General features: G+C 40.4%; 5 protein-coding genes and 1 long non-coding RNA gene across 23 annotated transcripts in view; 3 read left to right on the top strand and 3 right to left on the bottom strand.

The window, feature by feature from the left end:
- abch1 (ATP-binding cassette, sub-family H, member 1) overlaps positions 1-15,751 on the bottom strand; it is a 40,381-nt gene extending 24,630 nt beyond the window's left edge. The window contains exons 1-5 of one of the 7 annotated variants that reach the window (XM_046070522.1): positions 15,324-15,751; positions 12,840-12,900; positions 10,924-11,036; positions 3,596-3,744; positions 1,471-1,630 (exon numbers count right to left, since the gene is read on the bottom strand). In XM_046070522.1, the coding sequence (XP_045926478.1) occupies positions 1,471-1,630; positions 3,596-3,744; positions 10,924-10,995 (381 nt within the window). In that variant the 5' untranslated portion in view covers positions 10,996-11,036; positions 12,840-12,900; positions 15,324-15,751. Of the gene's footprint in view, positions 1-1,470; positions 1,631-3,595; positions 3,745-7,656; positions 7,897-7,926; positions 7,994-9,734; positions 9,792-10,393; positions 10,521-10,923; positions 11,037-12,839; positions 12,901-15,323 lie in introns of those variants that run through there. The other 6 variants (XM_046070521.1, XM_046070526.1, XM_046070523.1 and 3 more) reach the window with 6 other exon arrangements.
- On the top strand, positions 14,502-24,426 carry LOC123983985 (galectin-related protein-like). 2 transcript variants are annotated; one of them, XM_046070530.1, is made up of 5 exons: positions 14,502-14,838; positions 15,381-15,464; positions 15,554-15,642; positions 16,305-16,491; positions 19,542-24,426. In XM_046070530.1, the coding sequence occupies exons 1-5, from the start codon at positions 14,806-14,808 to the stop codon at positions 19,683-19,685; spliced, it is 537 nt and encodes a 178-aa protein (XP_045926486.1). In that variant the 5' UTR covers positions 14,502-14,805; the 3' UTR covers positions 19,686-24,426. The 2 variants fall into 2 exon arrangements, with proteins under 2 accessions (XP_045926486.1, XP_045926485.1); XM_046070529.1 differs by having other exon boundaries at positions 14,503-14,838; positions 15,372-15,464.
- Positions 24,427-26,727: 2,301 nt separating this feature from the next.
- aftphb (aftiphilin b) lies at positions 26,728-47,016 on the top strand. 8 transcript variants are annotated; one of them, XM_046070117.1, is made up of 12 exons: positions 26,728-26,977; positions 28,130-28,224; positions 32,651-32,785; positions 37,532-38,970; positions 39,207-39,373; positions 39,898-40,024; positions 42,424-42,480; positions 42,644-42,760; positions 42,963-43,023; positions 45,770-45,862; positions 46,044-46,167; positions 46,348-47,016. In XM_046070117.1, exons 4-12 carry the CDS (start codon positions 37,567-37,569, stop codon positions 46,490-46,492), a joined length of 2,295 nt encoding a protein of 764 aa, XP_045926073.1. In that variant the 5' UTR covers positions 26,728-26,977; positions 28,130-28,224; positions 32,651-32,785; positions 37,532-37,566; the 3' UTR covers positions 46,493-47,016. The 8 variants fall into 8 exon arrangements, with proteins under 8 accessions (XP_045926073.1, XP_045926070.1, XP_045926072.1 ...); XM_046070114.1 differs by having other exon boundaries at positions 26,728-26,991; XM_046070116.1 differs by lacking the exons at positions 26,728-26,977; positions 28,130-28,224 and adding exons at positions 30,469-30,867; positions 32,391-32,477.
- On the bottom strand, positions 45,136-48,521 carry LOC123983782. 2 transcript variants are annotated; one of them, XR_006828281.1, is made up of 6 exons: positions 47,819-48,521; positions 47,119-47,204; positions 46,831-46,888; positions 46,331-46,470; positions 46,036-46,139; positions 45,136-45,870 (listed from the first exon to the last, which is right to left on the bottom strand). It is a non-coding gene; the product is annotated as an uncharacterized LOC123983782 (long non-coding RNA). The 2 variants fall into 2 exon arrangements; XR_006828280.1 differs by lacking the exon at positions 46,831-46,888.
- On the top strand, positions 47,705-67,449 carry LOC123983780 (actin-related protein 2-B). Of its 2 annotated transcripts, XM_046070124.1 has the most exons (10): positions 47,705-47,973; positions 51,072-51,182; positions 52,812-53,027; positions 53,577-53,649; positions 54,330-54,466; positions 55,194-55,343; positions 56,871-57,016; positions 57,436-57,568; positions 60,778-60,989; positions 67,431-67,449. In XM_046070124.1, exons 1-9 carry the CDS (start codon positions 47,743-47,745, stop codon positions 60,946-60,948), a joined length of 1,368 nt encoding a protein of 455 aa, XP_045926080.1. In that variant the 5' UTR covers positions 47,705-47,742; the 3' UTR covers positions 60,949-60,989; positions 67,431-67,449. The 2 variants fall into 2 exon arrangements, with proteins under 2 accessions (XP_045926080.1, XP_045926079.1); XM_046070123.1 differs by lacking the exon at positions 67,431-67,449 and having other exon boundaries at positions 47,706-47,973; positions 60,778-62,426.
- LOC123983778 (sprouty-related, EVH1 domain-containing protein 2-like) lies at positions 66,969-102,490 on the bottom strand. 2 transcript variants are annotated; one of them, XM_046070122.1, is made up of 6 exons: positions 102,408-102,490; positions 77,813-78,005; positions 77,531-77,699; positions 76,960-77,024; positions 70,949-71,107; positions 66,969-70,678 (listed from the first exon to the last, which is right to left on the bottom strand). In XM_046070122.1, the coding sequence occupies exons 2-6, from the start codon at positions 77,969-77,971 to the stop codon at positions 69,896-69,898; spliced, it is 1,335 nt and encodes a 444-aa protein (XP_045926078.1). In that variant the 5' UTR covers positions 77,972-78,005; positions 102,408-102,490; the 3' UTR covers positions 66,969-69,895. The 2 variants fall into 2 exon arrangements, with proteins under 2 accessions (XP_045926078.1, XP_045926077.1); XM_046070121.1 differs by lacking the exon at positions 102,408-102,490 and adding an exon at positions 92,359-92,923.
- Positions 102,491-144,179: the final 41,689 nt, after the last annotated feature.

Raw genomic sequence — 144,179 nt, 5'->3', positions numbered from 1 at the left:
ACGACGTGCAGCACAAATTATTGGAAGAGAAACTGACCCTCGCTATTTGTGAGTTTCCAGAATCTGTTACTGTTTACTAAATATGACATCCACAGGAGGGAATTTGCATGGCAGAGCATCCCCGCAAAACTAGATGAAGGTCTATCAGGTAACGTTAGTGTATAAGTTAAATAAGCTACAGCTGTGTAGTGCACAGAAGCCGTTGCCATGGTTACTATCCATAGAGCGCCTCCATTTACTCGCGGTGCCCTTGTCTCCCTGTCTGTTCCCCTGAGGAGTGCAGAGCACCCCTGCGGGGCCAAGCGACTAAGTTGTGATTTTAAGAATGTTCCTAAGTCCAACATCTTCCCCAGTATTAATCAGCATGCAGCATGTAGCTGTCCACTTCGCTATGGCACCTGATCGCTGGTCTTACTTTTGTTTATCTTCAATTTGAGAGAGAAACGAAACCTAAGAGTTCAGAGGTATTCCGCAATACCAAGATGACGGCCTCAGATATTTATACACACAGAAAACAGCTGCTTTTGGACTGAAAACAGCAATAATGGCAAAAGTAAGTCAGTGGTTTTAACTGTAAATGTAAATTGGTGCATTTGTTGTTATTATTACCTGGCTAATAGGCCTGTGAGTTTAGTGATTTGAGTGTTCTGAGTTACACAGCTGGTCAGAGCTAGAGCTGAGCTTTCATCAGAGTGGTCGACTGCAATGAAGGATGAGAGAAGAGATACCTAGAAGGCAATAACTGCAGCCATGTACAGTGATTACAGAGCAATTTATGTTGTGATATATATATATATATATGTTGTGCTTGGGGTTTGGTATGTATGGATAAAAATGGTTGGTTCGGCTGAGCCTCCTAGCTTCACAGAGGTGTGTGGCATGCATAGGGTGACAAAATACTAGGATCAGATGTGGATTTCTCATTTGCATTTTTCACACAAAAATCAAATGTCATACCCGGTACTGGGCAGGTCCGAGCTTAAGTCCCTGAGCAAGGCACTACCGCTGTTATGAGTAGTGGGGTGAGAATTTTGTTTGGAAAACACACATTTTAAAAAACCTTCACTGGACAAAGGTTTAAATGTGGAGCAGAACAGAAAGCTGCAAGGAACCTGCAGGTTTTACAAAAAGCAACCACAATTTAAGATCTTCCCCTGCCTACTTAAACCTACACTGAATTTAAGATCAGTTTAATAACCAAAATCATGAAAGGAAGCTTTCTGACTGAACATACAGCTAAGAATAAGGACAACGGGAAGTCTATTTACAGAAAATAATGACCTCATGTTAAAGGCCTTGTACTTGCAGAAAATCTGATGCTTTTCCAAATATTTTATGACACTTTGGGCACATGAGTATATTTCAGTGGGTTAATCTATACAAGCAAGAGCAGTAAAGCGTTAAGCCATGTAACAAACACACATATACCTTTTAATGTGTGGAAGATACACTTGAGGATGTGCTGTTTACCTGTGGCATGTATCCGACCATCCTCCCCGGCACATCATGGCCAGGGAACGCTGGCGGCTTGCCTAAAACAGTGATATGACCCCGTGAGATTTTCAGAGTTCCCACGATGCATTTCAAAAGTGTGGTCTTCCCACATCCACTGGGCCCTAAAAGGCCATAACTGCAACACAGAATCAAGAGCACAACTTTTAGTAAAGATGTAAAAGTTACTGTTTATTTATCATCTGTTTTTATTGTCAACAGCATGTTGTCAGCAGATGTTGGACTTTCCTTCGAGCACACAAACAATGGTGTGTTTGTGCTGAATGGAATGAGGACCATGTTTTGAGAAACTATAGCTTCTGTACACATAATGCCAGGCATGGGGGGGCTCAAAGAGTTCCTTATAAATATTTTAAACAAAGGAAATAGATAATGTCTATGTAAGCCCCTAAAGATCACCAGATGACTGTATTAGATAGCTCAACAGTGACTGCAGGCAACGTGACATACCAGTGCTTTTACGAGGCCCTACAGTTAGATTGTGTAAGATACTGTCCAACAAAACATCACTGTTTCACTCAGAACGTCTCACTCAAGACAATGAATAAAAGTGAATGTGTATTTTATAAAATGTAAATAAATAATTATTGCTGTGTTTTAATCTCAGCAGAACCACAGATCTCTGAATGTTACACGTTTTGTACCGATTTGTATTTGTGCCTCTTTGATAGAGAGCTTCTTGTGTGATTGTTGAACATCACCAACATCAACTGGAAAACTAGCAACGCTTTAGAAAGTAACCGTTCCTCCTTGAGTCTGACGAAGTGATCAGATGTGTACTCACACCAAACATAACCATAACACATCATGGGAGAATACAATGTACATAGTTAGAAGAATTATTTATAACTATAACGGGCCTTTATTTCTAAATATTATTCTTACTGATTCTCCCGCTCACTCATTGCAAAAAGACACTCAATAAAAGGGCAGTAATGTAATATCAATAAATTATCAATAACAATAAAAACAGATCACATGCACCATACCTCTAAATAAGACTCTGTATGTATTCCAGGTGCAAAACTTTATCAGCTTTGTCATCAAGCACATATCCAACCTGCTATAAAAGCTTCTTGTGACAGCCTTGTTCATATCTATCACTTTCCAGTAGATTCAGTACGTATGTACGCAGTTCGGGAAAAAGTAAACAATGTCAAATGAGTGGAAACTCTTTCTCACTCAAGGTTTTAGTTTTTCCACCAATCTTCCTCATTTCAGGAATTCAGGTATGTGTGAGTAAAGTGATCCTGTTACGTGTTAACCTACAGAAACCCTTTCTGATGAAGCTCAAGCGCAGAGAAACGACAAATGACGGATGACAGACAACACTAACTAAACATGAATTTTGTATTTCAGTTCTTCTATGAACTTCTAGATCTGCATTACAGAGTCCATTCCCAATTGAGATAACATATCGTAAATGTCTTTGCAATGACGAGTTCCTTTCACTTCCCTTTGGGGTGACAGAATTTCCTGATCCAGCTTTAAGGAGCCAAACAAAGTAGATTTATTTAAGGTTAACCTGACTGTCCTGCAGGAAATTGTTTTGGCAATGGATCAGTCAGCAGATACATGACAAAGGAGAAGGCGAGTAGACTTCTAGAGTTCCAGCCGGGTCCTGGACAGACACACAATAATGCCAACTGCATTTGCATGATGGGAACACATCTGCCGTCTGGGAGGAGAAGGGCAAGTCCATTGTTTGTGCCTGTTTAGTGCTACAAGGGGAGAGGTGGAGGTGTAAGGTTTCTAAATGCATCTAACAGTACAATTTAATTAAACGGTAGGTGTAGTTAGCTTTTCAGCCTTTTTAATACTTCTGTTTTTATGGTTCTTTTGCGTTCTGCAACTGCCACCCTGATTCCAGATCGTTTCTTTCTTTTTGTGACGTCCACTGTAATAAGAATTTATTTTAACTGACCAGACAGAAAAAAATAATCAAGCACAAGGACAGATAATTTTCCTTTGAAGCTGGGTTTAGTTTTATAGATAGATAAAGAGATAAAAGCCTTATCTATCGAGGAACACCGTCTGAAATGCCAGCCATGATGACACACATGAGCCAGTGCGCTCCACTCACATTTGTCCCTGTGGTACAGTCAGGTTGAGGCTGCTGAGGACCTTCAGTTTGCCGTACGACCGGCACACATCTCGACACTGGATAGCGAAATCCGCATGTCCAGCGGGCAGAGAAGCCTCCAAATCAACCTTCATATTCCCCTCCTTCAGCTGGAAGACAGGACAATAGGTTGTTAAACATCAATAACATATATAATAATCTGTGGGACTGCCTGTTTGCAGCATATATTGATTATTTTCAAAATTCACTAAATGAACCGAGCAAACGGGACACAAGGACAACAAGAACTCACAAGGCTGAGACTTGATGCTGGTCTGTTTACGGTGCATCTTTAAAGCAAAAGAAAGTGTCTGTTTTGAACATGAAATACTGTTTGCAGGAAGGAATTAATCTACATCAGTGTTGCTGTCATAAACTGTTCCTGCACGAAGGAAGGTTTTATATGAAGAGTCTCAGTTAAATAATGTCAGCTTGACAAAAAATGTCACTGATTTAGTAAAAAAAGGGCTTCCTTTAATTGTTAAAGAGATCAATCTGATTTTCAGAGGTTCATTTTATCAAAATGTGGAGTAATGTGGAGTGGTAGAAATTTCCATTGACAATAATACTGCAGTAAACAGATATACTCAACTGACCTGCTGTGATATTTCAAAAATACAAACTGAAGTCAAAAGCAACTGAGATAATGCAGCCAGTGCATCTTCTCTTAAAACTTTACCCATTACTGGAATATTAATGCTAAGAAGGACCAAAGTTGATAAGCCTCCCTCTTTGATTTTCACATTTACCTCAGCCAGATGCAGAATCAGCTATATTGGCCAAGTAAAGGAATTTGGAGCCAAACAATAACATGTTTCTGTGATCATCCCTAAACCACCAGACTAATGTATTGTATATCATTTCATATCATATTGTATGGTTTATTACAAGGCTCTCAACTTAGATCATTTCTCCTGCTTATGTCACCACATCGGGCAGGTTTTGTTCTACAGTAACACACTGCTTTTGAGCTGTATTATGCTGCTGATTAACCACCCTAAATGTGTTAGCTAAAATGCATTTCTTTCATTACAAAATCCATCCATCCATCGTCAACTGCTTATCCTAAAAGTCATTCTCAGAAACTATAAATTAAACAACTATTCAACAACATATGCTGCCCGACTACGTTTAACTCCTGTAGAAGTTTGTAGGTCCATCAGAAGGACTAAAACAACATTACTCACTGTAAAACCATCCAATTACTAAATGGCTCCCCGATTCTGCACAAGTACTTTACAAAAGAAGAAACTACTTTGCTCTTTCACCAAAAACTCCAAGATGAATCTCACTTCTGGCACAACAACATACAGAAACAGCTCTCATTCTCTGATATTCATGGTGGTTTCCTTGCATCTTGTCAAGCTTCATCAGACAGAAGTATTTGGGTCGTAAAGCAATCCTTTGCACAGTAATCTCTAATAACGGTCTTCTTTTCCGGGTTTCCCCCGCTCTCCAACTAACTCCCTCCTTTAATCCAGCAACTCTCATTTTACAGTGAGGAGATTAGGGAGGTTGCGTTGTGTAATCTGGTGCATTCGGTTGGCCTCACCTTTGGCACTATAGCTCACATCTGCAAAATATAGGGAGGAGTCAGCTAAAATGGAGCAAATAAGGTTCTTAGCGCTTTAAAGATGTGGTATTATGCTCATTTTCAGGTTCAAAATCTTATTTAGGGATTGTACCAGAAAAAGTTTACATGGTTTAGTTTTCAAAAAACACCATATTTTTCTCATACTGCACATTGCTGCAGCTCCTCTTTTCACCCTGTGTGTTGTACGCTCCGCTCTTGAGCTACAGTGATTGAGTGATGCATCTTACTTGTACAAAATCTTTGTTGGGAGTTGCACATGCGCAGTTCCCAGGTAAGGACTACTAGCCAATCAGAAGCAGAGAAGGGCGGGTCGTAAGAAACAAGTTAGTGTGATCCAAATCAAAGCCTCTTCAGACTGCCACCGTAACCTAGTAGGTGGTATAAGTTACTCACAAGTCCACAACCACACAACATCATTGTTCCACATCTTACCATAAACCACTACAAAAATCACCATAGTTCAACTCAATTTTACATAAAAATTGGCCAAACAATTTGAACGTTTGCTCAGTAGCTTTCACATCAGGTGTAACATTAGCATTATAGCTATAACTTTAGCTGTGTCAGCCAACGTTTACAACAACTCCGCACTTGACCAGTCTGTGAAGTTACATTGCCGTGTTTATTTTAAATATAATTCACAACCAATAAAGCCTACTTACAGGTTGTGACTGTGAATTTCCAGGCCCAAACAGAGTCTGAGTTGCATCGTCTTTTAGGACTAAACGTTGAACTGTTGCCGGTGTTCTGATGATCTATGCTGCAAAATGCTACCATAGCGTAAATCGATAGACTCGACTCTACTCGGCCCTGCTCCGTTTTCCATTGCAGACAGTACCCAGAGATAGTACGTAGCTTGTTGTCATAGCGACGCCTTTCATTTCAACATTATTCAGAATGTAAAGACAGATAAGCGGTATTAAAACCTTCCAGCTGTGTTTTCCTCTGCCGTTGTTGCTGCAGCGGTCTGTGTGACGGCGGGAGCAGAGGGCTCTGTGAGCGGGCGGCTGGCCGGCCTCACACGCTCCTCCCGCGGGTTGGCACAGGCCATCACTTCTCGTAAAACTGTCAATATTCGAAATCTACACAGTTGATTTCTCACCTCAAAACTTCTCAGAAGTGGATTTAGTGACGAAATTACATACGAAAACTGTAAAATATAAAACTTTCTGTTGCTGGCCTCTGTCTGGCGCACACAATGATGATGCAGTGAATAGTGACGATTCTCTCTGACCAATCAGCAGTCTGTCGTATTTTCACGTCACATTTTAGTTAGTTTATAATCTCGACGGAGGTGTGATGATACAAAAAAAAAAACATTTCTACAATGGAAAACCAAACAAAGGCGAGTCGAGCCAAAGGGCCTCCGCTCAGACTAGCTTGGTTTGAGGGCGTGCCTGACCCCGCTAGCCGCCTGGCAAGCTTTCTGGCGCGTTTTCATTGTGACGTCACAAGTAAAGGAAGTGAAGGACTGGACTACAAACGAGCTGTTTTCAAGCGGTTCAGAGCAGAGCTTTCTGTGGGAGATGGGAACTCCCTTTGGGCTGGACACTTTGCAAACCTGTTACATGCACAAAAAAGAGATATAACTCAATAAAGGAGAGGGGAAAAGCCAAAAAGCATAATACCACCTCATTAATATTTTACAGCTAATCAAAATTACTAATCTTACACTGTTGCAACAATGCTAGTTGCTAGACGTAACATGTCTAATTGGTCTAAGGCTGCTACTGTGGGCGGGGCAGAGTGTTAGACGCAGTACATCACCCTGACCACCCTGTTGTGTACGCAAGCGCACTGCATTTTCTTTTTAACGCCGTTGTGTTTACAAACTTGTTGCAGCTGATTGGGTAACACCTAGCAAACATAGCAAACATGCCAGAACGTTGCGCAACATTTCAAGGAAACATGCCGTTCAATCTGAAAACGTTGCTAAACGTTTTGAGATTGAACTCGCCTCAGATATATTATACGGTAAGTAAGCATGACATAGCAAAGACTTGATGATAAAGCAAATATAAATAAGCTTACCAACAAAGCCAATTGTTTATGAACAATGTTATGGCAGACTTTTTCAAATAAAAAAAGACATTTTATATAGCTAATTTATAAAAAAAACAGATTTTTGTGAAAATAGTCATTTTAAGTACTGGTCCTTAATTAGCAAGCTAAAATGGGCCACAATTTTAAGCTCAGATGGGCCACGTGCACACACTCTTACACAGAGGTTACACAGACGTTGAGGGTTCAAAACAGGCTCATAGGTCTATACGTTTACATCCATGCATAACCTAAACAATCTCTTTTAATTACTTTGCACACAAAAAAGACAAAAAGACACCAATACATGGAAACACACACCCATACAACATAAGAAGTTCATTTTTAAATGCATTCAAATAAATATTTGTAGGAAATTTATACTGACATTATTGTCATAATGTGATGTGCACCAGCCACAACATTATGACCACCTGCTGGTCAGATTGTAGGTCTCGCTTTTTTCACTAAAACTGATCGAGGCATGGACTCCACTGTGTATGCACTGTGTGTTCTGACACCTTTCAATCAGAACCAGCATCAGCTTCATCAACAACCTGACCTACAGTAGCTCGTCTGTAGGACCGGACCACACGGGCCAGCCTTCCCTCCCCACATGCACAATGAGCCTTGGCCCATGACCCTATAACCAGTTCACTGCTTTTGCTTCCTTGGAGCACTTTTGATAGGCGCTGACACCTGCAGACCGTTTTGGAGATGCGCTGACCAAGCTGTTTAGCCATCACCAATTAGGGCCTTGTCAAAGTAGCTCAAATCCTCATGCTTGCCCATTTTCTGCTTCTTAAACACACAATGTTCACTTCCACTAACAGGTGCCATGATAATGAGATAATCAGTGTTATTTACTTCACCTGTCAGTGGTCATATTGTTATGGCTCATTGGTGTATTTGCAGCAATTTACTGCTAAAATTATATTTTCTCTTCACATTTAACCTGAACACTGTATATATATATATATATATATATATATATATATTATATTTTACAGCCATTCACAATTACTGATCTTGCATTGTAGCTACAACTCTAGTTGACATGTAACAATAGTTTTGATTGGTCTGAGGTTGCTAAGGTGGGCGTGGCAGAGTGTTGTGTGAAGTACATCAGATAAATCATAACATTATGTTAAGTAAGCATGATAAAGCAAATTTCACTTATCACTACTAAGGATGATGAAACAATTTTAAATAAACTCCCAGCTCGTCATATAGTGGCTTGGTCAAGACCCCTTTGTGTCACCTTTTAAGGCCCTGGGTGTAGGGGTCCCCAGTCGAGTTGGCAACAATATGCAACGTCTGGTTTGACCTTTAAAATAAAACTAGTAGTTAACGTTGTGAAATGTCACAATTTGGTTAGGTTTAGGCATCAAAACTACTTGGTTAGGCTTTCAAAAAGATTGTGGCGTGGGTTAAAATAACAATAAGCCTATTACTTACGTAAGTTAAGTTTTGTGTACCTTGTAACTTGTGTAACTTGCGCAACTTACTTAACCTACGTAACCTAGGCCTACATAAGTTAATAAAAAGACCATAAATAAAAATATTATTATTATATTGCCGGCCTCCTGGGTGAAAGTCCAGTTTCAACTACCTCCTTACTCGCACATTTTGTGTTAAATATTCTACACCTACATTTAGCGTTCATAAGTCCATAAGTGGCCTAGGGCTTCCCCTAATGCGTTACAAACTGACGTCAACAGGTCTTGACCAAGCGTATGTGATGACTTGGGAGTGAGAACGTGTTGGCTTACCAACAAAGCAAAATGTTCATGAACAATGTTTTGACAGGCTCTTTCTAATGAAAAGATGAAATTTATAAATAAACTTTTGTCACACACAGAAGTTACACAGAAATTGAGGGTTCAAAACAGGTTTAGAGGTCTATACCTGTACTTTCATGCAAAACCTAAAAATGGTCAGTTCATTTTTTAAATGCATTATTAAATTAAATATTTGTTCAACAATTTATTATAGGATATGTATTTACAGTGTTACTGTGGCAGACAATGATGTTCAAAGTAAAATGGTTTCAGATAAATGAATGTCTGTTCTCTCTTTATTTTGTACCTGAACATTTTAAAAAAGGGTTAAGAGGGAACCTGCTGATACTCTAACTCTTATAATTACAACAACAAATAAATAATTAAGAGGCCATGCCAATTTAGAAAACAATCCCATTATATCTCATGCATGCCTTGATGGTCTTTTGAAGTCATTTACCAAAAAGTTCATTTTAACTGACTTCACCCTGCACCAAGACAAATCCCACCATCTATTAGTCTGTGGTTACTGCAGGTTGTTATCATTTTAGATCTCAAGCTGATTTTAAACACAGTTCTGATCCATCAGCCACAAAGATAAAGTCAACTCATCCACAGGAAAACACAGTGGCAGTAAATGTCAACTTAGATAAAAGATAAAGCAGCAATTTAAACTAACACTCACCCAGAGAGAAGATAGAGTCAAAAGGATGAAGAGCAGCTGATGAGTGAGTCCACAGACTAAGGACAACTACTAATGAGCAAGTGAACATCAGCTGACACAAACAACTCAGTCAAGTTAGTGTAGAGTGGAAGAACGGGTTCAGTTCGCCTGCCGGCAGGTGGAGAACGGATGCTTTCCTCTGAATAATACCCACCTATCACACACACATACATACTGTACATGCACACACACCCTTCTCCACAGCCTGTAACAGGTGGCTTTACTCAGAAGAATTGCTTACAGCTTCACAAGTTGTCAGACTAACTTGATTTTAACACTTTACTGTGATCAAATTAATACTTTGGTATTAATTGTCGATCATTCTAAATGAACCCAGCTGCAGACATTACCTTGGGCTCTGGTAACTTGTGATTCTGACATTTTCAGAGCTTGATTATTTCTTTCAAATACAGAATTGTTAGAAAACCAATAGTAGGCTGTTTTTTAGTTGCAGCCCCAATGATGAACAGGCCAATAATTGGAGAAAACACCACATTGTGCCTCTATATGCTCTCTGCTGGACACGCTCCTCTGATAATAACCTTAATGAGCCCAGCAAAGCCTGTCTTTTCATTCATACTCGGCGCAGCTCTGCTCTGTTGATCAGAAAAAATTCCTACCGTTCCTGCCAAGTTGTTGCCAACTTGCGTCACCGCAAAGTGGAAGAAAACGGGCTTGACAGCCGCGCTCAAATCTCTCCGGATTCAACAGAAAACGAGGCGAGTGAGACTCTTAACTGTTCAAGATAGATGGTTACTGTCGGGCTATTTATAAGCTGAGCCTCTGTAGCCTACATCCACCGACCGACCAGCTGCTGCACTTTCACTTCTCCCTTTCACATCAGCGCGTCACACAGGACGTGAGCTCTGCAGCAGTGCCATGCACGGCACTCCCTCGCTCCCCCCGCATTTCCCCGTTGCTTGAACGATAAAGCTCATCCTACCTCCCTCTAAATCTAAGTGTCTAGATGAATATTGTGCCAAAATCAAATAAGATAAATCGTTGCGGTTGAATTTCGTTGCGGTGCACATCCTGCAGAGTTTATCTCCATCTTGCTGCAGCGGCGCGTCAGGGACTGGGAAGGCCTGCTTTCAGAAGACTGACTCCTTTCCGCAAAGAGAGCATCCTAAATGATCCAAATGTAGCTCACCCTCTCCTCCATCTCGGTGCAGTCTGCATGACCGGCCGTCGCATCATCCTGACCGGTATCCTCCGCGGCCATGGCAGCAGGGAGATGGGCGGACCGGGCAGCCGGCTGGGTCTCTGCAAGAAGATACAGCGAGAGAGGGGGAGAGAGGGGGGGATGGATGGGACTTCTAATACTGAAGTCGGACCAACTGCTCTCTGTTTTACATACTGACTGTCAAGAGCAACGACTGACATAAGAATGATTCTGGATATTTCTCTGATCTGTATTATTTATTGCCAATTCTAGACCACAGAGAGCTGCCGCATGTGGGCTGCAGACCACATCAACTAATCTGTGTACAGGGGCAGCTAACAAATAAAAAACACTTACATAAAAAAAACACTTAACCATATGGGTGATATGAGTTTAGTTCATTGTGACTCTGGTTGATTACATTTCAAGGACGTCAAACTGATCTGGAAACAAAGGGAACGATCTTAATTTATTATTAGGTTGCATTTCTCCTTTACTTCATCGAGGTGTGAAGATATATCAGGTTGGTTCATCTTGAAAGAAGTAAAACGTTCCCACACTTCCATCCCAGGCACGCCCTCTCTCATCAATACTCTGCCAAGGAGATTTATGAACAAAATTTTGTGGGGAATCTTTTGAAGATATGGTTTCAGGTCATGATGTAATTCCCAAAGAAACCACAAGATGGAAGCACACAACAAGAGACTCATCACTGCACAACAGACAGGACTGCACAGGGACATTGATCCGTGACCATCAATGTTTAAGGGAGCAAAGCAACTAATTTACCCGAGTACTTAACATACTGTCAAGAATACCTTTGTTCATTAGATGTCACTTTATTTAGTTCAGGCTGAACTGGTGAAAAAATGCAGGCCTTAAAGTAGCAGAAACAGCTTGATGGTGGATGGTAAGCATCTTTCAAAAAGCTATTTCTCCTGTGCCTCCATGTTTGAGAAGAAGAATGAGTGAATGATTCTTGAATCTCCAGTTTTTACAGATAAGGGAGACCGTCGATGGTTGTAACACAGGTCAGCTGTAACATGTCCAGTTTCTCCAATGAGGAACAAGTTATGAATTACCCGATTCACTCTGCACATGCTCAGTTTAATCCTTTTCCACATTTGGAAAAGTAGCACCCTGTGGCAGGCACAGCCCATTTTTGGAGGGGAAAAAGAAAGTTTTACTTCATTTATTTTTTATAGCATTGTCCGCTTTGTAGTTAAACTCATCAAACTTGCACAGATCCCACTAGAGGATGTTGGGCCCTCATGCCACCCTAATGGAGTCTGTTTCTGACAGTTTAGTCAGAAACATGCACACCATTAGCCCGCTGGAGGTCATTTTGTAGGGCTCTTGCAGTGCTCCTCCTGTTCCTCCTAAAAAACAAAGGAGCAGGTAGCTGTCCTGCTGCTGGGTTGATGCTTTTCTACGGCACTGTCCAGCTCTCCTCAATTAGCGGCGCGTCCTCTGGTACTTCCTCCATGCTCTTGAGACTGTGATGGGAGACGCACCTTTTTGCGACAGGACTTATGGATGTGCCATCGTGGAGAAGCTGGACTGCCTGTGCAACGTGAATGGGCTGCAGGTACTGCATCATGAAGAGAAACTCAAAACTAGAGAACAAAGGTCAGGAAGGATAAGGAGAGAGCATTTGTCTGTGGCCACCACCATTCCCTTTTTGGGGGTTGTCTTGTTGTTGCCTCCCCAATGCCCCTGCTGTCATTTGCACCAGAACAAGTGACATTGATTCAAAATCGCTTATGCTTCCTAATTTGCCTGCCCCTGCTGCTGACAGAAATGTTAAAAATGTTACAACCATCCCTGGTCTCCCCTAATTCAAGGTTACAAAGTGATGCTTACAAAAAGGTAGATTAATTATATAAACCAGATCAGTTCAGTACCTGAAATCAGTCTGAACAAGATGATGCTTTGTCGTCAGCTTCACTGGAAGTCTTCCTTCTGCTCCAAGAGGGTTTACAGCATAGAAATCCTTTATGAATTTCATTTAGAAACACAACACAGGTAAATACCATTTAGGCTCAGTGAGATCCTGAGAGATCTAGAGACCAGTCAGAGAGGGGATATTTCTGGCCCCTGTACATGTGGACTATGACATGTCAAGTTTATTTGTACGGCACAATATTACATATTGTTTAAATAGGCTTTACAGGCCTAATAAACTGACTTGTTTCTGACCCAGAAAACCCAAAAGCTCTCTAGAAATTCCACAAATGCCCCCATCTCAGACAACTTGGGGCATTAGGAGGCATACTGCAAAAAACTGAACAGATAGTTGGCTCACGGTCGATTAAGCATGTTATTTTTAGTAAAACACTGCTTTAGTGTGGAGACACAATTAAGTGTTTTGTCTACTTGGAAATGACAAACAGAGAAGCAGGCAGCAATGATGTCCATTGTTGCAATTAAGTCTATTATGTCTGCTGCTGCTGCACCCATACAGATTAATGTAGTATAATTGGACGTGACTGTTAACTGTCTTTTAACTGTTTATTGAGTAATTTTGTAATGAACTACATATTTGAGTATTTAAATTTTTGGTGTTCTCCTTGTCTCTTGCTGCAACATAATTTAATTGGATATTTATATTCAACCATGTGGGTTATGTGAAAAGGGCTTTGAATTTGATTAATTGTTAAAACAAATACTTTAAGGGGATGTAAAAACTAGCTTATGGATGTAATGTGGTGCCATGATTTGTGCTTTATGTCCCACTTTAGCCACACATGTTCATAATGTATGCATTTTCTTGCCTCAGATGTCATATTTTGATGTCAAATGATATAATTATACTAATGGGACTGTGTAATGTAAGTAGCAGTAAATCCCTGGTTTTAACCCGCTTTAAGAGCTTTTAATTGGCTAATGCGTCAACATCTATGGGAAAGGCCTTTGACATGTTGTTTCAGCTTGTGATGCCTTTAAATGTCCACAAAGAGGCAGAGTGAACCAGTTCAACTAAACAGGCATCAACCTCACAGAGAGAGAGACACACACACACACACACACTGGGAGAGAGAGAGAGAGAGAAATGTTTGCATGCACAGTAATGGACAGCTAGAGGTGGAAAGACAGAAGGTAGTGGTGTGGTGTGTGTGTGTGCAAAAGTCAATAAAACGGAGAAAATGTAAATTTCCCCTTCATTCACTGAAAAACAATTAATGTTCCAGGCTCACAGCTGAAGATTCTCATTAAACAGTTATCTTAAGAGAGAGGATGAGAGGCAAAACGTCTTCAAGTATCTTCGACCAAGTCCGGGCAGTTGCCTTTAATTTTAACCTTCCTTGGATAACTGGTTTATTTAAAGCTCGTAGTGGCCTCAGAGGCCTACAGTAGCCTATTGTTTAATCATTCAGAAGTATTGAGCGTGAAAACTTTGGCCAATTAGGCCAGAGCCCCGCTGTATCACATTTAAACTGACCAGGCGACACGCCAGAGTGCATCAGTCTGGCGCTCACACACTAACCAGTTATTCAATCAAAGTTATAAACTGGATTGTTGTTCCAGTGCAGAAATAAAAAGCCCAAGGAGCGCGTTGCCTAATTGGGTGAAGGGTTGAGGAAAATCTGTCTGATTAGCCTTCTCCAACAGACGGGGATTAAGCTTTTAGTCTGTAATTATTATAAAGCATACGTCAGCAGATATCCACCCATTTCAGGAGCGGAGGGATGTCCTGCAAACGTTAAGCGACTGAGCTCTCTGTCAGGCCCGTTTCAGACGTGGTGACCTAGGACTAGGGGCAGTAACAGGAATATCCTCCTGAGTCAGTGCCACGACGCTGACACACCGCACCCCCCAGCAGGGCTTCCTCCGCTCCCATAACAAGCATCCTATGCTATTCTGCTCAAGATGGCGGTGCAGGCAGCAGAAAAGGACGGAATAGTGAGTATTTTGGAGCTTCAATGGGAACTGGGGCGTGGGTTCATTGTGTTTGTATTTATTTTCTGTGCGTAACGGCCTGTGGATTTGATTTAGGCGCTCTGTTATGGCGATTATCCGGCGCTTATTGTAAATACGGAGCGCCGTGCGCAGCGAATTCAGAGCGCAAGGCGACTCCTCTTTCATCTGTGACCGGGGGAGGAAATCCAATACGTTCGTGGTGAAATGTATCGGCGGTGCGCGCTCACCTAGGCCGCTCAACCGCAGCTTTGAATCTACGTATTTAGGCTGCATCGCATGCAGAGGGCTAATTTATAATCTCGCATGGCTCGCGACAGGAACCCCGATAACAACATGACAGGTCTGCTGCCACCTCGTCATTGTTGGGAACAGCCGCATGCAAGGCCACACTGTGTGTGTTTATTGATAAACAGGCCTGCAGCCTCACGTTGGGTGTTTAACCTCAGCCAGGCCAGTTTATATCCTACCTGATAGAGCGATAAATGACAGTTTGCATCCTGTGTCTTTTGTCACTGGTGTTGAAGAATGTGGAAGACGACCATCTGAACGACTCGCTGGGGAACCCCGGCCTCATCTCACCTGACAAGGAGGATTTGTCACGTCTCCTGGTATGAAAGACGCCTTAATGGTCTCTTGAGTATTCTTGTTTGATGCTCGCTCCGGGCTGTGCTTAATAAATTCATTGCACTTTGCACAGACGGTGCCATTCAGCGGGCGCATCCGGGGCGGCATGCGGCCAGGAAAGAAGATCATAGTGATGGGCATTGTCGACCTGGAGCCAGACAGGTAAGATAACACTTAACAATGCATGCACACGCTCCTTATCTAGGGCTTCATCCATATACTGCAAGCTGAGTGATTTTTAGAGATGGACTTTTGTTCTTAGGCCAGTCAAACTTGCCCAGGCACTCCAGGGCACAGTGAGTAATGCTGTGGGCAGCTAGAGAGAATGGTGGCTCCTTAAGTATGCAGAGACAGGGCGTTCCCCAACTAGCAGGGAGAAAAGAGAGAGTGGGAGGGACCTAGTGAAGCAGACTTGTTGGGTGTGTCTATACCCTAAATGGAAACTTGTGTCAAACTTGGAAGAAAAAGCTCCATGACCTCATCATGTTCGGGGGCTGCTGCTGGCACAGTATTCATGGCAAAGTTCATGTGAATGTTCTGGCTGGCAGAGCTGCTCCAAATACACAACTGTTTCCTTTGTTTCATATCAGTGCTCAGAAAGTTTGTTACAGTAATCATGTCTACACGCTCACGCAAAGACTGTTATGTGTAAACAGCTGCAGGGGAGGGGTATACACCAAAACTAGCAGCAGGGATTATGCATAATTAACAGAGTTGGTTTGGTCTTACACAGCAGCAGCAGAATTATGCATTCAACTTATCCCAGATTAGTTATTGGACTCATGTTGCCTGTCTGACTCCTCTTTTTCCTCCCCCCCCCTCAGCTTTGATGTGAGTCTGACCTGCGGCCGTGACTCAGAGAAGGAGGAACATCCATATGATGTGGCCCTGAAACTCACCGTCCGCTTCACTGACCGCCAGTTTATGCGCAGCGCCCGCATCTCTGGGAAATGGATAGGGGAGGAGGCTTCCACCTCCTACTTTCCCTTCATCCCCGATCAGCCCTTTAGGGTAAACATCCTTTTTGTACTCATGGCAGATTCACTGTCCAGGTGTTTGTGGTGCTCCTGGGGTGCAAGCAGGTTCAGGTTGAGAGTTTTTGATTGTTCTTATTGAACATATGCTTTTATGAGGTGGGATGCTCTCTTTTCCGAGGGCATGCTCCTCCTTCAGCCCTGTTCTTCATTATCATGGTTACAGTTACGACCTATTCGTTTACAAACTGGATCTTATTTGGCGATTAGTTCTTTAGTTTCATTGCTGTGATTTGGCTGTACAGACACAGCCTTACAACGAGAGTCCATAACGGCAAGTAACATAAGTGGTCAGACAGGCTGTCAGCATTATTATCAGAACCAGCTAATTTTAAAGTATAAACAAAGGTGAATCTGTTCAGCAACTGCGTTTTTATATTTGTTAGGAGCATTGTTAAAGTGCTTGCTTGTGCTCTTTCTGTTAGTAGATCAATAGAGTAGCTCAGCGTTGAACTCGGGAAGCACTGTGAAATCTAACGGATCTTTACAACAAATTCTATAGTAATTTTATTGGTCAAGGCAGTATTGTTAAAAAGGCATATGTGTTGTAAAGCTGTGTCATCATATCTCCATTTCTATAGAATCATCATGGAAAGTAAAATGTTATCTGAAGTAAAAGGACTGATGGCCAAAATTATTAAAAATGAGACCCATTGAATTACATTGAAACAGAAAAGGTTTTAACGGGAAATTCACCCTTAAATACTTGTGTTGACCGACCCTGTCAGGAGGCCATGAGTGCTATCAAAGCTGTTTTGGATTTAACATTTAAGCAGTGCAAACAAGGCAGTCAACATAAGGTCCAAAAGGGCAGTATACGGTGCCTAAACATAACAAGAGCAAAGACAGTGAAAAGATAAGATAAAAAAATTCTCACAGACCCAATCCCAGTATCCACCCATATACTTGGGTATACAGTTTTATACCATTGAAAGATGAATACCTTTTGGGTTTTAGACTGTTAGTGGGTCAAAACAAACAATTTGAAGACCTTACCTTGGGCTCTGGAAAATTGGTATGAGCATTTGTTTTTGGATTAAATGCTAACCGATTAGTTCATACCCCCAAAACTGACAGATTAATCGATAATGACTAAAACATGCAAAAAGTTGCTTCTTTGTAACATTGAAGTGCTTGGGATTTTTCTTGTAAAATCCTGCTGTCAGCATCAATAAGAGACAAACAGGAAATGTTTTCCATGCTACATCATATATACAGGCTGTGTCCGGTGTTGTGGTCTGTTAACTGCATGAGGGGCAGCATCAGCTGCTTATTTGTTGGGTGAGGGGCTGAGTAGCAGCACATATACAGATGAGTAATTCTCATAAGACCTGAGGACTTGTTCGCTCTGATAATTCTGAACATGCACATGAGCATCACATATGGTGTTTGACTAAAAATAAATGATGACGTATTTCAATCCAGAGTGAACTAAACGGCCTTTAATTAGAGAATTTTACTCTTAAACCTATCGTCATTTGTATTAGAAGAAAGAAGATTTAGTCCTAAATGTCTTTTTAAAGAATGCCTAATACACCAAGCAGCTACCATGTTTGGATTATTTTTAGAGGTGATCCCTGTGTCCGGTTATGTCAAGTCGGCTCTCTGATAAAGTGTCATTGTTTGTGGTTTGAGTGTGACAAAGCAGGTCAGCACAGTCATGACTATCAAAAGCTGGGGGCTGCAGATTAACGCTGTCGTGCCGATGGCTTCCAATAAACTGCCTGAATTTGGTTAGACGCACAATGTGCTGTGTTTTAGAGCGGGACTGCAGGAAGTGGGATCACACCTACAAGTTTGTTTTCTTTGGTCCAAACCATGCAGAGAGATGTTTACGCTGTTGCATTTTTGTGTTTGGTTTCTTGAGGGTTCACAGTGTGCAGCTACAAATGAGCCCGGCTTGTAAGCAAAAGTGACTTGGACTCCCTTTTAGCTGATTCATTAGACAGCGTTTTGGTGTCGTGGAACATGTTAAATCTAAAACATGATATTAAGCATCAGTCCAGCTTGTGATTTGCACTTGCTAAACCTTTAGAGTCTACAGGGAGGATTGGCAGATGGTTTTAAACATCCTTCTCATTAAACCCATAAAATTTTGTCAGTACTTGTTTTCTGTATTTAGTTAAAGCTGCACCAATCAATATTTTATATTGACAATAATTAATTACAATGTGAAAGGTGTCTCAACCCCACAGTGTCTCTCTCTCAGCTTTGTTGTTTTGTTTTTATGGCCCGCAACTTTCCTCTTTTGGTTTAGTCTCACCACTCTCATCAGCATAGTAGTAGAAGTGCAGTTTACTCTTTTCACCACTGTTTAACTGCTGCAGAGTTTTAAGATGCCCGGTGTTAATTCACTTACATTTTTTAGGACAAGAGACACAATGTAAAGGAGCCTGTTGGACACATAGTGAATCTAAAAATTATTTAGACTTTGTTCATACAAACCTGAGATTAAAGTTTGAGAAGAGAAAAATATTGTTAAAGGAATGGCTCAACATTTTAGTAAATTTGCTTATTCATTTTCTTGCCAATAGTTAGATGAGAAGATAAGTATCAAGCTTATATCTGTTAAATATGAAGCTACAGCCACCAGCCTGTTAGCTCAGCACAAAGAGTGAAATGGCTGTTGTCATTTTGGTACTTTGGTTGATGATTTGGTTTCATAACACGTTAATGTTATCATGTAATTTGTGAGCTCTGGTGCTGGTGGGTGGATTTTGTTACTGTTGCACTGAGCCAGGCTAGCTGTTGCTCTCTTTCCAGCCTTTGTGCTAAGCTAAGATAACTGTCTCCCGGCTGTATCTTCATATTTATCGTACAGACTTTTCATCTGACTCTTGGCAAGAAAGCGAATAACATTTTTCCAAAATGTCCCGGTGTTGCAGTTTGATGCTCCAGTGATAATATCATTGCTTCTTTAAGGACTGATTATAAACTGTAAATGCTTAAACTGAACTTGCATTGTTGACAACTTGTGTCGCTCTTTCTGTTTCTCCGGTCTCTCCATCTTTTCTTCCCTCGCTGCAGATTGAAATCCACTGCGAGCACCAGAGGTTCCGGATATTCGTGGACGGACACCAGCTCTTTGACTTTTATCACAAAGTAAAATCTTTGCCCTCTATCGACACAGTATGGATACAAGGAGACCTACAGATCACCAAGCTCGGTTAACGCCCCACTCTTCCTGCTCTGCAAGTCGTGTGTGAAGCAAGGACTTGACCACAGATGATCCCACACACACATACGCCATCATCCATAACCCATCCTGCAACACTGCAACAGCATAACAACTGGAAACAGGCTCCGGCGGAGACAAGTTAGAGTTCTTCTGCTAAATTTAATGCACATCTTTCCTTTCCTTTCTATTTAACATGGATCTGATATGACGATGCTTTGAGGGTGAATGTCTTTGCTCCATTTTCAGGTTTTTCTCTTTGTAGCCCCAGTTTTGTCAGATCAGGGATCTCACAGCTTATTAATAGTGCTTTCATTTTTTATGTTCAATCCTTTATTGATGCTGAGATGGAGGCAGGTGTGGAGTTCTTTCAAGGATCGAGCATTTACTCAGATGTTACTCAGGAAAAAATATATCTGGTACTTAGCAGCTAATATGAAAGCAAACTGTTGCTTATGGGTCAAAATCTTCAAATTTGGTGGCTGATTATAAATGTTTTATATAATCAGTCATTTTATAAATTCTGCATCTCGTCAGCATATAGAAACCTTTTGGGTAAACTGGAAACATGCATGCGTATAAAGCTAAAAAGAGACGTGACGGCAGAGATTTTCACCAGTGACAAACATGTAGCTGTAAAATTCCTGCAGTATTGGACCTGAGCAGCGTCTTCAAACTAAGCCTCGACTAATTCCCAAAAGGGCAGAAACATGATTTTCATAGCAGATAAAACTGGTTGAAAGCAGAATGTCACCGGTAGTTTGACGCTTTCAGATTTGATTTCACTCAACCCAGCTGGATGTGTATTTGTTGTTTTACTTATCTTCTGAAACTCAATTTTTTGAGCACAGTAGTGCGCCGTGTTTTCAATGTGCTGATGTATCTCCAGCTCCTGCCCCTCCCTTGGATTTATCCCAGTTGTTGTGATAACACGCTGCAGTGTCACACCGACCTAAATACCCACAAATGAGGATTATATCATGACAACATGGATCTGAAAGTGCTGTCCACTGCATGTGTCACTGCAGAAAGTCTAGAAATGCCTGTGTGGTGGACAGGAAGTAGAATTTGAAACTGGACTCTGCTCTCTGCTGTCACACTCACAGAAAACATTTATTTCATGCAAAGGTTCTGAATTGTACACTAAACCAATATGCAATTTATTCTCATAAAAAAGCACTCGCTTCAGTACATACTCAGAAGAAACTGTGCTGTCAAAGTGTGCAAACTAAACTCAAACTGAAGTCTCCAGTCGCATTCGATGGTCAGTTGGTTGTTTGGAAGCAAGATTGGATCCTGATGGTAGTTTGAATGTATAGTATTCATATTTCTTTAGTAGCATAGAAGATAAAGTGATGCACAAAACTATTACTTAATGTCACTGTTATTTGGTGGTATGGCTGGTGCTGTTATAGTCCATTTGCAGTCCTACAGTATGTGTTTTATGGCTTTGTAAGTGTTTCCTGAATCATTCCACATCAGTGTCTCGACACAGATAGATGAGATAAAGCATCCTTGTTTAATGCAGCCAGCAGGTTTTTACAAGTCTAACAAATACAATTGTATCCTAAATGCATTACATGGTTTTGTCTCCATAAGGTGATGTCTTTTCCTTCACTGAGGCAGAAAGGATGCTATAAGTAATAATAGACGTTATCTTCAAAGCAAAACTCGAAGTATTAAAAGTATTATGTCTTGAGGTGCTCTGTTTACACCCGTATCAAAATTCACTATGCTCTGTAAAGTTAAACATGTGCAGTAGAACTAGAGGAATCTCACTGCGTAGATCTCTAATAAAGCGGTTATAAGATGTTTCTTATGGCATTATTAATGAATAATAAATCATTTACTAATGCTTTAATAGATCAGTTGTAAGCCATTAATAATGAGAACTTTTTGTTTTCCAGGTTTTTCTTTTTTTTTCAGTTATTAATGTTGGTAAACTATCTAATAAACCATCAGTTCTGCAGTTATAAATGTTAATACATTTGAGCAGCAGAAGCAAAACGTAGTTATTGGTAGACCGTTTCACAAGGCTACACACACGTACCATTAAGATATATGTTTACAGTTGCTCTTTACGAGCTAATGAAGGTTTTCCCATCATGTCTTGCTGCTGTGAATCGGGAGTAAGCCATGACATCTGTGCAGAACAGCTGCACTGACTTCACTGCATTGCTCACACTAATGAAGCTTCCTGCGAGATTTCTGAGAAAACTTTGAGCAAACCTTTTTTGTTTAACATCTCGTTACTGTCTGTGCACAGTTGGCTACAGCTGTGTGCAGCATCCATCACAGAGAGGCTGTTTTCCATACGTGCATGCACTGAGTACTTATTAGCTCCGTTCGCGTAGCAATAAGGTCGCTGCTCCAAGACGGACTGGCTGTGGAGCAGAACTTTCTTTTCCCCCCCTGGTTTGTCGGACAGTGTCTTCCTTAGTTCCTCAGTTTGGCTTAGGCAAGCGCTGGGTTATTTCGGACACAAACAGGAAACGAGTGCGTTTTGGTATGAGTGGGCAGTGAGAAGGGCAGTTTGAAAGGGTGTGAGCATCATTACTCCAGTATTGCAACAGAACAAATGTGTACAAATAATGTGACATTGTGTTGACAGGATGTGTTTTTGGATACTGTTTTTGTGTTCTTTCTATTAACTGGTGACCATCCCTTAAACTACACTTTTCTGTATGTTAACATACACCAAGTAGAAGAAGAAGAAGAAGAAGAATATAACCATAACTCAGCCACATGTTTTGTGGATGTGGAAACAAGATGTGTGTTAAAGTGTAATACAGGTTCACGTTTTTGGCTCCCTGGCTGTCGCAGGCGGAGCCGAGCTGGCAGCAGCTAACAGCATCAACAGTGGTATTGCTGTTGCTAGGAATTATGGGGGAGGGAGATGAACAATTCAAGACTTCCTGAATTAAAGGGCTCGAACATGGGGTGTGTGTGTGTGTGTGTGTGTGTGTGTGTGTGTGTGTGTGTGTTTTGCTCAACATGGAACAGTTTAACTCTGCATTTGCTAATTGTTCATGGGACTGTGGTTGGTTTTCCAGCTGTGTACGAGCGCGGTGTGTTTTTCCCATTAGGTTTTCTGCACAGGTTAGGTGCAGTGCAGGTACATGATAAGCTTGTGGTACTTGGGCTTGTACTTATGTTGTACTGTTGCACTTTAAAACAAAAATTAGGTTGTTGGTGTCCACTTCAGGGACTCATAACTGCTTAGTATCACAGTAAGAAAACATGTGCATAGAAAACCTTGACCTATATTGTGTTTATAGTGTCCCAGTTTCTGATCTCCTAATGATCCCATGTCTTTTGAATAACAATCCTAGGACATAATAATTGTTGCTCATAACTATATTAATTGTTCTTCAACCCTTTTGCAACTGAAAAACTGAATGTTATTCTCTTCCTGATTGTAATCTGATGGTAAATACCCAGGTAACTAAATACTTCATGTTGAAAAGGGTGAAATAGACCCACCCTTATACGCTCAGTTAGAAACTGTGGGCTTCTGACGCAAGAGAAACAGTTTTTGACCCAGGTCTGTATCTTACCCTGCTTCTGGACTTTGGATGTACATATTTATGAACGCAACTGCGTTTTTACATGAGGAATACTAAGCTGAGTTAACAAGCAGAAAGCATTTTTTTTTTTTTGTGCATGTAAGCTAGTACCTGGCATTTTACATGAAAGATTGAGGTATTGCCAGTTTTTACTCCAGTCAAGCATGCTCTTTCTTTTTTTGTCTGCCATCTAGTGTATCAGCCGTGTTTCGGGGATAGATTTCCCTTTGTGATTGCATTTTTTTTTTACTTTGACCTGTTAGTACTTACCAAATTACAGTCTTTGAACACTGCTGACAAGATTGTGGCATTTCCCCCCAGAACTTTAAACAAGTAGAAGAACACAATGATTTTCTAAAAGAAGTGCTAAAACTTGTATGACTGTTGTAAGAACGGCTACATCATGATGTCCATTTACAGTATGATGATTTGTCCTCTGAGTAGATGTAGGCTGATCTGTTGCTAATGTATTGTGTGGTTGTACAATCATGTTATCATTTCTATTTATTACTGTGTAACCAGCAGAGTTGTGTGTGTGGTAACGTCATACCTACTGTATTGGTAATGTACCTTTTTTTTTTTTTTGCTGTTTATATGAAGGCGTCTTTGAAAAGTTGAGTTTTTTACAATGATGAAAGTATTTCTTTGGATCTGGGCTCTGACATGTGCAAATATTTCGTATTGTACTTTCCTGTATAACACAAGGAAATGTGTGAAACGAGGATTGGATCAAAGATAATTTTCTTTTAACTGCAAAACAAGGTTAAGCATCATTTTGACATGAGCGTTTTATTTCCGGGATGTGCCAAGTCTGAGGATCACCAGGGCGTTGTTGCTGTTGTGACTTTGATCTTCTGAGAGTCTTTCATGTTACCAGGCATCATGTTGGGCCTCTCTGTTGGCTGTTTTTCAGCTGAGCAGCTTTCTGTTTGCCACAAAAAGCTACTCCACAAAACAAAAACAGAAGGAGCACTTGTATTTACACGATTCCCAAAATATCCTGAGAATGACCCTGATTTTGTGTCTCATTGAGGATATGCACTCGACCAGTGTTAAGATGAAGACAGCACATTCTACCGTTGTGTTAGACCTCTCCAAATGATTTTTTTCCCCTCCTCATGCTTTTGTAAAAACAGCTACAAATCCAATAAACTTCTCATCTTGGAATGTGCTTGTTGTCTCAGTCTGAAAGTGCTTAGATGCTCAGTCAGAATCAGAATGCTTTAATGTCATCGAACATAACTCAGCAAGATTTAAGTGCACCTCAATGTACAATAAAATGTTTAAAAAAATAGAAATTCACACATACTGGTAAAAACAGTACTCAGCTGTGATGGTGCTGGCAAAAAGACAATGTGTGCAAATATAAATAAACCATGGAGATCTTTACACTCAGGCATGATACTGCAACAGTCCCAAATTCACCCCACAGTTAATTGTTTCCGACAGTCCAGTTATTTAATGGCCTGTTCACTGGAGATATGGGCCTCAATAGACATATATAGCGACTCCCAGTGGGCAGTAGAGTGAGCAGGTGGCTACCCGGGTGGCATGTCAGGGAGAGAGGGCAGCTCTGTGTTGTTGATGTTCTGAGCTAATTTAATAATTGCCTTTTTGTTGGCCTGAGTGCAGCTTGTGAACCACACCAGGATGTCGAGAGAGGATTCAACACTGAATAGGCACCCAGGCAACAAATAAAACCGGTACAGTAGCTGCATCCCTGGTACATACCTGTAAGAAAAATTACAAACCTTGACAAAAGCAACTTCAGATTTAGTGCAATGAAAACAATTCTACTAGTATAGGCTATTTACACACCTGTAAAGTTCATACCACTGTCAAAACTTCAGGGTTTGACATATTCCCTAATAATAATTAAATAAAATGATGTAGAGCACAAAGCACAGAATTTATTTTTATTAATGTCAACATTCATGTGTAAGGTAAAATTACGATTTTTGTCTCAGAAGTGGATTGAATTAATTTGTGTTTACTTATAAGGGCTGTGTGTAATTGAATTATCTTGTCTTTTTTTCAGTGTTCGTTTAATATTTGACCTGTAGGGGGCAGTAATACACCAGCATCAATGCATTTAGCATGTTGAGACGAGGTAAGTTTGACTGTTACTGGAGGGCTTTTTGGAAGCTTACTTTTCCAAGTATCTGATGTAGGCCTTGTAGGACTTGTGCTTTACTTGAGAATTTCCATTATTTTCTACTTTACTTACCTCTAAATTTAAGTTGAGCATAAGTATTGTGTATATATATTTTTTGTTTTATGAAGTTTATATAAATGAATAGTGAAGAGAGAGTGGAAATCTGACATCTTTCCAGAAGTTGGACTTTTAAATTAGGTGTTTTCATGCACACCTGGTAGACCGCTGTCTAGGAAAATGATATGCACCTCCTGCATCCTGTCAGCACCGACTTCATTACAGATGCCACATTTAGGTCACGGACCTTCATCAGGTATCTTTTTCACAATATGAAACAAAAATATCTGGGAATCGGTAGAGCTGCAACACCCAATCGAAAGGAAGCCAAATTACAAAACGTGAGAAAAATACAACACGATTCAAGGATAAAAACATTCTTAAAATGAGTCAAACAATATGTCTATTAACACAAAGTGTCTGTTTGTAAATATGTAGAAATTTAGCTGAATAAGAAACTTTGTTCATCAGTTGCTGTGGATACAAATTGAAATAATACAAGCATAACAAACACTTGTTGGAGGGATCTCTCTCTAGAGGTCCTCTCCCAAAGTTCTATGTTTTTTTGCCTTTTATCCTAAAGAGTTGTCCTTGTCTTTAGAGAGTTTGGGCTGCACATAATGCAGAAACACATCTTGCAAGCAATAAACTTGGAAAGAAACCAAGCTGCATTCCCGTTTTGCATTCAGTATCTCAAACTTGTTTTGACGGTTTGTAGTCCATCCATCATCAACTGCTTATCCTGTGTACAGGGTCGAGGGGGGCTGGAGCCAATCCCAGCTTACATTGGGCGAAAGGCGGGGTACATCCTGGACAGGTCACCAGTCCATCGCAGGGCCACACACAGACAGACAACCACTCACACCTAACGACAATTGTGCAATTAACCTAGCCTGCATATCTTTGGATGGTGGGAGGAAACCGGAGCACCTGGACAACCCACGTGGACAACACGCAAACTCCACACAGAAAGGCCAGGGGCAACAGGGGTTTCAACCCACGACCTTCTTGCTGTGAGGCAACAGTGCTAACCACTGCACCACCGCGCCACACCGGTTATTATAAGGAAGGAAAATAATAATGTGTTTGTCTTTATAAAATACATAAACTTTAGTTTTAGTAAGCCTTCTCAATATTTGGAATACATAGTTTTCTTTCTAATAGAGCATAATTTTTCTGCTAAAAGGAAAGAGACCCCTCCGCGACAGCAGGGGGCGCTGGTGAAAATGAATCCTGTGCGTTTAACTGGCAGGAAGCGTTAACTCACGTTGCCTGCCTGAGTTTATCTTACTGAACCAAAGATATAACATTAAACTGTGGTCTTCAGTTGCCAAAGAGCTTCTTCATTCTTCTTTCACCATTTGAATGTCTGCGTGCCACCCTCCACGTTTACCGGACGGGCAGCGGCTGCAGAGCAAATCTGTGGACTTGTTGAAAAGACAGAGTATCAGGATGAAGCTGAGCGCAACAAGAGAGAAGTCAACCATCTGAAAAGAGCAGCTGAATTAATGTAACTCACAGCAGGTTTGTGTCCTCTTTAATGTAAGTTAGCTGCTAGCTTCTAAGTCGAATAGCGTTGCAAACAGGAGCTAGTGCTGTTAGGTAGATAGTTAGCATGCAACTCCAAGAAGATATCTTTAGATGGATCAGTCCATATTGTATTGTACATATCGCTGGAGAAAATCAAGAACGCGAGTTAAACTATAATAGCTGTAAAACCAAAGTTGATCCTTCTCCTCCCCCCGTGGCGCTTTGAAACCATCTGACTGAAAAACATCTTTATTTTACGTTTAAAATATTTATATATATATATATATATATATACTACCGTTCAAATGTTTTAACAACATCGGATTGATCAGAAATGCAGTGTTAGTGTTGTAAATGACTGTTGTTGCTGCAAACTGCGGTTTGTAAGGGAACATCTACAGAGGCCCATTATCAGTATCCATCAGCCCTGTGCTCCAGTGGCATGTTGCTAATCCAAGTTTATCATTTTGAAAGGCTAATTGATCTATAGAAAACCCTTTTGCAATCATGGTAGCTCAGCTTAAAACTGTTGTGCTGATTAAAGAAGCAATAAAACTGGCCTTCTTTAGACTAGTTGAGTATCTGGAGCATCAGTAATTGTGGGTTCCACGACCGGCTCAAAATGGCCAGAAACACAGGACTTTCTTCTGATACTCATCTGTCTACTCTTGTTCTGAGAAATGAAGGCTATTCCGCGCAAAAAGAAACAGAAGATCTCGTACAGTAATGTTTTCTGCTCCCTTCACAGAACAGCGCAGACTGTCTCTAATAAGAACAGAAAGAGGAATGAGAAGTCCCGGTGCACAACTGAGCAAGGGGACAAATACATTAGAAGGTCTAGTTTGAGAAACAAACTCCTCACATGTGCTGAACTGACAGCTTCTTTACCTGGAAAACACCAGTCTCAACATCAACAATAAAGATGCGACTCTGGGATACTGCACTTCTAGACCGAGTGTCAAAGAAAAAAGCCATATCTCAGACCGGCCAATAAAAAGAAAAGATTAGGGCTTAATCTTTTCTTTCTTATGGATTTCTTTTTTTGCAGCTCTGCCTAGAATAGTAGTGTATTTGTGTTGGATATTACTTGGTTATTTAACAAGTTATATCGTGTGTCTTCTCTGTCCTATAGACGCCCGGCCGGTCTCTGAGGAACTTTGTCAGTGTGACATTAAGGTGGAACAGATTCCCGTTATGGATGAAACGGAGGTCCAAGATCAACCACAGGTCAAAGAGGAGCAGGTTGATCAGTGTATCAGTCCGGACATGGAGGCTGATACTTCCAATGACGCTGAAGTCACACTTCCTAAATCAGAACCAACTGCTAACTGTGAGCTGTTCCCGTCTTCACCCGCTGCACCTGTGAGTGTAAACGAAAGCATAGACAACATGAATGAAAGTGATGGTTCATCGTCTCCTCATCATGGCAGTAGTGTGGAAGTCTTTGTGGAACTGGAACAGCCTCCGAGGGAAGAAACGTCCTGCCGTTTTTGTGGTAAACGCTTTAGGAGGGACTCTATTCTTATAAGGCATGTAGACAAGAGTCACAAAGGGCAAAAAGCCTTTAAATGTCTGAAGTGCAAGAAGGAGTTTGAACTAAGGTCCCGGCTGATTCTGCATACAAGAATTCACACGGGTGAAAAACCCTTTAGTTGTGATTATTGTGACAAAACCTTTTCTCAGAACTCAAGTCGTCTTGTTCACATGAGGGTGCATACTGGGGAAAAACCGTACTTTTGTGCTAAATGTGGGAAGAGTTTTGCTGTGAGCAAACATTTAAAATATTGCAAAATGCAGAATGAGAGCAAAATCACACCAGAAAAAAATAACGTAGAGAAGAATCACAAAGAGGAGAAGCCCTTTAAATGCTCTGAATGCAACAAGGGGTTTAATCACAAGGGCCACCTTGTTCAACATGTCAGAGTTCACACCGGTGAAAAACCTTTCAGTTGTGATTTCTGTGGAAAAACTTTCACTCAGAAATCTAGTTGTAATGTTCACATGAGACAGCATACCGGAGAGAAACCATATTTTTGTAAGAAATGTGGCGAGATGTTTGCCAGTAGCCATCATCGTAAATCCTGCACAGGGACACAAAAGAAAAGCACAAAGTCCATTCGCTGCTCAACATGTGGCAAAACCTTTTACAGAGATTCAGACCTGGAAGTGCACATGGAGGTTCACGAGTCATGGAAACGATACATCACTGAGAAACTGCAAGGACAGGAGTTGGAAGAAAAATCTTAAACAGGTCATATTATGCTCATTTCAGGTTCAAAATCTTATTTAGAGGTGGTACCAGAACAGGTTTACATGGTTTAATTTTCAAAAAACACCATATGTTTGTCATCCTGCACACTGAACGCTTCGTTTTAGCTACAGAGGTATCTTGTATAAAATCTTTGTCCCAACAACCATTTTATACAAGTTGCACATTTGCTAGGTAAGGACTACTAACCAATCAGACGCAGAGTAGGGCGGGCCGTGAGAAGCCGGTAAACATGGCTTCGGTTCAGCTGTAAATGTTGCTTTTACCGGCTTAGCAACATAGACTGGAGCAAGAGTTTCAGAGTGGTGAGTTATTAATCTGTAATACATTTATCTTTAATACATAGTTATAACTTCACTGTCTCTACATCACAGTAACAACTTTATGTCCACTGACTGCCTGGAGTGTAGCTAATATGACCTCTTAAAAGCTCTATGAGAGAGCGTCAGAGTCTTTGTAACACAAAATATTGTTTAAAAAAAAATAGATTAAACGCTCATCCAGTATAGGAATGGCCTTTTTGAGCTACAGTGTCTCACAAAAGCAATGTATTTGTAAATATGTTGAAATGTAGCTGAATAAGAAACTTTATTCATCAGTTTCTGTGGCTCCAGTTGAAATAATACAAACGTAACGAACAATTGTTGGAGGGATCTCCCGCTAGAGGTCCTCTCCACAAGTTACTTCCATGTTTTGCCTTTTATCCTAAAGAGTTTTCCTTGTCTTTAGAAAGTTTGGGCTGCGTCATGAAATATTGCTGATGTGGGCTTGTAAAGCTTATTGAAACGTGTTGTACAAATGACCACATGTTCAACCAATGTTTTATTGCTTTATTTTTACTTTGTAATCAATGTTTTATTATACCTTTACCCTGTAAAGCACCTACGTTGTTTTAAGTGTGCTATATTAAAAAAAGCTGTGATTGAGAAGTTGAGATTTACAAAGTGCAAGAAATAAACCAAGCTGTATTCCCCTTGTGTTATTCAGTGTCTCAAACTTCCTCTCAAGTGTTTGCAGTTTCACACTTTGATCATTAAAAAAAACTATTATTGTAAAGAAGGAAAATAAACAGTTTGCGTGTTTGTTTCATACTTCGTCTTTATAAAGTATAGATAAGGTATTTTTTTTTGTATAGTTGATAATTATGCATGTTAGTGCTTTTTGTTTCTCTTCAGTATTTGTTTAAACTTCGACAGCAGGGGGCGCTGGTCAAGATTTATCCTGTGCGTCTTCATGTGAAACTGGCAGACAACGTTAACTCACGCTGCCATCCTAACTAAAAATGTAGTAGTTTATTTTACCGAACAAAAGAACTTGGATTTAACTGCGGGTTTTCGTCCCCAAACAGTTTATTTCTCCGTCTGAAAGTCTGCGTGCCACGCTCCAGGTTTACCAGTCGGTTCCCCCGTCATGTCGGAGCTGCTCAGACTGCCGGTCAACGAGTGACTCGCGGCGGCTGCCGGGGAAATCTTTGGACTTGTCCGTACAGTCTTGGAGTATCAGGACGAAGCTGAACGCTACAAGAGGGAAGTCGACCAGCTGAAAGAGCAGCTTAAGCAGCTGACCGTTTTAAAAACCTGCAGTAACTTTATACAGAGCAGGTTTGTGTCCTTTTTCATGTAGCGGTTAGCTGTTAGCTTCTAGTCCGTTGCTACGTAGCCGAAGAGCGTTGCTGGGCAACAGATTAGCTACAGTTAGTGATGGTTGGTAGAAAATAATTAGCAACCTGCAACTTCTTGAAGATATCGTTTGATGGATAAACCTATATTGTACATCCGAACTTTTATTTGAGCTAAGTCGCTGTAGGGAATCCTAAACCTTCCTTATCACGAATTAAACTGTAATGTTAGTTGTAAAAACAAAGTTCATCCTTCCCCTTTTGGCGCAACTTTTCAGTTTGGGAATTGCTGAGGTCGGTCGGTGCATGTTATGAGTATTAGGCCTTCTGTGGTATTACTCAGCCTTAATCCTCAGGAATTTTGATTTTGATTTTTAGCAGCCAATTTCATTGTTTTAAAGTATTTAACGTTATAGATGAAAAGCCAAGTCATTGATCATTGTCAATAATGAATAGGTATGGTTGATCAGCAATATATTGCTTGCCAGGAGAGCAAACTTAACCAGGTATCAGGGAATGTTCCCCCCACAAAAATCATGTGTCAACCCACCCTTCTTACATCCTGGTGATTTTATTTATCTTGTTAAAATGCAAGAGTGCAGGTTTGGCTTCAACATCAGACGGGACACATATTAAGAGGGGGGTCTATAATAGAAGGGTTTGAGCATTAAACACCTAATTTCTCCATTCTGGTGAATTTTTCAGTACCAATTTCTGAATCAAAGTATGGTGGAAATGTCATACATAAAATTCAGGCGGCAGGTGACTATGACAGAATATAATGTAGTTTTGAGTCAACACTCAACACACATGCAGGCATGATTTATTCTTCACTCCTCCTTTGTGTCTTATTTGGGGAATAACTTCTTTAAATGTGCATTTTGCGTGTTTTCACTGCAATGTTAAATTAATTAATTTTAATTCAGTTATAATCTCCTGGAGTTTAGTAGCTTCTGTTTTCCAGCAAGTTTCCTACTCATGTTCCAAACTTTCTGCATATTCAAAATCTATCTATCTAATCTATTTATGCTGAGAAAAAAGTTGTAATATTACGAGAATAACCTTATGATTTAATGAGAATTCATAACAATATTTAAAAGTCTACCTGCCCTGCTGCGTATTAGCCTACTTTATTGGAAATTAACTAAAAACACATCTGATCAGACATAAATCTGACCACAGCCACAGCAGAGCAGAGATACTGTCCCAAACAGAGCAAGTTTGCGCCTCAGTCCCTCTCTTTAGCCACACTATCTTACACCTTCTCACTTAACTGAAAATGCATGCCTTTTTATTCCCTTTTTAAAAAATATAAACAATAAAAAACATTGTATAGCCATAGGAACATAAAACTTCTTACCCTCATGTATACTGTTATGATGTTAAGATGGTAAAAATATCAATTAATGACAGACAGAGATAACTTGCAGTTATTGGCGACACGTCATTTCTCAGTTTTTATGTTGCAAAACTACCACTCTGTCACAAACTGTCTGCGACTCACAGCGCGAGAGTGGATCCACTTCATCACTATCACGGTGTACGCTGGTGTCGCATCAGTTGGGCGGAGTTGAGTTGTGCTGTTTGTTGACGGTATGATTTATACATTTTTTTTACTGCGTGAGAAATTTGAAGTGTGGCATAAGAGCATGTAAAAAGTGTCAGTTGTGTGAGTCTTACGTTCATTGCTTGACAGTTGGCAGCTCTGATTAACTAAAACTCATGTCACTTGCAGGTGAATAAATATATTTGTGTTGGATATACAGGTCAAAGAGGAGCAGGTTGATCAGTGTATCAGTCCGGACATGGAGGCTGATACTTCCAATGACGCTGAAGTCACACTTCCTAAATCAGAACCAACTGCTAACTGTGAGCTGTTCCCGTCTTCACCCGCTGCACCTGTGAGTGTAAACGAAAGCATAGACAACATGAATGAAAGTGATGGTTCATCGTCGCCTCATCACGGCAGTAGTGTGGATATTTTTTTGGAATTAGAACAACCTTCCCGAGGAGAAACGTCCTGTCGTTTTTTCTGCATACAAGAACTCACACAGGTGAAAAAACGTACTTCTGCGCTACATGTGGGAAAAGTTTTGCCGTGAGCAAACATTTAAAATATTGCAACATACAGAATGAGAGCAAAATCACACAAGAAAAAAGAAATGTAGAGAATAATCACAAAGAGGAGAAGCCCTTTAAATGCTTTGAATGCAACAAGGGGTTTAATCACAAGGGCCACCTTATTCAGCATGTGAGAGTTCACACTGGTGAAAAACCCTTCAATTGTGATTTCTGTGGCAAAACTTTCGCTCAGAGCTCTAGTCGTAATGTTCACATGAGAAAGCATACTACAGAGTAACCAAGGTTTTGTAAGAAATGTGGCAAAAGAAAAGTCCTTTCGCTGCTCAACATGTGGCAGAACTTTTCACACAGATTCAGACCTGGAAGTGCACATGGAGGTTCAGAAGTCATGGAAACAATATGTCAGTGAAAAAGTGCAAGGACAGGAGTTAGTAGAGAAAACTTGAAGCTGTATGAGAGAACGTCACGAGCCTTTGTGACACCAAATATTGTTTCAAAAATAAATCAATGAAATGTGCATCCAATATAGGACTGACTTTTTCGAGCTATAGTCTCTCACAAAAGAAATCTATTTGTAAATATGTTGAAATGTAGCTGAATAAGAAACTTTGTTCATCTGTTTCTGTGGCTACAGTTTATCTCCCTCTAGAGGTGATCTCTCCAAGTTACTTCCATTTTTTGCCTTTTATCCTAAAGAGTTTTCCTTGCCTTTAGTGAGTTTGGGCTGCTTTTCAGGAATTGTTGCTGATTTGGGCCTCTAAAGTTTATTGAAACATTATATGTGTTGTTGTGTTAAACAAATGGCCACATGTTGTTTTTTTCATACTTTGTCTTTTTAAAGTATAGGTAATTATTTTTGGTTTGTATAGTAGGTAAATATGTATGTCAGTATTTTAAATACATGTACTTTTTTCTGTAGTATTTGTAATAGACTGTAGGCAAAGTCCTTACAGGCTGAATTGAGATTTGTTTCGCTTGATTTATTATTTGAATCTCTGAACAAATAAAAAAATGACCTGTGATCCGAAAGTACAAAAACAGATGTGGAGACTGTCCAAAGGAAAAGAAAAACAATCACAACTGTCTGAGAAAATGTCTCATGTTTCAGACCACAGCCTTTTGAGTCCAGTGATCAGAAATCTGGGTTGCAACTAATGTTTGTTTAGTGTTTTAAATTAGTTTGAATGAAGGAGAGTGTCTCGTCAAGTTAATGTTTTCTTTATTGAAACTGTAAGTAGGTCATGAATAATTGAAGACTGATGAAAGGTTGCCTCTTAAGTGAATGTTAGGCTATCTGTCAATGTGGTGATTATCCGGGTTACTTCAATCATTTTTTTGTTGGTTTGGTGCATTTGAGAGCTCTACACTTCAAGCCATGACCTGTTTTTAATTCTTGTTACTGCTCATGGTTATCTAGCGCTTATTGGTTAACAAAATAAAATACTTGTTTTTAGAACTTTTTGTGATACTTTAAGTTGTAAATCTGTTACTATGAAAAGCTTTGGATCCAACATTAAAAGTCGAAAACTCATCAGTAATCAGAATCAGAAATATTTTATTGATCCCTGAGGGGCAATTGTTGTGTTACAGTTGCTCACGTTGCTAAGCAAGGCATTAAAGAAAGTGAAAATAAAAATGTTGGCAAGTATAAAATAGAAAAACATAAATAGGAGTCTAAGTACAGTACGGCTATCGTTTAGCACAAACTTTTTAATTCTAGTACCTTTATTTTGGATCCATGTCCATCAAGTGGGGTGAGGAGTAGGGTTGGGCGATATAGCCAAAAATGTTGTCAAGATAAAAAATTCGATATCGATACTTATCACGTTAAATGTCAAATCATTATTTCTTTCAAGTTTAAAGGCTGACTTTTGCTCCTGAGTCAAAGTTGAAGAATCCAGATGGCTAATTGTGGTTTTAAACTTTTCTTTATGGTCAGAACAAACACTTGATGCCAAATTTTCCACTTAACAAATCTGAGGTAGAACATTCACAACAATGATGATAAAATATTTTTTCAACAAATATGCTTAGCAGACAACAGGAAGCCACATTGTGATTACTTGTCTGCTCTTACCCTAAAAACAAACCACAAGAGTTGACCATCACTGGTATTGATAGCAGCAGAGAGAGAGGAAAAAATGTCACATATTATGTTTTCTTATTTGACTAAATAAACTACAATATTACTGCTTCTTGCACTTATAACTATAACAGTCAAAAAGCACAATAAACTGTAGTGTACTACAAAAGGAGAGGCGTAGGATCGAGTCTCTTCCAGGAGCTGGTATTGTCTGCGCGCAGATCGTCTATTTTGAAGAGAAGTCACTCTCTGGTCTGCAACATGGCCCCCGGGTATTTACCCCAACTGCTGTTCGCGACCGTTAACGACGAGTAATTACGGTTCCTGAAAACGGGACACAGTGAGAGCTCTTCTTTTTTTTAACTCATCTTAGCGGATACTTATGGAGAAAGATGCTGGCAGGTGATGGAGGGCAAGGCTGCGGCGCTGATAAGACGAGAAGTGAGGAGAAGGCGAAGTGTTTGAGTGTTGGTAAATAAAAATGTGGTACTTTGTATTCATAGCTAGCTGTTAGTCTCGTTTAAATAGCACGTCAACGTTTGGCTGCTTTTATAGGATAGCTACGGTTAAGCTAGACACCGGCTACATTAGCTAGCTGGTGGTAATGTAACGCTAAGCTAATCAGCTGCTGTGTTGTGACAAGAGAGAGCTTTGCGATTTGGGACCTTAATTTAACATTAAACCTAACGTAACATTCAAGTAATTAACCATAAACAGATAGCTTTACATTTTATGAACAACCTAGTGTAGTTTTTAATGTCATGGCATGTCACCTGTCTGTGCAGGAATAAAAATAATAGACTGGAGAAAATGGCTGGACGTCTATAATTGTTGTTGTTTTAAGGATTATTTAGCCAAATAATTTTATCCCTCTGTTGTGTAAAAATAGCTGCTGGGATGATGAATTTCATTGTGTCAGCGTGTTCGTGTTATAGTATTTTCCCCTTCAGTACAAGGTGGCAGTTGTTGTGTGTTTCATGTTGAAGGTTTAATACAGGCACTAACGTTAATCCATGATCCTGAAGTGGCTGACTTGGTTTGAACTGTTCAGCTAAGTAGCACAAAGCTGCGGATAATGTTTCCTGTATCAGTTTACTGACTGCGATCAGTCCTGGACACTTTTTCCACTCCAGGATCAGCACCAGACGGGGAGTCTGGTAATATCTCATAGTTGAATAGACACAAAAAGAGGATGTGTGAACAGATGAGACTGTATAGTAGATTTGTGAAGTTCAGATTTTTTAAGGTTCTAGTATGCGGAACAATCACGTGTGCAGGTTCCTCTATTTTACTGAACCAAAAACGAATAGAGCGTCATCATCTAGATCAATTTGTAACCAAATTATACTAGGGCTGGGCAATAAAACAATTATGATATTTATCGTGATATAATTTTCCTCAATAACAATATAACAAATGTTCAATACATTTTTCATTTAATTCTTTAGAATCATGAAAGAACTGTCACTTATTTTTTCTTTGAAGATATTTATTTTGTTGAAGAAAAGGGCCAGAAAAATGGTTTACTTAATTTTACTCATGCATATTTGTTGAAAAAAAGATTAATGTTCTACCTCAGATTTCTTACGTGATCCAGGTGTTTGTCATGTTCTGACCATAAAGAATAGTTTAAAACCACAATTAGCATTTTGGTTTCTTCAACTTTCACTCAAAAATCAGCCTTTAAACTTGAAAGAAATAATTATTTGACATTTATCATGATTATAATCATGAAATTTGTTATTGTGATAACATCGCCCAGCCCTACTGCCATGGTTGCTTTGTCAGACATGAAATTGATACCTACATATTCTGGTACTGTCTCTGACGCACAGGCTTTAACACGTTTTTGGATATGCAGCCATCATAACCAACATTACAAAGTACTTTACATGAAAAAGGAATAAAAAGAGCCAAACAGAATATCAATAAAACTAATCATAAAATGTAAAATACATAGTGTGTAAGCTACAACAAAAAAAAAAGAAGGCAGTTTTTGTTTTCAGTTAAGTGCTCGCCCGTTTTTAACCTAGTTAAAGGAACAACCAGATGGTTCAAGTCTGAGCACCTCAGGCTGCACACAGGTTGTTAGGGGGGATTCAATGTGAAATGTAATCTGGCAGCAGTATATTCATTTAGCCTTAATAGTAATCAGTAAACCAAACCCAGGACCAATGTAGGGATGCTAAAACTCGAGTAATGTTGTCAATATGCAATATGATGTCAAGTGAGGTCTATTCAGACATCAGCTAGCTGTGATGAGCTGCTTTCGCTCATTCTGCATACATGTCAAGGGGATGCCAATCTCATTATAGTACAACTGCTCTGATAGAATAGCCAAAAGACCAAACACATGGGGTCCTAGAAAAGTCAGACAATCTTGGAGTGATTACCATTATCAACCCACTGAAACATTTTCTCTGATTCCCAGAAGGCTGTTCATGATGCTCCTCTTCCTGTTCTTTTCACTTTCCTCTCCCAGGTGCATGAGGCCTTGAGGTCCTGCTAGGAGAACCCATGGAGCCAGACATCATGCCGTACCACTCCTCCTCTCCCCCTCCACTGGATGATGATGGTGACGGGGAGGCGGGATCAGAGGAGGACGAGTTTGGGGACTTCGGGGGATTCTCTGTCAGGGGTTCCGGTTCGCCTCCTGGCTTTGCTGATTCTTCTGATTCACCACCGAGCCTCAGATATCCTTCTCCCACCATAAAGCCAGACACCCATCAACCAAACTGCAGCTTTAATCGCCCCGCTGAACAATTCCAACCCACTTCCACTGTGAACTCTGAGTCCAGTGGGGTCCAGATACACGTGGAAGGGCAGGACTGTAATGTTGAATCACGTATGCACCTCACAAATGGATACTCTGAAAGCTCTCCCAGGGAAGAAACAGGGTTTGCTGATTTCACAGTGTTTGCAGATCAGACAGCACATCCCTGGTGCTGTGGCTTCACCCCCTTGAGCAGCACAGAGCAATGGGATGGCAGAGTGGCAGGGACAAAGTCCTCCAACAGCTTGGGTGAACAAATCTGTGATCCAGGACAGGAGGTTATTATGGACTCTGAGCCCAGATCTCATGGTGCATATAAGGCAAAAGGAAACGTTTGCTCTGAGGTTGAGCACTGTGAGAAAAGAGATGCAGCCCTCGTGCAACCATCTCAGGACCACCATCAGCCTCAGGAAGCTGCAGCAGCTTTTCTCTCTGAAGAGCCTCATTCAGGAGAGGAGCAGGGCCACCCTCGGGATGGTCAAAGGGAACGGAGGCATAGTGTTAATTCTCTACAAACAGACAAAGAGCTGCAGAAGGATGGAGAGTCAGAAGATGACAGAGACGATAGAGAGCAGAGCATTTCTTCTGTCCCCCAAACATTCAGTGTGTATGAGTCTGCGTCAGACGACCTGGCATCCTTCTGTGATGATTTGTCATTTGAGTGTCCCTCTGCGGACTTGGAACCAAATGTTTCATCTCTTGCTTCACAAGAGGATCAGACGGACTGGGACCAGACTGATGACGAGGATGAAGAACTGGGAAACTACAGGCGTTCTGCCTCTTTTGTCAACAACAGCATGACAAATCTCAGACAGTCTAAGGAAGAGAAGGGTTTTCATCACTGCGATCAATCTGCGACTCAGGAAACTTCTTCTACCTCCAACCAGTCACAATCTGGAACCGATGACTGTAGTTTTGAGAGTCACAGAGACCAAGATCATGTCCAAACAGCTGATGCAGGGGTGCAGAGTCTGGGAAATCTCCCACCGAGTGACAGCTTTGCAGATTTCTGTTCAGCGCCCACACAGGAGGATGGAGAAGAGTCGTGGGCGGAGTTCAAGGAACAGAGGGGTCAGATTGATGGGAGCACTGAGGAGGAGCAGGACAGGGCAGAGCAATACGGGGTTTCCAGGAGGAACAGCTCTCAAGTGGGAGATGTTTAAAAACTGGCTTTAATAATGTCGCACAGAGAATATAATTTTTTCTTAATTTTTATTTCCTTTTCTTGTCATATTTTGTTTGCTTGTATGTCACTTGCCATACAGATGTTTCTCAGTGCTTTACAGGCAAATGACAACAGTATAGGCTTAAAATGAATTATCAAATCACATATTTTGAATATTTGACTAAAAAAAACAAACCATATCCCCTTTTTTCTGGCTAGGCGTCACTTTCCTGCCGCGTCCAACAGCTTCTCCTGGCCAGTTTTCCGGAGATAGAGGTCCCGGCTGTGGAGGGTGAGGAGGAGGTGCTCAGTCTCGGTGCTCTGCTTCACGCCCAACACCTCCCAGAGAGTGAGGAGATACCAGAACTCTGTCCGCCATCTCAGTGGTGAGGATGACTTCCTGGCAATGGTGGTGGTGATGATGATGATGGTGGATGTGTTGTCAGTCTGACATTATCCCCTAATGATACAACAAAAGCTATTTTATAACTTTAAGCTAGCTCATCAAATCTTTAACATTTGTTGTTGGTAAACTCCTGATATCTGGAAGGGCTTCCCTGGAAAAAATAGCCAAGAAGTGCTTGCTCATGCTGGGACTTGTTGGGTCTCTGTAAATAATATAACAAACAGGACGGTCTAGATCTGCTCTGCATGAAAAGTGCTCAATGTGATCAATTCTGTTGTGAATTGGCGCTGTATAAATAAAATTTAATCGAACACAATACAGAAGTGATGCATTTCCACGAGGAAGCAACAGCAGTAGGATGTGAATAAACAGATAGAGAACCGGGTAGATAGTGGGAGCAGTGTTTGGCCCCATGACTAAATCTTACAGCAAAAAGTCTGAATAAATAACACAACATTTTTTCAGACCAAAATGCTGCTTTGTTATTTTCTCACCATTTCACAGGATTCAGCGAGGGATGTGGTGGCCACACCAGGACCTCCACAGTGCAGTTGGCCTCCAGTTTCAGTGGGGAGGTTCCCATACCAACAGGACTGTGCTCAGGTGCCTTGGTATGGACACAAGGAACATTGTAAGTTTGGAAAAACATAAAAACTTCTGTAAAACAGTGTTTCCTACACATAGACTTTACTTGGGCCACCCAGGTATATTTGGTGATCCATTTTAGCATTTTGCTGACACAGATAGAGTTGTTATCTTTTATGTTACAAGACACGGACGCGGTGGATATTTTACAAGCACCAACCAAGAAAGGTGATAGTGAACACCAGTGCAGATGTCATTTGGTACTATGTTGGTTTCGATTGTTGTGATATCTGTGAAGATTCTCAGTCATCCAGTTCATAGTTATCCAAAGAAGGTTAAAGTCAAGGGCAACTGGACTTGGTTGAAGATACTAGAAGACGTTTCGTCCCTCATCCAAAGGACTTCTTCAGTTCTGACTGACTGGTAGGGAAACCAAGCTATTCAACCTCAGTGGGGTCGTTTGTCAGGATTGTCGATACCGCTGGTTCGTTAGTGTTCCTGGCTGTTGTAACATATGAGACACTGAGGCGAGACCCAACCAGCGGATACAAGAAAAGGCCATAGAATGTCTACAACAGCTACAGAAAGACAACACCATCTCCCCTGAACAATATTACCGTTTGTATCCTGGAGAAGCCATTTCATGCATTTATGGACTATCCAAGATACACAAAGAAGGAGCCCCACTCAGGCCGATCATCAGCAGCATCAACTCCTACCTACAATATTGCCAAACACATTTCTACCATCTTAGCTCCCTTGGTGGGAAACACGCCTCACCACATCCAAAACGCTGTTGACTTTCTGAACTTGAAGTTCGAGGACTGAAACTGGACCCAGATGAAACCATGGTATCCTATAACGTGACTTATTTTTTCACCTGCATCCCCACCATAGAAACAGTAGAAACCGTAAGGAAACGGCTAACACAAGACAACACCCTGGACAACAGAACTAGCCTCAGCCTCAGTAATATCAAGTTCACACAAGAAGATGTCCACAACAACAGTTTGGCGCTGTACACATTAAAGAGGACAGGAGCCTGCAGATTGGTGTTTACAGAAAACCCACACATACAGACCAATACCTACTCTTCGATTGCCATCACCCACTGGAGCACAAGCTAGGGGTCATGAGAACACTGCACCACAGAGCGGAAAACATACCAACAAGCGCCCAAGCCAGAGAGAAGGAACAGAGACACCTGAAGGGGGCACTTACAGCCTGTGGATACCCTAAATGGACCTTTGTGAAAACAGCCACACGATCCAGGAAGAACAAAACTACAGGGGAGGAAAAGAAGGTCAAACGCAACAACATTGTGATTTCATACGTGACTGGAGTATCAGAGAAACTCAGGAGGATTTTCAACAAACACAACATCCCGGTGTTTTACCCAAGAACACGCTAAGACAGATGCTGGTACACCCCAAAGACCGCACACCCTAACACAAGAAAAGTGTATGCGGTCCAGTGCAGTGAGGAATGCACAGACCTGTATATTGGGGAGACTAAACAACCACTACACAAACGCATGGCTCAACACAGAAGGTCCAACTCCTCAGGTCAAGACTCTGCAGTCTACTTACATCTGAAGGACAGAGGACACTCGTTTGAGGACCACCAGGTGCACATTTTAGACAGAGAAGATGGATGGTTTGAAAGAGGTGTCAAGGAAGACATCTACACCAGGGTTGAGAAGCCGTCATTGAACAGGGGAGGGGGTCTACGCCACCACTTATCCCCCACTTACAATGCTGTCCTTTCATCACTTCCCAGGAAACTCAACAAACGTAACCTATTGGCCTCCGGTGAAGATACCAACGATGGTCGTTCAGTCTTGGCCTCGGGTAGTCCTAACGACAATAACAACTGTCGTTACAACAACCAGGAACACTTAACGAACCAGCGGTATCGACGATCCTGGCAAACGACCCCACTGAGGTTAAATAGCTTAGTTTCCCTACCAGTCAGTCAGAACTGAAGAAGTCCTTTTGATGAGGGACGAAACGTCTTCTAGTATCTTCAACCAAGTCCAGTTGCCCTTGACTTTAACCTTCTTTGGATTATTGTTGTGATAGGCTTCGTCATTAACAAGCCTCCTGCCCAAGCGGCGCACCTGCGGCTGAATATGGAATCGCGGATGAAAAAATCCAGAAGACAACTACTGTGTCTTTTTGGCAATATATTAAAACATAGCCCACTGCTGATGGAGCAAGTTAACAGAGCAGACACATACAGGGAGAGAGAAACAGAAAGAGGCAAGGCACGCCACTGTGTTTGCAGCAGAGCAAAATTAATCTTAATTAAAATAGGACTAAAAAGATATGTAATGGCAGAATTACCAGCTGTTACACTTCTTTTGGTTTCTTATAACATTGAGCTTATCATTTTAGTGTTGCAATGAATGTAAGTTGATTTTGTGTGTCTTTACCTTTTTGAAAGGCGTTCATTGGCATGAAGAAGCAGCCAGTGGCTGTGCCTGCTTTTGCATCCAGCCTGGTGAGTAAACTGTTGGACACTTATTGGGAAGAAGCAGCATTGTAATTCTGTAAGATGAGCAGTTTCTGTAGTCCTACATTTTATTTTCTTGCTGTTACCATTGACAGTCCATATTCCAAACCTTGTTTTTTCAATTTCCCCCCCTATGGCACTCACTCATCAGGGAATGCTAGAGCCCACCAAAGACTCTGTGTCAGCTGTCTGTTCTCCAGGACACACAGTGGTCACAGCACAAGAACCTCCAGGATCCTGGGCCATACCGGCCCCTTCAACAATGCAGGTAGATTGGTATTTTTAATTTGATTTGATTTTATTACAGCTGTATTAGATCAAAGAACAAGAGATTGGAGGATAATACATGCAGCTACTGTGTAGGGAAACAGCCCACTACTAAAGACATGTATTTTACTGATCACACCATAAAGCTTGCTCTGCTGTTACATTCTGATGTGTCAGTTTTAAATGCTGTTTATTTTGTGTAGGAGGTGCCCCCTTCCAGACAGCTAGACTGGAGCAGCCGTGGCCTTAGCAGCTCTCAGGACGGTACGTCCCCTCGCCGAGCCCCTCACTTCTGGGGCCGGAAGTAAACTACAGCATCAGCCATCCCTTACGTGGCTTCTTCTAATGAGCTGAAACTTTTGAGACTTTACTCTGGACTCTTCCTCACTTCCTCCAGGGCGTGTTCTGGTTCTTTTAATTCACACTGTGTTTCCCCTCTATTCATTCAGCAGTAGTGGGTGACAGCTGTCCCAGATAAAACACATGGAATCAGTGTTCAGAAATCATGTTGTTGTCATTATGATTTGTCCAACCAAGAAAACTTTCAGAGATGTAACATCCAACAGACCCAAAACTGGGACTCAAAGACAGATATGCAGCCAAAAAATGACAGGGGAAACACTGTACTGACTTCCCTTTTCTCCCTCTTTCAGCTACTTTTGTGAATTTATCTCAGTATTTATCAGTCCCAGTTTTTACTATGTGGTAACATTATGGTGTCCAGTATTGAAGTGGGAACACAGGAAATGGGCAAAGGCTACTGAAAACTATTATGAAGGCAGATGTGCTTACTGTTGTTGTGCAACTTGATGATTCCAAAGTTTCTTTTTTCAACATAAAGAAATGTGAGGATAATGATAAATTAATTTTACATTTGCAGAACACTTAAGTAAATACCAGTGAACTCATGGAGCGTGGTCATAATGTGTCCTATGTTCATTGAATGGATGTGTTTATCCAAAGGACCATTTTAATTTTATTTCTTGGTGGCCACTGTGAGGTTTGAACACTAACTTTTCCAGTATTAATGTTAATGCTCTGGTCCATCTTTTGCCCATTGCATGACTATTTTACACACTTTTTATTAAGAATTAGCTTATAAATCTGACAGTGTCATCCAATTAAATCTTTGGCTGTATTTGACACTTAGTTTCCACCAAATAGTAAAGACACTTATCTGTTCATATTTGCTTTTAAATGGTTTCAGGGTCCCCTCAGTTACCTTTGGTAAAAGGAAATCAAAAAACACACATTTAAAAAAAGCTCTAAAAGCAGCTGTAGTACAGTGGTGATAAATATTTGCATAGAAGAAAATTGTTTCTAGTTCATCGTAAAACTGGAATTCTAAAAATGAAAGTATGGATTTGTCAGTTATTGACAAATGGTCATAGAGCCTACCATGATCTAACAAATGTGATAAAAAACAAAGTCACAAAACAAAAGAGAGACTAGAAAAATAAATGACAAATTCCACAAATTAACTTGTGTTTGGTGTCCTCGTGAATTTTTATGGAAAATCCTTTAACATTTGATAGCCAGTTTGTTGTTGCAGCTAAAATGCTGCTAGTAAAGAAAAGTTAAATCTGAATGTTAATTAGAGTTTGCATTTCTGGACAGTAATGTTGATATGTCAGTATGCTGACATGTTTGATTTGTAGCTCTGGTTTGTAGCATGCAAACCTGTTTAAAGTATGCACAGCAGAGGGCAGTGTGTTCTCTGTTGGTGGTGCTGAGGGCAGAAAAAAGGTCAAAGCGCAGTTACTGCATTTACTCGAGGAACAAAATGAAGTCATTTAGCAGATTTAAAGTTAAGCCACTAATAAAACAGGACATGCACTTTATATATTTTAAAATATTTGTTTCTAGTCTATCTATTTTTTTAAGTGGTTGTTTATGAAATCTGTCTGTGGGGGTTTGATTTATTCTGTGATTAGGTTAACATATTATCATAATTTAACAATTAAAACAGGAGCCAAACGTCAGGCTGCAGTTTTGATCACTCCTGTCATTCATGCTGACACTGACATACCGTATGAGCATGCTGAATAGGATATATATATATATGTAATGTCAGTTGTTTTATTACCAATCAAAAGTGTTTCTACAACTTGAACTGCGGTTACAGTATTTAATAATGATTTGTGCCTTTATGCCAGCAATTATTTTCTAAATAAGGACTTTTTTTCAAATGATGAAATACTCTTTATAGTTTGTTGACCAAAATGTCTTCAGATTTACTGCTGAAATCCAGATGTCATGCACTGCAATAAGGACCTGTGGGGAAATACTTGGAAATACTGAAATAAATCAGTTGATCCTTTCTGTTTGGTTTCGCCTCTCTTCCTTCAAAGATTCTTTCTTGTTGGAAGCCGTATCACTTTTCTCTGTGGCCGAATGCAAAGTTGCAGTATTCAAACATCTATGGATGTGGTGGTTTGTTTTATTTACAAGACAAAGGATATAAAACAGTTTAGATTTCCTAGCTAACCTGCTTAGTCCACCCTTTTAAAGTTGGGACAGCGATAATTTATTATGGCAGGTAACTACCAAATTATTGAAAGTGTTAAGGGGTAGCATATAAAATATTGTAACATCTTAAAAGATTAAAAAGTTTTTCGGGTAGCTTCAACCCTTTTGTTATGATCTGAGACATTCTTATGCTAACAAACTACAACAACATCCAGAGGCTGTTTGGCCCACCTTGTCAGCTGAGTCAGGATATTTCCATGTGAAGTTTAAGTGACCTCATACTAGGTGGTGGATATTTCATGGTTAAGGGGCCTGTGAATCTGAATATAAAAGACTCTGGATAACAAAAACTTTGCATTGCTTTGTTGAGCTTCGTTTGCTGTGTCTGTCATTCTCTCGGTCTTCCCACTGTCTCAGTAAAATGAGAAAACATCAGTCACAAGTAGATGCTCATTCTCCTTTTTTATGAATAAGAAATCAAGCTGCCCCGTCCCTCCACAGCCCAGAACATTCCTCACTGTCTCCCCTCTGATTAGCACAGACTGCACTGCTCTCAACCTGGATTATTTTGGTCCTGAGGAGGAGGGCAGATCCTACAGCAGCAGCAGCAGCCGTAGCAACAGTCCTCCTCCAGGTCAGCAACTGAAGAAATGCAGATTTGTTTTTGTCAGAGCAGCCACCAATATCAGACCGTACACTCTTGCTAAATTTAGCTCATGCTGTGGGTGTGTAAGTCCTTATGACACTAAATGAGTCCTCTGTACCTTCTTATGACATGTTTTATGTGTGTTTGTTATACACACTCACGTGTAAAGGAGTTGACCGTGAGCTGTATGAGTTGACCATCAGCAAACTGGAAACGGGAGTTAACAGTAGCCACATGGAGGACACACTGAATCGCCTGATGTCCACTGCAGAGAAAACCAGCACTTCAGTAAGGTCAGCTCAGTTGTTACATCCATGTACCTTTCATATTTAATTTTAATTTTAAAACATTCATACAACTGAAACAAAAATCAGAATCATACCCAAGCCTCTCTTAATTACTGTATTAATAATGATGTGTCCTTCTTTTGTGTGTTGTAAATCGTTAAATACTTACTCTGCTGTTTTTATCAGGAAGTCTCAGCAGGATGAAGAGCTGAGTGTGGAAGCTGGCAGAGTGATCTCTGGACTGCCTAACCTGTCTTTCATGCTGGCCAAAGTCCTTATGTTCCCAAGCATTCTCGTACCCAAAGAATGCTGTTCCCCAAAATTACAGTGATTTGTACACATTTACACTGAATGTGTAATCTACCACCTATTGCTGTTAACACAGGATTCAAATACTCCATTAGGGCTATAAGGAAACAAGAGGCATTGTGGACTTGTGGAGTTGAGCTTACTGCTTCAGTCAAAATACTCCACCTGCTGGCTATTATCAGTTTTAAGCCCAAACAGTCTTTGTCATTAGAGAGGCATTATGTGTTAGCTTGTGCATTAATTTCAATGAACAACAATAATCTGCAAAGTGTAAAGAAGGTCTGCAATACAGTATTATATATATTGTAAAACATGTCTGCTTATTAAGTCATATATTGGAGATGGAAAGTATGTACTTACCATAGTAAGAAATGTAGCCTTTGTGAGTGAGTGTGGGATAAGAAAGAATATTTTCCTTCTATGGAAATTTTAAACAGTTGAAATTTCTTCTCTTTTTATCTTATGGTTGTAGACCGTAAGTCAGTAAAGCTGGTTAATTGGCGTTTGATTGATTTAACTTGCTTTGAATAAAACATGTGAAAGGGCTTCAGGATTTCTCTTACATTTATTGTTATTTAGGTCAGTCATGATTTTTCATCCTCAAACTATTACAGCAACAACAAACACCAGTTTGTACAGTTTACACACCTTCATACATTACTGATCATTCACTCTCCACTTAGCTCATCCTGGCGTTTTCACATGCAGTGCCCTGTTTGATCTGAGTAGTAGAGCTGGGCGATATGGGCAAAACGATAAAAAATATGTCATATCAGTCGATATTGATAATTATCAGGATAAATGTCAAATCATTATTTCTTTCGAGGTTAAAGGCTGATTGTTATTGTTTTAAATTCCTCTTTATGGCCAGAAACAGATGATGCCAAACAGTAGATCAATTAACAAATCTGAGGAAGAACATTCATAACAATTATGATAAAATCTATTTTCAACAAATATGCATGATTAAGTAAAATCCTTTTTTTCAGTCCCTTTTCCTCAACAAAATAAATGTCTTAATAGAAAAAATTGAGTGCTGATTAGTTCGTGATTTTTGTCCATTAACAGCTTCATAATAATTTGTTTGGAGATTTGTCCATGAGTGTTTACATGTTCTGAAAAAATAAAAAAATGTAGCCAGATGAGAAGCTTTACACTTGTTAACACTTCTTGCATGCGGAAATTGAATTAGGCTGCTTTGCATCCACGGACCCTGAACTTAATTAACTTTGTTTTTAGTCAGTCAGTGCATTTGTTTGGTTTGTATAATGTATGTATGCATTTGGTGTAAGGATTTTAAAGCTTAACATGCATCTTGGAGGGAGGGACTGTCATTTGAACAACTCACCGGATGAACACCCTGCCCTTCCTTCTCCCTGGCCGGGTTGGTGTGTCTTCCTTCCGGCTTGCCGAAGAAAGTTGAGGGAGGTTCAGCGACAACTGGGCTTTTACACAATGGACAGCCAGGGAAGGAAAGTGGTGGTCTGTGACAATGGGACCGGGGTGAGTTTAACGCTTTGCTTTGACACGCTATGAATCCGTGGCTTGCTGTGGACGGTGCCGTTAATGTCGGACGATTTGCTGAAACAGGAAGTATCAGCGTCCAAGCTAGCTAGCGTTAACTGGGTGGGTAGCTATCTAGCCTGTTAGCCAGCTAATTTTCATTCATCCAGACCCGACACGGGAACAGCACGTAGAGTGGGTGTAAATGTCAGGAGAAAAGATGAATACACAGCTCTGATTATAGTTCTCACAGCTACATACATTTTTAAATACTAGGCAGACGTGTAACTGCTCATTTAATACCAACGGTTACTAAGCTAAGCTAGCATGCTAGTTTACTGCTAGCATTTAACAGCTGTCTGGTTTATACTGTCCGGCAGCTGCGTCGCTCATTTCACTGATTTTTTGTTTTGCAAGCGATGCGGGATTTGCAGATTAATTATTTATCTTGTACATTTTGATTTAATTATAAAGAGCAGTAGCTAGACGTGTGTACTGATACCAGCAGCTAGGTGCAACGTTAGCTAGGCCGTGGCAGGTTAATTGAGGAACCACCTTTTATGTTTTCCTGTACTGCAGCTAGCACCAACTTCCCCGATAGAAATGTCACCTAACAGGCGTTTAGTAAGGTGTTTGGACCTTGGAAAGACCACTCCTCATACTTTATTTTTTCACATATGCATTCGTCGTTAATCATCTTTGTTTTTAGCTAACTTACACATTTTCTCTGGATATATTAACGTTAGGGCTTTTGGCTGGTTGACAGATACTTTAGGAAATTGTAAGTTAGGTGTGTAAAATGACATATTTCGAAATAGTCCTCAATACAGTGACAGGTAGCCACCGGCCACTTGCCCAGTGTTGGTCATATCTTCTCTATTGAGGACAGTTTGGTCGTCCTATAAGACAAGATAGACCTTTATTTATCCCCTGTAGGGGAAACTCAGGTTGACACAACAGCACATTTACTTTACTACTACTTTTAACAATCAAAGTATAATCAGTAACACTCCAAGATATATATATATATATAAACATACACTATCAATATACAATTAACATTCTAGGTAGAATATACAATAACAATTATATACAACAGGTCAAAAAATTTAATCACAAATACAGTCTGTGGCTGAAGGTGCTTTGTCACATGCTAGCTGGTTGGTTGAATAGTTCCTTCGGTTGGTGAATTTAGGGTGAGTTTCAAGCTGCTGTGGTTTGTAGACACAATGAGCAGTTCCTACCCCATCCTACATATAACATGCACTTTGCTGATCTGTGTTTATGTTTAAGAAAAACTCTCCCCTCTGCCCGTAACGTCTAAACTGCAAACCCCACCACCCAGACATACCTTACTACGAAGAACTGCAGAAACTTAAAATAATGATAACTCTGCACTGTTGCACTGTGGACAAAATATTTACATTGGACTGTTAACTGTTGCACTGATTGTAAATAATTTGTTAATTACTCTTTGACTTTTAAATATCTGTTATTTGCTTTTACTTTATTTCACCTTGGGTCATGTGAGAAACACAATTTCAATCCTCTGTGTAAATAGTAGAATTGGTGATAAAGTTGACTTTGACTTTAATGTTTAGGAGTTACTCATTGCACACAGTTAACAATGCCTCTTTCAGAGTGTAGGTACTTCCTTTCCAAACGTGTCAGCAGTCAAAGAGGATGTTGGCTCAGCATGTTACTGACTAATAAGGCCTTTTTTGAGATGTGAATTTTTTTCAAGTGCATTGTGCGAAGCCAGAACAAAAATTACCCAGTGTCAGGAGGAAGTGAGATGAGTCTGAACCACAGCCACATATGTCACCAACACATTTTTAGAGCCCTGCTTTATGTTGTTTCATATCATAGTTCACTATAAAATCTGACAGTTTCCTTCAAGCACATGCAGCTGCAAAATGAACAGTGGACAGACAACTATGAGCTGTTTGGTTTACTGGTAAATTTCACAACCTTCCAGAAAAAGACACCATGGAGGGTGAACTGGTTCTGTAAGATGATTAATCTAGCAGCAACAGCAACCTAATTCCTATGTGGGGGCAGGGCAATAGTGAGATGTCTGCACTACATTTTAAAAGTGTACTTTATTTGGTTAAACACTGGCTTTTGAATTTACCCATTGACACTGACAGTTTGGAAAAAGTCTTTCATTTTTACATTGCTTGAGGTTGTGAAACAAAAAGGACAAATGCAGAAGAATCTGACATGCAACTATGAACACTAAACCACTCAGTGTGTCTGTGTGTGTGTGTATGTATATTTCTATATTTACACAATGTGTTGATAACGGTTAGTCGCTTAAACATTAAAGCAATGCAGAGGAAGGACTGTTGTGTTAATTAGCGCTGAGCAAAATGTTGACCTGATATCAGTATTTTAATTCGAGATTAGGGATTGGCTGGGATTTTATTTATCATGACACCACAATACAGTTTAGATGAAATCTTTTCTTGGTTTTCAAGATTTAACTGTTCAAGGATTATCTGAGCTCATGTAACTGTTGTGGCTGAGTGCAGTGAACAGTAAGTTCCTCAACCTGCTTGACCTTTATGTTCACACAGTATTAATAATTGTGGTTCTGGCTATATATTTTACTGCTAAAAATACTGTTACATCATTAAAATACATCATGGAAGTCAATTAGCTAAGAAACATCGTGGTGTTTGATTTTTGTCGGTATTGTCCGGCTCTATCATACTGACATCATCTTATTAGGGATTTTCAACATTTTAAGCATTAGCTTTATTTTAATGATTGTATATAAATAAATAAACCAAACTTCTACATTGTTTTTATTGTTAAAAGCTGTAGATCAACTTCTAAAAACAATAAATATGTTGCTCAAGCAGATGCTGGCCACAGATGTGTATAACTCCTTCTCACACACACATACACACACGAATGTCCTGGCAGTGAAGTGTAACATTTTATCTTGGTCTAAAAGCTAATCAAGTCCACTGTTATCAGCAGGATGACAGCAACGTTGTCTCGCTGTACTGCGCAGTTATCTCATCAGTACTTAACTGTATTTCCTCATAACTTCCTCTATGCTCTGGTTTTCTTGTCTCTCTCCCTTTTAGTTTGTCAAGTGCGGCTATGCAGGCTCCAACTTCCCAGAGCACATCTTCCCTGCGCTCGTTGGGAGGCCCATCATTCGCTCGACAGCCAAAGTCGGAAACATTGAGATCAAGGTACGAACTGGTCACCCTGATGTTTCTGGACAGTCCTTTCGTTTGACCAGAAAGTCTTCATTTCAAGAGCGAAACTGTGACAAGAAAAATTTTTTATGAAGTCAAAAAGCAAGATATGAAATCGCACACAACAGATCAGTCAATTTCTAATATAAACATTATGTCAAAGACACAAGCTGTCTAATTGTAATCTAAATTATAAATTTGTAGTAAGTAAGCCCAATTCAATTATATTCGACCAGATGCTGTAATTTGGGTATAGATCAGTTGATTCTGCAGCAGCAAGTCTAAATGTCCCCATTATCTGAGTATGAAGCCTATATCTATCTTTCTACTGTTCTTTCCAAATATTTTGTTTATTTATTTTTTATATGTACCTTCCTCTTCCTCCATGTTTTGTTCCCCCTCGATGAAGTAGAATCCCCAGAAGATGGTAAGTTCAGGTTGGTGTGTGCCTCCGGTTCATGCCTGCTCCGGAGAGTTGTGTCAAAAAAATTAAGCTCTCTTTCTTTGTTTTAAATGTGTTGTTATTTTGTCCAGTGTTTTTTCTGCATTTGGTTTCTTTTACTCACACGTTGATTCCATTGTTCTACATCCAGACTAATTTGCTGATTTTTTGCTGTTGAATTTGAGTGTTGTTGGCCAAATGAGTGGCAGAGAGTCAGTTAGATATACAACCCTTACGTTAATGCACTCCTCTCTCCGGGCTGAAAGTGTTGCAGAAATGGCTGTAATGAATCACAGGCCAGCTGTTATCAATGGGGTGCTAAAAGAGATTTTGGACCGATTCCATTTTCAGAGTCTCTCATCTGCTGGTGCATCCTGACAGCTACGCCCCCCACCCCTCAGTCCAGCTGCTATTTAAGGACTGAAATAATCACAGCATTTTTCAGCTTCAGCAGGAACTTCAGCTGCAGTTGTTGTATATCTATATATCACAGATCCGTTTACCTTTTTATTTAAGGAATGTCCCGTTTAGAGTATTTGCGTTAGTAATCTGTAAATGTTTCACCTTTTCAAGTGCAGAGGAAGTGTCCAAACTACAGCATGCATGTTTTTTTTTTTGTTTTTTTTTCGTGAGACCACATGGAGGCAATGCCTGTGACTGGTACTTTTGTTAATGCCAAAGCATACAGGATGAACCCATAAAATGGCTGCCTTCAGTGGGCTTTTGATGTCTCCAAGTGGAACGTGAGAGGCCTGACTGTGTGGCTAATACTGAGCTCTAACCCAGCAGTTGTTTACATTGCCAGGCTGCCTTGCATGCAGCTAGTTGAATGGTGCTAAAACAAGCGGTTTACTGTAGCTGGAGGGAAGCAGAAGTGTTTCCAGGTGTAGGTGCATGGAAAATAATGGCTTGTTGTGCATGCTGGGTAACAGAGTTTTAAAACAAAAAATACTTAGGTTAAGGACATTACTTGCTTGATGTTCCGTTTTATTTTTGAGACCAGCAGGCCACTGGGGCAAATTGAGATTATTTTACTGTCTAAACTAACTAACTAAACCAATACTTGGTGCCTATCCCTGCTCCCAGTGACTCTGAAAGATCCAAACTGGGTTTCAGAAGTGAAGGGCTACGCTGCACAGCTTCTGAATATTTATTTGTTGACCTTTGACCTCTCTCGCCAGGACCTGATGGTGGGGGATGAGGCCAGCGAGCTGCGCTCCATGCTGGAGGTCAACTACCCTATGGAGAACGGCATCGTCAGGAACTGGGATGACATGAAGCACCTGTGGGATTACACCTTCGGCCCAGAGAAGCTAAACATCGACTCGCGCAACTGCAAGATCCTGCTGACCGAGCCGCCCATGAACCCCACCAAGAACCGCGAAAAAATCATTGAGGTATGTTGACATTTATTTCCTTGTATTTGCAGCTTGGATGTATTTTTGTTGATGTGTGAGGCGAAGAAAAAGAGGAAACTGGCTTTATGCATTTCTTACTGTGGGTAAGAAGATCTATTTAATCCGTATCACCGAGGGATGTTAAACTGTACTCATTCACTCTATATCCAGTTATTCAAAGTATTGAAATTAGCATAGCTCCTGTCAGGTTTGTCAACATAATTATAATGGGCCACTAAAGGTCGACTCTGTCGATAACTTGGTGGTCTTTGGTGGGTGGAGCAATAGGCTGTGTGTCATGGCCAGAGAGATTTGTCATCCCTTAAACTGCTACATGATGTAAATTAGAAGAAATCATATATTTATTAGTTTTTTTTTCTGGAGCCAGCAACAGTCATTACAGGAAATTTATTTTATGGCATTTCAGAATTTTCCACTTCACTCCACTTTTCTGTGAAAGTATTGTATTATAATCCTATGTGGATATGTTGCCAGATGTACTTTATTTGTTTTTATCAACGGTCTGGCGTTTTCTGACTTCTACTGCAGGTGATGTTTGAGACCTACCAGTTTGCAGGAGTGTACATTGCTATTCAAGCTGTGCTGACACTGTATGCCCAAGGTAAGACAGAAACTGTAGAAGTCAATAGCAAAATGTTAATATTGCACAGATTTTGCAGGTGCTCTATTCCAACAAACCCACAAATGAGATTTACACTGATACAGAATTATATCTGTGTCATAAATTAAATTATGTGTAGTTCAGTAGCTGAGAGACGGAAGGCATTTCATTTTAATCGCGGAAATATTCTTGTGTGGCACTATTTAACTACAACACCTTTGTCAAATAGTTTGTGCAAAGATTTGTTTTATGAGACTGCTTAGATACCTTTGGTGCCCGGGAGTCTAGACAAACACATGAACATCACTCTGCAGTGTTCCTGCAAGACACGATATCCTGACATTATCTGAAGTGTTCTGATGTGTTAAGGACGACCTGTGTGGAGCTTCAAGCAGGATCAGATGACCTCTAAAACCATTTGCACCTACAGTTAGACCCAGTCTGTTTCGAACACACAGCCATGCATGTGGTCTGTGTGCTTATCTGCCATTTTGTCTCTTGAGTTTATTACTAACTAGTGAGCATTTATTAGCAGTTAATTGTTAAATTATAGGTATTCTCTTTCCAGGTTGTGTGTGTTTACCCACGCCAACAAGACTAACAATCAGTAGCCCAAAGCACACACTGGATAAAATTGTAGAATTGTAGATTACTAACTGTAGTGAATGTGTGTGTTTTAGGCCTTCTGACCGGTGTGGTGGTGGACTCAGGTGACGGTGTGACACACATCTGTCCAGTGTATGAGGGTTTCAGCCTGCCCCACTTGACAAGGCGCCTGGACATTGCAGGCAGGGACATCACCCGCTACCTCATCAAGGTAATCAGTCAGTCTCTCAGTGTGTGAGAGAGCGTAACAAAGAACAAAAACTAGCAGCGCAAACAAGGTAGTTTGTCAGGGGAGAAAATACTGAACTGAATTGATTTTAAAAATCATGTTCATATGGTAGATTCCAGATAATAACACTTGCTGGTGCTGAAGCTGCAACGGTTAGTTGTCAACTATTACATTAATCTGCAACTATTTTGATAATCCCCTTTTTTTTTAAAGGGGGGGGAAAAGGTCCAAATTCCAGTCGTATGTAAATATTTTCTGTTTTTTTTTACATCTAAATAACAGTACACTGAATATTTTTGGGTTTTAGACAAAACGGGATATTTGACGATGTCATCTTTGGCTTTGGGGAAAAAAACAATTGACATTTTTCTCCAATTTCAGACATTTTCTGGACCACAAGTTATTTATCGTGAAAATGATTGACAATTAATTGAGAATTACATGAAACCTTACTTGCAGCATAATTCACTGCATCACCAACACTTCCAAAATTGATATTTTCATGCTTTTGTGGTGTAACAAATATGGAGTTCAGTCTCTTTAAATTGGTTGCCCTTTAGGAAGGGGACACTGGCATCTTCTTTGTAAAAAATACCATTGGTTCTTGTTTAAATAAACATATAAAGGAATCCCTTTAAGTAACTCAAAAGAAAAATGCTTTCTGACCTTCTTCGTCTTATTTCTGCTTTTCGTCCATCTCTGGGTACAGCTGCTGTTGTTGAGGGGCTACGCCTTCAATCACTCTGCAGATTTTGAGACGGTGCGCATGATGAAGGAGAAGCTGTGCTATGTGGGCTACAACATCGAGCAGGAGCAGAAGCTGGCGCTGGAGACCACAGTGCTGGTGGAATCATACACGGTAGATACTCATGTGTTTTTAATTTTCAGCATAATAAAACACTGATAAATATACTTTATACATGCAAGCAGATTTAATATAATGCACATTTTGACTGCGGCTATTTGTACTTGTTTGTGAGTTGTTTAAGAAAGCTGTTCAACTTCTAATCATTATGTAACATGGTGTTTGTAGTGCCCTCACGTGGACATTTTGTGCACTTTTCATTTGGCATCAAATAGGGGAAAAGGGACAACATAAAAGAAATATCTCCCCTTGGACGATCATGGTAGCTCAGCACTCCTAGACGCGTGCCATCTTATCCCACTCACTGCTCTATGTTTCCTGCTGTCATCTACGTAATAAATATGTCAGAAAACAATCATTTAAAAAAGGTTTTCTATTAAATCAGAGAGATGAGCTTTGTCAGGACACAGTGAGACTCAATATGAGGATAAAGATGACAGAATTTGGGACAGAAATGTGAAATAACTGCTGAAATACTGACTTTACTCATCTATATTTTGTCTAACACATTAAGCAGAAGTTTTTATTTTATTTTTTAAGTGGGCGATCTTAACGGAAAATTAACACATTTCCAGCCCCCGGGGAAATTCTCGCTTTTGTTTTGTTTACTTGGTTATTAAAATTAGTTAGTTTTATGCAAGCCACATGCACACAAGTTTCAAATGTCTGCTTAAAATAGCTTTGTGGAAAAAATCCCTAAGGATTTGTTATTCAAAAGTGGCAGTATTTTGAAGTAATCAAAACTAATGTGGTAACTGAATCTGTTTCTGCACTGAGCTAAGTAGACTACCACATGCCCGTTGTTGGTTCTGTTGGCTGCTTTAGGACGGGGCAGTGCTGCTGACTGTTTTCTCTGGGACTCAAACATATGGGGGTGCAGTGCTCCTCCACCAGGCTTGCTTTTCTTTCCAGGGCCCTTTTCCCCGCAGAGGGAACCGCAGAATCTAAACGCCGGTCCTGAAGTCTGTGTTACTGCACGCCCTACCGCGCACATGTTGTGTCTCAGAGCTCACTGACCATGAGTGTTTGGGTTAGTGTAGGCGACTGTGTGTGTGTGTGTGTGTGTGTGTGGAGTCATTAACTGTACTGTGAACATGTAAGTATCATTTTGTGCGCACAAGTGTGCCGAAACAAGGAGGGCAATGTAACTGTGGCCGAAGTGCCCTGAACTGTGCGTTACATCATTTCCTGGGCAGCCACTTTGCGACGGTGGCTGGGCTCCGCTTCCTCCCACTGCCCTCGGCTGAATGAAGTCTTTTTATAGGCGCGCACACACATTCACTCTACTCAGTTTGGAGCCTACACTCTCTGTGCTTTAACTTGCTGTACAGTATTATCTTGTAGAGTGTTGTAGCAAAACAAACTGCAGTAAACACACTTTCATACATTGCAACAACCTTTTGAAAAGTATAATTTTTGATTCTTACAAGATTTATGACTCTCTACTGAGTCATACGTTAAGTCATCACATTTTCTTTTTTCCCCTTCTCTTTTCATCTCATCCCTCCCACACATCTCCAGCTGCCAGATGGTCGTGTGATCAAGGTGGGAGGAGAGCGGTTTGAGGCCCCGGAGGCTCTGTTCCAGCCCCACCTCATCAACGTGGAGGGTGTCGGAGTGGCCGAGCTCCTCTTCAACACCATCCAGGCAGCCGACATAGACACCAGGTGAGGCCAACAAAAGAGTACAGATTCACTCCACTGTCAATAAAGAAAGGCAGACGCATCAGTATATGCTTTACTGAGAGTGTTTCTGCTTTAGCACACATTAACACAGGCAGATATATGCAAAATGGTGGTGTCGGCCTCCCAGAGCTACCACTGAGTTCTGTATGGAAAGTATGAAAATTAATCTTTGGGTATGTAAGAGTGGAAATGTCAAAGAAAATACACCCTTGGAAACCCAATACATCATTATTTAAATTATCTATGTATTGGAATTCATCACACAGTCACTGAAGGGCTTTAATCTGCAAGGTCTTAAATGTAGATTTTTAACATTTGTGCACTTGACATGTGGTTGGTTCTCTTCCTGTTCTCACCTTTTTTTTTTTTTTTGAATTTTTATTCTGTCTTGCCGTCATCAGGGCTGAGTTCTACAAACACATCGTCCTGTCAGGAGGATCCACCATGTACCCGGGCCTACCTTCTCGGCTGGAGAGGGAACTCAAGCAGCTGTATCTGGAGCGTGTACTCAAGGGAGATGTGGACAAGCTTTCGGTGAGATATCGACCCTGAACGCGTCATTTATAATTACACTGGTGACGGTGTGAAGAGCGTTATTGAAGGACTCAGATGTGGTTTACAGTATGAGTGTGAAAACGGGTCACACGACGTTAATTTGAGCTCAAATTAGAACTTGATTAGTGTCAATTGCACCGTGACCAATGTAACCTAAACATTCAGATGAGCCAAAGTCTGGCTTTACAGTGCCAGGCCTCTCAGTGGGTGTGAATCAGTATTTCCAGCTGATGCTCCGGGTTTGTTTAAGTAGGCTTGGGCGGGGTTTCCCAAATGTTAGAGAGCCGTAAAGGTACAACAACCACCCCAAGGGAACATATTTGAGTCATGTTAGTATGTAAACGGTGACTGACGCCTGACAGTATCTCCTTTGTCCTGATGAGGTTAAATCCCACACACTGGGAAATCAGTTAAATAAATGAAACTCCTTGAATCATGTGCAGTTGGACGACTTGTAGCGTTTCTGTCTCGAACACTTGCTCTTGCAGGTTTAGGAGCAAAGTTTATCAGTATGTGACGTTTCAGACTGGTGCAGTGTCCGCAGACCACCACCAGGTGGTGTCAGAGGTTAACAGACATTCAATGAATTTAAACACAGTATTTTAATAACAACATATATGGGGTTCACTTCCCAGTGGTAAATATTTGCTTTTGGAAAAATCTCACTACATTACATTTCAACAAAAGTATTTTAAAGAAAGCAATGATTTTAACAAAACTATTGTCAAAGATCTACAGATGACTCGTACGTATAAAAACAAGAAGTCACATGCTTTACTCCTCTGCCCGCAACTGTCTTCAAACTGTTAATCTAATTTTAGAGTAGAAATCTTTATTATCTTTATTTACATTGTCATGTTTTCAAATGTGTTCAATCTTTACACAGAGATCCCCAAATGTTTTTTTTTTTTTTTTTTTCAAATATTTAACCCGTGTTTGCTTGAAGGACGGCTGTCGGTTACAATGCATTCCACTGTTGACAAGGTCTCACGGTGAAAACATGTCAAAACATCCATTAAAATTGTTATAAGCCATTGCTGTTGCACTGTAAGCAACAAACAGAAGCTGTGTCTTTCGCCCTATTTGGTGAAATATGTGTTTGGAAAATGCTGAGCAATCAGAAAGAGACAAGGGAAGAGGCAGGAGAGGATTGAGAAGTTCGTATTGATGTTTTGATTCTCCCGTTGTCTTACAAATTTGTCATATGTTGTATCTGGCATGCATGAAGCCGTCCTTTCAAGCTGATTTTTAGTGGAGTATCACTTAAAAGCTGCAGTGATCAGTCTTTTTAGATTAGCAAATGGCTGTTTAATGTGAAGTGTGTTGCTCATAGTGATTAACCCCCAGAGAATTATCCCCTGACTCTACACTTCCACTTTCTTTTCAGAGCGTTTCAACATTTTAAGTTCATATAGTGTTTTAGTTCACTCTCACCGCTCTCATGTAGATCCCTCAGGAGTTGGGGCAGACCAAAACGGAGCTAAAGGAGAGTGAATGTTGTAAGATTCATCAAGTGACTAAAACGTGACAAATACATGCTAATATTAATCCTAACATGAGCGCTACATCAACTTTAGGGATAATACTTTGTCAGTAGTTGCTGTTTATTAATGCAGGTGGTAGCGATGTTCACACTGCACGTCCTTAATATTTTAATATTAAAATGCTGCTTACGCTTTTATTATCCTATAGCATCATTTATAATCATATTTATAACTAAATGATGCTATATCCAATATTTATGACACTGTTAAAATCATTTACAAAAGAACCCATCTAGTTTTGTTCACTTGGTTCCTCAATTGGCTTTTCAGTTTCACATTACAGTTTTGATGCCATCTTTCAAGTTTTGAGTTTTGTTCCAAATCGTAGTCCCGCCAGCTGTTTTATTTTAAAGCTGTGTATTGTTGCTCACGCTGGTTGAGCCAAGCTCCCTCTGGCACCAAAGTTGTAACAGTTGTTTTCAAGTTTGTCTTGGCAGCAATTACACATTTCTATTTGAATGTACAAACACTCGCAGGGTGTCTGCAGGTCCGGAAAAGCATTTAATTCAGTTTCCTTAAAAAAAAAAAAAAAGAGAAGAAAAAAGGTCATACATATTTTTTTCTTGTTTGCTGAAGTCAGGTATGTTAGTTTGTGGATGTTTTTGGATCGGATTGTTGGGAGACGCGATACTCTATAAACTCGAAGTGTGATTGTTTCAACTGTGTTTGTGTTGCAGGAGGCTGTTTAATCTTTTACAGTCAGCACCATCAGACCTCTGGCAAACAATTTCACTGCTAGCTGCAGCAGCTAGTGTTGATTTTAGTAAAAACTTAAATGAACTACGTTTACGAAGCGCAAAAATACTCTGTTACAAGTGAAAGTACTGCTTTGAAAATGTTACTTAATTAAGGTATGTAAGTATAATCAGGAAAAAGTACTTAAAGTTAAAGAAATGTCCCCTGTGAGTGTTATACTATTACATCTTATCATTAGACTGTTAATACTGGGGCATTAATATAAAGCAGGATTTTACTCTTGTAGTTGGTTAAACGGTTTTGTATCAGAGTTCAATTAATGATTATTTCTATTATGGATCAATCCACTGATTATTTTCTCCGTTAATCGATTGTAATAATTCTGAAAATGGTGAGAAATGTGAAACTGTCCTGAGACCAAAGTGACACCTTCACAATGCTTGGTTTGTCAGTTAAAACCTCAGATTGATAAAATATGTTAAAGTCAAATGTTCACATTTGTGACCCAAGAAATGTTTTTACATTTTACATACTTAAACGATCATCAAAGTAGATGCCAATTACATTTCTGTCAATCAACGAATATACTAGCTGTACTTGTATAGACTGTTGTGTAGTTTAATTTATAGCAAAACATCATTTTTAAACTCGTCATGTTTTGTGTGTAAATATCTTACTTTGTAAAGTATTTAGTAAGCGAAGCTGTCAGATAAATGTAAAAAGCACTTGAGTAAATGCTGTCAACCACTGGTTTTTCATTATACTTCCATATTGTGGCCGGTATGGTTGTGAAACAGGAGTTAAAACAAGTGTCAAACTTAACTTGATGAACTCTGCAGAAACATTTATCACGTCTGAGTTGAGAAAAACAAAACATTCGGCCATTACAGGATGTTTCTTTGTAACGCAGAGCCGTCCTACATGTCTGTGTGTCCCCTTGTCTTGTAGAAATTCAAGATCCGGATTGAGGATCCTCCCAGGCGAAAGCACATGGTGTTCCTGGGCGGAGCCGTGCTGGCTGACATCATGAAGGACAAGGACAACTTCTGGCTGACCCGGGAGGAGTACCAGGAGAAAGGAGTGCGTGTGCTGGAAAAACTCGGAGTCACCGTCAGATAAAGCACTGGACGGACAGACCACACACACACACACACACACACAGACACTTACATGACATATACATATTTCCCCCTCGCCCACATTGCAGAGTATATATCTATTTATCCCTCTTTCTCTCTTTCGGCTCTTGATGCTCTTCAAACATCAGAGGCAAGTGAGCCGCCACCTCCCCCTCCTCTTTCTCTCTCTCCTCTCTGCCTCTCCTCTCCTGGTTTGGGATTGGCTCACACTTTTCCTTGCAAGAACCATCTTTGCAGATTTACACTGAAACCCCACCTTTTACTTAAACCACGAATTGAAGGGTTAATGTTGCCCCGCTGGCGTATTTTAGAGTCTGATTGTCACCGAGTGCTGGCGGCAAAGGTTTAAATCAGGGCGGGAAATGTTAACTCTGCATGTTTACCTGCAAGTAGGTTAGTCATGAGTTAAATTTGGCAGGTAAACCGAAACGGTGAGTTGTTTTGAGAAAGGTTCCCTCCCTTTATTGAACGTCCGGAGGGGGATAAATTGATGCAAAGTTTCTAAGCAACTCGTAAGCATCTGTAATATCACAATCAGGGTCCACAACAAACAGCCACGGGCCGCTTTCAGCATCTGTTCCAGGTGAGCGAGAACTGATCACATTTTTATGTCGGTTTTTATAAATGATATCATGACTTTTCTTTTCTGGGAGAGGGATTACTTTTTGTTCTGCTTTTCCTTTTGTTGTTTGATGTACGAGTTCAATTTATATCTTGAATATTATTTTTTTCATTAACTTTTTTTTTTTTTTTGTTGCTGTGCACTACTACCATTGTAAATGGAGTGTATTGTGATAACAGAAGTTCCTCCATGTTTTTATGAAGAATTGATGGTTGATTGATAAAGGGACAAATACTTAAAGGAGCCCCTGAGCTTGATATCGAGTGTGTGACGGTACTGTGGGGTGATGAAGCAGTGGTGTGTGTGTGTGTGTGTGTGTGTGTGTGTGTGTGTGTGTGTGTGTGTAGGGGAGGGGTGATACTATTTGTTCGTCATTAGTCAGCTTCGCCTCTGCCTCCTTCTCTTGGGGTAAATCTCAAGCTGAATGAATGGGTGTGAGCAGTTGTGACGACGCCACAGCACCTCACCTGTCATATTCCTTCAGATGCACCGGAGCATGGAGGCAGTCGCAGGCTGACGACGAGATCGATTTTTGAATCTGGGCACAGAGCACCGCAAAATAAAACGGTATTTTATGGATGTTGGAATGCGGAAGTTTTCCAGTCTTTCACTCCCAAATAATCAACTTAATGATTACTGGAGGCACTTCTATTTTGAATATGAGTATTATTATTTTTTTCCTTTCCTCTTTCCATCAACGTCTATCCAGTGCCAAGAGCAGTTAATGTGGATCTCTCATGTTTTTCTTCTTGTCACTGTTTTTGTTTTTTATTTTCCTGTGTTGTTCATAGCATAACTGCCTAACGCTGATTTAAATAAAGAAAAGTGATTTATAAGGATGTTTGTGGCAGGTTTTTTATTTTGGCACTTTTGTATTTTGGCCGAGTAAAAACTGAAACCAATGCAAATCTTACCGAGTGATATCAAACGACTCATTCTGGGTTTGACTGAATTAGATATTTTAGTCCATGAACTTTGGTTTCCGAAGGGGGTCACGACAGAAAAGGCTGGTTTACAGTGATATAAAGCAGAAAAGCAGTCATTTTCTCACATTTGAGAAACTGGAGCCGGTGAATATATGAAATATTTGCTCAAAGAATTAGTAAAACTGGCAAAATGGTGGCCAAATCATTTTATTTCTCTAATTTAGCCAATAGCGGGGATATTTATTTTTTTTTTTAGTTAGAAACTTAATTTCAATCATTTCCAGTCGCCTTGAAAAATATTGTGAAAATCCTTTGCACATGTCATATCACTATTCTTTATTCAATTATTAATTTGGATTTGGATTAAAGAATAATTCCCATTTATACAGAGTACACAGATCTTCAATCAATGTTTAAACATTAAGCATGAAAGTTAGTCTTTCTTGACTTTCACAAAACAAACCCAACTCAGAAGTCCACCTGCAAGCTTTTACCTCACCTTTCAACTGCACCACATGGTCTTCATCAGAAGATGGAGTGTGCTCAGTAGCTCTTATGTTTCCTACAGCACCTTTTAGGACTTCTTATCCATCTTGACTTAAAAGGGAAGGGTCAAGTTTAATAAAACAACCCCGACTGAAACACCTACTCATGTCAACAGATCCATCTCTGTGCAAACATCTGGTGCTGCTGAAGACTATGTGAAATAGCTGAAAGCTGTAGAAAAAGCTTTAGTGGACCTAGGTAGGTTGGGTTTGTTTTGTTCATTAGAAATTGTTATGAAATACTAAATATCATCCACAGCCTGTAATGACATGTTCTACTTGTTGACATGCAGCCAGTCAACTGAAGTTATGAGTCATCTTCAAGCTGAGAGGAACAAATTGATTAAAAACATAACAAGACATCAGCAAAAATCACAAACTGATATCTGTTGTGGGGTGCTGGTTTCATGTTGGAGAAGAAAAACAAATATTTCCTGCTCCTCTTAAGACTATTTAAGTTTTTACAGAATAACACATTCCCCATCTTACAAACAAAATATAGGATTCATAAACAATAAAAAACAAAAAGCACCCTTGCAGGTATTTTGTTGATAGAGCCTTACTTGGTCTGGTATGAGCATCATACGGTGACTAAGGCTAGCTAATGTTAGAAAAGTTAAGATAGAGCTCACTGAGGTAGGTTGCTGACTCTCTAACTGTGCTAATGTTTACTATTATCCCTTAATTGTCACTTGTGGCTACAGTGGCTGTTACCAAAGTTACATAATTGTGATTTAATTTAGCTTCAACTTATATTGTGGCTGAAATGTATATTATATTATTATGTATGTATAAAACTAAAATACATGTGCAGCAGCATATTTCCGTACAGCTCTGCAACGTGGAAACAACTTTGTTACTGTCATGAGCAGAGAAAACAATGTCTGTTCTCTGGTTTTGTTGTGCCTGTTTACCTGTTTTAATAATATCATTACAGGTTTACTTTGGAAAGCTTAATATCAAACTAAAACAAAAATCTGCAACTGATACTTCAATCAATATCTTTGTTATTTAAGTTTGGAATAAAATAATGATTCTGAGAAAGTTTGAGAATGTGGTTGATGTGTGCAACTTTAAAAATCAATCCATGTCTCCTGAAAATGATAAATGTTTACGTCTTTTGTAGGGCTGCAGCCAACAATTATTATCTATTTATTTTGTTGATGAATTGATCCATCATGTGGGCCACAAACTATCAGAAAGCCATTAAAAATGCCTATCACAATTTCCTTAAACATCAGATGTCTTTTTTTGTCCGACCAACAGTCCAAAATATATAAAGTTTACTATAAACTGAACTACTAAAGACAAGGAAAAACAGAATATTATCACATTTGAAAACCTCAAATTTAATGGTTGCAACTCAAGTCTGTTGCAGAGAGCTGGAGGTGAGATTAGGTCGGTTGACTGATATACTGCTCTACCAGAAGAGAGGATGGAGGTATGAAGGTGACTGAGTGCTGCACACAGACCAGGAGGAGGAAGAGGAAATGGAACAGTGGCAGAGGACTGGCGCCACCAAAGGAAAAGGCTCTCTTTCCGTGCCTGAAATAAAGATCTCACCCAGACTCTTCCGGCCTTGTTCCATTTTAATCCCTCGACTCTTACCACTTCCCTCTTAACCCTGAACTGTTACCTCTGAAGCACCGTTTGAAGTTTCCTCCCCACCAGAGCACAAACAAAGACATTACCGGGTTTCAACCAAAGCGGGAAGTAACGAAGGACATTTGCTGAAATACAGTACTTCGGTGCGGAGTACTTTGCTTCAGACTTTCAATATTAAATTTTTACTGCCTTTCAGATTGTACATTCAATATCAGATAAGTTAGATCCATTTTCTTAACAATCTAAACCAACTGTCAACTGTGCATGTACTTAAACAAAACTTGTGAATCAGCTTGATTGCACTGTGAATTGTAGACATTTTAGACCGAGCGCTTTAGTCAGGAATAACCATTGAACTTCAGCTTTTGAAGTTCAGGCAATTGAAACATCTTCAATTCTATGACAACTGGGCAACCTCCTCCTGCTGATCATGTGATATGATCAAAAGCTCCAGAACTACTAAATGGACTTTGTGTTGGGATTCTTTCCTCCATTATTAAAAGAGGTTTAGAGAATTGTTTTAACCTAAAGGATCTTTCAACTGATATTAAAATGAATGATTCAGAGGCCCCTTTTTTGTTTCTAACTTTTTTTATTACTGATATATTACCATGTAGCACTTTCACATCTGTAATGTGACACAAGAACCATTCCTTCCTATCTATACTTTTACTTTTGTCGCTTGAGTACATTTTGCTGCTACAACATAAACTTGTAATTAACCTTTTGGTGGACTTTCAACTTTTCTACACGTTTCACCCAGATAAACACCACAGGGTTTTAACTTGCTTTTGCACCAACTGTTACCAGCTAAAACCTTTTCCACAGGGTGGGAGTAGAGAGATGTTTTTCTCAGCAGTCTTACAGGGTTTATCTCAGGTGCAGGGTATAACTCTGCCAGGCAATGCTTAAACAATTATCTGGCTCCTTGTAATCTTCTGCTACATATCTACTCAGTGTGGGTTTATCAGGCAATTTAGACCCGACAGAGAAACACAATAGGCTGATATTTTGCTCTACATTTGCACCCATTGAGCAATGCTTTCGCAACATTTCAGACACTGGGAGGAAAACATCAAAATATGGCCTATCTTTGGACATGAGACCACAGCACTGGTGTGGGACAAGCCACCCATTCCTGTAAACTTCACTGGGAAGTGAGCACCAGTGCTCTGTGCACCCAGAGAGGGGCCACGCTGACCCCATTACACGAGCAGATATCTTAAATGTTTGCACATGTGGACTATGATGCTGTTTGCAGCCGCTGAGCTGCTTAGCAGGCCCCCAAAAGCCCTCAGGGACCTTCTTTTTCTTCTCTTCTCTCCCTCCTCCTTCCCTCTCTCGCGCTCCATCATTATCGCCCACATGCTTTTCCAGAGACATCCTGAGTGAAACAGCTCGACGTCCTCGATGGCTATCACATGTTCCTGCTGAGGAGGGAGGCAGCAGGGGAAAGACATCTTGAGGAGAATATAAATGCTGAGGTTATTTTCAATGTGCATTCCTTCTTTAAAGATTTTAAAACATAATAAGAAACATCAGACAATTTTTTTTTTTTTATCCTGCAGCTCTCCATATGAGGTCATGGTGACATCGTTTCTCTCTAGAATTTTATTACTCTGTGATCATGCTTTATTTGTTTAACAAAACCTGTTTAGGGACTTTATATGTGGCGTCAAACAGCTTGTTGAATGTTGAGGAGTCTGTCATTGTTCAAAATATATTTTCAACAAACTATGATACTGAATAAGTGTCCCCCAATAAAGCAATCATGATACTAACAACGATCTTCTTAGATTTGCTTTGCCACAGAAATGGATATTTAGTTTTAGCCATTCATTTTAAACATGTTCCCCCGAGGTTTATGACCAAATACGTGGAAAACTAATGCCATTCCCATGAACTCTATTTTGTTAGTGCTAATTAGCTTACGCACTAAACTAAGATGTTATACATCAGCATGTTAGCATTGTCATCGTTAGCATGCTGACAGTAGCAGTTAGCTCAAAGCACCGGCTAGCATGTCTAGTTTTATCCTGTAAATTCCTTTTATGATTTACTTTAATGTTTTTATTGTTTGTGTCTATTCCTGGTATTTCTTTAGACAAATTCTGTTCCATTAATTAGCTGAGATTTAATGCACAGACAGAATACATTACTAAAATGGGAAGAACATGGAGGTAAATGATAATGGATGCAGCAGAAAAGCTGAAAAAAATGCATGTGCCTTTTTTGTTTAATAGCAGATATTTGTGTTGAAGTACCTTTAATCCGAGAGTAAAACTGAAGCAGCAGACTCGCGTATGGATTCACTGTTTTATTGTCATTTTATTGGAGGTGGAAGGTAAGACACACATTTCACTTTAGTTTTCTCACAGACCTGGCCACCCTTCAGTATCTACACAAAGTACTTCCTGTTCCTTCTCAAAAGCAAGAGCTACAACCATCGTACGTGTTAAAAACAGTTATTTAAAAAAAAAAAAAAAAAAAGAAATAAAAAATGTACAACATACACTTGATATATATATATATTTATATATATATAATATAATTTTCGCTCTTTTTTTTTTTTTTTTTTACAGAGGTAAAAATACTAAGCGTAAAAAAATTGGGTCTAATTCATTACAGGGAGTCATTTCTTTCATTTTTTTCAATTTAAATACACAAGTAGATAAAGAGGATGCGTTCAGGCACTTGTAAATGGCTGACATGTGAGAACATGCTCAAACACCAGAGGAGACAGAGAAAAAAAGATTAAACGCTGACACACACACACACACACACTCTCTCTTTCCAATCTGATTGGCCCCGTTCCTGATTCATCACATCATAGAAGGATCTGATTAAACTGGATAGGTGTTAGTATGTGATAGCATACTCAGCTGATCCCAGTTGCTTTGGATCAAGGAGCAGGAGAGGGGAAAGGGATGTGGGATAAACACACACGTAAACACACCAAGGACGTACATACAGGCACACAGGACAGGATGTTCTTTTCCAAAGGGACCCTACAGATATTTCTTTGTCTTTTTTAAAAGCTTATTGTGTTCCTTCCTGGTCACATCCCCAGCGCTGCCCTCAAAGATGCATAAAGCACCCGAGCAGTTGTCAGCAATTCAGCGTTGTGCTGTCAGTGTGAAAGGCGTGACTGGCTGACTGAGGTGTTCCTCAAACAGCAGGTGACACAGGCAGAGTTTTTACTTTCCTCCAATGCATGAGTTTGTACTTCGACACACCCTCTATGACCCCAAAACAAAACAACTTTGACGGTTTCTTTCCTAATTCAGTCGAGTTGTTGTCGAACATCTGGCGTTACTCTTTGTGTGCACAATGACGAACCAAATCTGGCATGGAAGGGGAAAAATGCTGTAGGAATAGTGCACGCCAGTCACACGTGACTGTTTCAGCAAGTTACTAATCTCCCATTTTAAAAAAGAATACCTTGGCCTTAATGGAATGATTTGACATTTCTGGGAAATACTCTGCTTTTTTGCTGGAGCTTCCCTGGCTCTGTCCGAAGGTTAGCTTAGCTTCATATTTAACGCACATACAGGACAATGCTTTCGATCTTCTCATCTAAATCTTGGCAAGAAAACGAAGACAAGTATTTCCCAAAATGTCAGATTATTCCTTTTACAACTCAATAATGACATGTAGGCTTATTTCTGATAAAGTGTGAAATAAGACTCACCACATTGCTCTAGTGACACTGCACATGTCAAAAGGTCATTCCTAACTATGTTCTTGTATTTTATATTTTTGTATTTTCACTTGTAAGGAGGTTTTAATACCTATATTTGTTTTTATATGGTATGTTTTTGTGGGGTGATTGGATGTTTTAAATAATTTTGAACACAGATCTTAATGAATTGCATTCATTAGACCCTTCAAATAACCATCAGTTATGACTTTGCTGTTCCACAGGTGTGACTGGTAGGCTCAACTGGAGGGTGGGGCTTAAAGAGGGAAGCTGATTGTACATCGCAAGCAGAGTCCCTAGTTTATAAACTTCATGAGATCTTTTTAAAAGAGTTACTTTTCATTACAAAAATAGTTTAAACCAAGTTTAAAAGAGTATGTGGTGAGGCTGATTGCTGGGACAGGGGTGAAGTTTGGAGCAAGACTCCACATTTTAAGGCATAACGGGCACCAACTTTAACGGTATCTCCGATTGATTTGTCAGTCCTTGATGGGACAAAGACAGCTGACTGCGGTTCTGCAGAGAATGAGGAACTCTGAGCCTTAAAATCGCAAACTGAGTGCATGTTAGGTAAAATAAGCCAAAAAACTGACTGGACTTCTAAGACTGGATGGTTTCCTGGTTTGGGTGATACTTTAGGCACTGTTTGAAATAACGTGAAAGGAGCAGGGAGACGTATGCGAGAGTATCATAAGCACTCATTCAGTGAGTAAATCACAGCCCAGCACCCTTTCGCTGGTAGACCAATTCAGAGAGAAAATAAATAGGATAAAAACACGAATCTTTGGGATATTAGAAGATTAAGATGAGTACCACGTTTGTTTCAGTGAACAAAGAAGATGTCGATGGTGGAGAGCTGTGTAGACTATATACATGAGCTTTACTCTAAGCTGCAGTACAGACAACTAAAGGAGACACGCATGTTTTAAGCATGCACATATACCATTCTCTCACACACGCGCGCACACTCACACACACGCGCGCGCGCACGCACGCACGCAAAGAGGTGTAGTGTCTGATTTCTCTTGTAGCTGGAGTTGAGCTGAGCGGGCCTGATATTGGAATATAAACAAAATGGCCACGCATACATCGAAAGGAGAGAAAAAAAAAAATACAACAAAGAAACAATTCAAGTTCTTTGACGCAAAGTCAGTGTACAAAGTATAAAGTACCTGCATATGTGATACATGACGTATAGGTCAGCTATAAAAAAAAGGCCCCCTGAAAAAGAGTACTCTCTCACTAGAAACAGAGCATTAAATGGCCACGTGGAGAGCTGAGAGAACTGTCTGCCGTAAGGGGGAGCTTATCTTCCCAGGCCGTTCAGAAAATGCACCAACTGTTTTTTTTTTTTTTTGGCTTATTTCAGTGTCTGGAATTTGTAGAGAAACCCAGAGAAACCAAGGCAAGAGAGCGAGCAGCCATGACCACTTGTCCCCTCTGTATTTCCCCATCCTTCCCTTTCCCTGTGCTTGTGTTGGGTTTAGGTTTTTTGTTGTTTCCTCCGAGAGGTTTCCAAGCGCGGCTGCTCAGCTCAGGGCTTTGTGTCGGCCTCCGCAGCAGCCACACCTGAGCCCCGCCCGATGGCAAGCGTGGAGAGGCGGGTAGAGGCAGAGGCAGGGCGCCACCAGAGACAGACCAAGCAGAGCTAACCAGCGTGAGCCGAGTCGGCCTCCCCCGCTGCCCTCCGCCCCGTCACAGGAGCAGGGGTCTGAGTAGTCCCCTTCTGGGTCGGACATGCAGTGGTAGAGCATGGTGTCTGCCAGCCACATGCAGCTGACCCGCCGGATACACGCCCGCACAGGGTCTGGGGCATCCTGGCACCGCCCTCTCCGGTTGTCGGATGTGTAAAAGGCCTCGCCGCAATGCTCACACTGAGTGCGCTCCACCCCGTCCTCCTTCCGCCCTTTCCCTCCATTGGTTGACGGAGAGGAGCTCGGAAGGAAGGAACGGGGCTGGGTGGAGACCACAGAGGAGAAGCCTTGGTGATACGAGCCGCTGTGGCCCTTATTGACCAAGGGTCCGAGGGCCGGGTCAGAGTCTGAGGGCGACAGGGCCGGTGCCAACGGATAGGTGTAGTCATGCTTCTGCGCCTCCGTCTTGGAAAAATGGACGTAGGAGTCTTCCATTTGGATGAACTTGTCACGCACTGTGGCGTGGCGGTAGTCCTCGTAGCCCGTGAGCCACGGGCGATCGTACTGACGGCCATGGTGACGCTCGGGGGTTCGTTCCCAGCTGCGGTCCCGAGGGTTGATACGGACGATTTCCTCGTCCTCCTGGAAGGTGACGTGACGGGGAATCCGAGACAAGGGCTAATGAGAAAGACAGAATTAAACTTACACACTGCTGGCAGTTATTAACACATTTTGGTCAGGTTGGCAGTAAACCACAATGAGGTTAATTTAATCTTAATCCTGTTTCAGTCTAATAAATACCTAAACAACAACCATGTTTCACAATAAACGTAATAGTCTGCAATGTTTGCTCTGAATGTTTGTCAGTTTTTATAATCAGAAAATATCATTTTGGAAAGAGCACCTGGTCCTCTGCTTTCTTGGCATCGCTAACGTTCTTTGTCTCACCTGGTCTAAGAAGTAGTGGTCTGAGAGCCGGTAGGGGTCATGGAGGTCGTGACGATGTCCCAGCATGCACTTGTGTCTCTGCGGAAGGGGCGAGGACTCGAGCGGCTGCAGAGAGCTCTCCAGTTTCTGGGAGGAGTTGGATGAGCTGTCTGTGGTGTTCTGAGGGGACAAACAAACACAGGATGCAGGCTTAACGCTGCACTTGGATTGGATACGCAAAACAAATAGAGAGGATGCAATGATTGGACAAACAAAAACAGGAAGCCTCGGCGCAGCTCTGATTGGGAAAACAGGAAGTGCGAGCTCTGTTTTTCGAGCCACTTGATGCACATTTGGATCTCTGTGTGCGAGTGAAACTTTTATTAACATCTGAACAAGAAAACATAAAACAGTCACTAAGAAAAACATTATAGTAATCAAACTTTGGTTTAAAATTCAATATGTGGCCTACGGGGATCCCATCCCTTTATCGTGGCGACGTGATGACGCCAATGCATTTGGCAGCTAGAGAGGTCTGTTAGTCAAATAAGTCCAGCGGTTATTGTTTGCTGCTTTAAATATGCAGTAAGAACTGTGATGGGCATCATCTGATTTAGCAACAATATTTAGTTGATCCCCATTAAAACAAATGGGGTGGACAAAATATTAGAAACACCTCAGTAGGCTGTATCATAATAGAAGTCAATGGCAGCACCAACTACATCCTCCAGATATAACCATACAGGTTAATCAACACCTCACCTCCTCATGAAGGTAGGATTTATGGTAGGACTGATGTACGAAAACAGTGACAACTCAACTTGTTATAAATCAAAGTGACATCTTCAAATTAAAAATACTGAATTTACAAACTAAAAAAGTAGTAAATACTCACATTAGAGAGGCTGGAACAAGAGAATATTTGGTGTTTCTTGAAATCAATTATCAAAACTTTGGCTAATCTTTAATTCCACAGTTTCAGGACTCAAATGGCAGCTGTTAAATCCACTTTAACGCAATATGTTTTGACAGGTTAGAGAAATATTTTTCATGCTTTAGATAAGAATGATGATATTAGAAAGCCAGCGTTCTATCACACACAGTTTTCACTGTATCACCTTCTTTGGCCTCGGCCCCTCCTCTTCATCAACCTGTCCTTTCCCCCTCAATCTCACTTTCAATACATTTCACCTTTCTAGTTCTCTTTTCCACCACTCTGTGTGTGTGTTAACAGTATCCTGTCCCCTTTCCGCTGAAGGCTGTCAGGGCTTCACTCCAACTCAAACCTTGGCCAGACACTAGACAAGCCATGTAGCGCTCAGACAGACAGATTTCAGACAGGCACACTGTGGGCCAGCATCTGTGGGGTGTCACAGTGTACCAGCTAATAGGCAGGTCGTGAGGACCCCTGTCTCATCATATCATCTCTGCATTTGTTCAATCTCGCTATGAGTAACTCAACAGAGCCACAGAAACGTGTATCAAAAGGTCAACAAGCTTGTCCGCCAAAGAAAAGTTTGGCCAGCATCTCACAGAAGTTATGAGATTTCTGTGCTTCCTATTTTCCGTGCTGATGTGATTTCATTCCATGAAAAAAAAAAAAACAAAAAAAAAACAATTCTACCTGACAAGCACAAAACAGATGAGACATTTGAATCCAGCCATTATATAAAATGTTCCCAATTCATTTTAACTTTAACTTGATTCTGTACTTAAGCTTCAAGCTAAACGCTAACACTAGTGTGGCGACATGCTTTAAATACTCTTCAGCCATATTTTCTTGCAGAGAAACTTCTTTTCAAGTTTAATCTTGATATTAATATCATTGGATGGATGCTAGGCTTTTTGACAGACCGGTCTCAGTGTGTGAGAGTTAATGGTGTCCTTTCAAACTAGCTTCACTCATCCACTGGTTCACATCAAGGATGTCTTCTGTCTCCACTGCTTTATACTCTTTACACAAACAGCTGTCAAAGTAAATACCAGAACAGACACACTATAAAGTTTGCTGATGATTCTGTTATACTAACCCTCCTGGAAAAAGAGGAACTAGGGCATGGGCCAGTAGCTAACGACTTTGTGTCATGGTCTAAGGAGCCTTTTCTTGAGTTGAATGCATCTAAAACCATGAGCGTGATCATTGAGCTACATTTCACATTCACCCCATTCATACACATTGGTAAAGATGGGCCACTGTCAGTTAGCATATCACCCCAAGAAATCCTTACAAATGTTTAGAAATTGACCCCATGTGTCAAAATCTGGCACTCCAACAAGCAGAAAACCAATGCTGTGAATTATTTGCAGGAGTTATATGACCCAGATCTGTCTGTCTGTCTGTCTGTCTGTCGGTCGAAGCTATCCCTATTATATCCTGCTCCCCACATGGATACCACCATGCTGAGAATTTCCCCCAGCTTTCTTACAAAGCCCTCAGAGCAGCCAGCCAAAAATAACATAACATGCTGCCTCCGCTCCAGGCCCCGCCCCCCCCCGGAGAAGACATTACCAGGGGAGGAGCTGATATGGTTTAAAACCAGTCCGATTCTGGCCTCCACGGCTGCAACTAATTCAAAACACAGACCAGACTTTCTGCTGCAAGCTCAAACTGCACAATAGGACAGAGAGACAGAGGGAAGTTGAGGGGGAGAGTTTATATATCTGGACATCCTCACTCTATATATTCTGGCTCAAGGCTGGACAGAGGGCATTTCAAGTTATTTTCTGAAACAAAACATGTCCCGACTCAAAGCTCAGGAGGATTCATCCTTCAACAGGCCCGTCTCGTTCTCCTGGGATGAGCCCAGAATTGCTTCAAGAGCTTTTACTCCCCCCTGTTGTGAATGAGCCAAAATAGAGACAGAGAGGGGAGACGTGCAGAGGAAGGGTTGGGTTAAGTTTAGGTTTGGCGTACGAAGAATAATTTAGGGAAGTATGTCCATCCTAGCTATCCCCCTCCGCAGCCGCCCCACCATCCTCAAAGGCTGTAAATCAATGTATCCCATAGTTATTAACATGTGATTTCAGTGTCATTGTTAAATTTGACAATCTGATGGTTCTCCACAAGAGAAGATGATGGAGGCTTGCTGAATCCCATTAGGAAAAGGAGTGAAATAAAGAAGCTTTGTATCTACATTGCATTGTTTGGTCTCAATAGGATGCCTCATATGCTCTATAGACATTTTTGTGAAACAACTCAATGCTCTGTGGAGGACAGACTATGACCACCAGGTAGAGGAAAGCAGAAATGCATACAGACATACAGACAGATAAAATGGACATAGTCTGCAACAAAAGCAAATCCAGGCAGTACTTATTCATACCCATATTCAGTCATAACTCCAGTAGGGTTGTGACACAACAAGCCGACCATCGCCCACACTTTTTCCAGTGTGTCCGGCACAGTTTGTGCTAGTCGGGGGTTTAGCATGTTAAAGTTATGGAAGTAGTCGGTGAAGAGTAGATTTCTGTACAGGCCTAAAACAGACACAACGCATACACATGTCTTTGTGCCAGTGTGTAATATTTAGGAGGATCTATTGACAGAAATGCAACATAATATCCATAACTATGTTTTCAGTGGACTTACATAATGAACTGTTATGTTTTCATTACCTTAGAATGAGCCCTTACATGGAAGTCACCATACTGCACCGCAGTATGTTTGTTGTAATGTTTCTATTGTAGCCCAAACGGACAAGCTGCTCTTTGTCACTATGTTGAATATGTATGAAGTAGTAGTAGTTGTCGTCGTCTGGTTTGTTAGAAGTAAGAAGCGAAGTGAAATTTGGACCACATGTATTATCACCATAGCTTCTCCTATGGCTCTTGGAAAGGGAGGGGTAAGCGGTGAATGAGCTGTTGATTGCACGTTGCAACGTCAACACTAGATGCCACTAAAAGTTACATACTGAACCTTTAAGACTCAACGGGACTCGACTGGTACTGCCAAACCTGATCTCGACCTGACATTGAAAGCGACAATGTTGCTGTATTTAATTAATTACCGATCACATGCAACGGTTTGTCTACACCCTTTTGTTCTTCTCACTGGACTTGGTGAATCTGTTGCAACACATTACATGTATCTATGGAAGCTGATGACTGACACGGGCAAAGAGAGACATTTCTTAATATTTGTTTTTTCTAGACTACAGGCTAGTAATTCCTCTCATGCAGGAGGAGAATGTATGTGCGGGTCTTAAAAGCAGACATGATGAATGCAATGCGAAATATTTCTTCAGTAAGCATTTGTTGGTGCTCGTTCTTGGTGTGTCAGGGCCATAATTGCTTTATTATGAGCTTCTACAGAGGCTTTAACTTGAATAGATGTGAGTGGCTGAGTCTTATTTCGGGTGAATACAGCAGCTTTTTAAGCAACAATACCAAGAGATTGTCTTGGATTTGTTGCATTGAAAGCTTCTACTTTCCTGAAAACCTAATGCTCCATTTCAGGGATTTCTCCACCCTCTGACAGCGATGTAGCCTCCCTCCACCCCTCACCATGTGTTTGTATGCGTCTCTGTGGTGGCTGTACACTCCCAGCAGAGCACCTATTAGTCTTGGCCCTTACAGACAGCTTGAGTCAAAGATGAACCACGAGGCACTTCCTCTCGTAAATCAGCGGCCCTACACTAAGCTGGGAAACAGCTGCTAGCTGCTAGTTTGGTGGCGGCTCTCTTTTTCAACAGAGGGTGGGGGCGGGGGGAGGTTTTCACCAGGAGAAATCGAGGTGGTGGGATACAGGATGTGACCTTGTGACCCAGCCTGCTGCTCCTGGTGTCAGATTACAGAGTGGGGGGACGGGGACCTTCATGCTAACTAAAGGTAGAGAGGCCCTGACACACAAATCACACACACACACACCTACTGTGTCAGGTATAGTGACAGGGAAGGGATCCTGAGTGAAGTCCTGAGTTCATATACTTTCTGATACACGGACAAAACCAAGTCTTGAGATTTTTTTGGATGCAGAAGACTCCTCTGGGGTTTAGGAGCCATGGTTTATCCCAGTGCCTGCCACTACTACTTCTTATTTTAATTAGGAATCCTAAGGATGTTAAGATGCAGACAGGAGATGTTGAACAAGAAACTGAGTAGAAACTGAGCCACAGTCTGACTACTAGGAGAGTATTGCAACAGTCAAGATAACATAACTAGAATCTATACATAAGGGTGTATTTGAAACCACAAACGTTGGTGTTGGTGGGGGCATGTTGCTTAAGGTACCAGGTGGACATCTGATCCAGGAAGTCCGGATTGATAACGTCTATCAGACGCCCAAAACACAGCACAACAGTATATAATCCTCACAGACAGGATTTTACAACTCTGGAAAGTTATCAAGGCGGTAACTATATTATCTTTCTTCCCGACAATCACAAGGTAAACAGTAGAAATACAGGGTTCAAGTTATAAAGTAATCTTAAGGAATGTGCGCCTGCATGTATGTGACTGGCCAAAGCAGTATCACATAACTTTTTCGCCAAAGCCCATTGAGTTAGCACCATTAATACTGGATGGACGGATCCAGTAATCCAGCCTTCCTGGATCGTTATAATTGTCTCACCTGTAACTGAAATTACAGCCAACCAGCAGAGGCTGTTTGCAGTTTGAACGACCACAAATAATGGAGGCAAAGCAGAATGCCATTCATTGCGAACTGAACCTTGGAATAACATCTCGGTGCTGCCCCCACTGCGACTCGAGACTCAAAAATGGGGCGAACTGAGAAGAGTTCAACTTTATGCAAATGTCTTCTGACGCACAGGAGCGACAGCCTGCAGACAACCATTATTTTTATTCTCTTGGAAAACGGAAGCACAGAGTTGTTTTCTACTTCAACTCAATCATCAATTAGCCTTCAAATAGACATCATAGTTATTGTACTGTGGCCCCTTATTTTGTCAGTTGATGCGGCATATAAGAAGATTTGTAGCAGTTACAACAGGCAAGTGGTTGTTGAAATAAAACAGATGAACCTCTATAAGACATTACTCCAATATGGATACTACATGAATGTAGGTGCTTACAGTAAAGACGTCGTCGTCGCCCAGCTCGCCCTCATTCTGGAGTGCTGTGGAGGACGTTGTGGAGCCTAAAGGGAAGAAAACAGGAATATCCTTTCATTCAAGGGCCCAACACTTTACTAGATGATGCATTTGTCAGCCAGGGAGATATTAAAATAATACGGGAACATCTGGGTGTCTTGTCAGTCATCAACCCCAGTGGAGTTTAGAGCAATTAGCAATTTAGTCCAATTCAGGAGTTCACTCACTTCTCTTTCTACCTTTGAAAAATGTTAGTCCTACAGTCGCATGATTTGAACGTACCGTTCACTGGTACTATCTGGTTCAAAACCAACATTTGGGAAACAGATTTCAAAGCTGTAGTATGTGAGTTTCTTCACATGGTCCAAGTTCATTCATGTTCTCCCCAGGACTAAGTGATTACACCTTATTCATTAATTAGTTGAGTGTTCTCATCTTTATGTGCGACATCTGTCTTCATATTAAACTCGTTCAACATTAATTTTACATTTAAAAAGACATGAACAATGTTTTAGTCATAACTAAGATTTCATCATCTTTGAGATTGTCTTACCTTCTGCTAGGTCCTCGATGGCTTTCCGTACCCCTCTGTCAAATGCTCTGGCGTCAGCTGGACTCTGGAAGGACAGGCCACACTTCCTGTCCTCCACCTTCCAATGGTGAAATGTGGGCGTTGCTATGGTGTACACAAGGTCCTTCCTCAGCGGACAGTCCAGGATCACCTGTTAATCAGACATATATCAGCCAATCACAACAGGGAGAATTCCTTATCCATATCTTATCCTTAAATTAACTTTGAATGACTTTTGTTGATGCATATGTGTGCGTGTTTTACCTGTTTATCCCGCAGCCGCTCACCACGGATGAGGAACTGGGAAAAGCTGGAGGCCGGCATGGGCGCCAGCTCCGGTGGCAGGAGGCGGCACACCCCAACCCTACTCAGAGCTCCCCCGTCTTGGGCCAGCCAGCCGCCGCTCGAGTCGTCCCGAGTCATCACCACCGCTTTCACACGCACGATGTAGCTGTCACTGAATAGAGAGAGAGAAAAAATTATTTTTATTACGAATTATTCTTATAAGTGATTGTTTTTACATTAGAGTATACCGTAATTCAAAGGTTCCACTAGCTGATAAACCTAAAGATTTAACACTTTTGTGACAAAATACTACCAAGGATGTGTGTAAAGATATTGCAGGAGGTCAATCAAACTCAAAACACTTTCATTTCAACTTTTCATCTGCTCATTATATGGAGATGAAACCAGTTTTTGGGATAGAGAACATCTTTAGGGCAATGCTCCGTCTCCATTAAGTAAATTATTTGAATTTTGGATAACAAACCACCAGGTATGAGAGCACCGACTCACATGAACAGTAATGGGGTTTTCCTACAAGCTTTAAATTGGTGAAACCAGCTAAATGACTGCCCCTATTAGTCAAAATCACTTTTGTTTGTAAGTATGTACGATGAAATCTTTTAAGGCTTTACCATATAAAAATTTCTTGCAACTCTTCTTCAAAATACTTAGCATCACCTACAAACTTAACTTCAAGAGAATTGTGAGTTATGCTAGTAAATATGTCAGCTAATAATGAAAGCATTAACAAAAAAAGCACAGGATGTTTGAATCAACATTAGGGAGCATAGCAAGCTCAGAAAAACATGTTTGGTTGCAGAAAATGTGCACGACAAACCACCTACTGACTGTATGTCAAAGGCATCATGAGATTATTATTTTGTTACAGTATGGTATCCAGTTTGACTTGTATCAGGCAAGACATCAGTCGCAGAGAAGCCACTACTTCCTTCCATAGTGAAACCACAGAAAACATACAGAAATTAATATCTACGAGATAATATCAATATGTGGTGTTCTCTGTACCAATACAAAAAAAAGAAAACGCAACTACACGAATGATAGGTGTATCTAATCCATGGGAACAAACAAAAAACAAAGAAAGGCTAGTGCTTTTATCTCAAAATCAGCACCTCAGAAGCTATGAAGTAGGAAAGTAAAAAAAAATTGTATATAAGGCCTTAAGGAAACAGAAATTCTTCCTCAGCAGTTACTGTTTCATCCTGGCCTTAACTTAAAAACTCAAAAATTCAACAATCCTGGAAACTCAAACTTGTCTCAATTTTTCTGGCAAGAGTCTAAGAGTTGCGTTAATGCCACAGCAGTTTATTATAGAGCTGGATTCACACGGTGGCAGAATGTTTGAGGGCGTCTCAAGTCACGACTCTGCCTGGTCCTCGCTGTGATGAGGTGGGAGGTGGTGTTGTACAAGTCAACACGAAAACAGACACAACACACTCTTTAATGTAAATGTAGTTTGGTGATGTATTTTCTTTGGTGGTATTTACTCGAACATCCTCGACAACAAGAGATGATCATTCAGTTAATACTTGATCACCAGAAAATGAATCAGTGACAATTCCGATAACTGATTCCTCACAGTGTTTTATAGCGGAAGGGGGCCACCTTGCCAACATGACATGAATGTACAATTTTGTACAATAAAACATTTACGATCAGATTACATTTCACACAGCAAATGCTTACTTATCTTCTTAATGTGGCTGTTGTTTAGGCCACTATCACAGTATCAGGAGCAATTCCTGTGCAATAACCCAGTAACTCTGTCTCTAATCAGCCATACTGTTCATATTGTCATATTGTATATACTGTATACCAAATCCACCTACCTCAAGTACACAACACCTGTACATAATACTTATTTATTCCAGCAGGTTTTGCACTATGCTTAATCGCACTATGTACATGTATGCATATATTATGATAATTTACTCCTGCATCCTTTGCACTCTGCTTCTTTGCACTATTGTCTCAATCTGTCTATATTGTTTGTTTCTGTTTATAGTGTGTATACGTTGTGTTCTCTGTACTGTAGCCTGTGTCTGATTTTATTTTATCTTATTTTATAATTGCATTATTGTATGAGTAAACACGTCGTGAGCAATGTACAATCCTGAGTCAAATTCTTCGTATGTGTATGTGGCAAATAAAGCTGATTCTGATCTACTTACTAAATCATGAGACAAGATGAGTCACAATCTGCATGGCTTACCACTTCGGCTAAACATTTTCCTGGGGTAACCCTGTAATTATTTGTAGAAATGTCTGGTGGCCAATTGGTTGTATATACAGTAATGGCAGTGTCCCTGGTTCACTTCCTGCCAGGGACATTTGTTGAATGTCACACCCCATTCTCTCTCTCCATGCATTTCCTGTCTGTATCGGTACGGTCTGTTTGAAATTAACTTAAAAACAGTCCCTTATCGAGGAGAAATGTGAAGATTTGTCCACTTCAATAATCATAATCAAATAATTGTCATATCTATATCTGTTCTTTTACCATATTGTGCTGCCCTGGTTAGTGAACAGTGGAGTGATCAGATGCAAATCACACAAACTGACAGATAATACAGCTGCAGTTTAGTCTACATAGCAGTACAAAACAATACATGACAAAAACTCCCTCTGCAGCCAATAGAGTCTTCAGTGCTTATAACATGAGACAATGCGATGGAGGTTGAATGGTAAAACACAAGACATTCTCAAGCATTAGCATGACAGCCACCACCCTCACAGGGACACAATGAACACGCTCACAATCCACATGAATGATCTGACAATAACAGGATGTACCTCTGTGTTTTCCATCGATGTTGCACAATGTGTGTGTGTGTGTGGGCAGGAGAAGGGTGAAGTGAGAAAGAGAAACAGAAAGACAGAAAGGGAGGGAGGGTGAAAGAGAGGCAGGGTGGCAGTGAATGAGAGAGGTGTTGTTATATAATTAGCGTACAGACAGTCCTGGGGATTTGATGTACACACACGTGGCAAAACTGGTTCACCAGCTCCCTCCCACACGCATTCATAAAACTGACTGAATGACAGACAGACTGACTGGATGACAGCAGACAAACAGATAAGCAAATACAAGGTCACAGGGTTTGTGCTTTTGTGTAAACACGCCCCTCCCCCCCCCAAAAATGCTTACTCTATCCACTTCATCAAATTAAACTTTTCCATTCAGTTATTATAGTATTGTGTTAAGACATTAAAGCAACACTAGCCAAAACTTACAAGGGTAATATTGTTGGCAGACTGGAGATTCTTGATACCTTTTCAAACCACAATAGGCGGAGGCAAAGTCATTCAGGTTCTACCTAGCCACATGGGAATCTTGAATAGCAACAGAGGAATTAATAGAATTCAAAATAGAAATGTTACAAATGTCAATGACCCATTTCCATTATATCATCTTGCAGGCCCAGGCTAACAAACTAGCTTACCTTACAGTTGCTAGCTAGAGGCTACAATGGCTATATAGATTACGAAAGGTCAGCTAGGTTTCTGGAAACTGGATTTTTATTATGATAATAATGGTATTTTATGTCTTTATGCTCGACTACTGTCAGATATTAGACAGCCACATTTACCGTGGTTGATATAATATAGCTAGCTGGTAATATGCTGGTAGCAGAGTGCTGCCTTTCTGGATCACAATGCGTTTGCGCCATTTTTTTTTGTTTTGTACTGGTTCAAACGCCTTTGCATGATGGAAACAACTAAAGTAATAAGAGCAATTAAAAGAGTAGGTTAGCAAAGGTTATGAACTGACTAATGATACAATTTGGGGCTAGTTATTTAGATAAATTACCCTCATCCACAAATTAACTTGCTGGCCGTGTGTGTGTGTGTGTGTATTTGGATGATGTTGGGGTTGCTAAATATTTAGCCTTATCTGACAACAAAATATTGTAACAAGAGACCACTAAACAGATGTATTTCCTGTAGGAAGTCACAGTATACATGTAGGTTTTGTAATTTGAATATATAGTAAAAAAAAAAAAATTTAGTGTGAAAATCCACACTGCTGCTTTTATATTAAAGTACCACAGTGTAATGGTCAACATGACTCAAACACATGTACCACACATTCACATACGGAACCGCACATTCAGTCTAGCCACATACAGGAATAACACTGAATTCTGCGCTATATAAGCCCATGTGCATTAAGATACACGATACCGGCTATCAGCTCTCTGAGATGAACTTGTCACATTTTGGGCTGTCTTGTGACCCATGTTTAGAGCCCCGTCTGCCGACAGGCCCTGTAATCTGTGGTTGGAACACACAGACAGCCACAACCAGCAGCAATGTGCTACTTTAATACACTTGGGAGTGACCACACATTTTGGCGCGCGCGCGCGCACACACACACGGGAGCTTTGAATCTAATTCTGTCCACACAAATGTGGCACGAGGTGCCGCTGCTGAAAAAGGTGACACCCACTTTAAGAAAAGGTAGTTGATACACTATTTATAATCACCTATTTCTGCAGAATTCCCATTTGCACAATCTTTAACTTCATACATACATTTTCCTGAAACATTATGGTTGCACAATATTTAAACAAAAAAAAAAAGTGTGTTCCAGGTGATTTACAAGTATCCCTTGCTCAGACAGTGTTATGTTTTAGGGATGCAAGCAATTTTTGTAATCTCTTGTAGGTGGGATGAGGATGTAAAGTTCAGTGATGACTCAGTTCAGAAGGAAGCTGGGGGGGGGGGAGTCAACACCTCACTGATAAGGAACACGCAGGCAATGCATGCATCATATCCTCTACTACTTTAATAAGTTGATTTTAATATCAGGTCAAAGGTGCAGGGTGCGTCTTGCCTCTAGTTCTTCAGACAGGCACTACTATTCTGTCATTACCAGCTGAACTTTTTAACACAACTTCTTTCACTATATCATATTACACATATGTATTGGCAGTGGTGGCCCAAAGGTTAGAGAAGCGAGCTTGTGACCGGGGAGGTCGCCGGTTCCTTGGACCGGCAGGATAAAATCTTGGTGTGGAAAGTAAACCAAGCAGCGCTTGCCCTCCCTCATTTACCACCACTGAGGTGCCCTTGAGCAAGGCCCATATCCCCACAGCTGTGATCAGGGCCTTCCTACAAATGAGAGGTTGCTCTCAGTTAAGCTCCCTGAATAAATAAAGGTAAAATAAAAAAATCACAATTTAGTGTTGCCTGTTGGTGGGCAATGTGTTGTGAATGTTTTTTTAATGTGTCTTTAGAGTACATTTCTGATTTACTACCAGACGACTTCCTCCCACCGTGACTCACAAGCTCCTCCAGCTAGTGTAGGTGCCATTCAATATAATTACAAAGTTTGAGTTACAGCACAGTGAGTATCGTGGCAATCACTCACTGCACCAAATTCAACAGGCTGCTATGCAAACATACAAACAGTTTCTTCGAGCACACAGCAGCCATTACCCTCTCCTCGCCCACAGATGTAAAATAGGTTGTAGGTTCCCTACTTCCTTGTTCACAGGCATTTGAATACTTTTTTGGTGGAATGAATGATGCTTCTTACTATGGGTACAATCCAGCACTATTACTGATGCATCATGCCAGTTAAATCTGCAATAATAGACTGTTTTCGTTACTTGGGGCAGCAGAAACAAGCGGTTATCAGAACACTGATATATTACAATCTTTTAAAGTTGATATGGCTAATGTTTTAGCAAACTGTTGAAAGACATTCAGCAGACATAGAGAAACATTAGCATTCATGTGGGCACTGTCTTTCCACACTGTCTTGGGAATTGGGTGTCTAAGGCCACTTAGTGAATGCAATCCCCATATTCACCCTCCTTTTAGCTCTGTTTTGGTCTCTATCAACTCGTGAGGGAAACATCTCACTACTATGTTTACCAGCTAGTTGCTAAATCTGTTCTTTGGTGCTTTGGAGGAAGATAGTGTACAGTAGGATTTCAGAATGTTTGTCGTCTGCGGCTGAAAACAATGTTGATAAAAGCGAGACTGGATAACCAAAACAATGAGCTGAAAAGCATTATAAAGCTCTGTAGAGCCGAGGGCAAGTCAGGTGATAATTCACTGTGGGTTCATCATTATGAACAGACGTGTTTCACAAACATGTAGTCATGTGATCCATGGTGAATAAAACTTTTTGATTATAGCTGCTTTTAACAAACGCCAGCCATAATGTATGAGAGGGAAGTATTCTTCAGTGGCACTTCTTTATCTTGGCTCTAATGTAAAAACAATATAAGCAAACAGCTAAGTACAGTGAAATTAAACTTTCATCTGCCACAATATTAGCCAATTGGGTGTCTCCCTGTGCTCTGTCAATGAGGTTCAAACAATCCTATGTCACGCAAACTCGTAACTGCGGTCTCCTTGGTTTCTGCATTTCATATAGTTATTGCTGCACTGCTATGTTCTATGCTTTTTATTTCTATGCCTGGTCCACACCTTGCAAACAAGTCTGTCTCATAATGAGAAAATAAGCTGTGGGTGGAGTACAGACCTGTAGAGTCCTTGCCAAGCCACAATAGTGCAACGTCAAATTAACTGCAATTAAGTTCCATTTGTTAAATTTGTTTGCCTGTAAGCCATGTTAGCAGCCAGTTTCTGTCCATCTTTACTATCAAAACACAACAAAATTACTGGAATTAATACATTTTTCATATACATATAATGTTAAGAGTGTGTTACTTGGTGACACCTGCAAATACCTGATGTGGTCTGTGTGTAACAATATTGAAGTAAAACAGTAAAGGGGGCTGGAAAGCAGGCTGGTTATAAAGTCTGGAATCCAGCTCATGTGTGACAGATAAAAGGGCCAGTGAGGGCAGCCCAGTCATGTGTGATAAGGGCGGCTTTACTTCCTCTGATAAGGAATGACTGGCCGCACCTCTGCCTGATCAACAGAACCACACACACACACACACACACACAGGGTCCACCTCTCACACACATGCACACTGTTTGCAGTGATCAGGAAGTGACTCAAAAGGAGCTTTACAATCAGGATTATTTCATTATTGTACATTATTCATTATTGTACTATTGTACTTTCGATGCACTGAATGCTGACAGTGCGTGTCTGGTTTTGTTGACTATTGTCAAACTCTATTAGCATGTGTAAGCATGTAACTTGATCTTTTTGACCTTTTATTGACTACATAATTATATAACAAATAAATGTCTTCTGCTGAAAAGTTCCAGCACTTGTTACAAAAACTATAGTTTAAATAAAGTAAAAGTAAATAAATAAAATGTATATGGATTTGACATACATACATAAAGTACGGTATATGCATAAGAATGATTTTCACTGATTCTGGACTAAGAGTTAGTATTGGACAATGTCAAAACTGCAATTCTAAACTAACAAGATGAGGAACTGATCAAAAGTGTGGGCAAAGAGATAGATATTTTTTTTATATAACTACAAATAAGCAGATTTACACAATTGACCGTATTTAAGTAATACAGAGAAACAAAGGAATAGAGAGAGAGAGGCAGGATGAAGCAAGTTCATTCACAACAATTGACACTAGAGGCTCCTGGGGGGGGGGAAGTTTGATCAGTTTTCTGTCAATCAGCTGAAGCTATATGGGACACTCGCATGTCTGGGCAGCACAAGACTCATGCTGCGGGTGTAAGTGAGTGTGAGTATGTCAGTTGATATGGCAGAGAGGTCACTAGGAACGTCAACGGACAACGTCCCATACCCAGCTGACCACACAACACAAGTTCCAACCTTTTCATGGTTATCAACGTCTTTTGGTGCAAAATGGTGTCACTGTAGTTCATCAGGACTCGGGCCTGTGGTATAGAACAAATACTTGCTGTGTGCTTGAAAAAAATGGGAGAAAAGCAAAGCCTCAAAATTACACTGAATCAAGTCAAAGTAATTGTGGAACTCCACATTATTTGTGCAGCCTAATGGCCTATATGAACAAAAAAAAAAAATTGGGATATTGCAATATGTTTCACACAACAAAAACAGCTACTCAATGTGCGAAGTGCAAATGTTAGGGGCCCAATTGTGTTGCCTGTAACTGTACTCCAGGAGAAAGCAGTCATCTCTGCAGCCCCTCCATCTTCATCGAGGTGGAAACCATACTGAAAATAAGCTGATTGGTTCTAAACCTCTTAAAGTGACTTAAAAGCCAACCAAGGCCTTCTGTAATGCCTAATATCCTCTTGTGCTGTGTTACGGCTTTGGGTCAACTCTAAGTAATGAGGGGCTTTCTAATTCTCTCTGCTTCTATGATTGACATCTGTCACAATGCCAACATTGGGGCGTTTGATCAGGTAGTCTTCGTTTACATAAACTGTCAGTTATCATAGGTTTATCTTGTAATTTCGACAGCCTATGGTCCAGCTCCAGGGTACCAAACCAACTGAAAATGATTTGCATAATGAACACGAGGAAGTCTGTTCTCTTAGGGCTTTCCTAGTCTAAATATGCTGGTGTATTTACCACTACACATGACGGACTGCAACGTTTCCTGATGTTATATGTGATAAGCCTTTAAAAAGCCTGTAATATTTCTCACAATATTATGTGTTGTAGGAAAAGTTTTCATGAAAACATCCAGGTTCCATGAAGCATAAAACTACTGTGAATTGCATTTAAACTAAATGTGAGAGTACAGTTTGAAAGGGGGGCAATTTTTCACCACAATGAACCCTTTTGTGTAGGTGAGATCACAGAAGATCTGAAGCTGTATAAGTGTGACTAAACATAAACCAGGACAGGGGAGGACTGAGACTGACTTGTATGTTGCAGTAATAAACTCTTCAGCAAAATAGTTTTGCATACTGTTAAGCCAAATCATTAAACACAAAATCGAACTAGATGAACTTTTAAATGTGTCCCACGAAATGATTCTAATTCCTTTAAAATGGAGTATGTGGAAGAAATTTGACATTGGAAGATAAACTAATTTATAAAAAGCTGTTGGCCTGACTGTAGTGTGTGTTTTTAGACAAATCAGAGAGGATAATCAGCCAGAACAACAAAGCATGCCAAGTACAGTAGTCTGCATAAGGACATACATTACATGCACGCAAAGTGTCCTGTATGTGTCCATAATCCAGGTACTACGATGTCGAACATAAGTATAAACCCGAACTGGTTCCTGAAGAAATGTAAGTTCACAGAGGTCATAACAGAAGAGCTAAAAGAAATGTGAGCCTTCAATAACCAGCACATTGGATTGTCGTATATTTGGTGTGACAAGGGAAAAACACAGTGAAGTGAATGAAAACTCAAGCTATTATAATCTTGGTCATCCAGTCAGCTGATGAGCAGAGATTAGAAAAAAAAAATAAAAAAATCAGGCAAACAATCTGGGTCCATTGTTTGGTCTCCAGATATAAACAGCTCAGGCCATTATATAAAGGCTGCGGATAGCAACCAGTGATGAGCTGCTCTGTAAAACACAGGAAATACTGTGAACTGTTCCACATGATGCGTGTGTGTGTGTGTGTGTGTGTGTGTGTCCATGTGTGGGTCTGAAAAGGAAGTTCATTTCTGGACATGGAGCATGTGTCAATATTCTCTTTGTTTGTGTGTGTGCATTATGCATTGATGCGCTTCAGTGTGATATATACACGTTACTAACATCACATGATACGCTAATTATCTGCATACAACATCATATGGACTCTTTGTTCAGATATGTCCATCCGAATAGACTGCCGCTGTATTTAAGACAATTCTAACAAAGTGACACGTCTATTTTGTAGCACGCTTGTCATGTAATTTGTATTACTGCGGATTGTCATGTTTCTTTTTGGTCGTTCTCTGTGCTGTTTCTTTAAATTTTGAAAGTACGTGATTCATTTCTTAAACGTAATATTACACACACAAAAAAGAAAGAGTGTAAGCTGGTAAATAAGCCTCTCTGAGTGTCTCTTCCCACACTTTCTCAACCACCAGACTATCCCTCTCTTTCCAATACATACATGTACTCTTTTTAAAGTACATGCAAATGCTGTATGCATAAAATACATTTTATAGTGAAAAAAATTGTTTGACATCAGGAACAATTTCAGCCATCAACAGGAAATGTCAGGTCTCATGGACAATCCCTCAGAATCATTGCAGATAGTCATTTTCTACACTACCAACAGCGACTAGAGACCACAGTGCAATGCAGCTCCCACACGTGTTGCACTTCAAGTGTGATCAGTCTTTCCACATACTTGTAGAGCTAACAAATGGGTGCCATACATTGGTCCTCTGGCTGGACAGGAAAATAAATTTATTTTAAAAACACTTTTTTTTTTTTTAAATAAACAGTGTCAGACTCATCTACAGCTGGATTATTAATTTAACAAAATGTGCAGGTGTTACATAATTGAGTGATGCTCCAATGTAGCTACACCTCTATGAATTTACAATACTAACAATTGCTGGTAGAGTAACCTCTTCTACAGTATCTATAATTTATTACAAGTTGTTCTGACAATTATGCATTGTCTTGGTGATTAACACCACAGTTTATTATAGTCTTAATATCAAATGCTGCCAATGTAGAAAAATGTATGTGTGAGGGACAGAGGGAACATGCAGACCAGCTAACTCCTCACTTCTGTGTTTGCCAGTTGATGAGTGCATTTTGTTCAGATGGATGGATTATATTTCGATGCTACGTTGACCTTAGCTGAATGTCACCGGGCATCTCCTGTCCAATACTGACTGCGCACATGCTGACCCTGCAGCAGTACACACCAGATCAATACATCCTCTCCTCCTGTTGTGACTCTACAGGGTGTGAGAGTACAAGAGAGATCTTACACTTCTATAAAAAGATAATAAATGTCCTCAAAAGGACTGGTCAAAGAGGGCACATCCTCCAAATTGAGGACATGATGGCTACTGTTATAGTTTAGTTTAGGACATGTAGTCAACAAAAGGCCCTCACAAACAGAACGTGTGTGTGTGTGCGCCTGAAATCACATTGCCTGCCGATAGTAAAACTGACACAATGATTGCTCCATTGAGCAGGGGAGGCATTCAAATGTGTGCGCATGTGACTCACCCTCTACAGCATCAGCAGAAAAAAAGTTGAACTACAGACATACAATCAATCCTTCAAAAAGTGAGAGAGATAGTGAAATATATAATCTGCTACATGGTCAGAAGAAAGGCTGAGTTTAACAATACACAAAAGGTATAAAAAGGTGTGTACTACCCTCGCCTTACTCCCACAACAGGTGTTTATTTCTGATAAGCAAACCGCAACACCCAAACCAGCAGATAACCGTACATTGATTCAATTCCTTCCAGCAATAAGACAATAAATGCTTTTGTATGAAGCAGCATAGTAGTAACAAAAGGCTATCAACATTTTACAGAGACAAATTTAGTTAAAAAGTTCTGCACAACAATTCAAAAATAATTAGCAATAAAATAACCTGAACTGACCTTGTTGTACCACTGCAACTAAAATACATGTAAACATATGTTCAGTGTTCTTTTACCATTATGAAATTACAGTAACTCATCTATGTTTTAAAACAACACAGTTCAATAAGCCTTAAAATACTCTTCCGCTAAGCAACCCATAGGCTTTTAGCTGTTAGCGAGCATAGCTAAGTGACATGAGACAGACGGTAGCAGGCCAATGATAGATGATTCTGTTAAATGCATACATATTTAGATATTAATACTGACTGTAGCCACAGATGTGCAGCTGTTGAAAGTTTTGGGGACAATGCAGTCGGGACATTAATCAACCAATGAAAATCAAGATATAAACTGACATCGGTCAGTCAAGGGTTATATAAATTACCATCAGCTCAAATTTAAAATGTATTTCTATAGTAGATACAGTGTAAATCATTACAGCCCCACTTAGTTATGTCCACTTACTTGTATGTGTTGATCGGAAGTTATCAGTTGAAAAAAAACAATGCAGGTGTGCATGAGCAAGAAAGAAAAAGTTGCTGCCTCTTTTGCATTTAAGAGAGGGTCTTCTTTAAACCATGGCAAACGTTGAAGCATGGACATAATCAACTAATTATACACTGCAGACAAGTCATGTATTCAAATTCCAACTAAAATACAGACACTTGTGGTAAACAAAGAAGGACTAGCGCCACCGGTGGAAAGGTCAACGGCCTTGTAGGCTAAATATGCCTTGTACATGAAAATTAAAACTAATCTGAATTTAAATCATCAATGTGAAATGGAAAGTAGTATAAAAATATGTTTAATAAGTTGTTTTAACTTTTGAGTTAGAACAACGCAGAAATGTATGTTGTTAGAGTTATGGGAAGCTTAAGTATTGTTAAACTATGAAGGTGAAACAAGTTAAATCAACTAGAAAACAATGTTGAGACAACTAGAACAGTGTAGTTAAATCAACTTTATGCCCTTTAATTTGTAAGTTGAAACAAAGGCAATCTTCGTCGAGTTGACTAGCGTTGTCAAGGAACAAGGTGAACTTGCATTTCCAAGTTAAACAATTTCAATTTAAGTAAATAGTAAAGGTTGAATAATCTTAATAAAATTATTTTAAAAATCGTCAGGAAATAAAATATTTTCCAAGAATTTGGTAAAAAAAAAAAAAAAAAAAATCTTCCCATACACCACAACTATTTCACCATTAAAATTATAGAAAAGTCACAATATGCTAACAAAACCTCTGCCTGTTATTTGCTAGGAATGAACTTGAGTTGCATAGACTTCAAGAAAATGGAAATCTTTACGTGACAGTCATAAAACAGTATTACAGTAGTATCATTGAACCCTGTCAGTCTTATCAGAGGACAAAAAGCTGCTGAAAATCAATAAACCGGCGTCCTTTGAGCACGTCGTTACGTCGTGGGCGTGACCCAATTTGCACGTCACGCCATGAGAAAAGTATCCCTACTAGACCTACACGTCATCAACATAGAAATGCTTCATTCATTAGGATTTCATGGTTAACGCGACTGTTTATTAGGAAATATATGACAAAGAAAGGCAATAATATATATGTACTGTCAGGGAGGAACATGGAGGACGTTTAAATACTTTTCACTCCAAGACACCAAGAGTGAATTGCAGTTGGCCCCAGTTTGTGCCTCTGCTAAAACATGAGGCACAAACAAGTGGCTAGGTTTCAGCACTTTTATCTTGGCCCTGTCTGCCCGTGGGACCGGGGACCGACAGACACAGCCTCTGTAAGCTGGCCCCTTGAGCCGAGCACGGCCAGTAGTCATGAATGGGGGGACGCGCTGAAGGTTAGAGGGCTTTTATGAATGAGCCGGCGTCACGCCACAGCAGCGCAAACATCCCTTCACGGTGCCCTTCGCCCTTCCACCCGCGCCGACAGTGATCTGTGCAAGACAGGCATTCCTACCGAGCAAAGCCCCGTGCAGTCTGACAGAGACAGACACGTTGTCGATATACGCTAATGGAGTTGTAAAAAAAGGCTACCTGGGAGCCAATCATTTAAACGCTTCTGGCTCGTCTGCTCATATGTCTGCACATTTTCATTTGAGCCTTAAAAGAGACCGCATAGCCTACATTAAAAAACAATTTAATAATCTCCCTGGTGATCTATTCGTGTTTGTTTTAACAATAGCACCCACATAAGGACAGGACTACACAGGCGCCTGCCACCTGCCCAGCATTAAATCCAATTCAGATTAAGCTACAGGCTCTTGGTAAAAAGATAATTTTAAAGCTCCAAGCGCTTCCATATAGGCCTAAGGTATGGGTGCCGTATAAACAGGTCCGTGGGCCTACACATTGTGCTCTATATTAGCTACGTTTTGCAAGACGCACCAGGACGACCCACGGGTCTGTCTGACAGAAACAGACAGATACAAGCTTGCGAGGCTCGACTCGAAGAGAAACAGACGCGCATTTTTTTCAGGGAAGTCGTCGTTTACAATCGGTATTTTTTATGAATGGAGCGCGGTAGGCTATGCAAATGAGGGCGATTGAGAAAGAGATGGCGGATGAGGCATATCGGATATCTCATATCCTGTGAGACTTCCCCCTTCGGTTGGAAGCAAACATACAGATGTGGCCAAATCGCTTCTGTAAACGCCGTCGGGTTTTTCTTTTTTTAACTTAATGCACAAACAAGAGGTGAGCGAGCTCGCTGCTGTTTTGTGTATTTATATAAAAAGGTGTAACTTCTTCGGCGCGTGTAGAGTTTTTAAGTTACGCTGCAACAGGGCCTGCTTTCTCGCTTCAGATCCTTTCAGAAAATGTTTCCGATCCACCCACGCTTATTCCCCTCCTCCTCCTCCTACTCCTCTTCTTTCTCTCTTGCCTTGTGAAGACTAGTCTACACCAAAGTGGGGGCCCTAAAAATTCTCTTCCACAGCACTGTCAATGCATTGCTTTACACAAGCATCAAGCACCAATAAGACAAAATGCATAACACAGGCTACATGAAAAGCAGTTTTGTGGGGTGTTTTAGGCTGCAAATTCCACCAAGTTGCCCGATTCATCTCCAACTTGTAGGCACTGGGAGAAGCCAAAAAAGACACAGAGAAATCGCCACAGTACTTACTCGTTTGGGTGTGTTTCTTCTATCATTTTCTCGTTTCACCTCAGGTAATGTACCACGGCGGTTGCATACTTTTCGCTCGTCATTCTTTCACCGCGTCTCCTCCGATTTTGTCTCCAATTCCGCATAAATCCCCCTGCGCCTTTGTGCGAGTGTCGGCTCTCCGGCTTGCCTTCGACAGGTCTTGCCTCTGTCTTCTTTTCCTCACTTTCCCCCTCTTTCTCCCCCGGAGCCACCCAGTTTCTTTTGGATCGCGAATGCCCCTGTAGCCTAACTTTAATACCCCATCGCCTTCAGTAGGTAACGTAGCCTATACAGATAGTTTGGTAGCCGAATCCAGCTCTTCTCTTCGCCCCCCTCCCTCCCCAAACACACAAACGCACGCGCGCACACACACACACACACACAAGGCACACTCTCCGTTTTTAAGTCCTAAGGCGCATGTTTTCACCGACGACTCCGGTTCCAATTGTGCGTAAAAAGCGCGTCGTCGCTGTTGTTACCGAGGGGTGGCCCCGCTAGAGCCCCATCTCTCTCTACTCCATGTTGGATTGCAGGCAGCCGAGCTGCTCCAACGACGCCGGGGGAGGGAGGGGGAGGGAGGGGGAGGGGGCATGGGGGGGGGGGGGGGGGGGGGGGGGGGGGGGGGGGGGGGCGGCGGCGGCGGAAGCGGTGACGTCGGTCTACATTTTGGTGGAGGGCCCACGATGGCTACAAGCCGTATGGGGGCCCTTGATAAATGACCCCCCTCCGTGCTTTCACTTCCCCGGATCCTTGATTTCAAATCCGGACATGTCACCTTTGTTCTCAAATGAAAATCCTATAACTTCCTGTTGGGATATTAGCCTATAGATAGATAAGAATTACAAAATACAACAGTAAACTCGCCAATCAGCGCATGAGGCAGATTATAAATGGCTATACTCTAAGTATATCACACAAAATACCAGAGTCAGGCAGTAATAAACTGTAATGCTTGTCACTTGAGGTTTGGTTATCTTAACCCCTGTTGATAAAATCCTAGGCCTATAGATTAAACAATAATTTCGTTGAATAGCCTAAAAAACGATTAGTCTTTATAAAACCCAACTGCATGTCTGATGACAGAAACAAACAAAAAGATTAAAGGGATTTTCTGGTTAATCATGTTAACTTTTTACCACCATATCTCTGAGAGGCTCTCAGGTAGCCTAATCCATAAAGTAGTCTCTTATTCCTTTTTGGTCAAGTGAACTAGTCTACGGATTGAGCTTTTTAACACCTACTGATCTCCTAAACTGTGAGGAAGTTCAATGATTAGCCACTTTTGTTTTCGTTGAGTGCTGCCAGATTTGTGTTCCTGCCTTAAAGAGTTGCCAGCATTGTTTTCAGGTTCATGCCTGGGCAAAAAATCAACATGCTCCTAATGTAAAACTGTGGTCGTGTAGCGCCCTCAGCTGGTGATTCCTACATCTTACATCTCATGTTTGGAGTAAAGGTTTTGACCAGTACTGTAACTTCTTTTTATGAATAATAATTATTTTTAATTCAGTTTTTTTTTCAGTGTCACCATCATTTAAAAAAATACAATTTTAAATGAAATAGCCTAATCATCATAATTAGTAGAGTCATTAAAGTTATATGATAATACACATTAGCAATTCAGAGCTGTCAGAACCACAACATTGCTGCTTAAGCATTAATCTAAAAGAAGATAAGGAAGATTAGGCAGAAGCCCAGCACATTGTGATTGTGGCCCCTCAATCAAAAGGAGCAACTGAGTGGATCATTGGCTCAGCAAACGGTTATTCTTTCCTCACACCTGGAGTTTTAATTGTCATCTTTCACAGACTGTGAGAATACTTCAAATCCAGTCCTAGTCCACATAGTTACATTGGATATTTATAGCATTAATGCAGTTTTAGAGAACAATTTTGACAAAAAAAATTCAACATAAAAGGTAAAACGGGCTGTAACATTGCCACTAACTTCTGCAGATTCACTTAATTACAATATTTGGTTCATTTGTGTCCACAATGTATTCATTGAATCTTAGAAGTAGAAACTGGATCCACCAATGTGTGTTTTATCATCTGTTGTATTTGCATAATGTGTCTACTATGTGCAGTTTACTGAGGTTACATAATGAGATTTTAGTAAAAAAAAAAAAAAAAAAAAATCAATATTCACTCCCAAATGGAGCTGCCAAAATGCCTATCAGCTTTATTTGAGTAATTCCCTTAAAACAACAGTGTTTGTGTCCTAAACAATTTCACATTTTACAGTAGAAATCTTTGATATCACCTAAACAGTCACTGTGTGGATTAATGTGAAAATTCTTACCAGCTCAATAACCATTTAAAAGAAAATATTTTCTCTTCTTAAACTGAAAAATATGTATATTCATGTGCACCGTCAGTTGCATGACTATGTACCAATAGTAAAACCAGACTTGTTTGCAATGAAATGTCAATCAATTTGACTACATCACATATCATGTGAACCTTCAACTGTAAACTTATTTTCATTCATTATTTTCAAGAGAAGGCCATCAGCTTACTGCATTTTAAAACATCCAATCATTCCTTGTTGTGTAGCTAAACCTGTTTTTGAGTTTAGTATTATGCAAATGAACTAAAAACATGGTAAATGTTCTTAAATTATTACAGAGCATTTCATCAAGTTGCATTTACTGTTTGACAGCCACTGTAGAAAGTACAGCTAAGTGGGTATAGTGTTTTTTCTTTACTATGTCTGGTTTCTGTCAGCGTGTGTTGTTTTTGGATCCTTATGCTGTCCTAATATTTGCTTTATATTCTGTATGTACTTCATGCAACTGAAATTTCCCCTCAGGGTATTGAAGGGTCATTCATCCCAAGCTCCCTTGTGTATATAAACAGTTAATGACTCCACACACACACACACACACACACACACAAAAGTAAGCCTCCCATTCATCATCAGTGGAGTAAACACTAAAAATTCAGTCTCGTTTCCCAGCTCTTGGAGACAGATATTCATAATATCCTAGTTTCACAGTAATATCACATAACATGATTGTTTCAGGGTCTTACTCTTATATAAAGGCAAAATGAAGTGCTTATAATCGTATATATTAAGATCTTTTACTTTAGTAAAAGCAGCAGTACCACAGTTTAGAAATATGCTGTTTTAAGTATAAGTCCTGCTGTCAAAATCTTACTTATGTAAAAATAGCCTACATAAGTATAGCCTCAAAAAATACTGAAAGTACTCATCATTTCAGAATAATATGTCACTGGATTATAATTAGTCATGCATTCATGTGTAAGCATCACTAATGTTGGAGTTGGTAAGGTGGAGCTCATTTTAATTACTCTCTTAATCTATAACATTATATCATAATTTATTAATATTGATTTATATTTTGTACTAATTATCTGAATCTGCAAAGTAATTAACTAACATTGACAAAGAAATATAGTGGAGTAAAAGAGTAGGCTACAAAATTGGCTTCCAAAGTATGAAGTAGCATGAAATGGATAGACTCAAGTACCTTAATATTGTACTTAAGTACAGTACTTCAGGTAATTCAGGCTTTCAAAATTAAAGTCCTCCTTCACTCAAAAAGTTGCCTTGCTATAGTTACTTCATGTGCATGTGCACAAGGATCCACAACAATGTTGTTTTCACATTCATCTGCTGAAAAGGAAGTCTTCTGTGCTCACCTTAAAGAAAAATTATTGAGATATAAATATATATATATATATATATATATATATATATATATATTTATATATTTTTTATAATTATTGAGTGCCAATCACTTCACTGCTGTCCTGAAGAAGGACAGCTGGACATGTTCATTTGTTATGTTTACATTAGTCTTACCATTCCTGTAAAAGTCATACAAAAGGCCTATTTAAGGCATATCCAAAGTAAATTGAATGTAGTTCTTGAACGATTTGGAGTATATGCATGGTTTCAGGCTTCTTTGAAAGATAACACTCTGGAGTGTCTAACCCAAAAGTCACATTTGATACTGATTTTTGAAAATGTTTTTTTTACAAATTAAAGTTTTTATTTTTTTTTGTCTATTAATACACAGACATGTTACTGTTTCAATTATTTTTTATATTCATTTTTACATAATTTTTATTTTATAAATTTTTATTATTTTAGTTTTCATTAACACACACAAACACAACTTTTACTGTTTCATTTACTTATTTAATGAAATTAATTGTTCTTATGTAATTTATTTGTAGCTTCTTTGGCAATATTGTTGTTAAACATACAACAATAAAGCTGATTTGAATTTGATACAATTACTACATATTGTTGCTTTAAATCTGATTTTAGCATGTGTATATATGAGCAGGATTTGCACTGCTACTTGCACATGTCATTGCTGAAAAATCGACTTTTTAGTGAAGCAGTAGACATTTGCACAATAGCAGTTCAATTAAAGTTAAAGCTATTTGCATATTCACACATACTGGATTTTTTTTTAATCAGAGAGAAGCAGTAGGTGTGCTTTCAACGAATGTTCAACATTTTACTTTGTTTTGTAGGTAAACCATATCAAGCAGAAATTCTTGTTACATGTTTTAAATGTAAAATAGAACTTTATTCATGCCAAGGGAAAATGTTGTCCGTGTATGTGTGTATGGATGTATGAATAGTAGCAAATAGTGTACAATATAAAATATCAAAAGTGTGGAATCTTTATTGTGTGGAAAATAAATGCCCATGAAATGTTGATGTGAACAGGCTGTTCAGGAGGCAGAACACCACAGCTGTGAAAAAATGTCTCTGATTCTTGGACCATCAGCGCCAGTTTCCCTCATGGCTGCGTTCCTCCCCCTCTGCTCTTGCCTGTACACCAACAGCTGCACCTTCAGTCACCAGACCGTCAAGCTCCTAAAGTTTGCTGATGACACCACCCCTGACTATCTGGTGACCTGATGCAGTCAGAACAACCTGGAGCTCAATGCTCTTAAGACAGTGGAGATGGTAGTGGACGACAGAAAGACCGCAGCCCCACCCTCCCTCAATACCCTGTGCGACTCCACGGTCGACATTTTGGGATCCTTCCCCTTCCTGGGGACCATCGTCTCCCAGGACCTCAAGTGGGAGCTGAACACAATGGACTGCCATCATTGAGTCCATCCTCATCTCCTCCATCACCCATCTGGTACGCTGCTGCCACTGCCAAGGACAAGGGCAGTCTACCATCCTTTCAGGACCTGTACGCCTCCAGGACTCTGAGACGAGCAGGAAAGATTGCAGCTGATCCCGCTCACCCTGGACACGAACTGTTTCAGACACTCCCGTCTGGCAGGAAGCTACGCTCCATCACGACCAGAACCTCAGGCCACAGAAACAGTTTCGTTCTGTTTGCAGCTGGCCTCGTCAACAAGGCCTGGGACCCCCACTGACGCTGTAAATCCCATGTAAATAATTTGCACATCCCTGCACAAACTGTGACTTAAATAACAGCCATACTGTACATATTCTTTTATAAATTAGCTTATAAAGCTGATTCTGATTAGACAGACAACCTTTTATACCCCGGGTAACCCCTCCCTCAGGCTTGGGTACAAGGGAAAGTAAAAACAAACAGATTCATTTTCACCAAAAGAGTATGTTAAATGTTGTCACCAAAAACTCCCAAAGCATTTATGGTCAGTTGACCAAGCTGATAAGCTTGCTAAGATTGTCTATGAAGATTCTCAGTCATCCAGGTCATAGTTATCCAACGAAGGTCCAACGACCCCACTGAGGTTAAATAGCTTAGTTTCCCTGCCAGTCAGTCAGAACTGAAGAAGTCCTTTGGATGAGGGACGAAACGTCTTCCAGTATCTTCAACCAAGTCCAGTTGCCCTTGATTTTAACCTTCGTTGGATTGCTAAGATTGATTTCTTCAGTGAGCTAGCTAACCACTAACTAGCTTACCACTAACGTTAGTAACACAGCTGGCTAGTTTGCTAGCGGGGTAGGGATGAAACAATTACCGGTTTAACTGTAAACCATGGTAGAATTCCCGACGGTTATTATTACCGTACACATTTTAATTACCATAATAACCGGGTACGGTTAACCGCGCTGTTATAATCTCACGGCAAACACTGTCCAGCGTCTCCCAGCAGCAAGCGCGCATGCGCAGAATGCAACGTGGGTGTGTTGGTGTCAATGACAACACGCTGCGGAAGAAAACGCTGCGGAGATTTTTCAGTCACTCTGAAGTCCAGTAGTATTTTAGTTTTTATGAGAGCGCTGAGGGAAACTTGATTGAAGAAAATACCCTTACAGTGAATGAAAGGTGAGTTAACTTTTAGCTTTGGTTTGTCTCTCTGACGCGTATAAACTCAGGGTTTCTGCATATGATAACACGTTACGCAGTTAGCATCATCTAGAAACGCTACAGACTCCTCTGTATTTACCTCAGTTGTTGGGCTCATTGCAGTTACTATCACTGTCTTCTAAAGACTTATTTTTTTTCATGTAATTGTCCACGGGGTTATTGTATTACCTATATAATATAAAATATAAAATCTTGATAATGCACACTTGGATGATTTTTATATGTTTACAAAAGGTATTTGCTGTTATTTTATTTTTTATGCAAACAAAATGGCAATTGTATTTGTAGTTTTCAATATAAAACTTGTTGAAATGGTTTCAGTATGTGTATCAGTACATTTTAATATTTTTTGGCACATTTTTACAATACCGTGATAATACTGATAACCATGATAATTTTGGTCACTATAATCGTGATATTTTAATCCCGTTTCATCCCTATAGGGGGGGTTGGGATGCTAGATGAGCTAATGCTAGCTACCTGAAAGTGAGTTAGAGTAGCTTCAGCTGAAATCCTTACACATTCAGTACTACAATCTAAGTAAGGTAAGATTAGTTGTATTTTTAATCAGTCACAGTGCAGTTAAAAGGCCATGTGTACAGTTAAAACAACTAATTGATTAATTGTTTCAGTCTGTAATTTGTTTAAGTTATATAATATGTCAAACATTCACTGTTTCCAGCTTACAGATGTGACGATTTTCTGCTTTTCTCTGCTTTTTTTATCATTGCAAATTGAATATCTTACAGTTTTGTACGTTTTGTTTGGTCAAATCTTATCTTACTTATCTTTGGGCTCTAGGAAAATGTGATGGGTGTTTTTCACAATTTTATTTGACTCAATGAATAGTACAACTAGCTAATCAACAGATAAACTAGTAAGGGAAATAAGTATATGATATGATATGATATATGAATCACAGTATAAGTTTGGCTGACTTTTTTGTAGCTCTTTATTACCACAATCAATGGTGACAAAGCTGTACTGTCTCTGTATAAACTATTGCATTCTGGTTTGCTGTGTTAACTGTTTTACCTGTCTCAGGAAGCCATGACCGTGAGCCAGCATGCACAATTAATTCATTTTATTCTTACACCTGTGCTTTCCATACTGTTACATGTCACAATCTGTGAAAAGGGCCTATTAGTTATTGCTTTACCTATCACTTTTGTAGAAGGACCAATCTCTTTCACTCGGTCTGCTGGCTTTCTCCTTCTTTCTAGCAATTTCCACTCTTCAGTATAGTGTTTTTGCCATGTGTAATTTGCTGTGGTTGTTTTGAAATATGTGTTGTATACATGTTAGCATTTTGTTGTCCTGTTGTGTGTAAAACAATCTCTAAAGTAGGGTTGCATGATATTGACAAAATGTGATTTTGCGGTATTGATCATGAATATTGCAATAATGATATTGATTTCAATATTTGTAAACATATGTAAAAACACAAGTTATTGGGCCCCGTTTCTGATACGTTTCCCCTTCAATCTCCATTGTTTTGTTGTCTCCCTGAACCAATTATCCTCTTACTTTTCCGTACTCTCTTTTATTTCGATCGTCTGACTCTCTTAGCTTATCTTTTTGTTCATTTCTCTCTCTCTTCACTCACACGCTGTTGAAGTATCCACACACTTCATGTGGTAGAATATTGCAAACTTTGTGACATTTTCGATGTGGTATTGCGCAATGTGATATTGCGACAACGATATTGAGTCAATAGTTAAATTGTGCACCCCAACTCTAATTGGTAAATTACCAATAACTACAAACCTTGCATATGGTGCGGTATTCTACAGCCTTGAACACTTCAAACAGTGGCATGTTTGTTGAAATGCACGAGGCATGAGATGAAGTTCCCCATCAAAATAATGCATTTTCTAAAACAATTCACAAGGGAATAAATGGGTAGCTTAGATAGTTAGTGTCACTCAGAAGTAATTAGAAGACAAATTGTAAGTGTTTTCTTTAGATTTTTCTGTTCCATAATTGGTATGAGGAAAAGGTATGGCTCTGTGCTGAAAATTCAACTCTGTTGCACTTTGAACTACCTACCCTTGTGCTGAGGGGGTTCACTTAAATATCCGCGACTGCCAAAATCTTTTGCAAGGTTGGCAGTGACATGGATGCAGTGCATAGAGAGATATGCCTTCAAAACTGGGAGAAAAAGGTAAACAATTGGATAAAATAAAAAATTGTTGGTGCCCTTAACTTAAAAAACAGACCTGTTGGATTGACTCTCTCTACACCTTGCCCAACATTTTCTCTGCTTGTTTCACGAGCAGCCTCAGTCACAAAAGTTTTAAGGGGATTAATTTGTCTCTAATCTAAACCACACCACACTGCGCTCCCCCCTCATAGAGACCTCTCCTGAGTATCACAAAACATTCATCAGCCCTGACTCCCTGACCTCCCTGCAACCCCCCCAGGCCAATCAGAATCAATCCAGACAGCGTCTCCCTGTCTGTAGCTTTTGTACATATGTACATAAAAGCCTCCTTTCCCTTCAAGAGTGCTTACACCGCCAAAGCCCCCTCTTCCTCTCTCCACCCCCCTATCACAACACTCCACATCCAGGTGATAAATGAGGTTGCCCCAGTGTGTGGTATCGGGTCAAAGGTCGATCTAACAGTTCTTGTGGGGTTTTGAGGGTAAATTGAAGTCACTGGGATGTGGGTTACCGGTGTGGTCAAACTGCTGCCTGGCTTCCCGACATCTCTGTTCCAGCAGAGGGAGACAGAGACTCTGCTCAGTCCTTCCCAAACAATGAAAATGCTTCTGACAGATCGTATAAGAGCTACTAGATAGAGTTCTGTATATGGGTCAATGTTATATAAAGCTTCTAAAAATGTATTTTTAAAAAGTATTTTCCAAATGGATGTAATTCATATCTTTGAAATTAGCAGTGTGTATAAATAAACAAGTTTCATTTGTTAAATAACATTTCAAAGTGTTTAAACGCATTTTTTCACTTTAAACTTCACAGCCCAAAAAATGTCAGGTGGTGCAACCAAACATTTTTAACAAAATATATTATAAAGCTTTAATTTTACAAGTTATAGCTTTGGCAAGTATTTGTTAGAGTGTTACAGGCTTAACAAATTGTTATTTTGTACTTGTGTTTTGTATTTAAAATGATCTAAGATTATTGCATTCTAGTGGCCAGTTATTTAGTATCTTTAGCATCCATTTCACATTTATTCAATTGTGCACTAGGATGTGTGTGTATTTTTATATTGTTTGGTTGAACAAATGATTAATCAACACTGAGAATAAGCATTAGTTGCAGCCCTATACCTCTTTGGCACCCTTATTCCCATTGGAACAATGCTGATGGGCTTATATGTGCCATTTTGAAAAGTGTGTGTGTGTGTGCGCAAGGTCAGCATTGGGGTCATCTGTGTTTAGTCTGTGTTTTTTTTTAAGAGTGGCGACTCAGGCTTTCTGTTCACATTGCTAAGATTTATAGCTGTACCTTCTCAGCAAGGACCTTCTTGGTGATGTGTAAAATACCTACATGCATTTACAGTGCATACACGCCCGTGTTCAATGTTAATCCTACCTGTGTAATCAAAATACAGTAGTTCTGACAAAAGAAGCAACTTTGGCATAAAATTTTCTTAATGCCAAAGTCAATACTAACACAAGCATCTACACCCTCACCCTCACTTACATATCCAGCTCATGTCTGGCTTGGGCCCCCAGAAGCTTGCAGTACTATCAAAATACTCACTCTCACACACAGCTTGGCCTCTGTGGCTCCAGCAGGCGTAGTAATGGTTCTGGGAGCCAGACTCTGTCTCCGTCGCCAGGCCCCGGCTCCAGCCCCTGTGTGTGCGACAGCAATTTCCTAAAGAATCCAGAGCAAGCACAACACTTCTCCTTTTTATTTTTACAAAAACACCACTGACCCCATCCCCCCCCACAACCACAACCACACCACTTCTGAGAAACAGAGAACAGTCACTTGCAATTACAACTCATCCAAGAGTATGATATACAGTCCTGTCAAATAGCCAGCAGGCCCACGAGGGAGGCAGAGGGTCATTTTTCTTCTCTCGTTTGACCATACTCAATTGGTCTATCTCTGCCTTGTTCGTAGACATATGAACAGAGACTGTAGCTCTGCAGCTTTACAAAAACACAGTTTGTCAGTCGACTATAGGCAAGACTTGACAATTGTGATTCGACTAGAAGACATACTTTATTAATCCCACAAGGGGAAATTCAATGTTCTCACTCTGGTGTTATTATTGTTATTAGTACACACTCAGGTCTGAAATATACACATGCACATGCAACAACACACGGAAAGATGTCAGAGTGACGGGGCTGCCACTCAGTGCGGTGCCCCGAGCAGTTGGGGGTTCAGGTGCTTGCTCAAGGCCAAGGAGGTGAACTGGCACCTCTCTAGCTACCAGTCCACGCTACACAACTCTGGTTGATCCGTCGGCCCTCCAGTTCCCAGACTAATCCTTACGGACTGAGCTACTGCCGCCCTATATAGACCTTTAGTCAGGGATATTTTACATGCTTTACAGTAATGTTAGTTTACCTGTCCAATAAGATGAAAGCCAACTCTCCTGTCGGTTTTTATATCCAAAACAAAGCGGAGGTCTCTGTATGACATAAACGCATTTCCGATGTTGACCATGTTTTCACTTGACGTCGATCAGATTCTCGTTTGGCCTGACGAACTTAAGCACATAAAACCTTTCGTCCTTATGTGGAGTTTGTGTTGAAGTCTGTGTTGTGCTGGGAGATGGTCGTTTTTGGTGTTAGCGGACTCACAGTGACTACACAGTGTGTACAGAAAAAGTCCTTATAGGCAAGCCATGCTACTCTGCAGCCATCTTGGCAACGCCTCCGAGCAGTTATTTCGGACTAACAAGACCAGATCTGAATGAACGGGGAGAGAGCCAAAACTGAATGTTTAGAATCAGCAGTAAATCTAATAAAAATTGCTGAAAAAGTTTGATGACTTTGCCCCAAAATAAGGTTTAAAAAGCATTTTTCTTGACTGGATATACTTCTACTACGCATGTGTCACTACTACCATGCATGCACAGCCGAAGTAAAACGGGCCCGTACGTCAGTGGAACCACACGATTGGCTGAAATATGTTTCCCGCTTCGGCTGTTAAAAGCAGACGATTGGCTTTCTAGCGAGATAACTGCCATCTTTGCCATTGCGGGCTTTCCCCATAGAGTTGTATAAAAGATGTGATTGAGTGACGTGTCTCCTCTATAAAACGTCTCTGGTACAGATCAGAATCAGTAGGCAAGAGGCTCAGGAAAATCCAACCCGATTTCTTCACATAGGCGACTGAATAGTGGCTGTTCCAAGTGAAAACAATTAGAAGAGAGTCTGAAAATTATGTCTAGCAAATAATATTCCTATCTTGATAGTCCTCTCACAACCCATCAGATTAAAGTTGTTAACCATTGCCTTAAATCAAGAACACTTCAGGTGCCTGGTATTGAAAAATGTTATTTAAATTATGTTTATGATGCACGTTGCTATACTGTCAATTTTAAGGGCCAAATGGCTTTTAAGTAATTTACAAAAATGACGGACAACTACTGATTGCATATCTGCACTGACGGACATCACATGTAGGCTAACATGTTACACACATCAGAAGGTCCAAACATTTGCAATTATTCATGACAGATCTGACATAAACAGCTTATCATCTCTGTCTAAAGCCTGCTGTAAACAAATCCACTGGTGATCAACCAACCTGACTTAATCTCCCACTTAGATTTCCAAACAAACCCACATAGACCTGCAGATGCGCGCCACACACACACACACACACACGCTTCACAGATCATAAGTCTCGAGTCCGTCAGCAGAGAAGAAGCAGAAGTTTATGAGATTAGACGTTTAGCATCAACTATCAAAGCGAGCAACAGCAGAAACGGTGTTCTTAAAAAGGGATCTGTGTGTTGTGCGTGTGAGAGGGTGGGGGTGTGTGTGACCCCATCTAAACAAGCCCCAACAGCCCCTTTGTTGGCGAGTTGCTCCAGGAGAGCGTGTTGATGGAACCGCATCGATGTTCGGATTAGGGCACGCCTCCGTGATCAAGTGCTCAAACACTAGATAAGAGCGACAGAAACACCCTTTAATCCTGACTAACCCTTTTCTAAACAGGATGGGATCCTACTGGGCTCACTGGAGGGGAGGAGGGCTTTAAAGAGCAGCTCAGAGTTTAGGTTCAATCAGGGATGGAGACTTTGATTTATTTTAAGTAGAGAGGAGGTTGTGTACAAACGTAAATGAGTTTGATATGAAAAATACGACAATATTTGATAGTAAATGATGCTCGTTAAAGAAACAGTATGACAATTTGGGAAGTACGCTTATTTGCTTTCTTACTGAGAGTTAGATGTGAAGATTGATACCATTCTTGTGTCTGGGGGAAAACTGACATCATGACAGCTCTTCAAAGAAGTGAAACCAAAACATTTGATTGCCCCTTGGTGGTGTCTATCCTTTCAAGTAATTCTTATCACGCTGCTGTGTGTTTTATATTTCTACAATGTTTGGTTTTACTTGGTTACTTGATTCAATAAAAAGGGTGGTTTCATGTCATGAATGATTTCAATTGGCCGGGTTTTGGGCAGGACCTTGATACCGCGGCTCCAATTCAATGATTACTACTACTACTACTACTAATCCTTATTTGTAGAGCACTTTTCAAAAACAAGTTACAAAGTGCTTTACTGCGCAGACTCTGGCTCTGGATGACTTCACCAGTGCAAGATGGCAGCGCTTGTATGCGGGATATTTTCGCTTCACTTTGGTAGAGTGGGGTATACCCACTCGGCAAACTTCCGGTCTCCAGGCTGACGCCAATACGTTTCAATTCATCGAGTGGCAACTTGAGGCTGGCTCCAAAAGGGAGTCAATCTCCATTGACACCCATGTTAAAAAGCTCAACTTTACAGCAGATCAAAACACGTTTACAGCCTGGTGCAAAAGATGGTTTTAGTGTATATTGCTAATTTTGCCCTTCGTGATAACTGTGAGGGGGAAGAATTTTTTTATAACTCACCTGTTTAAGTTATATTAAGCCTTAAAATTCTGCATTATTAGGGGCGTGACCACTTTGATTGACAGGCGCCTCTGGCCTCTGTCACTGCTAGCACTCGGTTTGCCGTCTGTTATGGTGCTTTCAGACCAAAAGCGAAGCGAGCGTTCAGGGCGGTGAGTTTACATACAATGTCAATGCAGAGACGCGTAGAGCCGCGATTTCCTGTCGGGCGGCGCGACGCGAAGGGGGTGGGGCCGGCGACACAAAGGCAACAAGAAGGATCTGTGTGAGTTGAATATTTTCAAGTTAAGCGAAGAAGTCGCATGAAGCTGATTCGCGATAGCCTATCAGTGTTGAGATTGTCCGTACGTCACCGAGGCTTCAGAGCGTTGTGTGAAGAGGACCAGGCAGAGCCGGGGATTGAAAATCTGCTGGGTGGCTGAGAGCTGCTAAACCTGGAGAAGAGGAGCAGGGAGCAGCTCTGCAACCATTGGACAAATAAACACCCGAAGTCAGTCGGATTCTGCTCTGACAACTACACCGTTTACTTGCGGGAGGAGCTCGGAGTTAACTGCTTTTATTAAATTAGCTTTTTACTTTTGTTTTTGGGATTTCAACGTTGATTTATCTTCACTGGAGCTTCTCAGTAGCTAGATTCTGTGCACATCCGGTTCCAGTGTTGTTGTTAGCGTTGTTAGCTCTGTCGGACTACGACTTCATATTTATATAAAAACCAGACAACTGGACATTGCTGGGAGAAAAGAAAGCGAAGAGGTTGAACTACCTGGTGAGTTCAGAAAACATGTGTCTGTAACTTTATTTCAGCTGTCATTGTACTTTACTGTGACCAAGTTAGCATAGCATAGCCCTGATCGATCCAAACTCCATTCAGAGACATTCAACATTTTAGAAGTTGTTGTCCTGCTGTCTTGCTGACAGACCTGACAAAGCATGAATTCATGTTTAACAAATCTGCATCATGTAGTTATTTCAGCATCAGTTTGACCCGTTTATTGCTATTTAATCACAGCAAAATGTTTACTTTGGGTTCATACAGTTGTAGTAATGGCGAGTTGTGTTTTTTCACGTTATCGCGTTAAAATCACCTTCTCACGGTGTGTGTGTGTGTGTGTGTGTGTGTGTGTGTGTGTGTGTGTGTGTGTGTATATATGTATATATATATATAATGTGTGTGTGTGTGTGTGTTACCACAAACATTAACGCAATTAATAACTGACTCATAGTTAACTTTTAACTGTCAGCGTTGGTCTCAACAAAATCTAACGTTAGTGTTGCAAAATAACGTTACCACATTTATATATTAAAGTGTTTAAAACCTTGTGAAGTATAATGTCAATACCAGATAAGGGAGTATTATTTTAATATTTTCCTGTGTCTTACCTTGACTGTAAGCTCGTAACGACCATAAACTGGTAACAATACGGCCACAGGTTCCAACCTCCACCACACAGCAGCGGGGGTTTAAAAGCTACCACTGCTAACGCTGAGTAGTATGTAGCATTAGCTCCTTAGCTTGAGCTAACTCGGTCACGTCGAGCTAGGTGTGGGAGTGGTTTCAGCAACACGTCACCTCAGCTCCACCCAAGACCCGCCTCTTTGCCCATTTTTGGTTGTCCGGGAGTGACACGCGGTGATGCATTGCCAAGATGGCGCTGGCCGTCTCCCCCAATTCGGTCTTCAAAACTGCTCTTCCGAAACCAACGGGTGATGTCACGGACACTACGTCCATTTTTATATACAGTCTATGGGTGTACCAGAAGAGAACATTAGCTCTTTAATGTCTTGAGGCAAGTGATGACTGTAAGACTTGAAGACTTGGTGTTTTGACGTCTACCGTCTCTCACGTGACATTTGACATCAAGGGTCAGAAATTGGGCCTAATCTTGAAGCTGTACTTCAGGAAGATTATTATTATTAAAGCAAACCAATGTTGAACGTTGAAGCCCAGTCTCTTTTCTGGTGTTGTCTTTCTTGTGTTGTGACTTGCTATCATGTATCGCAAGTCTCTTGGCTCAATACCATCCAGCACTTTTAAAGCCACTACCTTTTCTTTTCAGTATAGGTGAGAAATGACAGTAGGGAGACACTTGATTATAGGTATTGGTGTGTGGCAGCTTTTTCTCTCCTTTACAGGATAAAGGAAATGACAAAAAATAACCTCCATCCATTTCCAAGTGTAGGTCCCACTTTCTCTCTCTCCATTTTCATTTTCACCCCTAGTTTCGCAGGTTTGTGCCACAAAACTGTTGAAATTGGATGCTAAAATACCTTTGCTTTAGCAACCTGTCAGCTTCAGGCTGACGTGTGAAAAGGTAATACAAGCTAGGCTTTACACACACAGAGGAAAACCCCTACACACACCCTACTGCTTTTCTTTACTGCTTCAATAGCTGCACCAAATTCACACTATCTTTCTCCAAACTATCTCAAACCAATGAAGACCACAACCCAAGTGTTTTAACACCTCATTAGAGAAAAAAACAATCCTGCTAGTAGTTCTTATTGGCTGCACTCAAGTGAGGTGATTTGCCGTATTTGTCTTGTTGCTAGACTGACAGAATATCCAAAGAACAGGAAGTAAAAAATATGAAATGTGATAAATTTATTTCCCACTGGCATCACGTCTGCTGAAATAATTCTACAGGGACGGACAATGAACAGTATCACCTTCCACTGTTATTCAGAACAATAACCCTGCAATAAATGTTTTTATGTAATATATATATATATATATATATATATATAAATAAATAAAATGTTGATTTAATATTCTGTTAATCTTTCTATGATAATGGATTTGTCGTTCCACCTTCTCCTAATTGTGCATTAGTTATATGTGGGATTTGCACTGTTATTTCGACAATAATCAATTTGAAGATGTGAGCTTTGGCTCTGGGAAATTATGAAGGACACATTTTGACGTGTTACTGTCACGATTCGTGGAGGTAAGCGCAGAGGAGGTGAGAGCCCAAACGCAAGACACCAAGGCAGAGATTCAGTTCAGGGGATTTAATCCAACAGAAGCAGAATCAGGCTTACAGGTAGTTGACTGGCATCCAAAAGCAACAGGAGAAACAGTAACAGACAGAACACTCCTCCATACAACATAACAGAGTGTATACACTACAATGAACAGAAACACCAAACATTTATACATAGGGACTAACGAGCAGGGCGGGAGCAACACAGGTGATCACAGGATCAGGTCTAACGAGGCAGGCAGAGAGTATGGAAAACAGAGAGACAAGCAGGCAGGCAGAGAGACAGCAGGAGGGAACAGAGAGACACTTACAGATGCAAAACACCATACATTAACAACAGGGACCACAGGCTGAAGCAAAGATAAAACAGAACTCAGATTAGACATGGGCAAAATAACACATAAGAACACAGACCAGAAGTAAACACTAAGACATGAACTGAGACACAAAACTAGGAGCTAAGATGCAGGGAACAATCTATAATACATGACAGACCAGTACAAAGAGAGCTAAACAGAACCAGTAAATGAACAAGGGAATACACAAAGCTAAACAGAGAACACAAGACCAGGAACCGAACCTCAAACAGGAAACAACTGACTAACAGAATGAAGTAGGGAACAGAGGTGGAACCAACTGGAAAACAGGACACCACAAAACACAGACATAAACTAGGTTACTGGACACAGGACAGAAACCAAAACCCAACATACTATAAGACAGATACTGAACTGATCAAAATATCCAAATAACCACAGAGAGCTAAACTTAAACATAGCCGACAGGCAGAACGTGGCAGTTACTGACTAAACGATTAATTGATTAGTCAAGTAATGCCCTCCCATTCTCCGTTTGTGCCCCTCTATCCGGCCCGGTGGAAAATCAATACATAATTAAGTAAATACAGACAAAGGAGTATATTAAAACTCTCTTGTTAAAGTAAAATCTGTCTGGCACAATATGGTATACTGCATACCAAGCTGCAGGGCAGGTTAAGAAAAAAGATAGAGTTAAAGAAAAGATAAAGACAAAAATTGGCACCTTAATTGATAACAAAATCATCATTAGCTATAGCCCCAAATATTTTAGTGGTTGTTGTGATGCTGTAATTTCTTTATAGGGTGTTTGCTTCAAAAACATCCATCAGTTGTTTTTAGTTTTGTCTACACCACATTGTTGGTGAGGATGTATTTGTTCCCTTTTGCTAATGCTTGTCTCAACATGATTTTTTAATTGTGGAGGCAACAAGTGAAACAGCTAGGCTGGGGCAAAGGTGGGGAGATACGGTTGCAGCTCTTGAATAAGGGATATGGCTTAAAAATGAATTCTCAGATTTTTTCCACAGCACGGTCAATTTACGATTCTAATCGATTTGTTAGCATACTGTTGCTTGAAACTTGATTGGCAAGCAGGCCAACAAAGCTAGACAAAACCGACATAAGAGCACTTAAAGTAACCAAGTATGTTATCTAGTAAGTTTGCGATCGTCAATTTGAGATTTATAGCTACAAGCTAAACCTCTGTCTGTGAAACCTGGCAGATTTAGCTTGAGCTGACAACTCTGCTAACACAGGCAAACATCAAGAAAGTGCAACAAGACAAAGCAAACCAGCTAATAAGTTATTACTTACGAGTCCAACAGCAGGAAGGTCTGCTCAGCATCTGTCCTGCGTCCTTTCAGCCCTTTAAGCTCACGCCAACAAGTCAAAGTCAGTCTTATATGTACTCTTGTTCGATCTCTTGCTCAGTCACTCTTTTAAAGCTGTTATTTTAAGATAAAATTACTACATTATGTTGCTTTAAAGGTGTTTTCAGAATGAATGCAAAGCTAAGGTTAGAGATGGTGGGATTGGATGCAAAATAAATGGAAAGACATTCAAACCCAGATTTATTTGGGTGGGGAAAGTGAAGCGTTCCTCCATCATTACCATCACTGAACAGCCCTCGAGCATGGCCCTTGTGGCTATATTCAACTACATTGAGCTCTGCATGAAAAAACTCATCTGTCTCATTCATTTGAATGCTGCGTCAGGGCACAGATCACAAACAACACAGAGTCATCTGAACAGAAGGTTTATCAAGCTCAACTTTTACTGCAATGTAATGCGAGGTCATTTGGCCACTCAACCACACAAAGCCCTAACTTTTTAATGTGAATGCTTTATATCTGCTGTTTACCACTAAATTGTAGCGATAATTCCGTTGATGTGATGACTTTCCAGTTGTAAAATCCTGTCTGTGAGTATAACAAACTGCTGTGCAGTGTTTTGGGTGTTATAAAATAAAAACATGCCATCACAAACGCAGCCCCCTATGAATGCTCGCCAACCTCCTGTAAGTCTGTGGTTAAACTTTCAGGTGTGACTGTGTGTAACTGTTTGAGTGTTAACAGTTTACCAATTTTAGAGCTGTATTAAAATGTATTGGCAAGAATTCATCCTAGTTAAAGAGCTCATGTTATGCTTTTTAGCTTTTTCCCTCTCCTTTATTGCGTTATATCTTTTTTGTGCATGTAATAGGTTAGCAAAGTGAAAAAGCCCAAAGTCCACTCCACAGAAAACACTGCTCTGAACTGCATGAAAACAGCTCTTTTGTAGTCCAGCCCTTTCTTCTACTTTGCTGTGACGTCACAGCAAAACATGCGTCATAATGCTCGCCAAGCATGCTCGCCTAGCTAGTGGAAAAACACTCAGAGTTGCAGCACACAGTGACAAGACGTCCGTCCGCTGCCTCCCCTCTCCATTCCAAATGTTAGCTACCCTCCAGGCAGTCAACGGACATAAAGTTGTAACTGTGATGTAGAGACTAATGTTGGGCCAATAGACGATGGCATCCTCCATCGGTAATGGCTGTATTTTTTCACATCGTACCGCCTTTTTAGCAGGTTTTAATTCCTTACCTTACTTTAGTCCTTAACATTATTACTATTATTTTTAAATAAACCTAATTTGCTAAACCTCTGTCTCTCTTCCCCTGTCTGCTCCACTTTCTCCATCAGCATTATGTTTTATAGTCGCCTAAAAGACACAGAACTTGTCTTTTCCCCGTATTTTTCCACCCACAATCTGTTATCACGGTAGCAGGTGAGCCGCATGTCGACTTGTTAATGACGTAGCCTATCAAACAACCGAAACTAACATCTGCACTCTGTGTATTCACTGCTGCTTTAGCTGGTGCGAATGAACACATGCACATAAGACGACCGCTTAACTAGGTACTGCGCATGACCAACTCCCAACAAAGATCTTGTAGAGGTGAGATGCATCATTCCATAGCTAAAACAAAGGGTTGAAAAGAGGAGCTGCAGCAATGTGCAGTATGACAAATAAATTATGAATCTGAAAATGAGCATATTATCACCACTTTAACACTTAATAGTGTCCACTAGAAACAACGTTAATAGAAATTATTTTGTAAATACGCTTTGACCTTTCTAAACTCATCGACTTGAAACACTCAATTAGGATGACATGAGCTGTTGACAAGAAAAACGGCAAGTCATTACATCTCAAAGATGACAACTCCTGAGAGCCCTTACAAACAAGGATTGTTAATTCCTGTGTCTAGATTAACACCTGTTGGTAAACAAGACAATTATTCTGTTCAGTCCAATGGGGAGCGGTGTGTTAATCATACATGCATCCCCTGTATAAAAGGCAACCTGATCTTCCCCCACAGAATTCTCACTGATTAACTTGATACTCCTGACTGTTTAAAATTCATCCCACCATTGAGCAAGAAACTGATCTCCTGTGTGTTTGTTTGTGTGTGTGTGTGTGTGTATGTGCATACAATTGTGTTCCCCAAGATCCTGCAAAGTGTATGCATAAAATATCCCTATCCCTGGCGTCAGCACAATTAGCTGTTAAATAAAATACCTATTCATTGACGCTTTTGCAGCATTTTAATTAGACAAACCAGCTGAAGTGAGGGCCCGTTTTAGTAAAATAAACAGCCCTGTTTGCCAAGAAAGAGCTCCCTGGAGGGAAAGGCACTAAGTGAGGTTGCTTGGGGCAGGAATAGCAGCAGTTTACCCGAGTAGCTTAAAGCTGTTTGTTTCTTGAAAAACGAGAACATGTTTGAACACTTCCTTAACCTTAAACCACCATTATTTACCTGTTCCATCTTTGTACCACCATGTGTCAGTAGCCTCTTTATGCATCTGCCTCAATTCAATCGGAAATAATGTCAATTTTTAAGGTCCTTGTGTACTTGAATTACTTTACAAGGTTCTGAGGAATAATTAGGTCTCTCAGTGTTAACAAAAATGTATATCTAACAAATATTGAGAAAGCTGAGTTGTGTATCCACCATGCTGATATTTTCCAACTCATTTTGGCCAATTGCAGATACCGGTATGTGTACATATTTATTTCCACCTAATTGCACAGAATGTCAAGTCTTTCTTGTAGTGGAGTTAACATTAACATTATGCCTACTCTTTTGATCATGGCTCACTGGCAGATGCAGACCTAAAATACAAGGTCTTTTCAAAATGTACACATTCACTGCGCGAAATAAGAAATCTATTACTGACAGATATTTTTCGCCGGTGCATATTTCTCTCAGGTTTCTCTTTGTCACAATAACCGGGATGACTGTGTGGTGTATAACATATGTGCATTTGACCATTATATGGTATTTAGCAGATACCTAAACATGCCCTATATAAGCTATGTTTGATGTACAGAGAGACAGAGTGGCCATCGGGCTGGGTCACTCTCCAAGCTGCTGCAGAGCTTGTAATTGATGCTGAATTCCTTGATGTAATAAACGTTTATGACCAAGAACAGTGTCAAGCGGATTTCTTCTCAACACATCATCGCAGCATTATTGTTCGGACACCACAACTGCTCTTAAGTTAAGCAATTAAAACAGTAGTGTTGAAGGAATGTGATTTGGCTCCACTTGGCATGACTGACACTGGGCAGTCATTGCAAGTAGCAACTTTGCTACCCGTTTTGGACACTTTAAAAATGTCCACACTGCAGACATACTCGTGTTGCTTGTACATAAGTGTCATCTTATTAGCCTGTGATATCAGCAGAAATGTTCCTTTCAGGCTGATACCAATATTTAATTTTATAGCCTTTATCAGCTGATATGGATGACGTGCTGATATTAACGTGCATCCCTAACCTGAGGACTTGAAAATAAAATAGTTATTTATATAATCCAAGAAAGGCGTTTTAACTGCAAGGTCAGCTAATTGCTTTTAATTCACTATGTATGGTCTCTGCTGTGTTTATACTGATTGCTTACATGCGGGCTGCTACAAAGACGTCCTCTCTACTCTAACATGTTTATGGTCTAGTGGGATTTTGAATATATGTTTGTGAAAAAGCTAAACCAAACATGGTCACGGGCGGCTTTAGAGAGAATCACTGAAGTGAGGAATTAGTATGAGTAATGTATTTATAATATACATGTCAGGGTGCCAAATTGGCATAGTAATTATATGTAATTACATTATTTATGGTGTCATCAAAAGTGCGGCTTTTGCACTTTAAATTGTCATCCCATGTAATCTTACAGGCACTTGAGTAATACTTAAATCAAACATTTGTGTCACCACCTCCATCTAACATAATGTATGATTGTTAATGTTTTGTAACTCTGCTGAGCTAAATTAAACTGAAAAACACTGAATTAGAAGAAGTCTAGTAGATATTCTGACACAGATTGGCTTGCTTTGCTGTAACAGCTCAGGTTGTTATTCCACCAGGAGCCGTGTGGCTGTTCCAGCTTCCATTTCCTGTCCGAACATCTGCTTTTTCACCAGTGTCTTGAGAGGTAACTGAGACAAAAGATGAACAAACTGAAACTAAACCCACTAGAAATGTTGGATCTTCCAAACAGTTATTTTCATCTCCTGTTCAGATACATTTAAAACCTCTGTGGTTCAGAATGCATATTCTGGCAGAGAGGTAGTGGAGGTTGAATTGGGACATAAATCTGCATCAGAGAGTTTGTGTTCCATAGATAGAAGACGTCAGGATTTCACACAGCAGGGAGTGGCTCTGCATTGCTCTTTATTGTCATGGTGCTTCCTAATGAGATTTCTCCTGCACTTATCCCCATTACTCTTCTTCCTTCCTGCATCTCCATCTTGTTGTCCAACTGTGTCACTGTGACAAAGAGGGAATAAAATCCCTATGTCTCTCATTGCCTTTCTTGTACGCTTGAATTTTAGCCAGTTAATTATAATATTCATACCTCTCTTGATACTCTTCTCATTCTTTATCCTCTCCAACTCTTGCACTTCCATTTGAGGCACGTCATGTCACTCTCGTCTCTTGTCAACCATTCTCACTTCTTTACTCCATTGAGAGTGTCATTCTCAACATTTTTTTTTTTCCGAATGACTTTCAGTCTCTCGCTCACATTCCCATTTCTCTCTTTTTCCAGACTTTCCCTTGAAGTGACAACGGGCATACTGACATATCTGTAATCACATTGTCAGGGCCATTTTCAAACATTGTCAATCGTTTTGTTCCATAGAGGCTCTAAGGCGGGAAATATGTCAGAACTCCAAGAGTCAAACAAGAGCATTTTCAACACACATATAAGAGAATAGCTTAAAGTATCATGAGCATTTTGTGTGTACTTGTTTAAATATTTGTAATTTTTTCATGCATTAGGTTTATCCAGTGTCACCGACTCCTGTTAACTTATAACTTGAACTGATAGATGATGCGAGTTACAGTGGATCCAGCCAAAAAAACTCATGGTCTCAGGTAATCTCTCCTGGCTGGACACTGAATCTGCTCCAGGGTTTGCACACCACCACACTCCTCTAATCACACAACTTGTAACATGAGACTGAACACGCTCTTAACTTAAACATAATGCCATGATGCTGATTGTCTTTCAGTCTCCATTGCAGAGAGTTGTGTTCACATTATGCCCACTGGGGGGCAGTATCACCCCAGTAGTAAGCCACTGGTGGGCCAACAGGAACTCCCCCTGGATATCCTCAAGTTTAGTGTTGGCCTCTGAGGAACAAAGTGGAGGGGAAAGTCACTTTTACCAAGTATGTCAACTTCTGTATTTTTGAAATAAAGACTCCTTAACTACTGTGGATGAAGGCAATATTTTCCAAATAGGTCAATAAGCGAGCATAATAGAAGACCTCTAAGTTGCATCAATTAAGCAATATAAAACAAATTATTATAGTTGTATGGATTTGACAGAATTGACACAACCTGGTCTGGTCTGTGTTGTTCACCGTAGATTAGTTTTTTTTTGGTTTTTTTTTACTTCAGAGGATGGTTCTTATGCTCTTTTAGATGTTATTAGTTATTTGACACTGGAAGAAGAGAGGGGGAAGATTAGAAAGCCAGATAGATTGTGATACTGGTCACAACTTATATTAACTTAAAACTCAGAGAAACTTCAGAAAGAAAGATCAGACTTGGTTAACGGCAAAGATGCAAAACCACCACCACCAAAAAAACAACTATTAGTTGTTTTGTTTGTTGATTTTTGTATCTTTTGAGAAATCCATTGTCTGGTTTTGAGCTCCTGGAGTACTAAAATAAAGACTTTCACTTTTCTTTCTTTTCTTTTTTTTCCTTACTTCCTCTCTCTCCACTTCTACCTTTTCAGTTCTCAGTGAGAGTGTATCTTGTATCTCTGCTGCAGCTATTTACAGCCACATAATACTAGCTAGATAAACTCTTTTGATGTACCGCAATCTCAGATCTCTTCTCTCTGTCTTTGATGGGAACAGGTTTAGACATGGCAATCAAGACGTATTCACGTGAATGGCATTGATTGATTCTTAGATTATCTTTCAATGCAAAGTTTTAAATTTCTTTTTTTAAAAGGGTTTATTTTGAACATGGCCACAATTTAGCCAAAATAGTTTCCATGATGGGAATTAGCCACACATAGAAAGTCGTTGTAAAGTCAATACAAATCTTGGAGTTTAGGGATGCCTGAAAGTTTGTGGCCTTCTGAGAAATTATTTTTGGCCTACTGAGGGCCTCTAAAGTGAAACAGGATATTGTATGTTGTTTTTTATTCAGCTTTCAGAAAATTGACACAAAGATGGAAAATTCAGGTGCCACCCAACAACAATAACTGCAGAAATGCATCTTGGTGGCAGCAATGCAGAGACAGAGCACACTGTATACTCATACACGCTATATTGATTAATTGTAAAGGGACAACAGAACTGCATATAGAGGTCAAGAGGAAAGACTTGTAAGATGATGGAAATATCAAGCTGCCAGTATAAGTTCAGCATCCAGAGACCGATATATAGTTTTTCAGCACTGTGTTCCTGAGAGAGGGTGAGAGAGAGAGATAGGGGTGTGTGATAGTTCGTCAGTCCAAACAGAGTCATAAAGCGCTGCATGGTTAAGTCTGATGAATTAATAACAGGGAGGCAGATGGGTCCCAGGGGCACTGTGGGAGCAGAGCAGCATGGAGAGCAGAGAGAACACACATTCATATCACACGCACGCACACACACGTGCACGCACGCTTCTGTATGCATCCATATAAACAGTCAGGTACTCATTTGCATCCATATAAAGGTGTAGGACAGAGAGAGACACACATGCATGTAGTGAGTCCAGACAGATGCGTACACACTTGCTAGTCTTCTGTAATCACTCAAGGTTAAAGTGAATCAAACAGTTAAATCATGACTTGTGTGGTTTATCTTGAAAATTTGACACCCTACTTTGTTTACTTGACACATAATTACAATGACAGGTATTCTTACATGACCGAAGTGTTGATCATTGCACGTTGACTGTTATCTGTTGGTGGTTTTGCAGACCTAATGAAGGCCAGCGGAGGTCAAAACATTGATTAATAAACCCATCAGAGAGCATCAATGCAGCATGGAGGTGTATTTTTCATGTTAATTGTTTTGTCTTTGGTGTCAGGCTCAGCATTTCAGTTTTGTATATGTGAGTACTTAAACGCTTTGTTACTGTACTTGCAAGCCCTTTATGTTTGAGAATGAGTGAATGTAGTGGGCACTCGGGTCTAATGATCAGCATCTGAATCATTTTAATTGCCAAGTTCAATTAAAGCTGCTTGGGGTTACAATTTATTGTTGCTAAGATGCACCAGTCTTATCAGGCTAAATCATAAAGTGGAGCTCCCATTACACTCTTATTTTCTCATTATCTCCTCCTTTTCTTCATGACCTGGAATCTGTTGTTTTCCATCTTGCTGACTGTAGGAACAAGTAACTGTTGTGGAAAACTGGCAGCATGCTTTATTTTTACTTGCCATGCTCCCAAACACATACAGCAATTGTTTCAGTTACAATAATACAATCGTTACAACTAAGATTAGATGTTTTGATGTTGTTTTTAGTCTGTACTGTTGGACTCGCTGTCCTGCTGCCTTTCTTGGCCAGGGTGCACTTGAACATTTTTGTATCTCAATAGGTCTTCTCCCCTGCTTAAATAAAGGTTAAATAAATAAAAAATAACAAAGACATGGTGGCTATGATTGATTGTAAGTTACAAATCAAAAGCAAACCATAGAAAACTACAGCTGACCTATATTTAAAAAAAATGGACCCAAGGCTTTAACTCCTGTTCCTCTTTTTAACATTTATCTTGTCTGCTGTTAATTTATATCATGTAATAGGATTTCTGTTACATAAAGTTACAATTTTCAATAAAATCAAGCGTCTCTTGCTGCCATTTCTTCCTGTGCATATGCAGAATCATGCAGCTTTAACATAAACAGTGATCAACTTCTCTCTGTACATAATTATACACCTGCTGCAAATACAACAGGAGCTTACTTTCATTGCAAAACATGGTGTAATACATACAGTGGACTCACCAAGGCACTGATGTAGTTTAATGGCGGTTGTGGGCACAAGCTGATGATACACGAGAATGAGGTGCCAGCAGAGGTTGTGTGGTAATTTACGATGGGCAGACAGGTCAAGGTTGCCATGTAACCTTCTGTCTGGAAAGCAATAAGTGTGTATGTGTGGTAAGAGGAGATGTAGCTGTGTATGTAGGTGTGTGTGTAAGCTAGGGAAATAAATTAGGTTTTGGGGGAATGGTTTGATTTCTAGGGTTTGTTTTATCTTTTCGGGGGAATTCGTATTAAAATATAACTGAAACTCCCCATTGCTTCAGGCTATGTAATGTCTTGCTTTCTGACTTAAAACTTAAAACAAAGTCCCTGGGCACAGACTACAGTCAATCTCAAAGGGTGATTCATTGGGTATTAAGGTTTATTTACATGCGAGAACTGGACAGCTCAGTGAAGGCAGACGAAACCAGAAGTGTCCAGTTCAGGTTTAGTCCAAGTCAAATTCACTGATATTTAGGCCGACATTTTTGTGACCTTTTCAAAGAAATGTTTCGGTCAAGACCCCGTAATTTCTAACCCTGACAAGGACAAGACATAGGGCTGGGCGGTATATCGGTATTATGAGGTATACCGATATAATTTCAAAAGAGATAAATTTAGACAATACAGTTTATACCGATATAATTTGATGTTGAGTTAATTGATATGTTTCCATAAAGTCCTGCCAGCGTTTGCTCATCTCTCTCCCTCACCACGCAGCCCTGCCCCTCCCTCTGTGTCTACACGCACAAACTCTCAACAACATGGAGGGAGACACAGTGCTGAAGACCTGGTTTAAAAAAAGAAAAATAACAACGGTTCAGACAGTGTTTCCTGCACATTTACTTTACTTTGGCGGGCCGCCCAGGTTAGTCGATACATTGTAGCATTTATCACAGAAACACAGAGTGATTACGTTACAAGTAGTGACACGGTGGGTATTTTACAAAGCGGAATGTAGGCTACTACTGATGACTCACCCCAACCACAGCCTGTTCACCCTGCTGCCTTCTGGGAAGAGATATAGAAGTTTCTGCTGCCGCACCACCAGACTGCAGAGCAGCTTTTCCCCCCAAGCTATCACTCTTAAACTCTAATTCATCCTCAGCACTGCTCCATTGATTATAGTTTATTTCCGTTTACAATTTTTCACAATGATTCTATATTAATGTATATTGTCTGCTATGTAGCAGAAGGGAGTTAAAAAACACAATTTCACTCTATAACTTGTTATATTGTGACAATAAATGTACCTACCTACCTACCTACCTACCGACTAATAGAGAAAGCCACCGACACACAGACATACAGTACAGGGAAAGAGAGACGGAAAGAAGCGGGGCACCTTGAAGCGTTTGCAGCAGACAACTTTAGGTCTGTGAGTGTGAAGAGAACTGAAGGAGGCAAATTCATTAAGTGAGTGACACTTAAGATGGAGAATAAAGTATAATTAAAATGGTGAAATAAGAAACAAGCTAAATTACTAAAAATAGTAAAAACATCGCCGCTAAAACAGAATCCCCTCACCCCACTTAGCAGAAAATACAGATATATATTTTATACCGGAATTCTGCCTAACAGTACCGGGATATGACTTTTTGGTCCATATCGCCCAGCCCTAACAAGACCGTTACATTGACTGACTATTTAGAGGCCTAATACTGTTGTTGATGGATGAGAGGATATGAGTTTACTCGGTAGCCTTAAAACCTGTAATGAAGCCTGGTTCACCAAGAGAGAGAGTCACCACCTTGGTATAAATAGAGACTTCTCATCAGAAATCTGATAAATTTGGGTGCAAAACTTTATCCTTTTAATTACACTATACAGGGCATGAAAACGTTGGTGTCATTACAATCAATGCAACTTCTTCACTGCAAAAATATTGTTATATGCCCTCCATTTGTTTTCGTGAACAATATTTCGCTGTTGAGTGGCAGTGGAGGGATAGTAACAAAAAGGTCGAATTATGTACTAAATAACATACAAAAGAAGGACTGTGTATTTTGTTCCCCATGACTTAAGTTGAAAGTGATATTTATTTATTTATTTTGAACCTCTCCTTTAAAAACCCACAGCAATTAGACCCAAATGCACAGTATGTGTTTTGTATGTTTATTGCCTTCCTTCCATGTTTACTGCTTTTTCAGATTATACCTAGAGGCTTGCTGCCCCTCACTCAGCAACTCTCCTCAACCTCCTGGTTCTCACTTAACATTAGCAGATCTCGTTCGTCTCCGAAGCAACAACTTGGCAATGACAAATGAATCCTCTTGGAAACAAAAACAAATTATCTATATTTCATCAAGCCGTGGTGAGGGTCGTTTAGCGTTGTCACAACAAGTTACATGTTAAAAGGCCTTTGCTCTGTCTGGCTTTTTAATCCGCCAAGTTGAATAATTGAAAATATTTTCATTGACTGTTAGGCCAGGCGATGTGGAGCCGTGGCACCATCTCTGTGAGTCTTGCAGCTTCTTGTCTCTTGTTTTCTTAAGCTCTGACATGGCGTTGCCGCATGCCTCTACACTGGCGTGTGGGTGATTTCTCAGTTGGGTTATACATGGCATGAGTGCGGGAATGTACTGAGGCTGCCCGGTTTTGACTTAGGCAGCCAAATGTCTCCACACAGCCTTGGATAAATATGGATGGGCAAATAAAACGCATACAGATGAACAGTATGAAGTAGGCAAAGCAGGGAATATACTCTGGCACACGGACAGCTAGATGTAAAGAACACCACCGGCGCGCGCACACACACACACACACACACACACACACACACCCACACACACACACACACACACACACACACACACACACACCTACAGACGGACATCGCAGAGACTCTGCTGCACAAAACCTGCATGTTTGTGATTCTGTATTTGGGCTGTCAGGCCGATGGCAATCATGCATGTATGCATTTGTGTGCATTGTTTATACACGTGCCAGTTTCTGTATGTGTATGCATGTGTGTGTGTTGGCTGCCAAATGTGGAGAGCAGGAAGAGGAAGAAGCTAGATGGTTGGAGGGGATGTTTGTTTATTCATTACCCAGTGGCCTCGGCGGTTTCAGGGGGACATGGCAACACTTGTCCTGGGCCCTTTAGCGATGGTCTGTTTGTGGCCTGCTTTGGCTCCTGCCAAAGCCTTCAGCTCTCACCTCCTCTGCTCTCTGCTCTTCTCTGTTCCTTCTGCTTTTCATTCTTTTTCCTCTGGATCCTGGTTAGGCTTTCACTTTTGTGTTGTATTCTTATGTTCTGTGTTTCATTTCTTTCTTTCTACAAAGGTTTGTTAAGTAACACATAGTTCCAGGTAAAACGCACCAATTATTTTTACATTTCGGTTTTTTTTGTGCTGAAATCATTAATGAGCTTTAGAGGTGCTATTAGGAGCATGTTGTTACCTTGGCCAGGTTAGATATCATTATGTTTCCAGTCTTTATGCTAAGCTAAGCTAACTAATTACTGGATTTAGCCTTATATTTATTGGGCAGATATGAGAGTGGGATCAACCAGTAAGCACTCGACAGGAGTGGTTTCTGTAATGTCTGGACTGTTGAGTCCTGGTTGACAGAACGCTGAACTCAACGGTGTTTAATTTCCTTTAACTAACCAGTTTGTGTCTGTGAGTGTGGCATTAATACTGAATTTGAAACTTGTGTTTTGAAGTATTACAATGTTCCCATTTGGAGAAGTCAACATGCTAACTTATGTAATGTAACCGAAAAAGTGATATTAGTGATATCAACAAGGAAAATACACCTTTAAGCAATGAAGAGAAAACACATCTTTGTTTTGGAGAGACAAGGACTACAAGGCAAGAACACACACAAACAAGTTAGATTAACATAAAAGACAAAGAATAACATATTGGGGACAGACATATATACAAACATATAACACGACGTAAGGTCGTGCTGGGCTCCGCATGACCAGACTGGGCTAATCTCCCCCGTGGTGGGAGATCATTGATTCCTGTAACAAAAGAACTGAGCCAAGCACACATCTTGCTCCTGACCCTTCCGTCCATGCTCGGCCTGAACACATGTTCAAACCCCAACCCGATCAATGGCCATACTGGAGGATCAATTTCTCAGGCTTTGGGGTGTCAAATGTGATATGGCATTACTTTGGCTGGGTGGCGTAAAGGAGCCCGGCCAGATTGATGCTTCAAGGCTTTTGGTTCTCCTCATCAATCGAACCATTCAAATAAAGATTCAGATCGGTGCGTGGTGTTGAGAGGGAAAGAGATGAGAGGGGTTGAAACTGCCTGCCCTCTTTTGTTTTCAGAAGCTTGTTTGACAGTCATCTTTGATTGTTTGTTGCTTATAGAGTTTGTAAGGTGAGGTGATAATTTGTGAAGGATGTTTGTGATCCATGTGCTTTTTATTTTGTGCCTATTTTTGTTCTCTTTCCTGGATTTAGAGAGAGCCTATTTCTTTATCTATTCAGACATGGTGGCAATAGCTGATTTAAAGAAGCCACTTTTGCTGCTGCATGAAATATAAAACGCACTTCTTGTGTGCAAACAATGTCTTTATTATTGTGATTGGGGAGCACTAATCAACACATTTATGTGGTGTGGGGCTGATCAAAGATGAAACAAGATAATAAGAAATTTGCACTTTGATTATCGCAAGGTGGTTTACGTCATCAAAAAGTGCGTTAACTTTAGCATTGGATTTAGGTAAGTTTGTAAACTTTATGCCTATTCACAACCCTGGTAGCCACAGCTGACATTTCGCCATGCATTACTTTTCCTGCCGATATCGTGGTATGTTTTTAATGTTGTGTGTGCTATGACAGGTCATCTGCAACTGAGGTCAAACTTTGAGCTACTGTGAACAATTCATTGAAATATTATTAAATCGCATGATGGCCAAGTGCAATATCCAAATCGCAGGAGCAGCAGTTTTTTGATAAAGGTAAAATGTGTCACAACAAACCATCATTAATAAAGCATTGTGGTGCCGCAGCGATGCCTCGGCTTGTTTGGTACAGACTAGGGGTGCGCACAAATAGTTGAAGATTTGATGATTCGATATGCGGATCCTGATTCAACTCCCAATCTCACATTCGAATCATCACAGAGGCGTTATTAAAACATTTTGGCTATTTGGCGGTGCTCAATGTCTGATTTTACATAGAACTACCGGTTTTCTCACAGTAAGTTAATATACAACCTATTATGATATAAATATCAACATATAATGCTGTAAATAAAGCTGTGAAAAGAAAGAAGCCTTTAATAAATGTTTTTAAAGTGCGTGAATAAATCCAAAATTGCAATGGTGCGCCGCTGATGTGCAGAGTTGACCGTGAACTTTTGTGGGACGTTCAAATCATTTATCACCATTGATGAACCACACAAAGAATATTACATCGTTTTTCAAACAGTAGTTGGATTAGACCCGCGAGGAACTGTGACGTGCATGCAATCCCCAGCGAGTCGGCGGACATGCACAAATCTGCACAAAACTGGTGAATGGCAGGCGAGCAGAGCAGAGAGAAAATGATTAACAATAAGCCTCAGTTTAGCTGTAAATGTACAGTGGCTAATGAATAGAGACTGCTTCTCGAGGTTAAAGTGGTACATTCATTTGGATATTGTTTGGCCCTACTTTAAGTGCATGTCAAGCACAAGTCTACAGACCTGCTAGAATTAGCATTAGCATGCTAACATGCTCAAAATGGCAATGCTAACATGTAGGGGTGTGATGAGACACTTAACCCACGAGATCGAGATGAGATTTAGCAGTATTTTTAAGAAATCTTTAATGCTGAATTATATAAAAAGCTGAGCTTTAAACACTTTATTTCCTGCATTCTGATTTTTTCTGCACCAGTTTATGGTGATTTTTAAAATTTTATTTATATAAACAGAAACAAAATTCAGGTGGCAGGTGACAATTCAAAATCTATAACCTAAATATAACAGTATATACGTCAGTGCAGCTCTCAGTCTGTCAGATCGGTTTCTCCTGTAGATCAACTTATTTGATATCATCCCTTCTCTTTGTGTCTTTGTTTGAGGAAGTAACCTCTTTAATTGTGACTGTGGCACTTTTCACCTCAATGATAAATTATTTAATTTCAATGTAGTTATAAACTCCTGGACTTTAATAGCTCCTGTGTTCCAGCAGATTTTGTGCTCATGGTCAAAACTTTCTGCACATTCAGAATCTCTCCCACATAGGCCTATCACAATTTAGCGCGTTTTACATACTAACATTACAGTTAGCACTAAAGGCAAAGCTGAGGCTAATGGGAATTTCTTTTGTTTCCCTGGTATTTCAAGAATTTTATGATCAAGTTATCACATTCATGCTGAAAACCACAGTCCAAAATAAGGTGTCCAAACAAAAATCCAAAATGCTGGCAGACCAAGTTTCAGGCAGATATCCAAAGAACAGACAGAGCTTCTTCTCACACCAAAACACTGCAATGACCCGACAAAGACTAGACGGAAAGACCAGGTGTATATATACACAGGGACTAACGAGCAGGGCGGGAGCAACACAGGTGACAGACATGAGACTAACGAGACACAGGCAGGCAGAGAGACAACAGGGAAAACAGAGAGACTAGCAGGCAGGCAGATACTGAGGGGGGCGAAAGACCAAACAAGTTACTCAACACTAAACATAAGAGTAATATAAATAAACTAATACAAGCAGACAGATCACAAAAAAACTAACACCAACAAGGAACACAAATAGAAATGAAGGTAAAACAGAAGATAGACATGGGCAAAACACAAAAGTACACAGACCGGGAGTGAACACTAAAGACATGAATGAAGGTACAGGACAAAGAACTAAGATACGAGACAAGACAGAAACTAAGTAAGATGTGGATGAATGAAATAATAAAGAAGGCTACACGGAAACTAAAGCAGAAAGATCAAGGTCAAAATGACTAAACGGATCATAACCCCACAACCAGACAGTAACAGACCAACCAACACAGGAACACAGAGTAACTGGACACAAGAAATAACTGAAACTCAAAACACAGACTAACTATATAACAGATACTAACAAGACTACAAGTAACATGACTGAGAACCAAAACAGCAGACACGCCCACTGTGTGACACATTTAATAAAAACAATGTACACAGAGCAGCGGACACAAGTTGCCTCTATCCTTGTCGTTGTTTTTGCTCTGTCTGGATCGGGCCAGTGAGTTGCTAGTTCAACTGTCTCAACGTTACTTTTTACTGGCCCCGGGGCCATCGGGCCACCGTTATTGTTGAGACCTGCTTATGGTGGCGATAGACGAAAAGTTAGAACATCAGGCATTAGGCTTCGTCCTTTTGGGACCAACAATTGTAACACACACACACACACACACACACACACACACACACACACACACACACACACACACTACATACACCTGAAAAGGCAACAGGGTCATTCTTTAACAAGACACAGTCCAGAATAGTTTTCTCACTGTCAATTTAATCTCTCAAAAATATTTGATTTTGGTGAATAAATGAAATGGAAAATTACTTCTTCTAATTTGTTATCTGTAATACTTGACAAATAATTAATGTTGTAATGTGTAATTTTACTCTAAATAGGTTGGGGAGAATAGCAATGCAATTTGTCTGTAGGACTGAATGTGTCCTGTGTTTGGGCTGGGTAGCTATAGTTTATGGCACTGAAAAACTATAAATCTGAATAAATCACTGAGTCAGTATTACAGTCAGTGGTAGAAAATTTATTAAAATACTTTAAACAAATGCAGCAGTACCAAAATAAAAACACTAAACTAAAAATGAAGGAAGGAAGAAAGTATTGATAGTAAAAGACACTCCAATATAAACGACACCATTCTTTCTTGTGAAGAAAGAGTTAAATTACAGATAAATTCTGAATGTGTTTAGGTTTTCACCCTAGTTTCACCTTACCTACAACGTCTTTGATTTCCAACATTAGTTAACTGAGAAGAAATTTTGGGATCTGGAGGTGTTGTGTGGTGCTGGTACCTCTATGTACAAACAGCTTTCAGGTGATTCTATCTCAAAGTACATCTACATTTATGTACATATATCAGCCCGGCAGATTCATCAGTCTACCTCCATAGTTTTAGCAGAACAATTAACCATCTAAGACTTGTTAGGTAGTTAAACAGCAGTGTCATATTTAATCAGCTTATCATTTAAAAAAATCTAGGTTTCTCCGATTAGAGGTAACTTACTTGACTCCTGTGATCAATGCTGTACTACCACTTTTGTTTGTCAATGCTGCTGTTTCAGAAGTGATTTGTTTTGCTTAATAAGGATAGTTAGGCTAATAACAATGCTTCAGACTCTGGTCAACAGCTGACATTAGATAGCATTAGATAGGTGTTATCACTGTAAGATGTATAATAGAAATCCACCATAAATATTTTCGATGCGATCAGTGGTCTTTAAATGTCGTATTGATTCATTCTTTCACTCTTCTCTTCTTTTGGCAGTTAAACCAAGGTTTCTGTTTGGGAATGAAACAAAGCAACCAGCAATCTTTTTTTCAAGACAAAGAATAGAAAGGAGAAAACAGCACGAGGGAGAAATCGCAACCCTTAAAAGAAGAAAGGGGGAAAAACATAAAAGTATGAAAATTTAATTGAAAAATAAAAACGTTGTTATCCCATAAAAACATTCTAAATGGGCTTGGTAGGGCTGTGTATGGCGGGAAGCCGCACGATGTACCTAAGGCACTGCAAAGTGTTAACATGAAAAACACATCAGGGAGGAAGGAGGGAGGGGCAGGCGGCCTGTGGGGGTGTGCATGCATGGAAATGCAGACATGTGGCTGATACGCCCCACTTTACAATCAGAGTACATGATATGACTGCATGTACAGAGGATGTGGGTCAGTTTTTTATTCAAGGTTATGGTGTGTTGTTCTCAACATGGAGCGAGAACAGTTCAGAGAGACACACATCTGGTTACAAAACATAATTAGATTAAAATTTACATCTACTGTATGTTTATTCTATATGTACAGTATGAAGAAGAAGGTCCTTCTCACCTCAGCATGTTGCGGAGATGGATCGGAGAGGGGGAAGTGAGGCGACATTACATTACATAAAAAATATTCTGTATCAATAAACCAGTCAGCCCTAAGGACAAACAGAGGCTACAACTGATTGAGAATTGAGACAAAATAGATTTACCCTTTTTGCTAAAGTGAAATTGTATCAGGTAATTTTTTGGCCCAGAGGAGGTGACGAATCAAAGCTACATTTTTACTGCCGTTTAGAGCTGCCAATGAACAAAGTTTTCTTGTGCTGTTTTACGTTGGAAATGCAATATCATGTACTTCAGTTTCTATCTAATTAGATAAATCTAATTAGATTGCCTGTGCACTAGTAAACTGAAATAATGGTAATAGCATTACTACTTTTTAATCTATTTTTAAAAATATAGTCAGGCCTAGGTGTAGAAGCAGTTGCAAATCATTTGTAGTGAGAATGGTTACAGCATCAGTACCAGACAAACATGGTAAGTTGTTAATAATAAAAAAACTTCTAAAAGTTATGGCACTCGTTGTTTTGTCCAATATACAGTGGTAAATCTCCCTCATTGGCACCTTAGGCTTGAACAAATTATACAAAATTAAATAAGATGATTGATGATTGGCAGGTTGAAGGGTTGACTCCTAAGCTGCAAGTCAGCAGTCAATTAGTAATGCACAATTACATTTTCAGTATGAATTATGAAACAAACGGTGTATGTTTCTGTGCCAAACAACAGTTATGCTGATGTTTTCCCCCTTTTGGTTTAGTTGGAAGAAAACAGTTTCAAATATAAGTTTTAATTTCCTGTCTGGTGAAGCAAACAAAGTTGAGACACCCACAAGAAGTCTAATTGGAGAAATAAAATGCCTCAAGCAAAGTTTTAACCAAAAGGTGTTTATGAGGTGGAGGTGTGTTTGTTTGCTGTTATATGTCTGCTTGTAGAAACACATACTCACACATTTTTATGTTTTTTTCTTTTGATGTTTGCTTTGCAAATCCCAGATTCTTCCGCCACATTGGATTAAGGCAAAGTAAAGAAAAAGATGAGCAAAGAGAAATAAAAGTCATTGGAGCAAATAGTCAGTTAAATATCTCAGGGACTTTCTCATCTTTGTCTCCTCTGAGTGTTTCCATCAAACCATGTAAGCATTTAAGTTTGCAGGAAGCCACACAGGAACACTGACAGGAATGCCCTAAAACGGTCTTTGTCTCTCTTACTCACTCACACACACACACAGACACACTTTCTCACTCTGGTTGTTTCCGTCTTCCATCGCTCTCTTGCACATACATTTAAACAAAAAAACAGTGGTAAACACAGGCAGATGTGTGCACAAACACAAAGTGTGGGCACGTGCAGACACACTTGCAACCTTTTTAACTCAACATTTCATTGAGCGTGCATACTGTGGTCTGTTTCTAAAGAGTAACTAGTGGGCTGCTCCACATTTGCTACAGTCAATACATCCATTATAAGTAAAATATGTCAAACCAATACAAACTCCCGAGACCTCTCGTTAAAAGCTCTGACCACTTAGTCACCACTGAGGTCATATGAAGCCTTTATCCTGCATCTAAGATCAGATTACACCAACTCTCTTTCAACCCATCACTGTTACAAGATCAAATAATATCTGAGGATCTAATCCAGAACCTGTAGCTAATAGCCACCTCGGCTCGCTCGGCTCCGGGACTCATAATGGAATGAACAGAGCTGTGGACTTACTGCCGTTTTGGCCCGAGGCTGTAATCAATTTCCCCTTGTGAGGGGCCGGGCCATGGAGTTCACTGTTTGCAGGGTCTGATAAGAGGAAGCCGAGCAGGGACCTTTAGTTTGGCCTAATGTCAGGTTCACCATCAGATAAACAGACTGATTTGATCTCACTGCTGCTGGAAGGAGATGAGTGCTGCTGCACTCGGTGGAATTCTTACTATGTGAGTGTGTGTGTGGCATGAACTAACAGTTGGCATGTGTTTGTCTGTCTGTGGTTTGGAGGGTCACAGTGCACAAATTGTGTGTTTTTGGGTGAAGGTGAAAGCGTTATATTGTGTTTATGTATGCAAACATTTTTGAAAATTAAGAACAAAGAAGTAAAAGTATCTGATAATAACAGAACAAAATGATGCCTTTATTTGCGACGGTTGGTTGGATGTTATCATTAGACAACATTTCCTCCAAAACTGGTGTGATGATTAGTTGATTTAATTGTGAAATCCACAAACCGTTTGTTTACCGTTTGTCAAGCATAAAAGCTAAACTGTCAGGATTTGCTAACAGTTTGACTACAATTACAAACACTGCTACAAAAGTTGAGAAATTACGCCAAAAGAGAGAGGGTCTACATGGGACAACTGAAGGAGCGCCAAAGAGTACAGTTTTATTGTTCAAAACAAGGGCCAAATTTCTTAATAGAGCCTGACCGATTGCGGGTCGATGCCGATATTAAAGTGAAAAATAGCCGATTTAAGAGTCGATGTTTTGATCGCAGATATGTTAAGAATACGTTAAACTCTCATTAACGTTAACGTTAGCGCTCCTCCACTGATAAACACGGCATTAGCTTTGTGGCTAATTTAGCAACGGGCACCATTACTGCTGTAGGCGATGTTAGGAAATATTTAGAAGTGATGAAGTAGAGAAAAGTGAGAGGACTGTTCACTAGATCTGCTGCACTGTTTCAAAAATAAATTTACAATCACGTCTGTGAGCAGCATAGCCTCCACCCCCCAACATTAAACACACTGCTGTGAACCAGGAGGAAGCCGGGAGAGGGCACTGAAAAACGGGAGGGTTTCACAAGTCATGAATGTTTTCAGGAGAGGAGAAGTGAGGGACTACTTACATTATTTTTATTTAAGTCATGTAATTAATGTGACAAATGACCAACTCACCTAGGGCTGTAGCTAACGATGATTTTAGTATTCGAAGCTTCGCTAGATTATTTCAACGATTCATCGATGCGTCGTTTAAGAAGTACTTTTGCTTGGCGGCGCCGGTGGCGCCGCCCCCCGCTCACGGGATCAGCTGTGCACATTTATAGGTGACAGATATTTCTTAGTCCTTTCGGAAATTCTTAGTGTGTCATACAGCAAACATCAGACCAACAACCAGACAGCTGCTTTACAAACACAAACATCACCCGAGTGCTATACAAGTTATATTAAAGGCTCATGCAGACTACACGACTTTCAGCAGCGGCCGATGGCCGTGCAGTTCACACAACTTGCCATAATATGACGGCAGTCTTGAAGCCATGGTGTTAACATTACGTGACTGATCGGTGACAGGGACACACACACACACACACACACACACACACACACACACACACTCTGCAGGAGCTGACAGCAGCTGCGTCACCCGATGCTGGTCTCCAAACCATGTTTTGTCAAGAAAACACACGAGAAATGTGAAACGGGAAATGAGCGATCCTGCACACGAAACAGCTGTTGTTTGTTATTATAAAGATAACAGTTATAAAGACAAAGAATCTGGGTGAAGGATGGATTAGCACATGCAGGTAGCAGGGATTGTCTGAGCTACAGAGAGAGCTGGAGGTGAGTTAAAAGGTGCAGCTCCCGACAGCCAGTTAACGAATGACTGTGAGGTTAGAACTCACGGCCCAAAAAGGAGAACAACAAACGCATGTGTGCACATTTTCAGCTGAGGACTGCGGCTTGCTTTGGCTAGCCTTCAACTCAACAATCAATCATGATTTCAGTTAAATGCTAAAGTTGCTGTTACTGTTACCTTGTCTGTGGTCCGGCTTTTTGTTCAGCTGCTGTTGTGCTGTTGCCAAGGCAACATAAGTTTCGTTTTACTGTGGACGGACTGTGACTTCGCAGAGTTGTTGTTTTCTTTATCTTGAAATAATCCCATACTTTGGACACTTTCTTCTTTGTCCCTCGCTATTTTCTCTCTCTTCCTCCACTTTGCAAACAGCTCCATCACCACCATGTCGTGTTTCCAGCGTAAGCGCGATGTGCGACAGTAATAAATGTCCGTGCGAAACACTGTGCTGTATAGTTACATGGATTAAATGAAGCATCAATGCAAAGAATTTGTGTCGATTTAATCGATAAATCGTTTCAGGCCTAAACTTACCGCTAACACAGCCACTATGTTGTTTAGTAGACTCTGGTGAGCTGATTGTTTTCTTTTGTGTTTGTTTGTGGTGAGGCATTGTTGTTAACCACGCCCTCTGGTGTGCAAACTATGCTACACATGACATGAGTAAAGGATCGGTTTCTCTGTTTCTTTTTTAATAGTCATATATCTGATGTTATAAACGCTGATTCCGATATAAATACAATTAACCGATAAGAGCAATAAACTGAAACTACCCAGCAGGAATATGAACAACATACATATTGGTGATACATGGCACAAAACATTTGGGCCTTTTCAACAGTTGTCGTTATACTGATTTTGTTACCTCAAAGATAAGTGTTTACATATTTTTCTTGGGCTTTTATGTTTGAAGTTATTTTTCCACCAGGCTGTTGCCAGAAACTCCAAATAGCTCTAGAAGACCCCCTGCCCCATGTTGTGCTGTACTGCAAAATCTGCCTTGATGGCACACAATGTGAAATGCATCACAGAGGTTGTCGATCTTTTACGAGATTACCTGTTTGTTTATGACAATAATTCCTACATGTCAAATTGATGCAGCTATTATTTATAGACGTCAACATGCAACACATGCTTTTAGAGCAAATTAGAGATTGAAAGTTTAATACCTACTTTACATTCTTGCATGCCATTATTATTCATCCATCACTGCTGCTGAAACAAGGTGGGAAACTCTTAAAAATGCATTCTGAACACCTCTAAAAATGCTTAACCAATTACATCACACACGTATGCTGATTCAATCAAATAATTGTCCTACTATGATGGAAATGATCTGTCTATAATAGCACTGGCATTACTCATCTTCCCATATGTGCTTCTTATTATGAGACTTACCACAGTGCCATGAATGTCTTCAAATTAAAGGATGGGTCATGTAAACTTTTAGTGTTTTGTCTAATGCTGCCATCCATCTATCCTACCATTACTTTCCCCTTTTAATTGCCTGAAACACTTCAACCACTAAACCCTCAACCTGTTCACATTAGATGAGCTCTGTTTGTGCTCTGATAACCTCTCTCGGGCGGCTTCTCAACAGGAAGGCTGATGAGAGGGTATATTAAGGCTGTTAAACAGTTGAGGGGGGCTGGGGGCTTCTGGGAGTCCAATGAGACAAGAACCTTTATTGGAAATGTAATTTTTGTTTGTCTGCAATTACCTCCCCGCTCATTTGTTTTACAGATGCTGTTGTTTAGTGAGGAGTGAGTACGGTGGATTCTCCTTAGGATTGCTCTTCTGAGAGGCTGCAGTTTATTACAAATGGGAAAGCTTTCATTGCAGATTGCCCCAGCGCTGCATAGAGGTACGTGACCCATCTCAGGCGCAATGGGGTTGGCTCTATAGGGTCAAATCTACTCACAAAGTGCGCAGACAAGAAGTTTATTGTGTGTGTTTGTGGATGTACGCAGGAGAATTGCATTTGTAACTGTGAGCTAGAGAGCAAATGTGGGTTAGGTGGCGTGAAATTATTGTCAGAAAAGTGTTTGTACAGCACACCATGAAATATGTGTTTATGGTTTTGCAGTTTGTTGCACAAGTGGCAAAAAATCCAGTTTAAATGTGAATAACAAATCTCTTTATGAAATGTTTTTTGGTTTTTAAGAATTCATGAATAATTAATAACTTAACTATTGTGTTTTTATGTTATCATTGTATTCCCACCACATGTAGGACATTTTTAAAATAAATAAAGGGATAAAAGGCTGACTTCAAAAAAAGTTCTAGACTTAAGACATCAAAAAGGAATCTAAAAAAGCAAGTGCGTGGTTTCTCATTTTTTGCCACTATATGCATGTTATCCAGCTAGTAACAGCTAATCACTTTATCATCGGTGAACATTTCTTTAATAAGGTCACGCCCCTTGACCTCTGCCTTAATAAATGAGCGGGCCAGTTGTAGTTATTAGTCTGCCCTACACTGGGAGGCACCATTATCGCTTCTAGGATGATGGTGGGTTAGGGGAGCTGGAGGGATCTGGGGAGTAGGTAATTTGATTGGTGCAAAATTAGGGACTCCTCTGCCGAGGCATTATGGGAGAGTTCCTAGCGGGTCATTTTAGCTTCACTTCCTCCATATTTCTCAGCTTGATTAAAAATTGATCGGCAACGGCAATGTGAATATATTATTGGGGCCATTATTCACCCCTGACAGATAATTGGATGGTACACACAACTCTATTTTCTTTGGGGGCAATGCCATCACTTGTGTGTCTCTGGTCTGTGTGTGTGTGTGTGTGTGTGTGAGTGTTTGTGTGAGGGAGAGAAAAGAAGATGGAAGCAGAGTGAAGAAGAGAGGGGGTAAGGACTGGGTGGATAGATGGTTTAGCTGAATCCTTTTCTTCCCTTTTTTTTTATTGTAAGTCAATAAATCACTCCCTCTCCTCTTCTTTCAAGCCATCCCTCCATCCCATCCCAACCCTGTCACTGTCTGGCCATATATGATGGATATGCTATTGAAACATCATGCAAAGCATATAATCATTTTTCTGGTAATCATTCATAACCTATTCTCATATGAGTTTGGACTACGGCCATGAAATACATTGTTAGATAACACCAACACGGATTTGGATTTGCTTTTTAGTTTGTGCTTACGGTCCATCTCAAATTCACTTATTACCAAAGATTGTATTTTGCTCTAAAAAGCACTAGAGCTGTTGAAAATGTCTGTGAATAAGCCAGTCTGATAGCAGTTAGCTAACATAGCTGCAGGCACAGATGGAAATTGGAATGAGCAAAATGCAGTGTGTGCTTGGTGGCTAATGCTATTTGCTATTCGCCCAAGGCTTAGCTTGCTGCCATTTTCACGCCTTCTTAATGTTTTAAACTGCATGAAGAAATAGATGGCTTGCACAACATGGTATGAACCAATGCAAAACGTACGGTATGTTGTCAGCAGTGTGTTGCCTTTTAAGGGCTACTTTAACATTTTGCATTGTTACGCAAGGCACATTTTGTTGTGTGAGAAAAAGTTGGTACATTTTGTCCCTCAGCAGCGTTCTGTTGTATTTTAATTGTCTGCTTAGCCAACATAGCTATCATAGTTTTGGATAGTTCTTCTCATTTTTACCCTAAACAATCTGCTGGATATGTAAAACATATAGAGAGCTTTTCCCAAGGAATGTGCTCCATAACACTAGGAACAAATGGCAAATGTAGAATCAGGAGCTAGGTATAAGCTTTTTTTTTTTTATATCAGCATGCAAAAGACAAAATGTGATAAAAATGTTTCCAAATATGTCTCCTGTTGAAAGCTTTACCAGTTTGTGAGTAATGCTAAAAACATTTTTTTAGTTACTGTATTTTTCAAGTCTTAACACGAGTGTCTTTTAAATAATGACAAAAGTTAATTGGTCATTAGCGATCTCCAGTGAAGCTTTATTAGAGCAGATCTGGGTCAATGGCGTCATGGGTATCTTGGTATTTAATTGGCGGTACATACAAATTCCTGTGTGGCTGGGTTTCTGATGACAAGAAGAAAAATAATAGTAGAGCGAGGTAGAAAGAAAAGTTTTTGTAGGTAAGTCGGCATTGTTGATTATTCCACATGTCTGACAGCAAAGTCATGACTGGCAGCTTTAGCCATTTACCCTAAGTAAATCTTTTTCTACAGAGGCAGTTATACCAACCCCTTCCTCATGTACAAATCAAATTAGTAGCTATGATCTCACTGATGGAAAGGCCTCTCAGGAAATGACATGTGTCTGTAACATTATTTGCAGCCATGCCAGCTCCCACATTATCCATCTAGTGCTGTTCAGTTAACTTCCCATTGTCTCTCTTTTTCTTTCTCATTCAGACTTTTTTATTCTTTTCCTTGCTTTGCCTCTCTTTGTCCCTCTTTATTGCTCTTTCTCTTTTTCTACATGGTTCATTTCTCCTCCCCTCTCCTCTCATAACTTTAATGTAATGGCACTTCTCCAGCCTCAGTCCCGAATACTCCTTCTCTCTCCATCTTTCCCACTCTCTCGTTCTCTCCTTGTAGGGGGAAAACACTGCTTTCCCCTCACAAAGACGCTTCTCCTGAGTGGAAATTACCGGCGGAGATTAATAACGACATTAGGCAGTAATGATGCTGCACCGAATGAAATATTTATTAAAGATCCCTCTGCTAGCAATTAGCGTGGCATGTAATCGTTCAGCACAAGAAATCAAGATGATTGTGCCGCAGTCCCCCATCCCCTTATTGCTCTCCTCTCAGACCCCCCTTCCCACACAGTTGAAAACAACCCCCTGTACAGCCTTGACTCTCGCAACACAGCCCCCCTGTCCCCTGCTACCATCATCTCTGCAAACATTTGCAGCCTCTTCCCCTGATGTCTTCTCTCCATGACAACAGTAGCTTTGGGAGGCAGTGGAGTCCGTGTGTGTTGAGGGGTGGTAGTGATGGTGGTCTTGGGCATCCAATCTTAATTACAGGCACTCTGCCTTAAGCTGGGGAGAACACTCCACCAGGCAATTACATTGTTAGGGATGCAGACTTCAGGAATTGCTGTTGATCGGCGCAGGAGGACGTTGATGTCAGACCGCAGGCATGTCAAAGAGTGCCGGCGTTTCATCTTCGTTCCAAATTCCTGCCAAGTTGTCCAGGGCAGGAGCGAAGTGAGAGAAAACCTTTTTATTGGATGTCTGTCTTGCGTCTCGGAGTCCACTCACTTCCACTGCCTAAAGGGACAGGTTTTCACAACTTACATAGAAGTTCTCCAACTCAGAGCTTTCACTTGCGTAACTTCTTGAAAAACTTTTTGAAGATGTACAGTAGAGGTTGACTGATAGTGGATTTTTTAAAGGCTGATATAATAACGATAGTTTGGAGCAGGAAAAAGCTGATTGCCGATTAACTGGCCAAAACCGCCCACCCCTCCTCCTCCACCTGAACAATCGTTGACTTTATTAAAAACTGGAACATCAAAGTAATAAACATCTTAAAGAAAAAAGGCTGAGAAATAGTTATCTTCAGTCTAATGTTAACTTTACTATTCTCATAATTTACCAATAAAGCTGTCTTATATAAAGTTAGCTTTTAATTAAATATTAATTATCTCAGGTACACAATGACATTACCTTGACTCCAATTTCTGCCGATACCAATAGTTTGATAATTGTCCGATCGGTACTGATTAATCTGTCACAAATGTACAGTGTATGCCCTATGTATGCAGCAAGGATACACCAGTTATTGTTAACATGCCTTACTAAATGCTCATTTCGAGATAATGTACAATAAATCATTCCTACATTTTGTGTGTCCCAGAGGCGGTAAAATCCTGCACCGAATGATTTCAAGGATGGACTGCCCTTGAGGATGTGTACCCTTGTTTGTGTTCACACAAGCATGACCTCATTTTCAAGTCGTCACCTTAGAAGGACAATGGAGAGAAAAAGACATGAAGGGGATGATGAGGAGGAAGCGGAAAGGCGGGAGGATGGGGGGAAGGTTGTTGTTACAGAAAAGGTCGGAGGTCAGATAATCAAAAGTGTCCGTTTATTGGCTACATCATCAAACCTCAAGGAGCTCATCAATGCAACCAGTCAGGTGTGTAGCTCCGCTAATCAGCTCTCAAACCAGTGTTTAGCCATGCCGATGCTATCCGCAGAAAGGCAAGAAAGAGACAGAATGAGTGAAAGAAAGACTCAGAGAGGGGAAAAGGAGAGGGGTGGGGGCACAGATTGGAGACTAGAGTGGGCTAATGTAATAGTAGTTCACTTCACAAACCCTGACAAAGGGTGGTGGGGAGAGACGGATCAATTTGCAATATTGTGGACTGCGGCCCTGGCAACAAAAGCAGGACATGAAAGCAAGCACATTAAGTGATGCTCTTGTATGAACTCTGGCAATCAATAAACATCAGGGGCAGGGGGGGAGTGTCTGTGAGGGAAAGAGAGGGAAGTAAAGGAGAACAGAAGGAAGGGACGACAAGGGAACAAGGGGATGAGAGATAACAATAGATGGTGATGGTTGATACAGACACTGATATCTAATGACAGAGTTCTTTGTTTGACAAACTTTGTCGCTGTTCTTCACTCATATTGTTAATTAGATAGTTATCTTTAGCCCTTTGATAGATTAGATAAGCTGTTAATTAATCTTTGAATCTAATTAACTGTCTTGCTATTAATAGAGTTGGCCACATTATTGTACCTTTGACTGTCAAAACACTGAAATGAGGATTCGCAGTTCAGGCGTGTGGAGTAAAGCACCTTGCTTTCTTTGGCTGTTGACAGTTGTGAAAAGTTTTTTTTTATAAAATCACATTCCTCTCAGTCATGAATCAAGTTAATAACTAGCAGGTTAATAATATTCCATAGTGTGCATTGTTTACATGGAGTTTGACTACAGTGTTTTGTAAAAATCATAATCTGTCATAATAATCTTGAATGCTTTGTCTTTGTGCCTTCATTGCAAGTGAGGCTGGCTTTCTGATGTGGATCACTTAAGTGTTTTTACATTGTCTTCCTCTGCTTGTACTGTACTATATAACAATAAATTAACAGTAATTGCACAACAGCGAATTAGTGTATACCATCCGTCTGTCGTCAACCGCTTATCCTGTGTACAGGGTCGCGGGGGGCTGGAGTCAATTCCAGCTGACATCTGGCGAAAGGACAAAGTGAATACTGTATTTTAAAAAGAATGTAGTATTTAACAGCACTTTGTAACTTATTTTTGAAAAGTGCTCTATAAATAAAGATTATTATTATTATTTAACATCAACACTCCAGGGTAAAGGAGTACCCACGCTGTCAGTCGTCTTCCCAACATCATTTTCTACAGTGTTTCATACGTATGCACATCTGTCTGGAAAGAGCCAGTGTATTTATTTCCTTTTTTCTCTGTTCCCGAATTGACTTTAGCTTGTACCCTTAAGATATATTTCTAGTTGCCATGTGGCGACAGTATTTCTTATAACCTCTCTACAAAAGTAATTTCCCTTTGGGACAATAAAATCTACCTTCACCTTGATCTTAAGAATGTGGCTGATATGTGGGGAGCTGAAGGAGAAGAGGATAAGGTAAAGGGAAAAACCAAACGATTTTGTTTTATTACTCCTTTTAAAAATAAAGCAATGTCCTCAGTCTTTTATTCAGATGTAGAGGTCTTAATATAATTTTTTAATGTTACCTGATGACATATTTAGAAAATGATCTGAAGGGATCTCTATAAAACCTCTTTTTAACAGGAAGATGATTGTACATCTGTGTGCTTACATTTAGAGTAAATGCAGTACATGACCATTTAGGATAGGTGGTGTTGGCTTAAAATTTTGGGTGAGCTGTGTGTGTGCTGCAGTTTTTATGACTTAACTAACGTAGTAATGTTGTTAATACCAAAACTAGCTTTAGCTTAAGATAATATTTTATAGGCTTATTAGCATATCTTATATAATCATTCTTACTGTATATTTGCATCATTATAAGAAGAGGTCCATTTTCAAAAGACAATATGATGACATTTAAAGTTAAAAGTGATTGTGACTGATTTGTGGAAAAGTACAGAATACTACTGCACACAGCTTTACCCAGTCACATCTATGTACAATGTAAAACAAAGTTAATGTTACTTTAAAGAATAATCTATTTACCTGTTTAAAAGTTTCAGTGTTAGATAAACAACAACAACAACATCTGCTTTCCTGACCTGCATAAGAAGACAAAGTGAGGAAAAAGTGGCCAAAGTGAAAAGGAAGAAGAGCCGTATTAGTAAGTTAACTTGTTTTATACTAACATTCCTTTTCTTAATATGAAAGTTTCTAGATCTTTATTTTTCCTTAACTTGAGTGTTTTGATTTTTTTTTAAGCAGAAACAAGCTTGTTATTTAAATGCCTTTGCATTTAGAGAAGGGACAGAAATACAGGGTCACTGTCATTTCCCAGTTCACCTGCAGAGTCATATCTCTTCTCCAATGGACCTCTTTGTGTGTGTGTGTGTGTGTGTGTGTGTGTGTGTGTGTGTGTGTGTGTGTGTGTGTGTGTGTGTGTGTGTGTGTGTGTGTGTGTGTGTGTGTGTGTGTGTGTAACTCGACCTGGTCCTGAGCCATTGTGTTAGTGTGACTGAAGCCTTTGCCCACTCTTTGATGCCCCCTCCAGAGCTTTCCAGTATTCTCTGTCAAGGGCCTGGCTATTCCACACACACACACACACACACACACACACACACAGTATCTCCCCGCTGGGACCAGGGAGCTTCATTTGCATTATGATGGCAGGCAGATTAAGTACATTCCACTGCACACTAAAGGGACTCAGAATAACACACACACACACACACACACACACACACACACACACACACACACACACACTTGTCTTTGGGCCAGTAAGGCAGGCTTCGAACAAAACTGGTGCCCAGTACAGAGTACCAATCCCATTACTTGCCCCATCCTCTGTTGCCCCCTCCCTCTCAAGAGAACAAAGGACGGAGGCATCGAAAGGATCTAAACCTCACCGAATCAGGGCGGGAGCAGGAAGAGAAGAGCTGAGAGATGGGAGGAGAGAGGAAAAAGCTGAGAAGAAGGGAGGGTGTCAGGGTGGGGCTGGTGTTGGAGAAATTACTTTGACAGGCAGCTAGAGGGACTAAGCTCATTTAGATAAATCGACATCCCCAGCTGAGATAAAACCAATGATGATTTGTACTGTATCTTCAGGGGATAAAAGCAATTCTATTGGATTTCATAGGGCCCTGGCGTCCTGGGATTTCACAGGACCCAGTGCAGAGCGATTGTGTGGGTCTCAGCATGGAGGGACAGGCTGGAGAGGTGAGGAAGGGTGACTCTTGCTAGGAGAGGGGAGAAAATTCCCATCATTACTGGGAAATGTCACAACACAACACTTGAGGAGGTTGAGGACGGACTGTGAGAGGTGATGCAGGGGTCTTCTGTCTCTCTTTCATTGTATTCTGTATTTTCCTCTTTCAGGGCAAAAACACTCACAGAATCACTTAGTAATCTGCTGTGGAAGTGTTGCTCAGGGTTCAACATTCAGCCATGTTTAGGTCCCAAGTAGGAATAAGGACTTTAAGTAGGTTTTTAGTAAGGAAATCAGCATTATAGTGGTTTTAAACCTTGTAAAAGTTCCCCTACTTTCCCTGATTATTGCCTCAGCTCTTTCATATTTTGTATAAATCACAACTTTAGCAATAGCAGAGGAAACTGCTGACATCTCATGTCCATTTGCCTTTTACTGTAGACTTACCAACTGCAGTAGGTATGCCAATTTGAAGGTATGCTGACATGTTAAAGGGAAATTACAGTATTTTTGAACCGGTGTGTTATATTTGTGGCCTTTCAAACGATGCGTCATAATAACTTTGCACTCGCCACCTCAGTGATTCAGGAAACGCAACTCTGGCAAAACAGTGTATATCGAGGCATGCAGCTAAAACTTCCTAAAGTCTGAAAACTTGGTTTCAAATTGGCTTCAATGTTGTTATTTAATAAAAGTGTGCTCCACCGATCTATTACATTATTGGACCCACGAGGGACGGTTCAGCAGCTAACGTAGCCTTGAGCTGCTGGCCTCAAGCATGACAAATGGGTTACAGAGGTCTGGGAATCTCCCCTCTTTCTAACGCCATTCCTCCAAACTTGTTGTCTTCAGCCTCAACCGATGTTGACTCAAGTGACTTCACTTGAAGACTTTGGATCATCAGACTTTGCGCAGCTACCTCTAAAGGCTGCATAAAACTTTTCACATAAGCACTAGTAGTCCCCAAGACTTGTAAACAGACTTTGATATGAACATTAACACTTGTAAACTCAGCTGGTCTGCTTCATCAGAACTTGGCAAACAACCACACAACTGTTGATTCAAATGTTGCCAAAATCCTAATTGGTGCACAGAAGTCTGTGACATCACCTCTTTCCAATCGAGCCATCCGATTCATCCGATCCATTGTCAAGGTGATACGCCCGTCCCAAAGTTAACTTCCTTTCTGTTTGTTTATTACTGGGAGCCTTTCCGAAACTAGACCCTCTCCACTTCCACTCCGACACGAAGTGAACTCTGCTCGGAGTCACCCTCACAGCCAAATCGAGCTCCCTAAAGAGGTATTTGATCCAACTAAGGGTAAAAAATACAGCGGCCAACTTTCGGACAAACTACCCTCTCCCCATCATAAGTTGGATCTGATGTTACCGCTGCACTCACTGCTATAATATGTGTATCAAATAAAAAACAGTTGTCTTGTTTTTTAAAACACAATATAACCTCTGAGCTACGTTGTTAACCTGTGAATGGTGATATGAATTGTTAGTATAGTTTCTGAATTTAAAAATCCTACATGTTAACCAGCGAAGTCACACGAAACTCACATTTGAATGAAAGGTCGCCCATCGTGCAACAAAGAGTGTTACACACCTTCAACAAGCCGGCATCAGTGTTTACTTGGCATTTGAGGGTTTAACAGCCCACTCCCACTCCGCCCTCATTGGTTTCAGATGGCACTCAATGTGGCAGACCCTCCGCATGAACACGCAAACGGAGTGGAAGTAGTTAGGGAGAGGGAGTAATACGCAGGTTTGTAGAGGCCATACTAGCTAACATTATTTACTTGATATGGATTGTTTGAGGAAGTCTGCCGGAAGTTAGGTTTGGGCCAGAGTAATGCACATGCGCAGAACCGTTTGTTTATGTTGTTACCGCTGAAAGCGTCTATACAAAATACAGAAAGTCAAAGTTATGTTCTCTGATGAAAGTAAATTTTGCATTTCCTTTGGAAATCAAGGTCCCAGAGTCTGGAAGAAGAGAGGAGAGGCACAGAATCCACGTTGCTTGAAGTCCAGTGTAGTTTCCACAGTCGGTGATGGTTTGGGGTGCCATATCATCTGCTGGTGTTGGTCCACTGTGTTTTCTGAGGTCCAAGGTCAACGCAGCCGTCTACCAGGAAGTTTTAGAGCACTTCATGCTTCCTGCTGCTGACCAATGTTATGGAGATGCAGATTTCATTTTCCAACAGGACTTGGCACCTGCACACAGTGCCAAAGCTACCAGGACCTGGTTTAAGGACCACGGTATCCCTGTTCTTAATTGGCCTGCAAACTCGCCAGACCCAACAATGCAGAAGAGCTGAAGGCCACTATCAGAGCAACCTGGGCTCTCATAACACTTGAGCAGTGCCACAGACTGATCGACTCCATGCCACGTCGCATTGCTGCAGTAATTCAGGCAAAAGGAGCCCCAACTAACTTTTGAGAGCTGTACATGCTCATACTTTTCATGTTCATATTTTTCAGTTGGCCAACATTTCTAAAAATCCTTTTTTTGTATTGATCTTAATATTCTAATTTTCAGAGATACTGAATTTGGGATTTTCATTAGTTGTCAGTTTTAATCATCACAATTAAATGAAATAAACATTTGAAATATATCAGTCTGCGTAATGAATAAATATAAGATCCAAGTTTCAGTCTTTGAATGGAATTACTGAAATAAGTCAACTTTTTGATGATATTCTAATTATATATGACCAGCACTTGTAGATGCATAGTGTTTACGATGGTGTGGTGTGGGGACAGAGAGGACCCAAATGCAACGCTCAGAGGGAAGGAAGTTTACTGAGGGGGAAAAAGGGGTTGAGGGACTGGAGTGGAGGGAGAGGTGGATGCCGGGGAGACACAGGCACGGGGAACCGAGGAGACTGAGACCAGAGAGCAGGGGGACACTGGGGCCGAGTAAGAGAGGAGGCAAGGGAGAACTGGGAGGACGCCGTGGGGGAAGTCCGAAGAGGGAGGGAAACAGACAGAAAGACAGGGTTAGTGGCACTGTGGGGACAAAGCACAGGGAAATAAACAAGATGCTGAATGAGTGCGCAAGCTTGAGAGGTCGAATGGCACCGAGTTTGGAGCAACGACGATTAAGCGGAGGTAGTGTGGAGAGCCGGGGTTGAAGTACTGGCAGAGGTGGAGTTGATTGCTGGCAGGTGTGGCAGGCAGAGGAGGAGGTTGACGAGATACAGGTGCGGGTCATTGGCTGGGCTCAGGAGCGGAGGGAGAGAGAGAGAAAGCACACACAGGGGAGGAGACACAGGGAGGCAGGCAGAGAACAGTGAAAACCAGGGAAAAAAACAGAATCACAGACAAAAAAGGAGAAAAAAACAGGACACTCACCCTCAGTCGGGCTGCCACCACAACACATAGGAAATGTAAAATGCTTGTCCAAACATAAGAAAACACAGACAATAGGTCCCCAATTTAGCCATTGTAGATTAAAGGAACAAATATTTGACCATCCCTAAACTGTGTGGGCAATCCATCAGGTACCAGCAGGTACAGTACATGCTGCAACAGCACACACAGAAGTAATTAGCGGGTACTAGGCAAACATTAGCAGTGTGTACTTAGTATACATCTAGGATTACAAATGTGTGCTGCAACTAAAATAGTAAGTAAAATTATTAATTGTTGAAATAGAAAATGGTTTAGATGTAAAAAATTGATATTACAATTGTTTGCACATTAAATAAAAAGAAAATACATTTTCTTT

This window comes from Micropterus dolomieu, linkage group LG15 (genome assembly GCF_021292245.1).
Source record: "Micropterus dolomieu isolate WLL.071019.BEF.003 ecotype Adirondacks linkage group LG15, ASM2129224v1, whole genome shotgun sequence".
Lineage (NCBI taxonomy): Eukaryota > Metazoa > Chordata > Actinopteri > Centrarchiformes > Centrarchidae > Micropterus > Micropterus dolomieu.
Note: the sequence above shows the minus strand (reverse complement) of the source record. Positions and strands in the feature narration are given on the sequence as shown.

Coding starts and splice junctions, on each gene's coding strand:
- LOC123983985 (XM_046070529.1), top strand. CDS start 14,806: ATGGCGGTGCAGGCAGCAGAAAAGGACGGAATA. Junction 15,643..16,304: donor GTCGACCTGGAGCCAGACAG/GTAAGATAACAC, acceptor CCCCCCCCTCAG/CTTTGATGTGAGTCTGACCT. Junction 16,492..19,541: donor TCCCCGATCAGCCCTTTAGG/GTAAACATCCTT, acceptor CCCTCGCTGCAG/ATTGAAATCCACTGCGAGCA.
- aftphb (XM_046070117.1), top strand. CDS start 37,567: ATGGAGCCAGACATCATGCCGTACCACTCCTCCTCTCCCCCTCCACTG. Junction 39,374..39,897: donor CTCTGTCCGCCATCTCAGTG/GTGAGGATGACT, acceptor ACCATTTCACAG/GATTCAGCGAGGGATGTGGT. Junction 46,168..46,347: donor AAAACCAGCACTTCAGTAAG/GTCAGCTCAGTT, acceptor TGTTTTTATCAG/GAAGTCTCAGCAGGATGAAG.
- LOC123983780 (XM_046070124.1), top strand. CDS start 47,743: ATGTATGCATTTGGTGTAAGGATTTTAAAGCTTAACATGCATCTTGGA. Junction 53,028..53,576: donor ACCGCGAAAAAATCATTGAG/GTATGTTGACAT, acceptor CTTCTACTGCAG/GTGATGTTTGAGACCTACCA. Junction 57,569..60,777: donor GAGATGTGGACAAGCTTTCG/GTGAGATATCGA, acceptor CTTGTCTTGTAG/AAATTCAAGATCCGGATTGA.
- LOC123983778 (XM_046070121.1), bottom strand. CDS start 92,384: ATGATAGAAGAAACACACCCAAACGA. Junction 78,006..92,358: donor GAAGAAACACACCCAAACGA/GTAAGTACTGTG, acceptor CTCTCTATTCAG/TGACAGCTACATCGTGCGTG. Junction 77,700..77,812: donor AGCGGCTGCGGGATAAACAG/GTAAAACACGCA, acceptor TCTGATTAACAG/GTGATCCTGGACTGTCCGCT.